Here is a 132,178-nt window from a genome sequence, read left to right as displayed (position 1 = left end):
TTAACGGGAATTCTCATTCACCAGTAACCAAGATTCAACTCTAGGACCAAAGTCTAAGGATTTCAATCTTCTAACAAATTGTCCACTAGCCTTTTAAACACGTGATCCTTTTAAAAAGCTTAGTGCTGGGCTGAAAATAAGCAGGATTCATATAATCTCACCAGACACAGTGAATGTGGAAAGACTAAGGAAGAAAAACAAAAAGCCCTTCATAACGTCTTGAACTTCACGTTGCTCACAGGAGAAAATGTTTGCCAAGTTGAGTGTCACATCAACATGACGCCTGAGTGGGATGGGGAAGCTGATCTTCCTCATCAGACATTTATCCTGATTTGTTAGATGCCAACACAGTTTCCTCATTTGATTTGCTTCTAACAAGTATGGAAGAATTTACGTTCTACCAAAAGCAGTCTAAACATTTTCCCCTGCTGTCAGGTCTCTGGACTGAATGTCTCCACAAGAAGGACATGAATATGCTTCATAGGGAATTCTTCCTGAGAAGCAACAGGATTTTCGAGGGCAGAACTGCAGGCCCCCCATGGAGGGCTGGAGGAGGGCTACAGGGGGCACTGGAAAAACAGCAGGAGTGGGTTCAGATACTACCACTCAGGTCGCCAAAGACAGCATTGCTATCTCTGAGGATATGACATTCTCCCAAAAGTTCCATGAGTGAAGGTACCTGTGAACACTAAGCAGGTTGTTAAGAAACAGCAGCACATAATTTGCGTCACAACTCAATTACAGTATGTTTTGATATTTGGAAAATAATTAGCCCATTGTCCTTTGAAACTGCAGCAGTAGCAATAGAAATAAAAAAGGCTGAGCTGTCTTGTAGACAACAATCAATAAACAATTCTAAATCTGCAGGATTCCTTGACGATATGCAAGCAATGAGCTAGATGTGTCTTGCAGATACTTCTTATTGCAGGGCGCTCTCCTGCAAAGAATAGAACTAGTTTTCTCAGCAGACAGAGGGAACCAAGTCAAGATTCCAAATCTTGAGAGATTTACTATATGGCAGGAAAGATCACACAATTACATCCAGCCAAATATGAATAAATGTAATCAAATATTATCAAATGTGATTGGAGCACAGATGAAACAGAAATTCCTTTCACCTGGGATCTAGAGAGACTTCTTCAGAAAATGTGGCTTTGGAGATGGCCAAAGATATGGGTTGAATTTTGGCAGAACAGGATGTAAGGAATTTTAAAACTGATTCTAAAATTCATATAAAAATACAAAGGATCCCAAATATCCAAAACAATTTTGAAAAAGTAAAAGAAAGTTGGAAGACTTGCACTATCTGATTTTCAGCTTTTTTTTTTTAAACTACAGTAATCAGAAAGTATGGTGTTGGTGTAAAACAGGAAAATAGAATAATGGAGCAGAATAGAATGTTCAGAACTAAACCAACACTTATATTGACAATTGATTCTCAAAAAGGATGTAGTGGAGAAAGGATCTTTTCAACAAGTGGTGCTGGAAGAATTAGAGAGAGATATGCAAAAAAAAAAAATGAACTTTGATCCACACCTCAGAAAATATACAAAAATTATCTCACAATGGATCATAGATCTTAATAGGAAATCTAAAACTACAAAACAGCTAGGAGAAAAAGCATAGGCTTAAGCTTTATGACCTTGGGTTTGGCAAATATTTCTTTGCTATGACACCAAAAGTATAATCTATTTTAAAAAGAAACTGATAGAGTGAACTTTATCAAAATGAAGACTCTTCAAAGCTGTTCTAAACCCTGCTAAGCAAATGAAAAGACAAGCTATAGACAGAAGCTATTTGCAGATCATATATCTGATAAAGGTCTCTCTTTGTATCTGATCCAGAATAAAGAGGTCTCAAAACTCAATAATAATGCAAACACCTGAATGAATAAATGAGGCCAGAAAACACACTTCAGTAAAGATATCCAGATGGATAATAAGCATATGAAAAGATGCTGATTAAAGATGCCATTAGTCATTAGAGAAATGCTTTTAAAAACCACAGTGAGATACTAGTACACATACATACAAGAATGAATACAATTAGAAACACCGACCTTACAAATTGCTGGTAAGGAAGTAGAGCAAGCAGAGCTGATACACACCACAAGGAATTTACAATAGTACAACCATTTTGGAACAGTCTTTAACAGTTTCTTTAAAAAAGGTAAATACCTATCTACCATATAACCCAGATATTCCTCATCTGGTGCTTTAGAAAAGAAAAGAATATGTCCATATAAAGACTTGTAACCAAATATTCACTGCAATTTTATTTATAATAGCTCAAGTTGTAAATAACCCATGCATCCATCAAGAAGTAAATGGAGAAACAAATGATGGTCTATCCAAACACTGCTCACAACAAACTATTCAGAAAAACTCAGCACAAAACAATACTCTGCTATAAGAAAAATAAGCTATTAATACAGCAACACAGATGACTCTCAAAATAATTACACTGAATGAAAGAAGTCAGACAACATAGAGTAGATACTGCATTAATCCATTCATACAAGGATCTTGAAAATGCAGACCAATATGTTGTGATGGAAAGCAGATCAATGGTTTCCAGGGGAAGAGATGGGGAGGGAGGGAGGGACAACAAATGGCAGGAGAGAAGCTTTGTGGGTGATGGGTATGTTCACTCTCTTGAATGTGGTCATGGTTTCTTGAGGATATACTTATGTCAAAACGTATTAGCTGTACACTTTATACGTGTGAAAATTACTTTGCCAAGTATACCTCAAAGCTGTTTTAAGAAAAAAGGCACTTCAGTCCTGATCCACCTCAGCGCCTGATTGGAGCGACATGATCAGTCCCTCACCCTGTTTGCCTAACAGGAAGGTAGAAAACCTCTCACGGAAAATAACATATGGATTTTTCATTTGCAATGTCTGCCATGTAATAAAGAATTTCAAGACATGCAACATGTCAAGACTATATAACGGATAATATAAGAATAAGAAATATTAGACAAAGGATGCAAACCCCCAGGTGATGTAGGCATCAGAGTTACCAATAAAGGCTATAAAATACTTTTAATATATTCAAGAAAATAAGGAAATTATGGGAGAATAGACAACAGGGTAAAGACTTTCACCAGAGAAATATACTGGAATGTATTTTTAAGAGAAATCAAACAGATACTCTAGAACTGAAGCTTTCAGCTCTGGAAACAGGTAAACAGAGCTAATTAGGATCCCTTTTAAGTAAAACTTTCAGTAATGCCGGGTAAAATACAACAACAAATGTAACACAGAGCTAACTATGGAAAGAGAAGTTCCCAGGTGACAATACAAAGAGGACACTTAAAGCCCAGAGTGGTAATCTTGTGAGCTGATGCCACCACACCCTGCAGGGAAGGGGTTTTAATCTACACATAAATAGAGATACAATGTCCATTTAGGAAAAAGGGTCCATACCAGATGTAGAAGACACTTCCTTTATATCTATATAGTCAGAGACAGAGATGTAAATTGGCAGCAGAGGTCACAGTGACACAGGGCCCTGGGCCAAAGATTGTGAACACCTCTGCAAGCTGGGAAAGGTAGGAGGACGAATCCCTCCCTAGAGCCTCGGTGTGGAACGTAGCCTTGGCCACACGTTGGTTTTAGCCCACTGACAATGACTTTGCACTTCTGCACAATAGAAGAGTGAGACGATGAATGTGTATTGCTTTAAGCCACTGAGTCTGTGGTCCTTTGTTACAACAGCAAAAGGAAAGAAACTCAGGAACCAACATGAACATGAACCCCAAGCTGCCTGCTGTGCTGGCAGGAAGTTCTTTGTCTCTGATCCTGAGGGAGTCTCCTGTCTTCTGGCAGCATCCACAAACTACCTCATGCTAACTTGACAGCTTGCAGAGGGTTAAATCTTAACCCTGCACAGTTCTTCATATTTAGTTAATAAAAATGATGGTGTCATCATGGGTATTTTTCTATCTTTTAAATACCCTTCAGTCTTCTAATAAAGCTACCTCTAATTGAGAGACAGTGTAAATAGTTTTCAATCTTCATAATAAATAACTGTGGTTTTATTTGGTTATTTAAATTATGAATAATAATATTCACATTAGTAAAAGTTATTAAAATCAACATTGTTTAATGAAAATATCATTTCTTTTTGCATGAACATGTATTAACTACAATAAATGTTCCATGCTTTGTTCTACGATTTACTGTTAGAGCCTTAAAGAATAATATTTTCCTCAAAGATATTATGGCAAAGGGATTTCTTTTGGTGGAACAGTTCCTACATCAAATCTGGTGCATGGCTCAGGCCACTGGGAACCTAGAGTTGATAGAAATTAGGAGGCATTATAAACACAAAATGATTTTTAATGAATTAAACAACTGGATGTGTGAAAACAAAGAATCCGAGAATATTCTAGTGAAATAAATGTATTTTTCAGCTTAAGCAAGACACTGGGTGAATAAATCTAAAATGAAAAAACCACCCAGAGATCAGCAGTGAGTCATGCATGCAGTGTGACTGATCAAAACCAAGTTGTTTCCAAACCAGTGTGCAGGCTTGATGCCTTCATGAATCAAGTCTGTGTGGCACCAGGTCACCTCGAATACATGTTGATGAGGTATTTATAAGCCCTTCACCATCCCAGCACAAAGCCCACACATGAGCCACAAGACCATCACCTACACATCTGCAAAAGACACAGCATGGTGAATAGCACTTTTCTTGTTCAGTAGCCGGTGGCAGGGCACTGTGAGCAGACAGAGATACAGGGACACAGAGACACAGAGGCACTTCCCCTCACTCAGCTGATAAACTTCCGTGCATTCCTGGGGACAGGATTGTCATAAAATGCACCATGGATTGATCCTCCTCCTAGGAAAGGAACGGTAGGTCTGTCCTCAGGTTGGAGCAAGGGTGGCCGGAGGATCTCAGAAGAGCTGTTTCAGCACAACCAATAGAATTTTCGGCCACCGTGACCAGGAGAGACAGGTCTCCTGCCATCCCGGTAGGCACTTGGGCTCCTGACAAAAGCTGGGCTCAGTAAAGGCTTGAGTAGAAGGCACAGACCTGAGGGTTGCCCCAGCAAGAGACAGGAGGTAGGGCCTGGTTTATACTGCTCTGGGTGTATCCCAGCCTCATCCGAATACGAAATCAGAAATTTGCAAAACAGCGGAGCTGGGATGGATCATCTACTCCAGACTCCTCACATTACAGTTTAAAGGGTGGCAGCCCTGGGAGGCAAAGCAACATGCTAAAGGCAGAACGTGGAAGAGGCAGCGCGAGATAAAATGCACCGTGCCAACCCCTGTTCAAGGATGCTGACACTGAGTGTGGGGCCAAGGATTCCAACGAGGAGAATGAGACAGTGTAAATACTTTGTTCCTCCCAAAACCCCAAATATTTTTTAATGGCACAAAACTCACCTTAACTAGCTCTCTACTGAGGGGGCTCTCTTCTGCTTCTTCGTCTTTCTGTCTGTCCCCATTTCTCTCTCTCAGACAAAAACACATACAATTTTGTGAAAAGGGACTTCCTGCCATACAAAGACAAAATTCATATCTTCAAAAATACACCTGACAATGCACGTTTCTCAATTCAAGTCTTTGTGTGGGGTCTGGGCAACTGGCTTATTTTCTAGAACATTCGGTGGTTCGAAAATCAGATCATCTTCCCCAAAGGAAGAGTTCTGGTCCGTGTTGATGAAGTTGGGGATGTCACATTTCATGAGCAAGTTCGGCTCCTCCTCTGGCCACCTGCTGCATCTGATGGCTTCCTGGAGCCGAACATCACTGTCAAGGGCTATGGTTTGGATACCAGCTTTGGCCTTGTCGAAGTGTCCCACTTCATTGATGTAGCTGTGAAAGATGGACCTAGATTCGTCATTGACCTGCCAGAGAACATCTTGGGCACCAGCGGTCTCCCAAAGTCTGACACAAATCTGTTCAGTCTGAATCTGTTCTCGGGAGACTCTGCATTGCTCTAAAGAAAACCAAAATAAAATATCGCTCACACTCTAGCTCGGTGACCTGAAGAATCATAGTTTTTGCCATCTACTGAGAGCAAACCCCTGCAGAGAGCATGCTGACAAGCACTGGAAGTGAAAGACATCGCTTCTGAACACATACAATTGCACCCAAGGCAAAAGTCTCAAGTGAGGACCCTTGGAAAATCCTGAAAAGACATCGCTCCCTGAGAATCCTCAATATTGGTGTCTCGCACACCAGTGTTTCTCAGTGGGACAATCAGATCATCTTCATCAGATTTAGTTAAAGTGCTTCTTAAAATGCAGAATTCTGGTGTGCACACCCTCAGAGTCTCAGAGGTAAGGACGGGTAGTCTGTATTTTCATAGCCACCAAGATCACTAAACATGCTCAGGTTTAGCACCGCGGTCTACATCGGGTCACCTGAGCATCGACAATGCTGTCTCATGTGGTGGGGTGGCCATGTGTGTCAGGGTGCTGTCCTACCCACGTGACTCCCCTGATTCTCAAAACTCACAGTGCAGCCCCATTGGGCAAGAAATACCACCATTTCACAATGCATACTCAAGGCGCCCGACTGACAGATACAATCAGTGATAGGAGAGGGGACAAAACTCAGCTTCCTGATACCTTCTTTCACTTACTGTGGGACAAATGATCAATGGTAATAAATTAGTGAGTGAGTGAATAAGATGACTCGTTATTCCCACGAGTGCCTGGAAGAGCGACCCTGGGCACACTGAGAACCGTAACAGCCCATCTACGTAATTGCCATCCTCCCCAGATCTATGTAAAGGTTACTACCACGCAGGCAGTGTCTCCTGAAGGGCAAGAATCATGTCTGAACACACTCTCAAATCCAGAACAGAACCTGACAACAATTAGGCTCTGGAGTCTGTGTTTAGCGAGTGTGGAATCTCAGTGATTTCAGCTCTTAGACCTTGCCTTCCCATCCCACCCCTCATGATATGGCCCCTAAGACCAGTTCTTTCAGGGCTGGGGCCACGGAACCCATTTACAGGACTGGAAGAATCTGATCATATAAACCATCCCCCAGATTATCATCAAGTGTCACCTGCATTTCAGGGATCAGTAATTCCAGAAGCTTTGCAGTTCAGGCAGCTGAGGGATTTTTATATCAGCTCTGTCTTCTACTGTGACTGCCTGGGTGATATCCGACAAGGAATTCTCAAAAGCCTGAGCTTTTCCTTTCAGGAATAATCTAATTAACAAATCTCGCTGACCACTCAACCAATGTGATGTGAAGATCAATGATTTACACAGGAGTACAACATTCACTAGGTCGTGGATTTAGAATCAGAGAAAAATCATTTGAGAAAGATTGACAGAATTTAGCTTTAATGCAAATTTAAGTATTCTTACCTTTCAGTAAATCATCTTCCCCTACTTATCACTTCACCCAAGTTTAAAAGATATTTGAGAACAGGGATGAGTGTGCCAGCAATCTGTGACCCAATAACCTAAAATGTCACCTAGGAAAAAGAGAGGAGTAACACATTTTTAAAAAGCATGGTGAGGATGGCGGGGCCATCCCCCAACTCCACACTAAGGAGCTCTGAGTAATAGCTTTCCTGCCTGCCTGGAGCATCAGCTGATGTGAAAACCCACCCAGAAACCTCACTGTCCAGCAGCTCTTCCGTAACACAGGCTACACTTCCTCAGAATTAAGAATTGGGTCAAGTAACCCCTTCGCTGAAGAATAAAGACAAAGGAGAACAAGAGGTTTCTGCCCCTCCCCAGGGGAGAGCCCAGACCTTGGGCTGCATGCACTGCACCCACCTCCCAGGAGAAGAATTAACTGGAGAAAGTCTTTCTGCGAAACTGGGGCAGCAAAGTTTGAGATGGGAACAAATTGACCAGCTGGCCAGGGACAGCCCCCTTCGTCGCTGCCTTGGCAGCTGCCTCCTCCCCCTCAGCACATCCTGCCCACCTCCAGTGGCTAAGCTGTCAGGGAAACTGTGCTTTGGGACCTGGGGCAAAAGAGGCTGCCCCCAGGCCAAGCTGCGGAAGAGATGGGAGCTAAACCACCAGCTCCCAAGCGGCAGGCTCCATACCCCCCCAACACCCCGCCGCCCCCTCACCCTACCGCAACCCCGGGGCAATATGACCCGGAGAAACGTGACCTGGGAACGAGGGTCGGCCAAGTCAGGCCTCCAGAGAGATGGGATCTTATCCTCCACCTCGCCAGGGGCAGCCCCTCTCTCCTCTCCAACACCTGATCTCACCGCGCCCACCTCCCAGGAGCAACCTGACCGGGTGTGGGGTGTCAGGCGAATCTTGCGCGGGAGAGGCCATCCCCAGGCCAGGTCAGTGGAGAGGAGAAGAAGTGGCCCCATTAGGCGGGGCAGCCGGACATCGCAGCTGCCTCTGCACTTCGACCGCATCGCGCCCTTCTCCCAGGAGCAAGCTGACCTGGAGACGGGCATCCGGCTTCTTGGGCAGCAGAGGACGCCCCCAGGATTGGCAGCGGGGAAGAGGAGAGCAAATTGACAGGCTCAGCGCTGCAGGTCTTCTACCCCCGCCGTCGCCACCCCCGCACCTTAAAGGCACCGCAAAGGGCACCCCTCCCCCAGCAGGTTGAATGGGACAGGTGTGTCTGGTGATCTGGGGGAGGAGAGGCCACTCCCACACCAGGCAATCAGGGAGACGGGAGCCAATCCACCAGCTCCCCAAGGCAGCCACCTACCCCCGCAGCAGCCACCTCTCTTGACCCCTGACCTCACGGTGGCCTCCTCTAGGAAGCAGGCTGACCTTGAGATGGACGTCCGGCGAACTTGGGACAACAGAGACCGCCCTCAGGGCAAACCATGGGGGGAAATGGGAGCAAATGGACCGGCTCCATGGGAAAACCTGCCGCTGCTGCCACCACCCCCAACGTACCACGCCCGCCTCCCGGGGTCAGGCCGACTAGGATACACGTGTCCCGTAACCCAGGGCAACAGAGACCGCCCCCAGGACAAGCCGCGGGGAAGATGGGAGCAAATGGGCCCGCTCCCCCGCTGCAGGCCCCCGACCCCCGCCACCCGTGCACCCTGACTTCCCTGCCTCACGCCCCCAGCAGGCAAAGTGGGACAGGGGTGTCCGGGGACCTGGCGCAGCAGATGCCGCCTGCAGGCCACGCGGCACTGACATGGGAGCTAATACACAAGCTACCCCGGGGCAGCCTCCCTATCCCCGCAGCCACCACCTTACCAGCCCCCTGACTGCACCGCACCCATCTCCCAGGTGCAACCTCACCTGGAGTCGGACCGCAGGCAAATCTCCGGCGGCAGAGGTCGCCCTCAGGCCAGGCCGCGCGGGACAGAAGAAATGGAGCTACTCCCTGGAACGGACCCCCTCCCCCTGCAGCCGCCGCCGCCGCCTCCCAGGGGCAAGCTCACCTGGAGACCCGCGTCCCGCCTCTACGGCAGCAGAAGCTGCCACTGGCTCCGCCGCGGGGGAGAGCTGAGTGAACTGACCGGTTTCCGCGCGGCAGTCCCCCTAACCCCGTGGGCCCCGCACATTAATGGCACCGTCCCGACTCAGCAAGCTGAGTGGGACAGGCGTGTACGGTGACCAGGGGCAGCAGAGGCCGCTCCCAGGCCCGGCAGCCGGGAGAAGGCAGCTATTCCATCAGTTCGCCAGAGGCAGCCGCGCTCCGCCCCCCTGTCGCTGCCGCTGCCCCCTGACCTAACCGCCCCACCTCCCAGGAGCAAGCTTACCTGGAGTCCAACATCTGGCGAATCTCCAGCGGCCAAGGCCCCCCTAGGCCAAGCTGCAGGGAAGAGAAGAAATCGACCGGCTTGCCCTGGCAGCCTCCCACGCACCGCCGCCTCCGCCGCCCCAAACGATTGCACTAGCCTCCCGGGGTCAGGCTGACTGCGAGGATGTGCACTTGCCTTCTAATCCTGGCCACGTGAATGAGCACCTCCCTGCATCCCTACACTCCCTGCACCTCTGCACCCCTGCCACTATCTGCACTTCTGCACTGCCTGCACTTCTGCACCCCCGCATCCCCTGAACTTCCTGCGCCCTCCACAGCCCCTGCACCCCTTTCACCAGTTACACTTTTGCACTGCCTACACTCCTGCACCCCTGCTTGTCCCACACACCACCTCTTGGGCCTGTGGCAGTCTCTGCTGTTAGACCAATGCACAGGAACTCACATCTTTGCCAGTATATGATGCATCAGTGGACGTCTGGGGTTGGCTGCAGGAAGGTACATGTTCCCGGTCACTAGCCTGGGCCACTAGGGTGATCTCTCTGAGGTCACCAAGGGCGGGCTCAGAGATGCTGTTTTCCGGGAAGAGAGGAGTTGAAACAGGTCTTGAGGGCAGAGCTGTGCTCACCAGGCCGTCCACGCTTCATGTTTTACACAGGGCTTCGGAGAAGTGAAATGGATCCAGCCAAGTAAGACCGGCCTGCTGTACGCCCACCTCAGTCCTGGGCTTTGAGTCAGACCGACTGGCTCCCACCCTCACGGCCCAGTTTTGGTACCTGAATGGTCCCTTTGAGGCATCCCATCAGTTCTCATGAAGAAGTCTGGCTGCTTCCACCCCATGGCCCTCCCTCCTGTGCTGGCCTCAGGAAGTTTCCTTATTTGGGGAAGAAGGCAGCCCACCCCCTACCCCACCCCTCACCATGCTCTCACCCAGGCTGCTGCTCTCTCTGCCCATCAGAGTCTGGAAAGCCATCCCTCTTCAGTTATGTCCCTTCTGAGATGGACTTGCTTCCACTCAATTCTAGGCAAGGATGCACCATGGAATGCACTGGGTAAGAGAACCAAAATAAATACTTTCTTCTGTGAGGTTTTCTGTTTATCTACTGGGATGGGCTGTGTGTAGTTTGCTACAGCTATTGGTGTGAGAGGCTAAAACAGCCTGTGTGTCCTTGTTTTCATCTCCCCGCTGTCTTTGGGTTTTCCCTTGACACTCCTGAGACATTTACTTCTTTTAGTTTTATTCCTGTTATTACACAGGGGCCCTACTGACATGGAGGTAAGGTGTTGGGGGAGCAGGACAGAGCAGGGCATCTGTAGTCCTGTGATTAGTTCTCATTGAGCCTATGCCCTGAGCTGTGACCTCCACAAGTGTGTCTCTTTCCCCCCACCCCAATTTGGGTGAGACAGAAGGGATTTCCCTTCTCCCAGGTTGGTTAGGCTCTGGTAAAATAATTTCTCATTAAAAAAACAAACAAACAACAAACAACTTCCCCAAATGAAACAGAATGTTTTGGGTATATTTCAATAGAGTTATTTTCTCCTTTCCAGGCAGGAAGCATGAGGAGTTATCCTCTGAGGCCTTCATTCTGAGAACAGGACACGGTCCTGGAGGTAAAATTCATGAAAAAGAGCAGGGGGCCCCTCTGACTGGCCCCCTGGAGTTGTCACACTCGGACTTCCCCACCCTGAGACTTCCACTGGCCTCAGGGACCTGTTAAATCTGCCTGCCCTGGGGGTTGTTACAAAAGCGGGTTCTGCCCTGGGAGCTCTGACTCGCCAAGCTTGCCTGGCTGCCTCTCTGTGTTGGGAGCAGATTTTCCCCTCATTTTTCTGGGATCTAAGAATTACAGTGGGATTGCAGCTCCCTCAGCTCTGGTGTTGTTTTCAGGACAGAAGGAGCAATTTCTGAGCTCCACACGAGCTGGAACAAAGGCTGGAATCCTCCCCTCCTCTGCCTCCATGCAATAAGTGGCTGTGGTTCTAGCCGAGTTTCTGAAGATGTGGATTTAAACACACACATCCCAGCCCCTACAGGAGCACACAGTCCCATAAATCCCCCCAGTTTCCACTGGTAACTACTGAGCTGATGGGGACACGGGTTTCGGGTCCACAGAGGCCTGACTGCACTACTTGCTCCGTGGCCTATTAACGTGGTTGCTCTGGGTCTTGTCTGAAGTGGCTTGCTTACCGCACCTGGTACATGGGAAACACAAAATAAGTTCTAGAAACTTCACTTTTTCTCCCTCCAGGGCCTTCAAACATAGAAAGTATTAAGTGAACTCAGACGGCCTAGTCACCGCAATGAGGTCCGTCCAGCCTGGCTCTCCTGAGTGATGGGCACTGACTTGCACCTTAACTCGGAACAGTAGGGGAACCGCCTTCTTCTAACTGGGCCTCTCCCCACACCGGGCACGCCCTCAGCTGAGACGGTGTCAACTCCCTCATTGAGGTGTGTGCTGGTGGCTTCAGTGTGACCTGGCCCTGCCGGGATATGAACCTGCAGTGAGTGAGGTGGAGGGTCGGGTGGAGAGGGGTCCCTTCTGGGGTGGCAGGGGGCCCGGTAGCACCCAGCCCGGCCTGGTGCCTGGGGCTCCCTAACACCTCCTACAGCTCCTGGGTTGGCTCCGGTCCTGGCCAATCCATACACCCTCCCAGCATCTTCTCATTAAGTCCCTTTTTGCTTTTATCAGCGAGAGGTGGCTTCTGTTGCTTGTTCAGTGAAACAGTACATAGGGAAACCAGACTATTTCTAACATCAGTAAAATACCAACCTCAGTTATCTCGCAGGGCAGACCGTGCAGCACAAAGGCCTGCACAGGGCTGTGCGAACGGCTTACGTGAAGGGTCCTCATCATCTGTCTTCAGAGATGCAGAAGCTGGTGGTTCAGGTAAAACCTCAGGGAGGGATTGAGGAATCCAAAGCTGGTTGGTTTCAAAGGCTAACTGGTCAGACCAGACCCCTGAGCTGTGGTCAGAAGCCTAGCTCAACATCACGCAGACTCAGCACCCTAAGTGCCAGGTGGGGGCGGTGGTGTTCCCTTTGCAGGCTCTCATTGGGGATTCACTGTAGTCCCTTAAATGCAGCAGAGATTCCAGCCCCCTTAGCCCCCACCCTGCGTGTTCCATGACACAAATCCCGGGAGTGTTTAATTTTCATCTTTGTTTAGGAGGATGAAGGAGGGGCAAGAGGAGACATAAATTCATACTGACTGACACAAGGTCACAGCCAGTACCTCCTCCTTGGAGAGATATGTGCTCCCAAAATGGTGGCTGGGGGGCTGGGCGGAGACCCTCCACTGGTCCCAGAGGGACTCCCTCATCTGGCCACAACTGATGGGTTGGACAACAGATCCAGAGGGAGACAGAGCATCTTTCCTGGGAATTTGGAACTGACACACAGAAATCAAGTTCACTCATCTGGGGATTGGCGAGGGTGAGGGGCGGTGGTTGGAAGTCAAATGAAACCAGAGCATGAGAGAAAGTTAGAAGTGAAAGAGAGAGAGACAGAGAGACTGAGCTTGTGAGAGCAAATAGTCAGAAAGAAGGAAAACAATCAGGGGACAGAGGAATTCCAGCTCTTGACTGTCTAGTTTGTCCTAGCCCATCAACAACCCCGCGGGATGGTTAATAAAATTCCAGTTTTGCAGATAAGGATAAAGGCTGAAAGAGGTGGGGGCTGGGTTTGGGTGCACAGTTAATTCAAGTGCCGCTGGACCCCTCATTTCCCATTGCCTGAAGGCACTGTAATCCTCACTGGGAACCCTGCGGTCCCCTGACAGCCCAGCACCCTGATCAAATGGCCCCTGCGGGAGTGGGAACCCCTCTGAGGGTGAAGAGTTCCCTGAACCGAGATGCCATGCATCAGCAGGCTCCTGCACACCCCAGGTTAACATCTCCACAGCTGTGCAGTCTCCCGACCCACTTCCCTCCCTGCCAGGCACCCCTTCCTTACCACCGAGTGTACTGCAGGAATTCAGACACAGGGATGCCCAAAGCAACACGAGCCCACCGGCTATACAAACAGCAGACTCCCAGCCCCACCTGGGTTCCGAGGGGACAGTAGGCGTCCTCAGCTTCCATGTGTCTAAGACAATCTTCTTCAGCTGGTGGTTATAGAGAAAAATAAAAGGTCCAAAACATAGTTCAGTGAGGAATTCCTCCAAGGACCTGACTCCAGAGACTACAACCAGGGGTCCCTACCCCCCGGACTTGGGGTGAAGGTGGATTATTGATCAGCACAACCTCCGGTGGCCCAGCTCCTCAACTTGGCTGCCCAGAGTGGGCTGGGGGAATGGGTAAAGCCAGGGCACTCAGGAAGAGCACAGAGGACCTGATCTCCCCTCTCCGCACTTGTAAACCCTTCCTCAAATCTCAAGGCATCTGACAGAGAGCAGCCACCACAATAAGGAGATGCTCCCATCTCTTCACTCACTCCAGTCTGTTCACTTACGTGCTGAGCATCCACTGGGTCCCAGGACATGACACATAGGATGGCCGATGGGACAGGCTTGGTCCTTCACCCTGGACCCTGTTCAATCTGATGGAAGAATGATCACTCATAAAGAGTTTCTCAAAATTATACAGAGAGCAAAGACAAACTGCAGAGTGAACCAAATTTAAAAGTATATATGAAAATCCCCCAGTCTCCCCGCCTAAGGTTAACAGCATAAAGCAAAAAGATCTTGCCTTTGATCACCAAGGAAGTTGTCACCCCCTCTCAGGTGGAAAGGACAGTTATTCTTTGAGCAGGACACAGAAGTGCTTCATCGGATTGGACCAGGGCATCTACAGTCATTCAGCAAATGTGTATAAGCTCCTACTACGTACGGGAATCTCCTAACTAGACCAATTCACAAGGTTCTCGGGCTTTATCAGTCAACAAAATAGACATGACTCCCCATCACTGGGGGCTCAGAGTTTTAGTAGAGGAAACAGGCAGCATGTTGGGGGTAGTAAGAGCTTGGAAAAATTAAAAAAAAAAAAGAGTGATATGAGCAAACTCCGGTGATGGCGGTGGGGTGGGAGGCAGGCAGGAGGGAATAAGGCAATCCTGGCAGATCTCACGGAGTAATGAACTTGAAGCAGAATAGATCCGGAGGAAGAAGGAAGAACCGGAGCCAGAGGCCCCCTGAGTGAGGGGGAGAGTGTGGGCAGAGAGGCAGAGCACGCCGGGTCCTGAGGCCTTTGTGACGACTTTGGCTCCTAATGAAATGATGACCCGTTTAGTGAGTTTTGAGGGGAGGGGTGATATAGTCCAACTTAAGCTTTTGTGTTTGTGTTTTTTTGTGGGAGGTAATTTATTTATTTTAATGAAGGTGCTGGGGATTGAACCCAGGATCTCTTTTTTTTTTAACATTTTTTATTGATTTATAATCATTTTTGAACCCAGGATCTCTTGCATGCTAAGCATGCGCCCTACCACTGAACTAAACCCACCCCATCAATGTATGCTTTTGCAGGCTCCCTCTGACTCTGTGTGGATGAGAGATTGTAGGAAAGCAAAGATGGAAACAGGAGGCTATTGGTGTCCAGGAAGGGCTGAAGGTGGCTCTTAGGAGGGCGGGGAGCAGGGAGCAGGTGGTTAAGAAGACAGAATACCCAGAATTTTCTAACAAGCTGGATTTGCTGTCTGTATGTGTAAGAGAAAGACAGAAAGAACATTGTTAAAACATCTGGACCTGGACAATGGGAGGGATGTCCTCTCCATCCACAAGGGATGGGACAAGGTGGGGCTGAGCAGGTGGAAAGGGGCTGGTATCAGCTCAGTTCTTCAATGTCATGGTTAAGGTGTGTATTACATATTGCCACAGAAATGCCTAATAGGTAGAGGAGTCTGTTTTCTTTTTCTTTTTAACATTTAAAAAATATAATTTAAATGTATTAATTGTATTATGTGAATGATTTGGGAAGTTTGTTTCATGCCAAGGTATATGTTATATATAGCCAAATGGAAAATATATCAGAAAGGGGAGAAATGAGGGCTTTCACATAAACTGACTGTCCATAACGTAGGTAAAATTTCAATAAAACCAGTGTTCAGTGCAAAAACCTCATCTTGGTGTTACATAAAAATAAATGAAAAAGGACTATGTTAATATATCATTATTTCATGTTACATAATAGCCCCAAACAAACACACTGATTAACTATGAGGCTTGTAGAAATGCTATTCGCTTTTTTCACATAAATACAGAAATGCAGAAAGGTTCTAAGGTAGAATAAGCATCTTAGTGGAAATAATACAGATTTGAGCATTTTACATGATATATATATTTACTGATACAAAATTTGGAAAAGTAATTACATAGTAGAACATATGTATGAATGTGAAAGCAAAATTAATGAAAGAAAAAGAATGTGAGTCTCAGGGATAAAGGTCCAGATGGAAAGGGCAAATCAGGGAGTTTTGGAGAAATCGAGAAATTGATGGCATGCCAATTTCCAAGGCTGGGTTGCTTCCACCAAAGGAATAGCTGAGAGAGAGATGAGAGGCCCAGGAGCCAACCCTGGGGCACACCCACAGTGTATGTTTGGGAAAAAGAGGAGACATTGGCAAAGGACCAGCCAGTAGATCAAAAGCAGAAAACAGACAGAGCGATGGGCTGGAGTTTAAGTTAAGCAGGAACACGGGGGAGGAGGGATGGAAGAGCTGGGTCAAATGCTGCCGAGGGTCTACGCATGATGAGGACTGAAAATTGACCGCTATATTTAGCAACGTGTGGTCACTGATGGCCTTGACAGGGCAGTTTCCATAGAGCGAGGGATCAGGGGAAGAGCCAGAGTGGGTGTAAAAGGGGATGGCTCAAGAGAAGATGCAGACAGTGAGTTTAAACAACTCCTTAAAGATTTGCTGCAAAGACACAGGGTGGCAATTGGTGGGGGTGAATTAGGGTCAAGGAGTGCTGTTTGTTTCTTTTAAGAAGATGGACGTTTATATACTGATGGGAGCCAACTAGCAGAACAAAATAGATGAGGTAGTGAAAGAGAGGATGGTTTTGGGAGTGACAACCCAGAGAAGATGGGAGGGATGGGGCCCTGGGGACTTTTCGAGGAATTGGCTTTCGATGTCACCTGTAATAAGAGGTGGGGCACCGAGAGTGAGGTCACAGACAACACTAGGTGAGCGGATGTGCTGGGAGTTGCTTGTGAAACTTCTCTTCTGTTGGCTTGTTTGCTTGTTCAAAGTAGAAAAGTAACCTTACCAGCTGAGGGATGAGGAGGAAGAAAGAGTTACTGGAGCCATGAGAAGAAGATAAGAAAGAGCCTTCCAGGGAGAATGGGACAGTGAAAAGAGCAGGGGGAGATGGGGGAGTGCGCTCCCAGAAAGTTACATTTTCTCTTTGACGTCCCCAAATGTGTGATGTGTGATTACCCTTCCTGCTGTCTACGAAATAAAACTTAAGTATGGTTCAGAGGAAATGCCATTTCATTCTAAGAGGCAACCTGTTTCTCAGGAATGGCCATCTTAAACTGCAAATATTACAAAAAATGTTGAAAAGATGAACCTGTGTACCTAAAATCCCCTATTTTCTATTAATCTGTTTACTATTTAATTCCCCTATCAATAACTCATAACCAATAATGCCATGATGGAGGTACACTGATGCTTAAAAGGAAATGAGATCTGTATCCTTTTCCTAAATTCCATGGCTTCCTTAATATACAGTTCCCCTTGGAATTTAGGAATGTCTGGTATAAGAAGTGAGAAACAGTTTGAGAAAATCCCGGCTCAGAATTACACAGCACAACCGCATCTCAGAAGTATATACAGCCGTAAAGAATTTTAGAAGCAAAACTCCGTAACTACTCTTAAAGACTTTTGCAAACCTGGGCCTGCCCAGATGTTTCCAAACTGGAAAGGGACTCCAATCACTTGCCTGGTACCGGACCAGAGGCTGGCCAGCCTTTTCTGTAAAAGCGAGAGAGTAAATATTTTCAGTTTTGCAGATCATTTTGTTGTAACCATGCAGGTCTGCAATAAGAAAGCTAAGAGCACTGGGAGACAGGAAACAAATGGGCATGCCCACACCCTCCCTTCCACTCAGGGCAGCTTCTCTGTGGTGGGCAGTTTTGCCACAATAACTTGTTTCTTTGTTTCCATTGGTTTCTTTTTTTCCACCTTACTGCTCAAGCTCAGAAATTCAGGTGGTCCTGGTCCTTCAGCATCCATGCAGAGAGAAGGCTGAGTGGGGTTGGGAACCCCACCTGATGGAGAAGAGAGATTGCTGGGAGGGACACTACGGTGGCCACCATGACACGAGACAATCACACCTTCTGGGGTGAAAGGGAATGAAGACAAGGGAGGGACAGAGCAGTGGGACCCCTAGGTCGCCTGCCAGGCTTTCTCTCCCTCCACAGCCACCCTGGGTGCCTGGGGGGTGTTGGGATTCAGCTACGGTGATTAGGCTGAAGGGACTCAATATAAAGGACCATCCAGCTCCTCACTAGGTTCCAAACGCAGCCCCTCAAAGTCCACCCTCTGAGTTTCTGGAACTCAGCTGGAAGAATAAATGAGCAGGCCAGATCCAGAGCCCAAGCCAAACACGACGGTGGTCACGTGGGGTTGTAACCCCATGCTCAGTGGTAGGGGACGCCTTGCAAATCTGCAGAAATCCCTGTTCCACCTCATTCCTGGGGGAAACCCCAGATCTCCTTCTGCTCTGTCTGTTCTTCTCTTGATGCTATTGTCCTGGATGGATGCAGAGTCTTTGAACCTGGCCCTCCAAACGTACATAAGCAGCCTTTTCGATAAAACAAATTATGCACTTTTTCACATTTGCCAGTTTTTTGATTCCAGAAATTTTGCGGGACTCATTCTCACAGTCTCCTGTGCCCCCACCACTTGGTGGCCCTCTGCTCATGGAAACACCATTTCCCACAACTGCACCCTGCCTCCCAGCTGGTCAGAGGGGAAAGTCCCACAAAGACACAGGTGATTGTGAGGATCCTGTCCCCCAGCAGAAAGCCTACTCCTGGAGCCACGGACAGGGATCTGGCCTCCTGAGCCGCTCAGCTCTAATTCAAAGCCTAAACTGGGGGCCCCGAACATTGCTGACTGACTTTCTGAGTCACCTGGACTGGAGGGGCCTGATTTATCTTTCCAGGAATGGATGTAGTGCAGCCTCCATTTTCAGGGCTGATATTGACGATGGATCTAGTTCCCCCCACTGCACCGCAGGAAGGAGAGGCCCTTCCATCCCACAGCTTGGAAACCCAGCCCAGGTAAGTTCTGAAGCAGTGTATTGCTGCCAGGTCCAGTATCCCTGCAGAGTGGCCTCTGTCCCTGAATGAGCCCCTTACCTGGGCCTTTTCTGCCCCGACACAACCACACCCCAGTCTGTGCCAGAGATCTGGGGCTCTGTGTGTCCAGGGCACACAGTTGGGACCTGAGCCAGGTGTCCCCTGGGCCTCAAGGGGGAGAGGTCTGCCTCTGCATCAGGGGAAGGTGATCCCTCATGGCTGGCAGGACGCTCTCAATATGGACCTCCAGGCGCCCAGGGAGCAGTTTCCCTGCAGGTGTTAGAAGCCATCATCAGGAGGGCAGGCCCCTCTTTGTGCAGACCATCCCGCAGTGCTGGGCCCACGTGCTGACCACAGAAACCTACATGTCCCCAGGTTACCCCAGGCAACCTCACAAATTCGTCACTTGGTGACCTGGGTACCACGGGATCATTGGCCATCCCATGAGGGTGGTCCTTGCAGGCATGGACTCCAGGTGCTCCCGTTAAGAAATCCCCCTGGGTTTCTGTGGTCACAGAGCCCACACCAGAAGATTCTAGTCCTGCAGTGACCACCACAGCAGTCACCTCCCCTGTGCATGTCCAGGAACAAATGACAGCAATTTATTGCCAGGAATCGTGATGAACAAGGGGGTGGGATTCCATACTAGTTTTAGGATCCTGGTAACTCACTCTGCATCCCAAAAAGCATCCATGAGAAATGTGTTTATTGGGATATCTGTGCCCCTAGAAGAGCTGTTCCTTCGGGCTCCTGGGACCCTCCAGCCCCTCTCAAGATTCTCAGAGCTTGGGCCTAAATTTCTATCTCCCTCCTTTGGTGTACAGCCACCTGTGTCTCGTGATCACAGGTCACTTTATTGCATGACTTGGCATGTTCTTAGTTCTCGTCCTCCACCCCTGCACTAGACTCCCACGATGTTCCCACTGACCCTTGGCTCCCTGGGTGGGTCAGGGGGCCCTAAGTCTGCACCCTTCACTCTCCTCCTCTACCCCCAACTCTGAGGCCACCCCTAGGTGGACTGGAAGGTGTTTGTAAATGAGTCTTACACAAGGACATGACTGGACAAAGCAGGGCTCCACCCCCGGAAAGCACACCTGCTCCCTTCTCTGATGAGGACCCCACAGCCCCACATTGCCTCCAGGGGTCTACTCAGCACACAGTCCCCCAGTTCTGGGCAAGGCGTCTCCCTGGAATCCTTGCTTCCAGGCAGAGTCTCTCTGTCCTTCTGAGTTTAGAGTTGTTCCCATGTTCCTGAGCACCAAGGTGCCCAGCACAGACCATTCACTGACCTGGAGAGACAAGGAAGATATGTGGCCACAGGTATCACAGGACACACCTGCTGGGACCCCAGGCCAAAGGGCCATCCTTCTGCCTTCTCAGGTGTGGATCCCGTGGTACCTTTTTGCAGGGGGCCCAAATGGGGAGTGGGGCCCAAAGCAGTTCATGGGGCTCTCTGGGCAGGGAAGACTTGGGCCAGGCAGCCTTGCCTGGTTTCCCTCCTGGGGCACTCTGAAAACTCCTGCTCCTCTGGCTGTGGCTGGAGGCCGCCCAAACTTCAGGGCGGGGCCCTTTCTCTCAGCCTCCACTGCCTCCAAAGCCACGCTGGAGCTGGCATGGGGAAAGAGCTTTCTTGCCCTCTTGTGGCCAAGCTGCCAGAGGTGGATGCTGCGGGGAACTGGAAAGAGTTAGCAGTTGCTCAGATGTGAGTGGTTAGGCAATTTGACACCCTGTCAACTAGCCTTAAACATTGGAAAGAGGGCTTTCCCGGGAAAGCTGGAAGTTACTTTCAGTAATTTGTTTAAAGATTTCTTTTTTTTTTTCCCTTAAAGACTCATAAAACCTCTCCCAGGTCATTCCTGGTATGGACCATTATCCAGGGATCAATCGGGAAATGCAGGAGGAGAGGGGTGGGGGTTGGGGAGAGGGTAGGTGAGATCAGAGCCCACAGAGAGGAGATGCCCCTCCCAGGAGCCACAAACTGGGCAGTGGCTGCTGGCATCCAGCTCTCCTGTTCTCAGGCCCATTTCATCTGTGGGGTGTTTCCAAAAGAAACAATGGTGGAAGGGCCATGGAGGACCCCTAGACCTCCCAGAATAGACAGGGGGAGCAGAGTCACCATGCTGGCCCAGAGCTTGGAGACAGACCTGCAGTGGAGACCACAGGTCTTCTGAGAAGCCAGTTTCGAAATAAAGGCAGTATGCGCTGGAATACCCATTTCGAGCAATTGCTTCACCATAGACATGTAATTTACATAGTTCTTCTCACCACGAAACTGTGTTCCCAACACGCTACATGAATGACGGCTTCAACACACATTCATTTCTGAGATGTGAACAAGTGTAGAGCCGCTCATTCGTCCAGCATAATGGGCATGGTTACACCTAGGAAAGCTTACCAAGATTTCTCAGCAACAGCCAATTTCGAAATAAAGGCAGTGTGCGCAGGATAAGACGGTTGGAGTGAGGGCTTCCCCATACACATGTAAGTTATATAGTTCCCCTCACCATGAAACGCTGTTCCCAACATGCTACATGCATGAAGGTTTTAACACACATTCAGTTCTAAGAAGTTAGCATGTGGAGAGCCGCTCTTTCATTCAGCATAAAAGGCCTGGTTACACCCAGGAAGATTTACTCAGATGTCTCAGCTGGTTCCTTCACCCAGATTCAAAATAAAGGCCGTTTTTGCTGGGAAAGCCTGTTGGAGCGTGTTCAGAGCTGTTTCGGGCTCTGTCCCAGCTGGAGGGTGCAAACCCCAACCTCCAGAATGAGGGACAAGGACCCCACCGGCCAGGTGGTGTTGCCTTTGCTGGGGAACAGTGATCTTTGGGTTAGATATTTTGCAGCTCTCTCTAAAACCTGTTTTGACTTAAGTTTGCATCCTAGTCACCAGTTTCAGGGCAACAGAAAAAGCATATCCTACATCCCTTTGCACTGAAATCTTCCCAAAAGAGCAAATATTTGCCCATGAAAATACCAGCTGCTCTTCTAAGGCCCCCTAAATACCCAGCAGTGTGGCCGGTGCACTCTTGATCAGGAACAGGATGAGAGGGACCAGCGGTCTTCCAGCAGGCTTGGCCTGGTGTGGCAGCTGCGCTGTGGGTCCGTGGTGGGAGGGCCATTCAGGGAATCCTGTTTGAGGGGCCTCTGTGCACGTCTGCATTATGCTCTCTGAGGTTTCATACAAAGCTCCAGGCATCCTAACTGGTCAGATACAGCCCCCACCCTCGGGCTGGAACCACCAGGACCTCAGTACCTGTAACAGGGACGGTGCCCGGTGTGGGGAGAGGTCATGGGACACTCTGGGGGCAGGGGTAGTGGTGCTGGGGAAGGCAGGGGGTGCAGTGAATGGTGGAGGGTGCAGGGTCCCTTGCTTGGGGGTGAGAGTTCTTGCGGAGACCACAGAGCATGGCACACACAATCCCCACCCCATACCCCAAATTCCTAGCCCCGCCAACACAGGGGCTTCTCTGAACACTCTCACCGTGGCTAGCCTGTAAGACCGCACCTAACCCGGCATCTGGCACCCCTGCCCTATCTCCCCTCTTAGGACAGATCCCGTCTCCTTGGAAACTGCCCAGCAGCGTGAATTCAAGGCGGGCAGCGGGCCTGGAGGATCTGCACTTCAGGTGCCCTACCTGGCCAGCCGTTTGTGCCTTGGCTCAGTCCTCTATCTTGCCCAACGGCAGCCTGGGTCCACGTCCGGTGCAAGGGGAGGCCGCGGAGCCCAGGCTGAGCCACACACATGGACAGGTGAGGGTGCCCCCACCCCGCTGCACCACCGCCCCGCAGCCCCGCCCACTGGTGGCAGCACCGCCCCATCATCCGGCCGGCGCCAGCTGCAGGTGAGGAAGTCTGCTCGGCACCGCCCGCCCCGGCCCCGCCCAGCTGCCCCATAAGCCTCCCCCCAGCCCCCGTCCTGGCCGAGCCCTGGCTCCCATTGGCTCCGCAATTTCTGCCCTCTCACGTTTAGCCTCGGGAGGACACAGACGCAAGCGCTAGAGGAGGGCCCCCCGGCGTTGCCATGGCTACATGCGCCGCGCTCTGCGCGGGCCGGTGTGAGCTTCTGGGGCGGGCAGCGGGCTCCGGAAGTGTGCAGCTACCCGGGACCATGGCGGTGCTTGCTGCTGGGGCTGGCGGCTTGCTCGCCTGGGCGACTAGTTCTTGCCTGGTCAGTCGGCGGCCGACATCCTGTCTGGGGCGGCGTCCCACAGACGGTAAACGTACGGCCGCGCCGTTGGGGGGGCCAGTGGACATGGACCGGGGTGGGATCCGGGTTGGTGTGGCTGCCGGGGAGGCGCTGTGGTGCCAGGGAGCGAGTTGGGGCGGGGAGGACAGGGCTGGGGCACAGCCTCGGGCTTTCCTCCCCCTCGGGCACTGGGGCTGGGACCGCGAGTCCGGGTAGCCCTGCTTGGCCGCGGCCTCCCAGAACCCCCGGGAAGGGCAGGCGGAGGACCTGACTTTTATGAAGCGGGGCCTTATCCGGGTTTTGAAGAGCCCCAGAATCAGATGTTTGAATGGGGTGGTTTATCAGCCTTGTTTATCTGCAGGGAAATTTCAGTTCCATCCAGATGTTGGCTCCTTCGGTAAAACTCAGGAATAAGACAAGGGTCATTGTCGATTAGCAGTTATCTAGGGCTTGACTCAAAATAGACTGTGCGGGGTGTAGGGATGGTAGATGGGCCTTCCCTCTCAAAGTTGGCAGTCTTCTGGGATTAGAGGCCCCAGTTGTGGATTACATCTTCATCTGCGGTAATGGAGGTTGTGGGAACATTAACACAGAGAAGGGAGGAGTGTGGCTGCGATAACTCATTAAAGAAGCCAGGACCCTTGCCTGGCTCTTGTGTAGGAGAGTCTCGCCTAGGGTAGGGCAGCAGTTATCAAAGTGTGTCTGAGGCCCCTGAGATGCAAGACTATTTTCATAGAAACGCCGGTATGTCACCTGCCTTTTGCACACTCTTGCACTCCCGAGTTTCCTGTGGGGATTTCCAGGGAAAACCTGGTCTGTGATATCACAAAACAGGGAATTTAGAGGCAGATAGAATTCAGAACTCACCAGTCCAAAAGAGTTTTGCAGAAATTAAAATCACTGCTCTTCTTCTCATTAATGATTTTTGTTTAGAAAAATATACTTATTTTTTGCTTAAGAGTATTAATGGTAACATGTAGTAGGTTGTTATTATTTTTAAGTGAAATCATAAGCATTTTTTAAAGTTCTTATTTAAGTTCTAACACAGGAACTATTGATAGATTTAACCCACATAAACAGCAGCCTTTTGGAGTCCTCAGTAATTAAGAGTGTACAGGGGTCTGTAGGCCAAGAAGCTTGAGAGCCCCTGGAGAACGTGTGCTCAGGTACTAGTCAGGTACTTAGCGTTGTTAGACAGATGCCAAGATGTCTTCTGCATGTGCTCCCGGACTCGAAGTAATTGGCCACATGGAGACGGGTGGGCAGTGCCTCCACTATACAAACCAGAAGCTGCTGAATGTGTCTGGATTGTAGGCCATGGGCTGTGCAGGGATTCCCGTTGTATCTGTTCTATCTAAGCCGGGATTCCTGTGCAGAGGCTTGGCCCTGAAGACCCGCTCTCCTTTGCTCCCTGCCAGGTACCTTCTGTGTGACGTCAACCCTCCAGAGGGCTTCAGCCTCCATAGGAGCGTCTGTATCCACATCGCCTTCCTCCTGAAGACCCTGCTGAAAATGGAGGAATCGGTGCTGGTGATACCCCCTTGGGGCCGCCTCTACCATTGGCAGAGCCTGGACATCCACCAGGTCCGGATTCCCTGGTCTGACTTTTTTGATCTCTCAAGTCTCAACAGAATCATCCCTGACACTGAGTACCAACCGTTCATTGCAGGGGAGATGGTGATCGTTTAACTGGGGCCAGACGGTTGTTGTTCTGGTTCTGATGTGAACATCAGGCCATCTTGCTTCGGGCTTGTCGGTCTGCTAAGGGGTCCTGCTCATGTTTCCCGCACTGCAGGTGAATTTGGTCTTTCCATAGTTTTTCTCAGGAAATAGATCTGAAGTGTATGAGATATGTGTTCCCTCCGCTCTGAAAATCCTGGCCTCCTGGTGAGATGGAGCGGTGCCAAGAAGGCCACTGCCACACAGGCCTTGTCTAAGGAGGACTCGCTCCCTGGGCAGTAAGGGCCATTCTTACCTGAAGGAAAACACGATGTGTGTGTAGCATGGGCCACGTGCTGGAGAAGGTATGTAACCTCTCATTCAGTATAATTTGGTCCTGCTCAAGCTTCCCATTTTACTTTCCGTAAGAGGTAAGAGTTGAAGATTTTCTTTGAATAAAGGTATTTAGAACTTATCTTTTTCTTTAATTGAAATGTGGTTGATTTACAATGTTTTGTTAGTTTCAGATATACAGCTGTTTTGTTAGTTTCAGGTATACAGCATAGTGATTCAGTTGTACATATACATAGTCTATTCTTTTTCAGGTTCTTTTCCATTAAAGGTTGCAAGATACTGAATATTTTCCCCTGTGTTCTGCAGTGAATCTTTGTTGTTTGTCTATTTTACATATAGTAGTTTGTAATTGTTAATCCCAAACTGCTGTTAGTTTTCTAAGTCTGTGAGTGTGTTTTTGTTTTGTAAATAAGTTCATTTGTATCATTTTTAAAAATTCCACATACAAGTGATATCATATGATACTTGTCTTTCTCTGAGTTATTTCACTTTAGTGTGATAATCTCCAGGTCCATCCATGTTGATGTAAATGTCATTATTTCCTTCTTTGTTATGACTGAGTAATATTCTTCTATATCTAAATTCTACATCTTTATCCAATCATCTGTCTGTGGGTGTTTAGTTTGTTTCTATGTCTTGGCCATTGTAAGCAATGCTGCTGTGAACATTGGGGTGCAGGTATATTTTGGAATTAAGGCTCCCTCTGGATATATGCCCAGGAATGGGATTGCTGGATCAAATGATAAGTCTTTTTTTAGTCTTTTGAGGACTCACCATACTGTTTTCCACAGTGGCTGCACCAAACTACATTCCCACCAACAATGTAGGAGGGTTCCCTTTTCTCCACAGCCTCTCCAGCATTTGTGGTTTGTGGATGTTTGAATGGTGGCCATTCTGACTAGTGTGAGATGATAACTTATTGTAGTTTTGATTTGCATTTCTCTGATAATTAGCAATATTGAACCTTTTTTTCATATTCCTATTGGCCATTTGTATATCTTCACTGGAGAATTGCTTGTTTAGTTGTTCTGCCCATTTTTGGACTGGGTTGTTTATTTTTTTTTTCTTATTAAGTTGTATGAACTATTTATATAGTCTAGAATTTAAGCCATGTTCAGGCTCATCTTTTGCAAAAATTTTCTCCCATTCCATAGGTTGTCTTTTTGTTTTGCTTATGGTTTCTGTTGCTGTGAAAAAGCTGATAAGTGTAATTAGGTCCCATTTGTTTATTTTGTATTTTATTTCTGTTGCTTGGGTGTATTGCCCTAGGAAAACATTGGTGAGATATATATCAAATAATATTTTGCCTATGTTTTCTTCTGAGAGATTTATAGCGTCTTGTCTAATGTTTAAGTCTTTAAGCAATTTTGAGCTTGTTTCTTTTTTTTTTTTTTTTGCGACTCTATTGTATGCTTTCGATTTGTGGTTATCTATTTTTTCAAGTATATCAACTCATTACTATATCTATTTCCTTTAGACTGATAATCACGTAGGCTCCAACACATCCTAAGAATAATGAGAAAAAAAAAGAAAGAAAGAGAAAAAAATCTATCTTTTCATGCTACCGTCTCCCATTACCACCTTTTTGTATTTTGATGTACTTTTTCTTTTTTCCATCTTCATGTTTATTGTCTTGTAACTCGTTATTGCATTTCCAACTATGGTTTCCCGTTTGTATAGCATCCTGCTTTCTTTCTGTTTAGAATAGAAACTTTTAATGTCTCGGTTTGGTTCAATAATGCTGAATTATCTCCCCACTCCCCTCCCCCCCTGCATCTCTGAATCCTCAGTGCAGGGAAGCCAAACCATCCTTGCCTTCATCGGTTCTGGGAAAGCAATCTTCATAGTGGGAAAGAAAACATTGAAAAATAATATTCTGTGTGTTGCTTTCTACCCTTGCCCAGAGAGTGAGAATCACCTCTGAAGGCGGAGGAAGTAAGTTGGAGGTGCGGGGCACAAAGTCTTTTGTCCTTTTGCTACTGAAAAAATGATTGCTTTTGTAATTAGTGATGATGCCCTTTAAATTGGTGAGATCGAGATTCTACAGCTTCAGCGCCTGTGAATAACCAGCCGGGAGAAAGCTCTCCAGGGCCCCTGCAGTGGGAAAGGCAGCCCCTCTGAGCACCTGTTGTTCTGTATTCTTCCTGACTCCACATGGGTTTGCTACGCACCGCACCGTGCAGGACGATGCAGTTACCCGAGGTGGAGGACAGGGAGACCCCTGCTGGGTGGAGAGCCACAGGAGCCCACATTTGAAGGACAAAGTGAAGAGTAGTGGGGCGGGCATAGGAGGAGAGGATGGTTGAGACCCAGGATGGTGTCCTGGAGTCCAGCAGGCGAGGCTGGCGGGGCAGATGGGGCCCTGGGGCATGGGCAGTCCTTGAGGGATCTGAAGCAAAGATATGAACCAAGAGACTGGATTCGTGTGGGCGTACAGCGCCCCCTGGATGCCGCGGGGCAGTGCAGCAAGCCCAGGAGGTGCGGGCAGTTCCCCAGAGTTGGGTTGACAGGTCACAACCAATTCACTGGGGACCGAGTGGTACCGAGATATTGTTAACTTTTTGTCCCTCTTCCTGGAAAAAAGCTGCTTCCTGTTGAATAGCCTGTGTCATTAGTGAGAATTAAAGACATGAATCAACATTTCCTCAAAAGTCATCCATTGTGTAGTTGTTAATAAGGGTCAAATGCAGAATTGAATAGACTAAATCAAACATTCATCATCGGATTTTAAAATCCTTTAAAATAAAAATTCTTGCCTTCTTTGTTCTTCATTTCAGGGTTCACTTGGTGATAATAATAGTAAACAAAGCAACAGCAAACCCTTACAGAACTCTGTCCTGCTGTTCCAGGAACTGTGTGTTCACAACCCAATGAGGTGGCACTTTACAGGAAGGACAGTCATTAATCACACAGCTAGTAAATGGCAGACCTGGGACTTGAACCCAAGCTGTCTGGCCCCAGAGCCCCCTCTCAGGCCTTTCACTGCAGCTCATCACTTGGCATGCCCGACACAGGCCAGCATTAAGGAGCAGCGTGACCTTGGCCAAGGCTGCTTCACCGCTTGGTCTCTGTTTCCTCATCTGTAGAATGGGGGTGTGGGCAGTGAATTCTGTGAGCTCAGTGGTCACTTCCTCCAGCTCTGCTATTCTACTGCTTTAAGTTAATTTATTAAGTATCTGAGCCTCTGAATGGGCCACACTGGAGCTTTGCTAGGACCTGGGTTACGGAGAAAAGTAAGATCAGCCTGCTTCTCCAAGGAGCCTGTCTCCCTCCACGGGAAACAGCTGCAAGGCCCAGGTTCCCTCGCTGGCGGACGGGGGCTGGGCAGGAAAGTCTGATAGAAGATGGAGGCAGAGCCCCTCCGAGAACAGTGTTGGCCACACAGCTCTCAAGAACGGGAGAGTCTGTCCAGGCTGCTGAGAGGGGTGTCCTCGTGAGGCCAGCAGCCCCCCCAAATTAAGCCCTCAGTACAAAGATCCAGCCAGCCCTGCAGTGTCACCATAGAGCCAGTCCATCCTCATCACTGTGCCCCTGTGCTACTTTGTCCTGGGGCCTCTCTTTCCCCTACACCCAGAAGACTCTTCTCCCTCTGTTTTCTGAGTGTCCCCTCACTTCACCCGTGGTCCCTGCTTCCTGGCCCACCATCTCTGGAGTTGACACTTTGCCCCCTCACACCCCACGTTTGATAAGGAGCCAGGGTTTGCCTCCTTGTGCTCACTTTCCCCTTTCAGATGATTGCTCCTACTCTCCTGGGAGCACCTGGAAAACCCAGATCCTTTCCTAGCAGTGCCTGCCACCCTGGCCTCCCTGCTCATCTGCCTCAGTCAGGAGCACCTGGACCACCAGCTCTGTATTGCCTCGCCTCCTACCATCAAGACGTCAAAGTTCATTCTCCCTCCACCACCCAGTATGTTCATTTAGGGTCTTCTTCACCGTCAGCCTGAGCCAGCCACCCCCCATTCACCCTACCCACGGGCTCATACCCGGGTGTGTCTCCACCCCAGTTCTAGCCTCTCTCTTTTAAGTGCCCACCTTTAGCCATCCAGCTGCTTCTCCACCAGCCTCGTTGGCCCTCATTCACCCTCACTAAGGCCTCATGCACTGACTCCTCTGCTTTCCTGCCTGTCCACATTCCTCTTACTTCCACTACCCCACCTTCCAGCTCTGCATCCACAGTCAGCACTCTCTTTATGACAAACAAAACCCCCTTGAGCCTTGACCTTTTCAGTTCCTCACCAGGCCGACTTCCATCTCGGTTCACCCAGCTCTATTTGTTCTGAGCCTGCAGGTAGCAGGCTCTCCCAGCACAGGTTTCTAAGACTACAAATCAATGCCCACCGTGTTGCCACTGCCAGGCAATCCTCCAGGATTTCTCTAGTGAGCACATTTCCCCACTTATCACTCAGTGGTGTCAACATTCTCTGCTCTCTGCACACCTCTAAGCTTCCCTCTGTCTCTTCCCTGACTCCCAGCAGATGGTCTTCCCTCCTGCTTCAGAGAGAATGACATGTCACTGGAAAGGAACTCGCTCACCTGCAGCAAATCTTCTCACCTCATCTTTTATCTGTCCCTCTCCCACCTGGACTCTAGCTGTAGTTCTTAATTCAGTGAGTTTAGTTGACATATATATACACAGTTAAAAGCATAGCACACTATCGCCTACCTTCTAGGGCTTATGTTTCAACTTAACATAGAGTGTGTGATTCATCCACTTCGCTGCATGTACCTACAGTTCATTTGTTTTAACTGATCTTAAGTGTTGTGTGTGTGAAAGTAACACAAGGCAAGGGTAAGCCAGGATTCAGGATGCTGGTTACTTCCTGTGAGAAGAGGCCAAGTGCAGGTTAGGACACAGTATGTCACTGTCAATAGTCCTGTTCTGATGCTGGGTGATAGGTTCACAACTGTTTCTTATAATATTAATTTTAATACATAAATACTTCTCAAAGGCACCTAAGGTGAGATTGTGTCATGAACCAAGGCATACAATGTGTAATATTACATCATTATTGTTATGTAATCTTGTTATAAAATATATTAATCATAATCCTACATTGTTATGTATTATATATTATATAGATGCATGAATTATATATTATGTATATAAATACCTACATACGTATTATATCCTATCTGATAATAAATAAACAGAACATATTATGGTAGTATATCTACTATTATGTATTATTTAATAAATAATAACATACTGTATCCTGTTATATGACATGGCACCTAATCTTTAATCAAATAAAAATATGCCACTATATGTAATGGTAATTAATAAAATTAAATGAAAAAGCCCGCAGCTTTTAACGCCAACACCGCTTCAGCTGTCACTATCTTTTTTCTTCCCTTTCATGGCCGAGGTCCTCACAGTGCTATTTGTTCCCCCTTTCATCTCCTTGTCCTGAGCCTTCCTCTTCCTCCCATCCCATGCTGCCTTCTGCCCCGTGGCCCCTCTAGTCACCAGCGGCCTCTGGGGCACTGATTTTCGGAGATTGTCTCAGGCCCCTGCTCACCTGCCTGTCCGCTGCCTCTGCCACGGCTGGTGGGGGCGGGGTTGGGGTCAGAATGCACCTCTTGTCCTGGAAGAGAACACAGCACAGACTGTGACCAGCAGCAGGTGTGGCCGGGAACTGCAGGACTGGGGGGAGAGCCAGACTGTCTGCATCCAGACCGGGGGCTCTTGGAGTGTGAAGAAGCCCAGTCCTCACTGCCCCTGAAGTGAGGAAAACACCCTCAGGTGAGTTAAAGTGCTTAAGACCAAGGTCTGTTGGCTGGAAAAGACAAACGGGTCCCTAAGGGGAGGGTAGTTGATGTTCCAGTCCCCACCAAGGCCCTAAGGGCTGGCGGGGAACCAGGCTGGATGCTCCACTGGACCCAGTGCCCCTAGGGGGCTGGGGCCTTCGGGAACAAGCAGAAAGCCCTCAGTCTCTGGGGGGAACGGGGCAGTGTGGGAGCATCCCTGCAGCGAGTCAAGTGACGTCAGGGCTTGTCGGATCCGTTTTTATGGCCACACCGAGCCTCAGCAGAAGCCATGGCAAGAGTGGATTCCTGTCTCTCCAGGTGCCATCTTGTCTGAGTTCCAGGATTCAGACCCGATCCCCTGGGGTGCTAAGACATTTATACACAGAGGCGGCTCGAGGAGGCCTCAAGAGGGTGGTAATGGCCTTCCTGCCAACACGATTACACAAAGATCAATCAATCGATGGGAAGTAAATAAGAACCATGGTCACATCTGGACCCCAAGCTTAGACGTGGTATATGGGTGACATTTATCGACAATCCAGCGAGGTTCTGGTCAGAGCTAGAGGCCAGGGCAGCAAGATGGGAGTGGCACTAAGGAGCATTGTGGTGCAGAGGCTAGACTGGGGGTCTGCAGGCTCCTCCCAGGAGGAGCCTCAGAGTTTTGGAGGTGGCTAACTTGCCTGATTCGTGTCACCAGCAAGTGATGCCACGTGCTGAAAATCAGCTATAATCCTGAGCCGGGTCAGCCCTGGGTGATGTGATAAAAGCTCCTACAAGAGGGAGCACCAGGCGGATAGTGAACCAACCAACAGGCTGATGCGTTTCTGGCCTGTGTTTATCGTGCTTTCATAGCCAAGAATGAGGAGAGAGTTGAATGGCTCACCATGAAGATTTTAACAACTTAAGAGGTTTCCGTGTCTCACTGCATTTCAGTGTCACCCGGAGGAATTCAGGAGGTGTTTAGACCCAGTGGAGACTAACGGCATCTTGGTTCCTCAACCTGGCAAACCTACCAGCCCTCTATGGCCAGGCCTTGTCAAGTGCCTTCCCTTGTAACAAAACCTTTCCACCCACGATTGTGGTATGCTTTTATTTTTTTTAATTAATGGGAATGAAGATACCTTACAGCCTACTCAGACCTTTCCTTGGGGCTTCTGCCCTTAGACCCCGGCAAGGGGGCCCTCTGACCTGGGTCCTGCACTACAGAGGGTCCCTCTGGCCCTGACACTTCCTCTGGCCATGCCCTCCATGGGGTGGAGTCAGCAGGGCCAAGGGGACATGGTCATTGGCTCCGCCCTGTGCTCTAGAAACCCAGACCACAAATGCCCTGTCTCAGCAGCCCCTGACCCATTTCTAGTGCCTGCATCAGCTCTCCCCGGAGTTCAGATTCCTAGGACTCACAGAGAGGCCAAAGCATAGCTGTTTGCATGGAGGTTATGAGCAGAGCCCGGACATGAGGTCTGTGTGTCCCCCTGTGCACATCCAAGGCCCCTTGTGGCAAGGGATGGACCCAGCATTGGGAAGAAAACGGTCAGGCTAGTGATCAGAGACTGGGAATCAGCTCTCCCCACACGCTCACTTTCTTTGCCGGACTCCCCTGTGTCTGGGAATTCTAAATTTGAACCTGGCCTTCCCCCTTATAATGAATGTATATTTGTAAAGGCAGGAGATTAGACCCTACTGCACTTAACATGTTTACATGTATAGGATGTGAGCTCCCAGGTATGCTCTGGCCCTGCACTTCCAAAGGTCCAGAGCAGTTATGTTGGCTCTACTGAGACTGTAAGTGGTAAAGACCATCTCCATAGAGGAGGGGTTCCTGCTTCACGCTCCAAAGTCAGGATCTTCTGAGTGGATAAAACAATGGACACTGTGACCCTCAATTGTAAATTGATTTAGAATAACGCCAAAGTGTGTAAGACGTGTGTGTACGTATGCACGCACCTGGGGACGTGTGTGGTACATGACTGTGTGTGTGTGTGTGCATGCGCATGCCTGGGGATGTATATGTTTCTGCATGTTATGTATGTGTGTGCGCCTGAGAGCGTGTGTGGTTGTGTGTATGTTATGAGTGTGTGTGTGTTACATGACTCCATGTGTGTGTGCCCGTGGGGATGTATGTGGAGCAGAGCCAGTGTGTCTGCACGTGTGTTTGTGTGTACGTGCATGTATTAGTTTTAATAGTAGAAGCTGTCCTTTAGAATTATGAAGTAGTAAAAATTGTATGATGTCCTTGGCTGTATAATTCAAAATTAAAATAATCTTCAATCACCAGAAATTTAGTCAACCTCAGATTCTGATTTTTTTCCATATTGATTATGTCTTCATTTCACTGATGAGGAAACTGTAGCTTAGAGATGTTAACTGACTCAACCAAGGACATGGAGCTAGCGAGCCCAGGACCAGGACGCAGTCCAAGCCACGCTGTTCCAGAGGCCTGGAGCCCTGCTCACGATCACACGTGGCCTCTTGGCGGGGGAACAGATTCTGATGGGCTGTGGCCAGCGTGCAGGCTGCCCAAGCCGGGGATTCGGGAAGCTGGGCGGAGAGTACCAGACAGCAGACAAGAGTGAAGGGCTGCTCAGAAGTCAGATAGGTTCCTAGGACTTGGATGAGGAAGGATGCTCACTGATAATCCTTGATCACTTTGCTGGTGGCTAAAAGGGACCAAGGCCTATGAGAGCAATTCTGGGAGCTGCCTGCCAAAACCTGGAAAAGGACTGCTCAGGACTGGCTCTGCAGTAGGAGCAGAGGAAGGAAATGCCGCCTCTTGGTGGACATTATTGGTGATGGCAGTAGGAGGCCTAGCAGCCTTGGCATAGAGGTGGCAGGACAAGGTCCTAGTGGATGATCGTTTTCAAGTGTCTTAAAAATCATTGCTTCATATATTTTATCCATTTTGTGGTTTATTGTAGGGTGGTAATTATGGTCAGTGTTACTCCATATTACCTGGATAAATTAATTTTTTTATTGTTAATTTTCTCTTCAGTGATTTGGAAGCTATATTACCTCTTAATGAAAATTCTCTCTAAATTTTTAAAAATCATCTCTAAGTTCGTAACTTTATATGCAATTGGACCAGTATTCCTATAAGAGTCTCAAAAATGAAATAATCTATTAGATCCTGTTCCTCAATAATGAAAAATTTAGCATATTTTACCTCTCTGCTCTTCCAAACTGTGTGTGTGTGTGTGTGTGTGCGTGTGTGTGTTTGTGTGCTCCAGTTACTTTTTAGACAGTTGCTTTAAGTTTGTTACATTAACAAAGAAAATATAGGTATAAACATCTTGGATTTCATTGCTCACTAACACTATTTAATTCCATGTGTTTCCCACTTTTGAGTTATTTACTTATCGGGATTTCCCAATCAACTGGACACAAGATTGACTAATTTTTTTCAAGCGGTTGACTTGGAAAACTTTCATATCTATATGCAGATTTATGTTCTCCTCATCAACAACTCTCAGTGTGTTGTTCATAGCCCAAACCTTATTTTAAATTAAGGCATTGTCTTTCATCACCAAAAAAAAAAAAAAAAAAAAAATTCTTAATTTAAGGTGCTGTCTTTTTATGGCTGGCTAGTCTTGTATGCTGAATGGATATTAATAGAGATTTCCTTAACCTTCCTCCTTCTTTTTGCCATAACTCGAATTCATTGAGAAGCATGTTTTTACCATTTATCACATGGGCTTCCACTTTGACTTCCGCCTTAAACCATCACCCCACTCTTTTTCTCCATGCTTATTCCTGAAAAAGTGAGCTCTCTATCTGTTTAAAGGTGGTTCCAGTTAAAGATGTGTGACTCCCTGTCCAAAGGTCCAAAGGAAGAGAAAAGGAAAGATTCCTGTTTCTGGTGGTTACATTTCGTCAGCTTAGAGATCTAGTTATCCGTGTGGCTGCAGTGGAATCTGCAATATCTTGGCACAGAGTTTCCTTTTTCTGGCTTACTAGGGGAGCCTCATTAGCTGGGGTCAAGGCGCTGTGGCCGTTGTCAGGATCCCGGGGCTGAGGCAGCCCCTCTCCCTCCTTGTTATTTTGATCTTGCAAACTGGGTCCCAGCTATGTGAACCCTGGACCTGGCGGCCAGGATCGCCCCCCATGCACCGTGTCCCCAGTTCCTCGGCGTCCCTCACTGCTATCAGCTAGTTCCAGTAAGAGTACGAGATGGCTTCCACTGCGGTCCTTCCTCCTTCCTCTCCAGGCAGGCCCTCCTTTCCCACTAGTTGGCCCTAAGCCTTCTCTCCTGCGCTACATAAGCTGACGGAATTCCTCAGGGTTTCCAGCAGGTAGATGGCGCTCTTCTATGTTTGGACCCCTTCAGTGCTTGCAGTGGAAATTTAGGAGGTGGGAAGGAGGAGCTTGGGGGTTCTCCGGATCTAGGGGCTCCCTATCCAGCAGATTCAACTAACTGTGGATTGAAAATACTCGGGAAAAAACACAAAGTTTCAAAAAGCAACACTTGAATTTGCCATACACTGGCAACTACTTACATAGCATTCATGTTTTATTAGATACCAGAAGTAACCTAGAGATAATTTAAAGTACAAAGGAGGACACAGCAAAAGAGAAAGTGACAACAAATATACGTGTATATTCATGTATAACTGAAAACTTCTGCTGTATGCTGGAATTTGATACAATGTTGTAAAATGACTATATCTCAATAAAAAAAGTTTGTATATATATTGAAAAAGTAGATGGGAGGATGTACATGAGTCCCATGCAAGTCCTATGTCATTTTATACAAGAGGTGTCAACATCCATGGATGTTGACGTCTGGGGGGAGTCCTGGAACAAGTGCCCCATGGTTACCAAGGAATGACTGGAGGCCCAGGCTCCTTATCCCAGCCTGTCAGGTCCCCATGTGGTCTGAATCCTACCTGTACCACACTTCCCTTGTCACTCTCCTCCAGCCCTGGCAGACTGCCCTCTGATTTTTGAACAGGCCACACTCACTGTGTTTCATATCTGGCCCCTAGAAATACACGTTACTTTCTGAGAATGGCTCTGCTTTCACAAAATGGGCTGCATTGTTACTAGAGAACACAGTGTGGATGTTCCTTTAAAAACTGAAAATGGACTTAACTCATGATCCAGCCTTCCCACACCTGGACATATGTCAGAAGAAAACTCTAATTCAAAAAGTCACATGCACCTCAATGCTCACAGCATCACTATTTATTATAGCCAGGACATGGCAACAACACAAATGTCCATCAGCAGCTGACTGGATAAAGCAGTAGTAGTATACTTATACAATGGAATACTACTCAGCCATGAAAAAACAAAACAATGTCATTTGCAGTAACATAGATGGACGTAGAGATAGTCATTCTAAGTGAAGTAAGCCAGAAAAAGAGAAAAATGCCATATGATTTCACTTATATGTGGAATCTAAAAAAAGACACAAATGAATTTAACTACAAAAGAGAAACAGACCCACAGACATAGAGAAACAAACTTACGGTTCCCAGGGAGAGAAGGGGATGGGAAGGGATAAATATGGGGATTCAAAAAGTGCCCGTCTTGGGGAGTGACGGAAATGTTAGCTATCTTGATCGTGGTGATGGTTTTCTGGGTGTAGACATTTATCAAATTCATCAAATAGAACATGTGAAATATGTGTATTTTACTGTACAGGAATCATACGACAATAAACGTGCCTGTAAAAAAACAAGAAAAGATTGGCGGCATTTTGTCCTACTTTTTTATGTGTCTTTAGTGAGTGGGTCTTCAAGTTTCTGGTCTGCCATATTTTCTGAACCAGAAGTGCCCTGCTTCCCTTTCCTTTGTTAAACTGTCAGTGGGTGGCATTTATTCCCGTGGCTTCAACTGCTCTCTGTCCACTGATTAACTGTCAAATCTTTTCCAGCATGGGCATCTCAGTTCAGTCCCAGAAATATACGTATAATTGACAACTAGACATTCCCATTTTATTAGCCCATAAAAATCTCAAGCACTGTATGTTTGGATTTACACTCGCTCAGACCTAGGTTTACTTTTTCAAACAACGGCATCACTATCCCTTCTGTTTTCCGTGCCAAACATCTGGGAGTTTTCCTTTACTTTTCCACTCCCTCACCCCCGTCAGTACTACAATTCTATTCCTTAATGTCCCCCAACTAAATCCCTGCTCCTCGCTCCCCACTGCATTAATTCCCACCCCTTGCTAGTCTGCCCAGTGCTGTTCTTTAGAGTGAACAATCCACTTTGCTCACTTTTAATGACAAATTTGTGTCACTCTCCTCCTTAAAACCCCAAAGAATTCCCCGCTGCGTATGTGAGGAAGTCCCCGCTCTCTGATTTAACGTCACACCTTCTCATAACCTAGTTGCTGCTTTTTTACAGCCTCAGCTTCCGTTAGTTCCTCACAGCCTCTAGCCTCACTGACCTTCCTTCCCTAATTGCAAAGTGCTGTTAGACACGACCAGACCTCTGCACGAGACACGTAAGCTGCTGAGAATCCCGTCCCCACCATGCACTCTCCTGGTCTACAGATTTGCTGGAATCCTTCAGATGTCAGTGCAGAAAGCATTTCCTCTCTGACACCTTCCCTACCTTCTAGAACCCTGCCCCAGGCAGTGCAAAAGCCCCTCTGAACATACAGTAAACATGATGCCAAGTGAATCTTAACACATTGTTTTGAAAACCTATTTAAATATGTCTCTTCCATGACACACTGTGATCTCCTTGAGGGATGGGGGCTGTTTGGTATTTGTCTAGACAGCTAATGTCTGGCACAGACCCCGGGCCATCGGAAATAGTCTGCTGACTCATCAAGAATTGTCGTCTTTGCGATGTAAGAAAGACTACATGATGTCTGATCTTACACCATCCGGCAAGGGTCAAAATAATTTCACATAGAACTACACAGGAAAAATATGTGTATACTTCTCCTCTTTGTGAGCCCAAGATCATAGGCAGCCTGGAACGGAGGTGTCACTCTAAGCTGTCTGTCCCCTAGGCTGTCACGTCCAGCTTCAACATTTTTTTTAGAAGTTGTAGGGATACGTGTACATCACCCCGTCTTAGAACAAACGGTGCTTCAGCCTGACCAACTTTAATGTCCATATAAAAATCAGAAATCTTCCAAACTGAAGCCTGAAGAAACATTTCACTTCTCTCCTTCCAGTCTGTCTGCCATCTGCATCCCACATCCCCACTGCTCACCTGCGTCAGACCACCTTCTCTCTAGAAACATTTTAGGTGGGACACTTGGATGAGAACTAATTACAGCAGTCATGAAAATGATCCCATGAACGTACGCTCTGCACAACAAGGATGTTTTGACCGGAGCCCTCAGCCGTGACCTTCAGGGTCTGTTCACATGTTCTGCCTGGCTTCCCTACAGATGTTCTGCAGAAAATCAAGCCTGCAGTTAAAGTCATAGAAGTCCCAAGAAATCCAGAAAAATAGAGTGAGATTCATTTCCTTGGGAATATTTTTGAAAACCATCCACTAATAGGAAGAAGAGCTTTAAGAGGGTCATTTCAGATCAGATGATGTCCAACTGCAGGTGGGTCAGTTTTGTCATTGTTGCTCGCTAGTTGGCTTTCTGCTGCTTCTAACATGCCGCTGTTTAGAGAAGTGGCCTGAGTAGGCCCTCAGAGCAGAAAGGTGAGCTGGGCCTGGAAACAGCCAAGCTCCTCTGCTGTGTAGTGACCCGCTGAGAAGGAAAGGATGGCCCAGGGCTTCCTCTGACTCTCTCCCTCAGTTATAAACTCTATGAAGGGAAAATGGAACAAAAAATCTTAATTCAATATGGTATTGTCAAAGTATAAAAATAATTGTCTTTGGAGGGGATGGTATAGTTGAAGGGGTAGAGTAAATGCTGGGTTCAATTCGCAGTACCTCAATGTAAAAATATAATAAGAAAAAGTCTTTACAATAAAAGAAAAATAACAAATAAGAAAAGAGATCTCAAAGAACCCAAGTTTAAAAAGAAAAAAATGTCTTTTAAAAATAGTAGTCAGCTCGGTCTTTTGCTAGATTAGGAGTTTGGGATTAACAGATACACACTACTATGTATAAAATAAATAACCAACTCCCAGGTCCTTAATAACCTAGTTCAACCTGAATCATTTCTCTTTTTTCCCCTAAGCAACCCGTGGAAGCATCTGAAATTCTCATCTTATAAAAGAATTCATTTAAAGGCGTTTTGAAAGTTACTGGTTAAAAGTTATTTGTGGTTCCATGAATATAGGTCTAGTAAGAATGACAGACAATAAACCACTAAGCAAATTAATATATGACGTACTGCCAGGTTCTAATAATTGCCAGAAAGAAACATAAAGCATATTAGGAGAGAAAATGATTGAATAGGAAATATGTGCGTGCTATTTTAAATAATGTGGTCAGGTAAGTCCTCTCTGAGGGTAAAATAATTTGAACAAAGTCCTGAATGAAGCAAAAGAATAAGCCACATAGGTAACAGACAAGAAAAGCCTCCCAGGCCGGGAGAAGTGTAAGTACGAGACTTGGAGTTACAAACACAGCTGTCCTGGTGGGGACCATCTGGGCGTTGAAGATGGGCTGGAGCAGAACGGTGAGAACTGAGGCTGCAGAGACGGGTGAGGGACCGGATCACACAGGGCCTTGGTAGGGACTCTGGATATCCTTCTGAATACAATGGAAAATTACGAGATTATTTTGAAAAGCAGAACAGCTTGATCCGATTCATAATTTAATAAGACCGTTGTGGGTAATATTTGTGGAATAAGCAATGGAAGCAGGGCAAGGTAAGCTGATGGGAAGCCAATGGGAAGAGTGCTGCTGACCTGGAGAGAGACACCGAGGTTGGGCTGGGATGATGGCGGGAGACGGGCTGAAAGGGGGACACGATTTGACAGTAATGGTAACAGGCCTTAATGCTCGAGTTGGACACAGACACAGAGTGGTTCAGGGTGATGGTTATGTGATATTTGGGGCTGAGCCACAGTTTTTGTGCAGAGACCTGAAAGGAGAATAAAGTGGGGACGTTGACATCGGTAAGAAGGGTTGGTGGGTGTTTAATTCCCCCTAGAGCCGCGTTTCTGTTTCTCTGTAGATGAAGTCAGCAGAGCAGGGATAGGTGTTCCTAATTCTGCAGTGAATTGCGTGTCCTTCTCATCGACAAATTCGAGAGGCCGACCTGCCCATCCAATTGCAACATCTTGAATCTGCTTCTTTCTATCCAGGAGGAGATTTCCAACTAAGATGCCACTCAAAAATTCCCATGCCCACAGTTAGAGCTGTGTGCCTTTGGAATGATGTCAGAGATGCCTCCACAGAGGCTTGGTGTGCTCTCTCTCCCTCAGAGCACACAGTTCCCTTCAGTCTGGTGGGTCTCAGCAGAGAAGATTTCACAAGTAGCCCCTCTCAGGCCCTGGGGACCAACCTCATGCTTGGCAGAGCTCTGAAAATGAGCACGAGTTCCGGGAAAAGGGCCTTCTCCAGGGCGCCATCTGGCAGATTACATGAAGACAGTGTACAAAAGAGTGGGAGGGTTGATGGTATAAATGGATTTTACTTTTTGCTCTGAATCTGATTCTGTCCTTCCATTTTATTAAGGAAGAGTTCTTAGGCCAGACATGATTCTCTTTTTTCTTTCTATTTGATCATCCAAGAGGTTTAGATAGGGTATTTGTTTTAGGGTAAGAATCTTAAAAAAAAAAAAACAAACAACTATGCAAATTGTATCTTGTTAGGTATTTGAACAAGTAAATTCTCCCAGCAGTATTGAACCCCCTTGTACCTCCAGGGGTTCTCCAAAGGTTTACATGTTCCAAATCTGACCCAAAACCAATGAGCCTTTTTGTTTTAAGCACTTCACCATGGACAAAAGATGTCACTAAAGAAGGTGAGAAAAGAGCAGGTCCCCATCATCCAGAGTCCCTCCCAAAGGGCACACAGAAGTAAGGAGGAGATGAACGAGACAAACGGTTTATTTATACACAAGCAGGAGCCAACCAGAAAAGTAAGTACCATGTTAAATGGTGAAAGTTAAAGGCTTTTTTATCAACCTAACTTAATAGGGCAAAGGGAGAGGAGAGAATTGGCTTCCATGACAGGTTTTCTTCTACATCTATTGAATCTCAGGTGTCTTCAGCTTAAAGTGCTTTTGTATTAACCATGGGTTCCATCTGACTTTCCATTCCTCGAACTTTGTTTTCTTTTTCAACATTCACTCATGTATTCTGAGCCCCTGGATTTACCACATGAATTTTAGATTGATTGTCAATTCCTGCAAAACACCACCTGGGATTTGGGTAGGCATTCTTTGAATCCTTAGATCTATTCGTGGACTATTGTCATCTAAGTAGAATGAAGCCTTCTGCTCCATAAATATGGGATTATTCTCTGTGAATATAGGTCTTAGTTTCTCTCAACAGAATCTCTAATCTATTGTAGTCTTAAGTGTCCAAGTCTGGTACTTCTTCCTCACCTCTTTGGATGCTGATTCAGAAGAGACACGACCTCCTGGAGAACCTCTGCTGCCACGGAGCTGACATGGAACTGCGTCCTGAGAAGACTTTAAATTCTTTTAAAATAGGATTAATGTACTTTAATTACTAGATGAGTAATGAATGGGTCACATTAAGATAGGATTTTAATCCTTTTAGAATTAGTAGAATAATATAGACACAGTACAAAAAATTGAAATATTGCCTAAAAGAGAAGAGATTTGTAATTCCCACCCACAGAGGTGACTATCATGAATGATTTGGTTCTTATGTCTCAGTCTCTGTGTCTCTCAGTATGTCTTTCTCCATCTCTGTCTCTCGCACACTCACAATCAGATCAGTTTACATCTATACTGATTTCACACATATGTGGTCATGCAGATGGGACCCTGGGTGCAGACAGTGGGTCTGCATACTTCCACCCTGAGGCCTCCCTTGACATTGGGTTGAGACCAGACACCCACTTTTCCAACTGCACAGCATTCATTCATCCACATGAACCAGAAAAAATGGACCCCATACACTCTTCATCAACATTAGTATTGCTTTAATTCAGACTGTTTCAACCAGTGCTGTGATGATCACCCTTGAAAAGGCATCTTTGAATAGGTGTGTAAGGATTTTAGTGGGATGAACTGTAAGGATCAGAACTTCTGGGGAAGAGCTGCATCTGTGGCCCTTTGATGCGTCCTGCACCCCGTTCTCCTGAAGAGGAGTGTCCCTTCTCTCTTCCCTCCAGGGGATCTGCTGGAGCCTCTGCCTGCTTACATTGTCACCAGGGCTGGTTGTCACCTGACTAAAGACCCGCCAGTGTGATGGTGACCGGTGCTCTCTCTGCAGTTTCCTTCTGCCTGTGTTCTCACCTGAGAGGTCAAGCATCTCTAACACACACTGGCCACCTGCATTGCCTCTCATTGGAACTGCCCATGTCTGTTCTGTTTCTGTTTAGAACACTGCGTTTCGAAAGGATTTTGGACTACAGGGATGGGAATCCTTTCTCCAACCTTGGGTTATGAGGAATGCTTTTTTCAGGTTGTGGTCTCACTTTCAAGCAGTTTTTCTGGGCTTTTGCTAATTTTTTTGATTGGTTTTGTTTTTGCCACAGGAAGAGCTAAGCATCTCCCTTATGTCTTCTGGCTGTGGTGTCACAGGGGGAACAGCAGTGTCTACCCTGAGATTATGCACAGAGTTACTAAAAGGGCTTCATTTTGTACATCACATCTTTAATCCCCCTGGATATCCCCTTAAAATGATAAAAATGCTGTTTCAAGTGAAAACAAAAAAAAATCCCCAGCCCCAGCTAAAAACAAGTGGGCAGGGACAAAAGAAAACTTTTTTAAAGTTTCATTGACAGGGAACACCAAGGAGAGTTAAAGACACTCAGAGAGAAAGAGGACTTGGTGTTGTCAGGAGCTGGGTGAGGATGGAGGGGAGTGCGCGCTCTGGATCCAAGGTTTCACTTTGAGGAAAGAAATAGTATGAAACTAGATGGTAGTGATGGTCGCACAACATTGTGAATGCCTCTAATGCTCCTCAGTTGCACAATTTAAAAGGGGAAAAGTCTATATTTTATTAATGAAACTCCAAAAAGAAAAATAAACCTTGCCATAAATGAAGTGAAACAAACAAAGGAAACTAAAGAAAACCAAACAAAAACATCTCCAGAGGAAGGGAAGTCAAGTTTGGGAGGGGGAGGGGAATGATAGTGGGAATTTGGAGAACATTTTGGAGAAGAAGGTGTGGGTGGGTGCAGAGGGGGCTCTACCCCAGTTGGTGGTGATGCCTGAACTGTTTCTCCATTGTCCAGCAGTCCAGCTGCAGATGCAGGTTCAGGAGGAGTTGCAGGAGCGGCAGGAGGGAACTCGCGGTCTCCTGCTGGATCCAGATCATCCTTTTTTGGTCTCTGACATCTTCCCCTGCCCCTGCCTCCTCTGTAACTATTGGATGTGGAGAGAGATTTAAGTCTTGTGGAAGAGCTCATGCTGTGTGAGAGGAAAAATTTACCCACCTGCCTCCCTTTCCATGTGCCTCTTCAAGGACAGAAAACTTCCCAGAGCTTTCCAGACAGCTCCCACCCAGAAAGTGCCCACAGGATGTGTTCTGTGACTGAATTTTTCCAGACAGGTGGTCTGAGGCCATTCTTTTCTCTGGTCCCAACAGTAGCTTCTGGGTACACCTCCTTGTGTGGCCCAGCCCTCGCCCCTCCCTCACCTACACACACGCATCAGCCCTGCCTTCCTGAACTTCGGGCTCTGTTTTGGGGGCTCCTGGTCCTCCACCTGACTTGCAGCGAGGTGGGCACTGTGCTCCATGTCAGAGCAGGGTGTGCTGAGCAACCCGTCATCCACAGGCAGGTACCAGGGGAGAGCCCTGGGTGATCTCTGGGTCAGAGGCGTGCCCCACTGATTTGTGGGCCACGGTGGAGGGGACCCTGCCATATCCGGACCCACCTGGATCCTGCGCTGGCCCTCAGAAGAGCGGCACATCAGCCCTTCACTTGGGGGAGGGGGCGTTGGTTTTCTTATTCATCAGCTGCTGTTCAATATGTGGTATCTAGCTCTGCAATGACAGTGACCAGCAGCTGACCCGGCCTGGAATCCTCAGAGCCCTGCCCGGCCAGGAACACTCCTGCTTCTGTCCACTCGACCCTCTGCTGACAAATCAGACCGAGACCTTGTTCAGCTCAGACACCCGGGAGGGAAAAGACATACCCAGAATGCATGGGCTCCACATTGGGCAGCAGGACCCTTCCCTGGCTCTCCACATCCCAGCCAGCCAGCTTTGCCCTGGGCTGTGGATGTGACCGGCCCACCAGGCCTCTGAACTGCTCTTGCTTTGGGCAGAAACCCATCCCCAAATTGACTGCTCCACCTCCACCAGCCAGGACGGGGCCGTCGGGATACCTGGGTGGGATCAGACTGGTGGCCTGGCCTGGGCGGGCCTGCCCTGGGCCTCCCTGTGTTACCTTTGGGTCTCTCTGGCCAAAAGTCCAGAGGCGCCTTGGGTGAGACATGACCCAGCGCTGGCAGCGTTGGTTAAGCCCCTCGCTGCGGGCTTTCCGGGGTCTGTGGCCTCGGGATATTGGGATGCAGCAGAACGTGACTCTGTCTCCAATCAAGTGAGCTGAGTAGGAACTTCTCTACAGAGTGGGTGCCTGGTGACTTTAGTTCCAAGTTCTGTTGGGCTCTATTGCTGGGAAAATGAGATCACTTCCTGAGGTCCACTTACCCAATCTTCCTCCTGACACATAGCTCCCCAAGGACCTTTCTGGGCTGCCGATCTATCATTTCTCACTCCATGCCATGTCCACACACAGTGACACCAACTCAGCCCCCCTCATAGCCCTGGGGAGGCGTGGATGCAGCCAGTGCTGCAGCTCTGAAGATACAGCTGGGTTCAGACATGGCTCCCCCAACTCAACAGTTCTATCACCATGGAAAAGCCACGTGCCTCTCAGGGTCTCCCCAATCTCCCGTCAGCACAGTGGGGACCATTCTGGCCCCTGCTTCCTAGAGAAGCCATCCTGTCTCTAGACCTAGAAACACCTACTGCATCTGTCACCCACACGGGCTGGCATCACAGGGAGCTCGTGCACAGACTTAGCAAAGGAATGACCCCACAGAGGGATGGCGGAGTGCAGAGAAGATGCCACACAGGCCTGGGTCTGCCCTGAGGTCTGGAGAAAGTCACTTTCCTTATTGCTTGCTTCCCAGCTCCCAGTCGTGCGACTAAATTTAAATACAACTCTGACGTCGTCAGCTCTGGCAAACAACCTCCTAGGTCTTTCTGTCATGTTGACATACAGGCCCAGATTCTGATCTCGGCCTCTGTGGTGGACTGCCCCACAATGTCTTCATACTTTTTGCCTTCAGTTCCCACGCCCTTTTGGGATCCCCACACCCTCCCCTGGAGGATGGATGGACTTTGAGACCAGGTTCTGACATGCAGACTGACTTGTGAAAATGTGCGTGAGTTCCACTCCTTCCCAGCTCCAGTTTTCCTTCTCTCTGTCTCTGTCTCTCAGTGCCTCTCTCTCTGTCTTTTCTCTCTGTTTCTCTGTCTCCCTTGCTTCTCTGTGTTTCAGTCTGTCTGTCTCTTTTCCGGTATGTATGTGTGTATATATTTATGTGTATATGTGTGTATTTATGTGTGTGTATTGTTCGGGCCCAGGGCAGGTCACTTCTGAAAATCCCTTGATGACATATTGATTATTTTGAATTCATGTTACTAAAGAAAAATTATCTTTGAAAATTGTGCAAGCACTTTGATGGAATCTTCTCTAAGGACCAGCACTGCTAGGGAAGTGATGTTCCTGTGGCACTTTGATGTATCCTGTACCTTGTTCTGCTGGAGAGGAGCGTCCATTTGCTCTTCCCTCCAGGGGACCTCCTGGGGCCTCTGCCTGCTCACGTTGTCACCAGGGCTGGTTGTCACCGGGCTAAAGACCTGCCAGTGTGATGGTGGCCAATGTTATCTCTGCAGTCTGTCCATCTGCCTATGTCCTCACCTTACAGGTCGAGCATCTCTAGCACACACTGGCCACCTGCACTGCCTCTCGTTGGAACTGCCTGTGTGTGTTTTGTTTCTTTTCAGAACACTGGGCTTCAAGATGTTTTTGCACCACAGCGATGTGAAGCTTTTCTCCGACCTTGGGTCATGAGGAAAGCTTTTTCCAGGCTGTGGTTTTTCTTTCCAGCTGTCTTTCTTGGCCTTTGTTTTCTGCTTTAGTTTGGTTTTATTTTGCCACAAGAAGAGCTAAGCATCTCCCTTCTGGCTCTGGTTTCACACTTAGAACAGCAGTGCCTACCACGAGATTATGCACAGAGTTACCAAAAGGGCTTCATTTGGTACGTCTCATCTTTAATCCATCTGGATTTCCCTCTCAAAATACAAAAATGCTAATTCACGTGAAAACAAACAAACAAAAAATTCACCCGTCCCTACTTAAGATATGAGGGCAGCGAGAAAAAAAAGCCACCTTTTATATGATTTCATTGATAGGGAACATCCAGGATAGGTTAAGACAGAGAGAGAAAGGGGATTAGTGCTTCTCATTGGCTGGGGGTGGTAGGATGTGGGGTGCGCTTTGTATACAAGCTTTTAGTTTGAGGAAGGCAATTGTCTAAACCAGTGGTGTTGGTCTCACAACATTTTTAATGCACTTAATGCTCCTTAAAATTGCACAATTTAAAATGGGAAAAGGCTAAACTTTATTCTTGTAAACTTAAAACAAAAATAGAATATACTATAATAGAAAAGAAAAATATCTGACTCCATAGAAGATCTGTCCTTTTGGCTTTAACCCTGTGCCCTATTTTCTAGGCTTAATCTTACTAGCTCTGCACCTTTTGTAAAACAGTGTTGCCTTTAGCCTGAAATATACAGGAAAGCCTATTTTCAAGTCTTTGGTCTTTAAGGATATTAACACTTTTGCACTTATATAAAGACAGCAAGTTGCAGAATAGAAAATAACTTTTGCTTTGTTAGAGGTTTTACAGAGGCCCTATGACCTGGTCTATGTTGACAGCTGCAGACCAAGATAATGGCAGACTAATATCTTGGAGAACCATCTTCCCCAAGTCAGACTTCAGGCTCCTTTTCTAGTAAATAGGGGAGGGGCTGTGGTTGGTTGTTGCAAACTTCTTGGTGTCGGATTTCTTTGTCCTTTGAATCCTTTGCAGCTGTCCACGTGAATCAGATCACCGTGTTCCTGTAACACCTGCAACAAAACAAATTTTTCTATTCTGCAACTTGTTATCTTTATAAGAGTGCAAAAGTGTTAATATCCTTAAAGGTCAGAGTTTTGAGAATAGGATCTTCTGTTTATTTCAGCCTAAAGGTAACATTATTTTACAAAAGTTGCAGAGCTAGCAAGACTAAGCCTAGAAAACACGGCAGAGGGTTAAAGGAAAGGAAAAGATCCAATATGGAGTCAGATTTGTTCTTCTCTATTACAGTGCCTTTGGGTGAGAGCTAAGAGGATGACTCCTGGGTGGGTCCTCTACAGTCCCAGGCTGCAGTTCAGGCAGGGTCCCTGCCAGATTCACCATGACTTTGGACCTGATCTCCCGCAGAGAAAGTGACAATTATTGGATTAAAATTACCTGTCAAAATCCCTTCAATTGCCTGTAAACTATACCACAGCAGGGGATGTCTCATTGGCCAGTTAACTGCCAGTCTCCCCTGATGCAAGGGACCAGCGTCACGGCGGGATCCATGGTGGCCTGGACAGTGCACATTCCTACTATTCTCTCCAGCCTTGGCTTCCTAAAATTGATGCTTTGAAAGCTCCCGTCCCTCTTCCCTCTGGCCTGGTGTGAATGAACAAGATACCTGCACCCACCTGGGCTGAGGCCAGGCCACGCACACAGCCCCATGCACACAGCCCACCATCTGCTGTCTACCCCTGGGCTCAAGTGCACCCTCTGAACTCCCCCACCCCAAAGGTCCGCGTGCCTAGTGCCTCCGCCCTAGGGGTCCAGATCACCATCAGGACCATCAACCACCCAAGGCCCACAGGCCATTGGCTGGCAGCCTGGGATCACCCTGACCCATCGGGTCAGATGAGACACAGGGTGCGGGGATCAGGGTGCCAGGACGGGAATTGGAACCTCTTTCAGCCCAGCCTGCCTCGCCCTGTAGCCTCAGACACTAACTATGAAGTTGCACACTAGGCTGGATCCCCCGCTGGTGGCAGTAGTCATCATTACTGGAGCTCAGATTTCCCCACCCCAACCACAGGGTTAGGGGTGAGGGAGTGAGCTTAGGGTAGGGGTGCACTCAGAGTGAAGGGGATCCCATGGTGAGGGGGTATAGATTGAGGAGTGTGGGGCCGCTCAGATTGGAACTGATCTGGCTGAGAGGTGAGGAGTATAGTTTCAGGATTTTGGGGGTCCTTTGGTGAGGCATGAGTGTGTAGGGGCCATAGGTTAGGACCAAGCAGGACGGAGTGTCAGGGCACAGGCCTCGGTGTGAGGAGAAGAAGCCCTGTCTTTAAGGTCTGGTGGGAGACTGGGCCTGGCCAGGGGTGGGAGGGTAGTAACAGGGAGGGGAAGGTGAGCAGGGGAAGTGGGGCTGGTGGGGTGTGGCCTGGCCCAGGGCAGTCGTGGTTCTAGTTCAGTGCCAGGACCCAGTCGGTGGCGGGGTGAAGGCTCTGGGGATGGAGACCCGGCGGGACGAGAAGGAGGGGCACCACCTGGCTCCTCCCGGCCCCAGTGGCCAGGTCTGGTAAAGCAGGAGACCCACCCGAGCAGTTTGCGCTGCAGGAGGGAGGAGGAGGAGGGGCGCGCACGCGCTGACGGACAGATGCGCGGACGCCGGAACCCGCCCAGAACGAGTGGAAGCTGGCGGCAGCCGGTTGCTCCTGGACCAGCTCCTGGAAGAGGAACACGGCCTGGGGTCTGGGCCGCCGCTTGCCCTTGGTTTGGCTGCTGCTCCCGGGCAGTTAAGGGGGCGCTGGTGGGGGCGTGCTGCTCGAAGCCGGCGGGTGACGCCTGGGCTGTGCGACTGAGGAGGCGCACAGGGAGGGGTGCGGAGGTGAGGTCACGGCCGCGCGTCCGGTTAGGACCCTGAGGCGGTTCCCAGCCGCCTCTGTGGTTAGTGGTAACCCCGCTATTAGTAGTTCCTGAACCCCGCGTTTTTGCCGCCGCTTATACCCGGGTTTAGGAGAGCAGGTACTGCCCCGGGAGGTGGGAGGGCACCAGACGGCTCCGAAGCATCTCTGACTGGCCCTCAGACCATGACCTGCTCCCGGGAGGCGGGTGCGGTGCGGTCGCGAGGCCTCGGATGCAATGGGGGCTGCCCCATGAGAGCCCCTGGATTTGCTCCCATCTTCCCCGCGGCCTGATCTTGGGGGCGGCCTCTAAATCCCCAGGTTCTTGTGACTCAGGTTACAGGTCAGGCTGCCCCTGGGAGGTGGGCGCAGTGTGATCAGTGTGCTGGGATGGCTGCAGCAACAGCGGGAAATGGTCGCAAACCCCGCGCTTTCACAGGGCAGCCCCAGTCCCGCCATCGCAGCCGCCGCCATTCCCTGACAGCACAGCACCTGCCTTCCAGGAGCAGGCTGGCCTCTAACCTGAGTTCCACGAATCTGGGGCAGCAGAGGCCAATCTCAGGCCATGCGCTGGGGAGTTTGAAGCCAATCCACGGGCTCTCATGGGCAGACCCCATATCCCGCCACTGCCTTCGACCACACCGCGCCCTCCTTCCAGAAGCAGGCTGACCTGCGGACCGTGCCTGGAGCAGCAAAAGCCGAGCCCTGGACAGGCCGTGGGAGAGAAGGGGGCAAGTCGACCAGCCTGCCAGGTCGCTGCCCATCTCCCTGCCGCTGCCCCAGGTTCGTGGATCACTTGTTTTCAAGTCAGTGGGTTCCTGAGAGGCAGGAGCGGTGCAGTCAGGAGGCGGGGTCTGCGGGGAGGGGTGCTGCCCCATGGGGATCAGGTGGACTTGCTCCCATCTCCCCCAGGGCCAGATCTGTGGACGGCCTCTGCTGCCCCAGGTTCACAGGACGCATGTCATGTCAGTCTGTCCCTGGGAGGAGTGCTCAGTGCCCTCGGGGCAGACTCAGTGGCTGACAATGATTTTGGAAGTGGGCTCTAGCCCAGCATAACTAACTCTCCTTTCTTCTCTTGCTTCCTCAGTTGGTGGCTGTATAGGCTTTTTCATTATAGGTTATTGCTGGATAATGAACATAGGTTTCTCTGCTATACAGAAGAAACTTTATTTAAAATCTATTTTTATATATAGTGGCTAACATTTGTAAATCTCAAACTCCCAAATATATCCCTTGCCATCCCCTTTCCCTGGTAACCTTAAGATTGTTGACTAAGTCTGCAAGTCTGTTTCTGTTTTGTAGATGAGTTCACAGTGTCTTTTTCTCTATTTTTTTAGATTGCACATATGAGTGATATAATTTGGTATTTTTCTGTTTCTGGCTGCTTTCACTTAGAATGACGATCTCTAGCTCCACCCATGTTGCTGCAAATGGTTTTATTTTGTCCTATTCATGGTAGAGTAATATTCCAGTCTATAAATATGCCACAACTTCTTTATCCAGTCATCTGTTGCTACATTTAGCTTGCCTCCATGTCTCGGCTACTGTATACAGTGATGCTATGAACACTGGGGTGCAGGTATCTTTTCACATTGGAGTTCTTTCCAGTTATATACCCAGATGTGGGATTTCTGGGTCATAGGGTAAGTATACTTTTAGTTTTTTGAGGGATTTCCATGCTTTCCATAATGACTACACCAAACTGGATTCCCACCAGCAGTGTAAGAGGGTACCCTTCCCTCTACAGCCTCTCTAGCATTTATCATTCATGAACTTCTGAGCGATGGCCATTCTGACTGGTGTGAGCTGATATCTCATTGTAGTTTTGATATGAATCTCTCTGTTTGTTAGTGATATCGAGCATTTTTTCATGTGCCTATTGGCCATTTGTGTCTTCATTGGAGAAATGCTTGTTTAGGTCTTCTGCCTATGTTTGGATTGAGTTGTTTGTTTTTTTGTTTTTAAGTTGTATGAGCTGTTTATATATTCTGAAAATTAAGGCTTTTTTGTTAATCGTATCATTTGCAAATATTTTCTCCCATTCGTAGGTTGTTGTTTCCTTTTTTTTTACTTATGGTTGCCTATGCTGTGAAGAAATTTATGAGTTTAATTACGTCCTTTTGTTTTTTTCTCTTATTTCCATTGCCTGGGTAGATTGCCCTAGGAGAACGTTGCTAAGATTTATGTCAGATAATGTTTTGCGTATGTTTTCTTTTAGGAGATTTATCATGTCTTGTCCATCTGCATCTTAAGCCTGTATCTAGATCTGTGCTTCAGTTTTGAATTTTGAGCTTCTTAGAGAACACCTACTCTTAGCTCATATGTCAGATTCAACATGTCTAAAGCTGATTTCATAATCATTTTTCTTGCAGCGTATCCATTTATTCAGTGGCATAATCATTCTTCTAGTCTTGAATACCCAAAGGCTTGGAATGGTCTTTGATTTATATTTCTCTCACCACCCTCCACATATTCTTGGCTTCTGGAACTGTATGTTTTTGGTTTCAAATGTCTATTCTGATTGCTGATACTCTGATGAAGAGCGTTCATCCCTGATACAAGAATTTTTCCTTCTGCTGAATTCTTGGATATTCTCTCCCCTCCTTTCAGTCAACCTTCAGTTTTGACCCTCCAACATCTAGAGTCAAGTCAAAGACTTACCACAACCAGATCTCAGCCAGGCAGTCTCGACCCTTAATCACTTTGGCCTTACCTTATTTGTTCCAATCATTATGTGACTTAGCCTCCTAGGGTAACCTGTGCCTTATTAAAATCCAGGAGTCACCAGTCTTTTCCTATCCAGTCCTCAGTTAAAACAGCTTAGAATTGCCCTGAGAACTAGTTGGAGCCCCATCCCCTTCATTGATTCTTCCCTATTTACTCCAAATACTTCTAGCTCCTCTTTGTATTTCTGCACTGTTCATGATCGGTAGCCTGTAATCTAGTCTTTGAGTACTGACTTGGTACCATTGCCGGTTGGTTTCCAATGTGTCTCCTCACTTAGCTGGTAACTGGAGAAGACTCCCTTGTTCAGCCTCCTTTATACCTTCACCCTGCTTAGCATCGGGCAATAGCAGGCATCCAGGCAGTGCTAACCTACTTTATTCGCAGGGGTGGTGGTTTGGAGTATAGCTAATAACTATTAATTCAGTGTTGCAATTAAAAAAGAAAGCCAAGAAAATCCATAAAACTTTATCTCCATGTTCAGTTTAGCGCTTTACCTCAACAGTTTTCTTAACTCTGTGTTTACATTCACATAGTGTTCAGTGCTTTTACTGTTCCCTGAGGCAAGCAGGTGAGTTGTCATTATGTTTGACTTTCACGTTACATTTCATATTGGATATATTTGTGCAATGACAAAACCTTCTTTTATAAGTAAACAGCTGGAAGCCCAGAGAGACTAACAGCCTAAACCAGGGTCACCTGGTTAGTGTTTGGCACAGGCCAGGACCGCGGTTCACATCTTCCAGCTGCTCCTCTTCCAGTGCCTTTTCATTCCAGTGCTGGGAAATGTAGCCCCATCAGCCAAACGGCCAAGTCTCATTGCTGCCCCTTTACCTGCCAGTGATGGCAGTGCTACAAAACGTGGCAAAGGAAAGGTCAGAAATAGGAGTGATAAAAGACATGGAAGTGCTGGAAATGGATCCTCAGCCTCTTCCTCCCTATTTGAGCACCTCACAAGTGTCCCTCTCTGACACTGCTGTTCATTGATTATAACACAGTCTTTAAAATCAGACTGATCTTTTGTAGGACATGCTTTTATCCTGGTCCCTTTCCTGCTAGTAGTCACCGTCATGGGCAGAAAGTGCCTGACTGTGCTCTGTTTGTCACTTAGGTGGGAGGGGAAGTGGGAGAGGAAGCGGGTTGAACTGAAGCCGAGCTTTTTACAGCTCTGTTGTTCTAGGACCAGAGCAGTTCCACTCCTGCTTTCATCACCTCTCCACCTCTGAGTCCCAGCTACCCACTCCTGCCTGCTTCCCCACATGCCACGTCCTGGGGGAGGACAGTGTGGTTGGCAATGCCCCCTCCACCCTCCGCCTTCCGCCCTGGGAGGTGCAGGAGTCTGCTTCAACTTTTGAGCTGTTTTGGTAGTTGGGCTTTTCCAGCCTTTCTAGGCATCTGCTTTCCAGCTCTGGGAAATTGGAGATGTAACTTAACCATACAAGTTCTATACTAATGTATTCAGTGGCATTAATGTGATGTTGTCTTTAAGGTGTTCTGGGACTGGATAGGAGGTTTTTAACACAGGATGCTTCACATCCAATTCTAAAGGCCTACAGGATGCAGGTGTAATTCAAGTTCTTACATGGCTGTAAGGCAGACATGGACATTAATTTATAATATGACCATATGTTCATAGATTACGGTTAGTCCGCCGGCTCTGTATCTAATAAAAGTTTAAATTCCAAACGCTTGAAGAAAATTTGTGGACCATGTCTTTTTGCCTGTAACTAGTTGCAAAAACTGAAATCAAGACTCTACCACAAGCCAGTGTTTCCCAGTAGAGAAACCCTCTACTTTTACAACCTCTAAGTAATTCAGTGGTTCTTTGGGTGAGATGAGGGATGCCAGAGTATTTGGTTGGGACACTAGAGTGGCATGACAAGTATTCTGGGACTGGTTACAGTTGAATCTCTGCTTCCTATATCCTGGACTGATTACAGAGTCAATGTTAGTGCGTTAACCAGCTTCTGAATGCAAGGGTAGCTAGGAAGACAACAGAGAAAATAGAAGGATATAAAGTAATGGAGAGACTTCAGAGCAGTACAAATGTTGACTTTGACACCACCAGCTGCTGACGTGAACTTGGCAGGAATTTGTGAGAAATGGTGGGTGTCACTGCAAGCAGGAGAGTCCTGCAGCTTTTGGGGTGAACAGGCAAAGGGGAGAGCAGATATGGTGACCACTCGGGGGCTGATTATTTGTGTCCTGAATGTGAAAATGTCTGGTCTCCTGTTCAATTTTGCAGCCACAACTTCACGTGACTCAGGGCATTATTTCCACCAGATACCATAAAAACATAAACAACCTCTGTTTCCCAAAGTGTTTGTTCTCGATCTGAGATGATTGTCCTGTGGTGGGAGGTAAGTGGGCGGTGGGTCCTATTACATCACTCCCTTTCACTAAAAGTCTACCTCGCTGCTTTTCACCCTACTGCTAGGGGTGCTGCCATTCTGTTACACCTAGACCTATAGGACAGGCTTACCTGAATCCTCACGTGAAGAGGGATAGTTATGTGCAGTTTTAAATAATTGCTTGGGTCATGTGGTCCTTTGTTCCCTCCATTGGAAATCACTATTCCAGAGCAAATAGTATGAATCTATATAAACTATATTGTTTGTAAGATGTCTTCGGAAGTTTTGCAGTAGGTTTAAATATTTGCTTGGTGATGGCCTCTTGATTGTTTGAAGGAGGCAACCCTCACTAGGGGCTTTGTTGGCTCCCTTAGATTTCCCTTACTGGCAGTAGAGTGTTCGTAGGCAGAGTTAGAAAGTTAACTGGGCTGAGAAGCCGAATTTGCCCGCAGCTGGGAATTGGTAGAAGAGTCAGTTATGGAAGGAAGGATTTAGGATTATCTGGTAGCAGAGTTGTGGGATCCAAGCCCTGGGAAACCTCAGCTTTTGTAGAGTATATTCTGTAACAATAGGCTATTGGATAATTTTAACACTTGTTATGGGATGTAGAGTTGGGGAAAGACTTAAAAGTGAAAGAACCTTAAAAAAGAATCTCCAAATATTTTAAAGAAAACAGTACTCAGAATGAGAGCTTTCCTGGAAAAGACTAGTTCTTCACTTCACAGGGGAAGCAGGGAGAAAGTGTAACTGCACTTACAGTAACTTAAAAGGTAAACCTTACCCTCCCACTTAGCTGTTTCCTGGTGTAAGTTCATATTCCACATCTGTAGTTTTAGACATGATGTGTCATTTTCTGGTACTCCATTCTGCTTCTGAGTGAGAGACTGACGCAAAGTCACATAGCAATTGAAAAATTGCACAAAAGTCTTTATTGTTAAAAATGTAGATATGTGGCAGAGTGCTGCATTTGCAAATGACTTTCAGTACAGAGAACACTTAAAAGAATGCGGTGTTATTTCTTTTTTTATTCCTTTAAGCCTTTGAATAGAAGGTTTTCTTTGCAGAGTTTCTGGAGTACATCAGAACAAGCAGGAACTAAAAATAGCTTTAAGAAAGCACCAGTATAGATGTTGTTTATAGTATGGTATCTGTCTTAAAGTTAACTCTTTAAAGCAGGAAGTTGTAACTCTCAATTTCTTAAGCAAATAAAAACATTCTTGACTCTTAATGACATACTTTGTGGGGTGAAGCCGCTTTTGCTTCCATTCTGAGCATTGAAAGGCCTTCAAGGATAATTCTACCAGTCCTCAATATTTTATTTTCCTTCTGTTGTGAACTTGTTATTAAACTTGAAGGAGATATAAATATCATTAACTTGCTACATATGTAGATATTTAGTGTTACATAGTCAGAAAATTTGTGTACATCACACGTATCTACATAATTCCCCAGGTTCCAACTGTGTTCCTGATAAAAGAATGGTGGGAAATGGCATTATGGGGATATGTCTTGCAGTACACAGTGTTTCCCCTGTTCCCTCTACCAGATCTGGATATTCTTTCATCTTTCGGCTTCTAGAATTTCTACCTCTTTTTCTTAAGACAGGTGTAACTCATCCCCCTGCTCACACAAATATGCGTACACACACACACACACACACACACACACACACACAATGTGCCATAGGGAGTAGCGTGCACCATCCCATTCTCTGACTACAGCTCTGATCCCACACACTGGAGGCAGTGTCTTGCACGAATTCATTTGTAAGTTCCTTTTTAAAACTCGGGTGGTCGGGAAATAGGACTGATATCCTCACCTAGTAGGCAAGCCCTCAAGGATAACTTCTATGGTTAATGCCAGGGTATCTTAATGTTTGAGTACCTGGGTTTCATGTCTTCCTGTACCACCTGTGTGACCCATGATTCCCACAGTTCTGTCTCCCGTTAGACTTTTTCTCTCAAACTCTGGACTCTTATAATATTCTGCTGATTTGGCATCTTCACTTGGAACTCTGATATCTTAAAACCAACGTGTGTAAAAACTGAGCTCTTGGTCCTCCTACCCCCCAAACTGGTTCTTTATGCAGCCTCCCCCATTCAGTTAGTGGAAACTTAATCCTTCCAGCTGCTTGGGTCAAAAATCTTGGAGTTATTCTGACTTTCACTGACATACCACATGAATTCTGTCAATAGATCTGGTTTGACACTGCCTTTAAAACATATCCAGAGCCCAGCCACTTCTCACCATGGCTCCTGCTTCCACTGCTGCTTCCCTGCCCTGAGCCACTGTCCTCTCCTCCTGCATAGCCCTTCTCAGTAGCTTCCCACCTTTCATCTCTGACCCGTTTGCACTATTCTCACCCCGCAGTCAAGTGAGCCTTGAAAACCTAAGTTAGATTGTGTCGTCCTTCTGCAGTGCCTCCCCATTTCACTCCGGGTAAAAGCCACAGTCCTTACAATGTCCTCCAAGGCCATACAGGATCTGCACTGACCCTTCTCCGCAGCTCCAGCCGTGCCCCCATTCTGGAACATGCGAGGTCACGCTGGCCTTGGTGATGGTTATTCCGTCCTCCTGGGACTTCTCACCTCCTAGTCTTAATTCTAACCTCAGTTCATAGTGTGCCCTGCTCTGGTATTTAATACAACATCACCCTCATCCTATACCCTCAACTCTCTTTACTTTGCCCTTTTTACTTTTTTCCATGGTTCCTCTTTCCTAGCATGCCACCTCCTCTGCTGCTCTGTTGTGTGTATTGTCATCTCCACCCCCCACCCCAGCTAGACTCCAACCAAGCTCCATGAGGACAGGACTTTTGTTTTGTTTATTGATCTATTCCAAGTGCCTAGAGTAGTCCTGGGTACATTGTAGGCCGTCAAAAATTATTTGCTGAATAAATTAAAAGGCTATTTTAAAAATGAATCATCCTTTCATTAACAGGTGAGGAAAGGAAGCTGCATGAAGGAAAATGGTGCAGTAAATAATGATATTTGCCTGTTGTACTATGTATGATATATATATATGTGTTTTAGTCTTAATTTGGTATCTCAGTTTCTTAATTTAATAGCTGTATTAAGGTGTAATTTACAGGCCATAAAATTCACATATTATAATTGTACAAGTCAGCCATTTTAACTATTTCTAGAGTTGTGCAACTGTGTCCTCATAAAGTCCCCTTGTGTCCATCCATATGCAGTTCGCCCTCCCCTCAGTGGCACCCTGATTTTATTTGTTTTTGTTTTTTTGGCAATCACATCTGAAAAGAATAATTTACACAGCAGTACTAATATAGCTTTGCACTTTTAGAAATGACACACTTAAATATGAAATCAGGAGTCATTGCTGAATGTAGGCAGCAGTATCAGACATCGGTGAGAAGAATGGACTTGAGTGTCAGACTGGCTGCGATATTACCCAGCTCCACCATTTACCAAGTTACCCAAATTATTTTCTGTCTCAAGCTCTATGTCTGTTATATGGGTGTAATAATAGCAGCTTACAGAGTTGTGAGGATTAAGCAAACAGGGAAACAAAATTTAGTATAGTGGCCAGCTTATGTTATTACCTAAGAAATAGCCTTGCAGGTAGAGAGCAAAATTCAAATCAGTTTCTAAAGTATGTGTAAAATATGATCCAGTTCCTGCCTGGTTTGTAAACACGTATGCCTACTGCAGAATATAAAAGCAGGCTAATTTCCAACAGAAAAGATCATTTCTCAGCATTTCTTTCAAAGGTAGTTGCAAAATAATTTTTACTAAATTTTCTGTGCCCATCTCTGACAGAGCTTTGACACCAGGGAAGTAATTATCTACATTTTTGTTAAAATGATGCTGACCATCAGGAAGTGTTCCGAATTATATTTTAGCCTTTATGTTGGGAAATATTGTGAAACTTCTTCTAAATTAATGGGGGAGGGGCATTCATTGTAGCTCTTGTAGCCTGATAAGGCTTCTCTAAATTATCTTTTTTTAAATTTTAATTAAAGTAATTAATTAATTTTTTGCAGGGGGTGGTAAGTATGTTTTTATTTATTTTATTTTTATAATAAGTTCTGGGGATTGAACCCAGGCCCTTGTGCATGCTAAGAATATGATCTTTCACTTGAGCTATACCCCCCTAAATTATCTTTAATAAGGTCTTTTTCTGTTTGTTATTTTCTTTTATGTACAGATGCACAAAGCAGGGTCATCAGAAGCCTCTCAATTCCAAAGATGATTATAGTGAAAAATATTGCACAGTGACAGTGAATCCTTGGAATATGAAGAAAGATTGTAAAGTCCTGAATGAATTAAGAAGGAATTGTTACATTAACTTACATGTAACCATGGCTCTCTTACCTTTATTTTTCACTTTATAATGAAGATATTCCTCACCCGTCAAGGTTGCTTTGTTAGATATAGGGAATATCTAAAGCCTTTTCTGGAAGTTTTTTAAATAAATAAGAGCAGGTAATTTATCAGAAGTGTGAATGGTGTAATCTGCTCTGTCTAGTATGGTAGCCACCAGCCACATGTGACTATTGTGAATTGAGATGTTCTATAAGTGGAAAATACATAATAGATTTTCAAGACTTCGTACAACAATAATAATGTAAAATATTTATTAAAAGTTTTCAAAGTGTTAATCACTTTTGAAATGATAGTATATTGGATATTTTGGGATAAATATAATTATTCCTGGAATTAAGTACACTTGTTCCTTTTTATTGTCTAAATGGGATTACTGGAAAATTGTGACTTGTACTATGTTTCTATTGACAGTGCTGGCTTCTAACTTATTGCAAATAATATGAAAAAAACTTTGATTAAGTATTTTATAATTGAGTAGTTGATTTCCATCATATTATTTTCAGGTGTACAACACAGAGGCTCAACATCTTTATATATTATATTCCATTTAATGTCACCATAAAATAATGGCTATATTTCCCTGTGCTGTATGATACAGCCCTATAACCTATCCATTTTATACATAGTACTTTTTACCTCTCAATCCCTTACCCCCTTCCTGCCTCCCTCTCCTCCTTCTCCCCATTGGTAACCACCAGTCTGTTCTGTGTACCTGTGAGTCTATTTCTGTTTTATTATAGTAATTAATTTGTTTTATTTTTTAGATATACATATAAGTTAATAAATAGAATATTTGTTTTTCTTTCTCTGACATATTTCACTTAGCATAATACCCTGTAGGTCCATCCATGTTATTGCAAAAGACATTATTTAATTTTTTAATGGCTGAGCAGTATTCCATTGTGTGTGTGTGTTCATGTGTATATATGTGTGTGTATATGCGTGTATATATGTAAATATACATATATATATAATATACCACAACTTCTTTATCCAGTCATCTGCCAGTGAACATTTGGGTTGTTTCAGTGTGTTGGCTATTGTAAATAGTGCTGCTGTGAACACTGGGGTGCATGTGTCTTTTTGAATTATATTTTTCTCCAGACATATACCCATGAATGGGATTGCTGGATCACACGGAAGTATATTTTCAGTTTTTTAAGGAAACTCTATACTGTCCTCCATGGTGGCTGCAACATTTACATTCCCACCAACCGAGTAGGAGGGTTCCTTTTTCTCTTAAAAGGTCAAAAATTCTCTACATTTATATACTTTCCTTACAGTTTAGGACACAATTTGGCAAAAGCCAGATAGAATTTAATAGGAGAAAATACAGTATTTTTTCAAATGTCCATGCATTATGGATAGATATGTTATTGATGAGTTGGTTCCCTATTTTTGTAGATGCAGAAGTTTTTATAGCTTCACAGACATTTCAGTCTTGCAGAAAGAAAAATGTCTTTGCATTTTGCTGAACTTGTCCGGGTGGCTTTATGGAATTTGGTCCAGGCCTGCAGAGGTGAATACACATCCAAACCTGAACCATTTGAATGTCTGCAAGATTTTAAGAGTCTAGAATGTCAGATCTGGACTATAACTCTGGTGAATGACATCAGTGAGTGGACTCAAGAAAACTCCATTTGAGTGCAAAGCCTTTCATAAGCCAAAAAAGGCTTTGAAATTGTGGCAAAGCCAGAGACTTTTGTGCACCACATATGGCCACAAACCCATGGGGACAACCACAGGCCTTCTGGAGTGCCAAGGGAATTCCATGTGAGGAGTCCAGCACTCACAGGAATCCAACAAGTCCCTGCCAGCCAGAGCACCTTCATTGCTACTGTGGTATTTTGAGCAAATGTCTTTTCTTCAGGTTCAAATTGGTTTGTTGTTTTTTTTTTAATAAAAGAAAATCAAACAACTTCTTGTTCCCGTGGTGAAAGTAAAAGTCTAACATTTTCTGATTTCTTTTGACAGAGAAAACTTGAGCCTATGAATCTAAACTCATCTGTGATGGTCTGCAGCTGGGAGCAAGCAGATCAGTGTCAGTCCCTTTGCAGCCGTTGGCTGGGAGCCTGCATGTTCCCTGGAATGATATTTGAAACATGTCACCCTAGCCGTGCCTTTGCTCTGGACTGGGAGGCGAGTCAGTCAGAATCTGCATTATGGAATGTATGTTTCAGATCCAAAGCTAGGAGATCTTTTTTAATAGCCAGAGAATGTAGTCATAAATATATCTATTAATGTATTTATGCAAGAACAATTTTAAAGTTTTTTTATTATAAAAATTTCCCCCAAAATTGAAAATGAAAGAACATTGGAATTAAAATCCAATGGAATTAAAAGCAGTGGAATTAAAAATCATCTGTACCTTAGTTATACATAAAGAATCTTAAAATCCTTCTAAACATTTTTTTGTTCAAATGTAGATATTTTTCCCTTCCAAAAATGAAAATTATTATTTCACATTTTTTTCTTTTTCCTTTTATTATATATTCCATATTAACAAATATAATTCTTTTAAATCCCTTTTAATGGCTGTTTAACATTATATTGAACAGATATGTAAATAGTCCTAGGTTTAAGAAATTTAAAAAATTGTCATTACAATGCCCCTGCAAAGAATTTTTTCGTGTTTCTATTTTTAGTTACTAATTTGGACTAAAAGTTAACAAGTTTACTTTTCTTCATCTAAAACATTGGTTATTTTATGAATGAATTGTAAGGATTTTAAATAACTTTTCAGTAATTTCAACAAAGAAATTAACTTTAAGGCAAAAATGTATGATGGTTTGCAAATCTATTTTCATTATATCTTCACTTTTACCAGTGTCATATCTGTGTGTGTTTGCACAAGTGCTTTAACTACCAGCAATGTAAGAAAAATCTGTGTACTAAAAATGTGAAAATAGTTTCCTGGTTTGTGTTTTCATTCTCCCAATATAGGTTTTGGATGACAAGCTTGTATTTGCAAATGTACACACCCTGTGGGTGGTGCTCTGTACATACGCTGAGATACTGTACATAAAATTGCCTCTGAATCCCAATCATCTGAAAACCGTGTCCTCAGCCTTTGATACCTTCAGCTGTTTGATGAAAGTCCTCCAAGTGGATGAAAGTATCAACAACCGGAACAAGAGTTTTTCATTGCCCTATTTGAGAAGAGCTGCGTGAACGACTTTTATATTCAGGATAGAGATACATTCATCAATCCAACCACCAGGAGCCTCACTGTAAGTCTAAACCGAGTTTAGCTGCTGTCTTGGGGGTGATTTAGAACCTGCTGTTGAATTATAAGTGATTTGGTTTTGTTGGTTTGGTTTGGTTTTTAAAAGCTGCCCATAAAAATGAAAAAAGAGAAAGAAAAGAAATATGCCTACAGATTCCTGTTAGGATAGTAAACAGTGGCTGGTTATTTACCCTGTATAAACCACACGCTTTCTTAGAATCTATTTAGGTTTACTTCATCCTTTCTCAGATCAAGTATCAAGTAAGGGACAGTTTTAAAAAAAAATTCAGGATTAACTGGCTTGTGAGCTCCGGGATCTGCAAGGCAGCTTTCCCTTCCCATGGTGTAAGTCAAATGGCAGAAATGAAATAAAGCACTTCATGTATCCTCCGGTGTTAACAGGAAAAGGTGAGTCTTCTTGACCTTGTTACTTCCTGGGTAAAATGAAGATAATATGTCAGGAGTCGACAAGCCCATTTAGGGCAGGAACCATGTTGTCTTGTTCACTGCTGAATCCCAGGCACCAGGAAGGCTGAGTTTAACAAGTGGGTGAATGAATGAACTGTAGTTCCCCCAGAGTTACCATGTGGGGCAGTGTGGATTAGCAGCTAAGAGCATAGACTCGAGAGGTGAGGGTACAGCTCAAGTGATGGGGCGCATGCTTAGCACGCATAAAGTCCTGGGTTCAGCCCCCAACACCTCCTCTAAAATAGACAAATAACCCTAATTACCTCCCCACCCCCCACCAGAATTACCTTATTATCTCCCTGCCACCAAAAAAAAAAAGAAAAAAAAAGGTAGAAGTGGCCAAGAGCATAGACTCAGGCTGGAACACTTGTGCTGGTTTCTCGCTGTCTACCTTGTAAAAGTCATTTAGCCTCTGTGTTTATCAAGTTCCTCATCAATAAAATGGGGATAATAATAGTACCCACCTCGTAGAGATGCTATGGGGATTAATGAATCTGTTTGAATTTTAGAACAGCCCTGGCTAATAGTAAGTACTATGCATTTGCCAGCTCTTTTCATAATTACTGACAGATGTTATTATCAACCAAAGAAGTATTAGTTCTTTGTAAGGGAAATGCATGTTAGACCATTTCATTTATCATTTTCTGTAATTCAGGCTTTTTCCCTCTGAAATACCATTTTCTGTCTGTGCACTAGTAAATCACAGGGCTTTCCAAATTTCATCTGTCTGAGTTCTTGTCATGATGACAATACTGCAGAGTTTTGACATTTTTTAGGGACTCCATCTGAGATGACAGCAACCCCTCAAATTCAGAAGCACTTCTCTAACTGACAACATCTCGCATGAAATGAAGTTTGTAAAATGTAAGAGCTTCAGACGCTAAATGATGCCATAAATGCAAAGATGTTATATCTAAGCTCTTTAAATAAATCCTGTCATTGAAATAAAGGAAATACTATATTATAGCGCTCTATGACTTTGTTACCTTGCTATCCGTTTATCTGACTCTCTAAGACAAAAGAAAGCAAAGACTGAGATTGATCATTACTACTGTGTGGTACACGTATTTGTGGATGAAGACCATACTGAAATGCACTGTCTAAGATACTAAAATGGACACTAAACAGCTGCTTGATGCACATGCATGAACAGAACAGGGAGCTGGTTGCAGGGAGCAGACACTGAGCTTCCTGGATCAGAGACTCAGCATAGCAGTCCAGCCCAGCAGTCCACATGTTTTATATTTATATCCCAGCAAAATTAGCAGTGAGAGTCTGAAATGAACTTTGGGGACACTTGCAAACAGCTGTCATGATTACTAATGTGGGACACCAGGATTCTACAGTGTTTAGTTGGCATCTGCCCACAACCATTTCTTTTCCACTAAAGCCTGTTGTAATTGCTGGTTCCACATCCAGGCTGAGGAATCATCTCATGTGGTGTTTGGGAGGGAGGTAAGTGGAGTCAGGACCCATGCTAAGGCTGGGTGGGTAATAATCTGGTTCTAGTACAGGAGAAAGGAATGTAGGTCAGGTGGGAAGGAGAATGACTGGATTTAAATTTTGTTTCTTGAGAAAGCTAAATATATAACATCATGTCAAGTTTCTTTATTGTTTATATTCCATGTGCTGTCACCGAATAACTACTGAATTGTGGGGACAAAAAAGCCTGGGTTTTAGAATTGACCCTGCCCCTAAACAGCCAGAGTCCAGGTTCCTCTGGGTGTCCAAGGAGGGGGCTGCTGCCTCCACTGAAGCAGTTTGGGCACTTGGGTGGCGTAGTTTTATTTGCTGTGGAAGACTGGCCCGGTTGTAGGACATTAAGCATCTGCAAGGCCTTCACCGGGTACCCACGGTGGTCCCAGGACTGTAACATCCAAGTGTTCCTTTCCAGCCACGTTTGCAAATGACCCTCAAGGGGTTAGTATTAATCCTCGGTGAGAATTATGAAAAATTATATGGTACCTCCATCCCTTCTGGCAAAGGAGGGCCCCTTATTTACAAATGACCACAAAGTGTTAGCACCACATTTTATTAGCAGAACATGTGAACACGTGGTGACAGTGACGCTCACCTGTTTGCTTCTGCTTCCCAGTGCAACTTCAGCCTCCATCAGAGGACCTCAGCTGCCCCAGCGAACAGGGCCTTCTGTACAGGGAATGTGCTCCTCCTCGAAGCATAGACAAGAAGCAGCCCTTAGATCTCATCAGGTGAGCTGTTGTGGAGAGCACTCCAGTGGGAAGGGCTCAGGGTTGCCCTCATGGCTTCTGAGTGTGACAGTCCTCCAAGAGTGTTACCAACCAGGAAGCTCACAGGAGCTCTGAGCTTTGTTGCCCCAAGTTTTTACTGGAGACTTTATTACAAAGACATGATTTATTGGGTCACTACTGACATGGCTACCCCAAACACTAACTGTAAGTCAAAGCCCTAACATTTGAGCCCCTACCTCTCCTGATGGTCACTCACTTGTCACAAAGCTCAAAGCCCCACTCCTCTAATCATGGTTGGTGTCTCTGGCTGGCCAGTCCCCATCCTGAGTTATCTCATGAACACAAGCCATCCAAGGGTCCACCATGAATAGTAAAGACACTCCTATCTTGGGAAATTTCAAGGCTTTAGGGGTTGCCGTCCAGGAACTGGGAACAAAGACCTACCAAATTCTACATTAAACAGGAGTAAATGTTAGGTTTCACTTAAATTATAAAATAAGAGAAGTATTCTCACTGCTTAGCTCTATCTGCTGTTCGACACCGTTTCACTACACCACGTGACTGTAATGTCGCGCTCAGCATGTGTATTCTCAGAGCATCAGCGCCGGCTGCTCCCCGGAGCTTATGCTGTTTGTGCAAGGCTGCTGGGAGGAGGGAGGCCAAGGACAACTGAGCAAACAAAAATAATCGGGCTAATAAGGAAAAAATTTCAGATTGAAATGAAGGAAATAATACAGTGTTGAGATGGGAGACTTGGGGGAAATGGAGTCAAGAAAGCTATCTTTGAGAAGGTTACATGTGAGCTAAGATGGTGATAAGGAGGCTGGTCTTTGAGGATCTGGGATAAGTCACCCCAGGAATAGAGGCAGCTTGTCCATTGCCCCGAGGCACAAATGTGCTCAGCAGGTTTGAGGAGATACTGGAGCCAACGCTGGTGAGAGTGATGAGACGCGAGGTTTAGAAGGGCATCAGGAGCACGGAAAGTAGTGTAGACTCTAAGTGCAGTGAGAAGCAGTCATGATAGTTTAAGCACTAAGGTAATTTTCTCTCACAATTTGCAAAGATAATGTGGAGAATGAATTGCAGGGACCCAGGAAGCAGGGAGGCCTGGTCGGAGGCTCTTGGAGTGGGCCAGATGAGAGATGGTGGGAGCCAGGGAGAATGCGTTTGGGGAGTGGAGCTGACAGGATGCAGTTATGGGCTGGCTGTGGATGGTGAGGAGAAGAGAAAGGTCAAGGTAGCCCCAGGTCGGCCTGGAGCCAGGTGCCTGATCTTCCTAATCTCAGTGCCCCATTCAGATGCCCACCTACTTGGGCAAACCTCTTAACCTTCCAAGTGAGGGTTTTAAATCACTGAAGTCTTTTTGTTTGTTTCACATTTTATGGAAAGATTCAAACACGTACAGAAGTAGAGAGAACAGCACATCCAGCCTGTCTGTATCAGTCACCCATCTCCAGAATTATCAACTCAGAGTCACTGTTGTTGCAACTTTCATCTCCACCTCTTCCCCTCCCCCACTTCGGGATCATTTTGAAGGCAATCCTACGTAGCTTAACCTTTCATTAGTGAAATGACAAGGTCTCTTTCAAATACAATTGGAATATTCATTTTTTTTAGGGTTACAAAATAATTCCCTGATTGTCACAAAAATACACTTTTAAGCAGTTTTGGGGTTGAAATCAGGATCCAGACTAAGTTCACACATTGCAGCTAGCATATCTCTCAAGTGGGTTCTAATCTATAATTTTCCTGTTTCTCATTTTCCTTGAAATTGCTGAGGGATTTCTCTATTTCCTGTTTGGTTGATTTCATTCTCCCCTGTGGTTAGACTTATTTCTCCATCCTATGTATTGGCTTTAGCTAAGTGATTTGATCCTCCCCTAAAAGCTTGATCTGAACGAGGTTCAAATTTGTGCAAGAATATTTGTTATATGAAGTTTTGTACTCCTGTCATAAGGTACATAATGTCCAGTTGACTCTCTTTTTTGTGATGACAGCAGCCAATAATGATTGTCACCCGGGATCATTATTTCATAAGGGATTTTATTTCATGTGGTCATACTCTAATTTCCTCCCACAATTATCAGCAGGATCACAGTCATGAAGAGGCACTTTCTCATTAACCCGGATTATCCTGTAGAACAGTTTTAAAAGAGGAAGTTTATATATTTGTAAATATTTAAAGTTGATACATTTTTCTATTGTTTCTAATGTTTTTTTTCTAATAGAGGTACTGAAGATTGAATCTAGGACCTTATGCTAGCTGAGCACACACTCTGCCACTGAGTGTACCCCATCCCCCTTGAGATTCATATTTATATGATATATTCCTTCTGTTATTTTTGTTTTATGTTATACAGAATTTGATGGCAGGGCAATGGGTTTGATGGCTATTTAATCATTCTTTATGGGATTTTGGGGTTGGTGTGTGTGTTTGTGTTTGTAAAGAGAACAATTTTCCCACTATTTTAAGTATGTTTGTGAAGGAAATTATGTTGATCTGTTCCCTTCTCCTGGTCCATGTATTCCCTTGTTGCTTCCCACTAGTGGCCCCTTGAGCTCTGTGACAAGACTAGCATGTCGTTAATCCAGGTTGAAGGAGATCTGAAGAGATTTATTCAAGGAGATGAAATTTGTAGACAATGAATTGGAAAGTATTGAGAAAGTTATTCATTAGGAGAAGGTATGGGGTTGAATTGTTAAGCGCAGAGAAATCTAAGCTATGAACCACCAAGACAATTATTAACTCCAGGAAAAACAAAGTAGGGAATAAAAAACTAAGCCTAGCAGACAACTTGCTACAGCTGTGAACCGTCTGTACAGAGTCCTAATAATGTAAAGCAAGGATACTGAGCTGATCAAAATTATAATGTATTTGTATCAAAAGTTTGGAAGAATGAAGGTTTGGGTGTGTAGAGGAGATGTGGTTTGAAAGAGAGCTTAATATTCATTTTCCAAAATAGAAAGTTAAATAGGTGATACATAAAGCTGAAAAAGTCAGTAGGCTGTGTTACAAGGATATTAGTCAGAAATAGGGAGTTTTTATTCCAAGAGTCAGCAGTAGGAGCTGAACATTGTTGCTTCTGACCAGGAAATGGGGTGGTTGTTGGGAACTGCTCCTTTTTACAATCGGTGTTCGAGAACTGTTTGACTCTTTAATGAATATATGGTATAAGTTTGATAAAAAGAAATCAAAGCTGAATTTTGAAAAATTGATGTTAAGAATTGGGGTGTTTTTGACAGAGAGAGATAACAATCAGACAAAACTACATTTGAAGGGATCCTCATTATTTCTAGCCTTTCAGCAAGGACTAGGGGGCAGACATCTGTTTAAGGTTCAAAAATTCTTTCTGACATTCTTGCCGACATGTAACCTTTGGAAGTAATGAACTCTCCGTCATTGTAAATATGCAGGCAGAGGCTGCCTGACCAGCTCTCTAACTGTAGCAGGGTGTGTTTACCATTGGCCAGTTGGAGCAAGCAACTTCTAACATTCTTTCAGTTTTGAATGTGGCATTTTCAGGATGGATAGTTGATAAGAATGTATTACAAAAAGCTTAACAAGAAAGAGTCCAAGACATCTCAAACCCATTGCCAGGGTTTTCTCTGCCAGACACCATCCTGAGCCTGCCATCTGTGAGCCAGGCCACAAAGACCAGTCACATGAGAATGAACACACTTTGTCCCTCCTATCTGATTTGGCATCGGGCTCAGCCATTTTCCCCATGGAATGGTCCACGCCCAGGTCTCTGACGATGGAGCTGGTCTCACAGCAGCCCTGTGAGCGCTGGTCCAGCCCTAGGGGTTCCTGCGTGAAGTTTCTCAGGACTCCAGGCTGTTCTCAGAGCTGAGTCCTCCCTAGGCTAAGCCCTCGGAGCTCATCTCAGCTCCAGACTGAGCCGGAAGCTTCCGAGAGAACTCAGAGCTGAGGAAAGTCACAGGTCTTACCCAGCACTGCCGCGTCAGCAGTGCTCCAGCTGAGGGAAGTAGCAGCAGCAGCAAACACACCTGAGCCGCCGCCTCATTTTTCCGCCTCATCCCTAAGCCCTCTGTGTCTGCCTGTCTGTGTCTGTCTCCCTTTCAGGACCAGCCTGGCACCGCTTCGTGCCCTGCCTCCTTTCTTCTAATCTTGCCTCCCTGGCCTGTTCCGTCTACTCCAGCTTAACTGAGTAACATTGAAGTGTTTTTGAAACCTAGGTACAGCCGACGAGCTAGATACAAAGAATACAGGGCAGTTCCTTACTCAGCCACATCCCTCCTGCCCTCTCCCATTCCTACATGAGTTTTATAAATATTTTGTCAGAGAGACATTGCACTCCCAGTTGTTATCATTATCAGCCATTTCCTTATTATCTGTGGTTTACGATGCATTTGCTCCAGGGAAGTTCCCGAGATAAGGCAGACGCAGATGACTGAGCCAGTAGTTGAAGTCCACTTGTGTCAAGCCTGTTAAGAATGATCTTTGGTGGGATTTGTTGAATGTGCCAGACTGTCCAGTGAGTGGTGATGATCCCCTGCATCTGCTCCGGAGTCGGCCTCGTCTCCTCCTTTGCTCTGTTCTCATTTATCTCTCTTCAGCAGGTGAACCAGTGATCTGTATTTCTATGATACGTAAAATACTTCTTATTTCACGGTAGAATTTGGGGGCTGCTGTGAAAACGCATATGTTTTAAGTGTGAATTGAGTCAGAGGTTTAAACTTAAAGCCCCCTTGTTTTAGAATCAGAAATTAGTATGATGGAAGGAGGGTATAACTCAGTGGTAGAGTGAATGCCTAGCATGCATGAGGTACTGGGTTCAATCCCCAATGCCTCCATTTAAAAAACAAATAAATAAACCTATTTATGCCCCACCTTAAAAACAAAGAAAAAAGAAATTAACATGAGGATGAAGCTACAGAGTGAATATGTGTGTCTTCTGAAACTACCTTCTGTCTTTCTACAGGAAATTCTACGGAGAGAAGGTCGGAATCTACTTTGCTTGGGCTGGGCTATTACATTCAGATGCTCCTCCTGGCAGCAGTCGTGGGGGTGACTTGCTTTCTGTATGTATATTTTAATCAAAATAACTGTACTTAGAGGTAACTTCTCTTTATTCCTTGTTACGGTGCTAACTTAACTTAGAATGACATTCTCCAGAGGCATCCACGTTGCTGCAAATGGCCCTATATTGTCAGTTTTTATAGCCGAGTGGTTTTCCATTCTATAAATATACCACTTCTTTAGCCAGTCATCCGTTGATGGACATTTAGGCTATCTCCATGTCTTGGCTATTGTAAATAGTGCTGCTATGTATATTGGGGTGCAGCTGTCATCCTGAAGTAGGGTTCCTTCAGGATATATGCACAGGAGTGGGATTCCTGTTTCATATGGCAATTCTATTCCTAGTCTTTTGAGGAAACTCAATACTGTTTCCAAAGTGGCTGCACCAAACTGCATTCCCACCAGAAGTGTCGGAGGTTTCCCTTTGTCCACAGCCTCTCTAGCATATGTCATTTGTGGATTTTTGAATGATGGCCATTCTGACTGGTTTGAGGTGATACCTCATTGTACTTTGGATTTGCATTTCTCTGATAATTAGTGATATTGAGCATTTTTTCATGTGCCCATTGATCATTTGTATATCTTCCTTGGAGAATTGCTTGTTTTGGTCTTCTGCCCATGTTTGGATTGGGTTATTTGGTTGTTTCTTAGTAAGTCATATGAGCTGCTTATATATTCTGGAGATCAAGCCTTTGTTAGTTTCATTTGCAAAAATGTTCTCCCATTCTGTAGGTTGTCTTTTTGTTTTACTTAAGGTGTCCTTTGCTGTGCAGAAGCTTGTAAGTTTCATTAGGTCCCATTTGTTTATTCTTGCTTTTATTTCTATTGCTTGGGTAGACTGCCCTAGGGGAAGATTTCTGAGATGTATGTCAGATATTTTGCCTGTATTTTCTCCTAGGAGGTTTATTGTATCTTGTCTTATGTTTATATTGCTGAAGAGACTATCTTTATTCCATTGTATATTCTTGCCTCCTTTGTTGAATATTAGTTGACCAAAAGTATTTGGGCTCATTTCTGGGCTCTCTATTCTGTTCCATTTGGCTGTATGTCTGTTTTTGTACTAATACCATGCTGTCTTGACGACTGTAACTTTATAGAATTGTCTCAAGTCTGGGACAGTTATTTTTCCAGCCTCTTTCTTTTTTTCTTAAGTTATTCCCTGGAAATTCTATGTCTTTGATGGTTCCATATAAATTTTATTGTGATTTGTTCTAGTTCTATGTAATATGTCCAGGATAATTTGGTAGGGATTGCATTAAATCTGTAGATTGCCTTGGACAGTGTGACCATTTTAACAATATTGATTCTTGCAATCCAAGAGCTTGGGATACCTTTCCATTTTTTAAAGTCTTCTTTAATTTCCTTCACCAATGGTTTATAGTTTTCTGTGTATAATTCTCTCACGTCTGTGGTTAGATTTATTCCTAGATATTTTATTACTTTGGGTGCTATTTTAAAGGGGATTGTTTCTTTACTTTCTTTTTCTGTTGACTCATCATTTGTGTAAAGAAATGCAACTGATTTTTGAACATTAATCTTGTAACCTGCTACTTTGCTAAATTCTTCGATCAGCTCTAGTAGTTTTTGTGTGGACCTTTTATGGTTTTCTATATATATTGTCGTGTCATCTGCATATAGTGACACTTTTACCTCTTCTTTTCCAATTTAGACCCCTTTTACTTCTGTTACTTGCCTGATTGCTGTGGCCAGGACTTCCAAGACTATGTTGAATAGGAGTGGTGATAGTGGGCATCCTTGAGTTGTCCCAGATTTTAGTGGGAATCTTTTGAGGTTTTCATCGTTGAGTGCTATGCTGGCTGTAGGTTTGTCATCTATAGCTTTTATGATGTTGAGATATGTTCCCTCAATACCCACTTTGGTGAGAATTTTTATCATAAATGGGTGTTGAATTTTATCAAAAGTTTTCTGCATCTATTGAGATGATCATGTGGTTTTTGTCCTTTCTCTTGTTGATGTGAAGTATTACATTGATTGATTTTCATATGTTGAACCACCCTTGTGTCCCTGAGATGAACCCCACTTGAGCATGATGTATTATCTTTTTTATGTGCTGTTGGATTTTATTTACTAGTATTTTGGTAAGGACTTTTTCATCTGTGTTCATCAGTGATATTAGTCTGTAATTCTCTTTTTTGGTGGTGTCTTTGCCTGGTTTTGGTATCAGGGTAATAGTGGCTTCATAGAATGAGTTTGGGAATATTCCTTCTTTTCAATCTTCTGGAAGAGTTTGAGAAGGACTGGTATGAGTTCTTCTTTGTATGTGTGGTAGAAATCCCCGGTGATGCTGTCCAGTCCTGGACTTTTATTTGTAGGGAGGTTTTTTATTGTTAATTCAATTTCATTCCTAGTGATCCATTTGTTCAAGTGGATAGTTTCTTCTTGATTCAGTCTTAATTGACTGTATGTTTCCAGAAACTTGTCCATCTCCACTAGGTTATCCATTTTTTTCCATGTAGTTTGTCATGATATTCTCATATGATATTCTGTATTTCTATGTTATTTGTTGTAATTTCTCCATTTTCCTTTCTTATTTTGCAAATTTGTGCTCTCTCTTTATTCTTCTTTGTGAGTACGGCCAGAGGATTTTCGATTTTATTTATTCTTTCAAAAAACTAGCTTTTGGTTTGATTGATTATTTTCTCTATTTTTTTAATCTTTATTTTATTTATTTCCTCCATGATCTTTATTATTTCCTTCCTTCTGCTGACTTTTGTGTGTTTTTGCTCTTCTGTTTCTTGTCTTTCAGCTGGTGGGTTAGATTGTTTATTTGGTATTGTTCTGTTTTGAGGAAGGCCTGCATTACCCTAAACTTTCCTCTTAGCACTGCTTTTGCTGTGTCCCATATGTTTTGTGTGGTTGTGTTTTCATTTTCATTTGTCTCAAGGTATTCTTTAATTTCAACTTTGATTACATCATTGACCCATTGGTTTTCTAATAGCATGTTGTTTAATCTCAATGCTTTCCTTTCTTTCTCCTTTGTTTCTCTGAAGTTGATTTCTAGTGTCCATGGCATTGTGGTCAGTAAAGATTCTTGAGATAATTTCTATCTTCTTAAAATTGTTGAGGCTTCTTTTGTGACTAAGTACATGATCAATCCAAGAAAATGTTCCACACACATTTTAAGAGATTGTTTATTCTGTTATGGGGAATTGTAATGCTCTGAAAATATCCACTGAATCCAACTATTCTCTTGTATCATTTAATTTCTCTGTTGCCTTATTTATTTTCTGTCTGGAAGATCTGTCTAGTGATGTTAATGTGGTGTTAAAATTTCTGACAATGATTGTATTCCCATCAATTTCCCCCTTTATCTCTGTTAGTAGTTGTTTAATGTACTTAGGTGCTCATGTTGGGTGCATATATATTAATGATTGTAATATCTTCATCTTGTATTGATCCTTTAATCATTATAAAATGTCTTTATTTATCTTTCTTTATGGCCCTTGTTTTAAAGTCTATTTTGTCTGAAATCAATACTGCTACACCTGCTTTTATGGCATTTCCATTTGCATGGAATATCCTTTTCCGTCCATTCACTCTCAATCTATATGTGTCCTTCTCCCTAAAGTGTGTCTCTTGTATGCAGTGTATTGAAGGTTCTTGCTTTATTATCCAGTCTGCTACTCTGTCTTTTGACTGGAGCATTTAGACCATTAACATTTACAGTAATTAATGATAGATGAGAGTTTATTGCTATTTTCAACTTATTTTTGCAGTTGATTTGGTATTTCTTCTTGGTTCCTTTCTTCTTCCTTTTGTGGTATGGTAATTTTCCTTTGTATTGTATTTAGTTTTTGTGACTCACTTGTAAGTTTTTGGCTTGTGATTACACTTTTTTGTAAGTCTGTTAACCAATTACTGTAACTGTGTGTACTAAACAGATATTAATGTAATCTCAAACCCATCCTACTGAGAACAAGATTTAAAAAAAAAAAGAAGAAAGGAAAAATACTCTCACAGTCATGAATTCTCATTTCTGTAGCATCCTGCTTCTTTTCTATTTAGAGTAGACCTTTCAATATTTCTTTTAGCATGGGTTTAGTGTTGCTAAATTCTTTTAGTATTTGCTTCTCTGTGAAATTCTTTATCTCTCCTTCTATTCTAAAGGATAGCCTTGCTGGAGCAAGTATCCTAGGCTGCATCTTTTTTTCATTCAGGACTTTGAATATATCTTGCCACTCCCTTCTGGCCTGTAGTGTTTCTGTAGAGAAATCAGCTGAGAGCCTTCTCTTGTAACTCACTGTTTGTTTTTCTCTTGCTGCCTTTAGGAACATTTCTTTATCCTTCAGTCTGGCCATCTTGATTTATGATATATCTTGGCGTGTTTCTCTTTGGGCTCTTCCTGTTTGGGACCCTCTGAGCCTCCTGTGCTTGGGTGTCTGATTCCTTCTTTAAGTTTGGGAAGTTTTCAGTCATGATTTCTTTAATTACCTTTTCCATCCCCTTTGTTCTTTCTTCCCCTTCTGGTACCCCTATTATGCATAGATTGGCATGCTTTATATTATCCCATAGGTTCCTTATATTGTTTTCATTGTTTTATATTTGTTTTTCTCTCAGCTGTTCTGATTGGGTGCTTTCTGTTGTCCTGTCTTCTAGGTCACTTATTCGTTCTGCTGCATTATCTAGCCTGCTTTGTACAGCCTTTAGGTCAGATCTCATTTCAGCCAATGAATTTACCAATTCTACTTGGCTCTTCTTTATAGCTTCTATTTTGTTTTTGATATATTTTATGTCTCTAAAGACTATCTCTTTTAGTTCCTTCAGTAATTTGATCACTTCTTTTTTGAAATCTTGATCTAGTAGGCCATCAATGACTATTTTATTGATCGTTCTTTGAGGGGATTTCTCTTGCTATTTTAATTGGCAGGACTTCCTCTGCTTCTTCATTCTGTTCATATCTCTCTGGCCCTGTGGCTTTTGGAGTATCAGTTATCTATTGTGGTCCTTAAAGGAGTTTATTTATTTATCTATCTAAAGCCTATGTGGGAATAAAACTTAAAAGAGAGAGAGAGAGAATTTTAAAAGAATGGAGGAAAAGAAGGTTTGAAAAGAGTGTATAATCAATAATAGAAGAGCAAGTTGAAGCAGAATAGGAATCGAGTTGAGATATCTTTTAAGAATCTTAATAAAAAGAAGAGAAAATTCAAAATACAATATTTGAAACCTGTGACTAATAAATAACAGATCAAAACCAAGAGAATATAAATGAAATGAGAATTGTAAACATATAGGACTGTTTAAAAATAAAGATTAAAAATGTAATAGGAATAAAACAGACATAAAAAGATTTTAAAAACAAAGATGTGTTCTCCTAGAGACTGTGTGCTCTTAATGGTTTTATTGAGAGGCCTTTGTGTCTTCGCCCTGTTTCACAAACTCACCTTGCTCTGTTTGCCCCCTTGTCTGTGCTGCTCACAGTGTCTTTCGGCAAGAAGATTGCACCCCTCCAACACTGGGTCAGGTGATCCTTTCCTTTGTGGTGGGTGGGTGGGTCACTCCCCCTCCAGATGCTGCAGTCAGTGCTGGGCCAGTTGCTCCATATGTGGGTTCAGCTTCAAAAGTAACAGCTTTATGGAGATATAATTCACATACCATAAAATGCAGCCTTTGAAATTGTGCATTAGGATTTTAAGTACATTTCAGGGTTTTGTAGCCATCAATCCCAAAAAGAACCAGTACCCTTTAGTAAGTCACTCCCTAAACTTCCTTTCCCTTAGACCCCAGCAGCCACCACTCTACTTTCTGTCTCTACGGATTTGCCTGTTCTGGGCATTTCATATAAGTAGAACCATACAGTATGCTGCCTTTTTTGATTGTCGTCTTTCATTTAGTGTGACGTTGTCAAGGCTCATCCATGGTGTAGCATATATCAGTACCCAAAGTCCTTTTTGTGTTCAAATAATATGCCATTGTTATAAATACACCACTTTGCTTATCCATCCATCAGTTGATGATGAATAATTCTGCTGTAAATGCTCATGGACAAGTTTTTGTGTGAACACATATTTTCAGTTCTTCTCAGGATATATCAAAAAATGGAATTGCTGGGATGTATTCTACTTTTAACATTTTGAGGAATTGCTAAAGTAGTTTTTAAAGTGACTGCACCATTTTATATTTCCAGTAGTAATGTATGAGGAGTCCAGTTTCTCCACATCCTCATCAACACTTTTTATTACCGAGTTTATAGATACATATTTATATATCATATATCATATATATTTGTCATCCTATTTGGTATGAAGTGGCATGTCATTGTGCTTTTGATTTCTGTTTCCCTAATGCCTACTGATGTTGAACATCTTTTTATGTGCTTATTTCCCATTCGTATGTCTTCTTTGGAGAAACATCTATTCAAATTCTTTGCCCATTTTAATTGTATTTGTCTTTGTATTTTCATGTTTTAAGTCTCCTTTGTCTATTCTGGATAAAAAGTCCCTTATCAGGGAAAATATTGGAAATATTTTCACCCATTCTGTGGATTGTCTTCTTACTTTGTTGATGAAGTCCTTTGAAGCACAGAAGTGTTTAATTTTACTGAAGTCCAGTTCACTTGATATATTTTCTTTTGTTGTTTGTGCTTTTGCTGTCATATCTTAGAAGTATTTGTACTTCAAAATCCTGAAGATTTTCTCATTGTTCATTTTCTAAAAGTTTTATAATTTCAGGTCTGTGATTTATTTTGAGTTAATTTTCATAAATGGTGTTAAGATAAAAGTTCAGTTTTCTTTCTTTCCAGGTGTATGTTCAGGTGTCCCAGCATCATTTTTGTAAAAATTACTTTTTCCCGTTGGATTGTCATGGAACCTTTACGAAAAATTAACTGGCTACATGTAAGAGTTTGTTTATGGACTCTCAGTTCTTTTCTCTCAATCTATTTGTGTGTCCTTTATGCAAGTACCACACTGTATGGATTACCATTTTGTTACTGAGTTTTGAATTTGGAAACTTCAAAACTTTGTTCTTTTTCAAGATTGTTTTGACTATTCTGGGTATCTTGCATTTCCATAGTTTTAGGAACAGTTTGCTCATTTCTCACAAAAAGCCAGATTTGCATTGAATCTATAGGTCATTTTGAGGACAAATGCCATCCTAACAATGATAAGGCTTCTGATCCATGAACACAGAAGAGCTTTCCATTTATTTTAGGTCATTTTTAACTTCTATCAGTAGTATTTTAGTTTTCAATATACAAGTTTCAGACATTTTCCTCAGTATTCCACATATTTTTCTTAATATTCCTAAGTATTTTATTCTTTTTGATGCTATTGTAAATGAAAATGTTTCCTACATTTTTTTTTTGATTATTCACTGCTGTTGTATAGAAATATAATTACTTTTTTATATATCGATTTGTGTCTTACAATTTTGGTCAAACTATGTTGTTAATTCTAATAGTTTTTTTTTTCTCTCTCTCTCTCTCTTTTTTCTTTGTGGATTCCTTGTGATTTCAATGTATAATATCATGTCATCTGGAATTGAAATAGTTTTATTTCTTTCTTTCTAATCTAGAGGCTTTATTTTCTTTGTCTGTTTGCTTTGACTAGAACCTCTAGTACAATGTTGATTTTGGGAGGAAATAATTCAGTCTTTCACCATTATGTATGATCTTTGCTCCAGGTTTTTCATAGATGTTCTCTGTCAAGTTGAGGAAGTTCTCTTCTATTCCTAGTTTTTATCTATTATTCTATTAATATTGCATATTACATGAATTGACTTGTATGTTGAAGTGCCTTTGCATACCTGGATACATCCCACTGAATTGTGGTCTATTTTATATGTTAATGGATTGGATTTGCTTTTATTCTGTTGAGGACTTTTGCATTTATATCCATAAGAGATAGTCTTTAGTTTTCTTGTGATGCCTTTGTCTGGTTTTGGTATCAGTGTGATACTCGTGTCATTGAATGAATTGGGAAGTGTGCCCACCTCTTTATTTTTAGACGAGTTTGTGAAGCATTTTTTGTTTGTTTGTTTTTTGTTTTTGTTTTTTCTTTAAGTAGTTGATGGAATTCACCAGCAAAGCCATACTGGCCTAGCATTTCCTTGTGGGAATGTTTTGGATTACTGTTTCAGTCACTACTTATTGTAGGATTATTTGAGTTTTCTATCTCTCCTTGAATTAGATTTAGTCACATATCCTTCTAGGAATTTATCCATTTCATCTAGATTATCTCATTTATTGGCTATACAAGTATTCATGGTATTCCCTTATATTCCTTGTTATTTTTGTTAGGGCAGTAGTGACATCCTTCCTTTCATTTCTCATCTTAGTAATTTGAACCTTCTCCCTTTTTTTCTTCAGTACTAGCTAAAAATTTGTCAATTTTCTTGATCTTTTCAAAGAACCAACTTTTCTTTTTGTTGATTATTCTCTGTTATTCATCTATTCTCTATTCCATTTATTTCTGCCTTTACTATTTTGATTAGAATATTTAATTCATTTACATTAATGTAATTTCTTATCAGGTTGAAGTTACATCTGCTATCTGCTTTCTATATGACTTTTTATTTCCCCAATGCTCTATTACTACACTTTTTTGTACAAAGTAGGCATTTTCAAGTGTGCCATTTTAATTTGTTGTTTATTTTATCTTTTTCTTCTCCTCCTCCTCCTCCTCTTCCTCCTCCTCCTTCTCCTCCATTGCCCTTGAGATTATTATTAACATATTGTTTTAAAGCAATCTAGTTCACATGAATGCCAACTTAATTTCAATAGTACACAAAAACTTTGCTTTGATATCAATCTTTTCCCTCCCCCTCCTCATGCTGTCACTGTCATACAAATTACACCTTTATGCATTTATAAGTGCATCTACACTGTTTCATAAGTATTGTTTTATGTAGTTGTCTTTTACATCAAATAGAAGAAAACACGTACATGTAATACTGTATTTATACTGTTTTATTTTCTTACTCATGTAGTAGTGCTCTTTATTTTTCAGGTGAGTGTCTTTTTATTTACACCTGCTGGACTATCCTTAGTATTTCTTGTAGGGCAGGCCTGCTAGCAATTGATTCAGACTTTGTAGGAGTGTGTTAATTTCTTCTTTTTTTTTTTTTTGAAGAATCATTTTGTTGGCTATAAAATACTTGGTGACAGTATTTTCCTTTTATCACTTTGACGATACCATCCCACTGCCTTCTGGTCTCCATGGTTTTTGATGAGAAATCAACTGTCTTACTGAGGAGCCTTTGAATATGTTGAGCCTCTTTTCTCTTTCTGCTGTCAAGATTCTTTCTTCTTCTCTTTTGACACACTTAGTCTGATGTGCCTATTTTCGATGTCTCTACGTTCATACCACGTGGAGTTTGTTGAGCTGCTGGGATGTACAAATTAATGTTTTCATCAAATTTGGGAAGTTTTCAGCCATTATTTCTTTATATACTTTTTCTACCCCTTTTTTTCTCTCCTTCCTTCTGGCGCTCACATTATATGTGTATTGGTATTGTTGATGGTGTCCAACCTATCTCTGACACAGTGTTCATTTTTTTTCATTCCTTTTTCTTTCTGTTCCACAGACTGGATAATCTCAGTAGTTTTAAATTAACTGACTTTTTCTTCAACAAGTTCATATCTACAGAGAAATCTCTTATTGAATTTTTCATTTTAGTCAATATATTTGTATCTCTAGAATGTCCAGTTGGTTTTTAATGTAAATTTTATCTATTGATATTCTCTGTACAATGAGATGTTCACATACTTAAATTCTTTAGGCATGGTTTCGGTTAGCTCTTTGATCATATGTGTAATTCCTTATTTATGTCTTTGTCAAGTAAGTCCAGTGTCTGGGTTTCCTCAGGGAGTTTCTATTGACTACTTTCTCCCCTGTGTTATGGCCAAACTTTTCTGTTTCTTTGTACATCTTGTAATTTTCTGTTGAAAACTGGACATTTAAAATATTACAATATGGCAGATCTGAAAGCCAGATTTTCCTCATCTCCAGGGTTTATCATTGTTTCCATTGTCATTGCTGCTGCAGATATTTATTTAGTTACTTTCCTGAACAAATTCTGTAAAGTCTGTATTCTTTACCATGCATGGCCATGAGATCTGTATGTGTGCAGAAAGCCTAGTTGTCATCACTGTAATAATGATTGGACAGTGAATTCTTTCAATGCCTGGAGCCAATCGTTTGAGCTGTTGCCAGGTGGCTGTGTGCCTGCGTGCTGAGGGATGCCCTCAGCACCGGCAGGCAGTCTGCAGCTATTCTGTAGCCTTTAGTTCTTGCTTATGCAGAACCTCAAGTTCAGCCAGAGTTGAAGGCTTAAGATTTTCTCAGATCTTTCCTTGCCATATGCCACACATGTGTACGGACTTCTACAATTCTCAGAATTTTTTGGAGCTATTTAACCCTACCTCCACCCCCAGAAAGTCTCAATACACAATTTTGCCTTCTAAGTTTCCTAGTCAGCATCTAATTAGCCTGTACTGGTACCACTGCCTCATGCAGTTGAAAAGTTACTCACTGCTGATTGTTTTCCACAAACACTCTGGGGACAGGCTGTTTGCACAGCATGAGTTTGAGATAGGTGAATTAGTGACAGCTCTCTGGGGGCGGATTTTTTGGGTAACTTCAAATCACTTCTGCCCCTTCCTTGATTGTGAGACTGTTGCTTTTAAAGGCCACCATTTAGGTGAGGATACGGGGATGGGGGTAGATCAAGTTACGATATGACAAAACTGACTATCTTTATGGAGATTTAGCTGTTATTTTTTCTCAAATAAACATTCCCCTTATTGCTGGAAGCCTTGGTTAAATTTCCAGAGTTCTGCAGAGGTTAATTTTAACAAATTTTCCCATTGTCATTGCTTAACAGAGGAGTAAGTTTTCCAAGATTTTTACTCAGATATTGTAGAAGTGTATCCCATTTGCATTTGTTTTTAACTGAGTTACTTGCAAGAGTAACTAATTCTACAGCTCCAGCCCCATTCAAATAAGAGTCCATCTGCATGGCTTCTCCTACAGGGAGAAGTGTGCAACCTGTTGTCCGTTTGTTGTTTTACTTATTAAAGTGTAGGGGTTTTTAAGAATATGCTCATGAATAGCCCTTTGTCATTTTTACACGTTACAAATCTTCCACTAGACTGTGGCTATTTTTTTCCCTTTCTTTTAGTTGTTTTAATGAAGTTCTCAGTTTTAAGGATTTTCAGTATAGCAATATGTGGATGCTGATTACACGGGTGAGGCATTTAACTACTGTCTAAACCTCAGTCTTTGCTCTGATTCACTGTCTAGAATATCTGAACATATCTACTGAACCCCATATACCAATGGACACTGACAGTCCTAATTAAAAAAATGCTTTTTAAGTAAAGCAAAAAATATTACCTTTGACACTGGAAAAGACAAATTTCAAATTTACTAGCTGATCTTGTTTTCTGTGATCATTAGCTACATCATGTTTATAGAGCCGAGAGGCATATTGAGCTACTGATTTTATTTCATCGGATTTTAGAATGTAGAACACATTTCAGGCCCACTTATAGCACCATATGTGTATCTTTAAGGATATGTACATATGATGATGTCTTTATTATAAGTACCTTATTTTATTTTAAGTACCAACTGCTGTGAACCTCATTAAGGAAACCTTGGAACTGCGGGAAAAAAATTTTTCACACCACCACCATCCCGTAGCATCTCTTTTGCAATTAGATGTTGTGTGGCAGAGTATTTTTCTGCTCCCTAGGAATGATCAATGTTGAAGGGGGAAAAAAATCCCTCCTCTAATTAATAAAGTCCAAATCACATATTTATCTGAACAATGGCCACCATTTTAGTCCACACCAATCCATCTACTCATACTGACTCAGAGTCCTTAACACAGACAATCCACAACTGTAGTCAGGGTCCTCAGCCCACGTTGTATCCCCTCCCCATTCTTTGTTGATTCTGACCTACTTTTGTCCAACACGTCCTGCCAGCCTCTTCGCTACCTTACTGCAGTTTTTAATTTTTACCTTTGAGTCCCAGGCTGTGCCTAGTGATTTCCAGAGAAACGCCAGACACCTGGCTAATCAGGAGGGGTGGGGAGGATTTCAGGAAGCTATTACCAAAACTCACTTGCAGATCAGTAAGTGGCTGTTGTGAGCATTCCTTCTAGATCTCTGCCAGGCCCGCTGAATCCACCCCAGCAAAATAACGTAGCTCCTCCACCCACCTTTGCCTCCAATCATCTGGGTTTCTGCTTTAAGTGACACTCAGAAGCTGCTGATGGGCATTATATATATATATATATTTTTTTTTTATTTGAAGTATAGTCAGTTACAATGTGTCAATTTCTGATGTAAAGCACAATGTTCCAGTCATTCATATACACATATATATGTATGAATTCCTTTCCATATTATTTTTCATTAAAAGTTATTACAAGATATTAAATATAGTTCCCTGTGCTATACAGAAGAAATTTAGTTTTTTTAGCTATTTTTATATATAGTAGTTAATATTTGTAAATCTCAATCTCTGATGGGCATTTTTAAAGCCACATCTGGAACCCTTGCTGCAGAAGAGTCTGAGAAATATATTTTCAACCTCATAGCATTTTGGTTAGGAAGTTGGAATAAAGGCTGAGCTGGCTCACCTAACTTTTCTGCCTTTGTGAGTAAAGAGGTCTGGAGATTCAAGGCCCAATGAAATGTCCCAGCCCTTCAGTAGCAAACTCTTAAAGCAACCAAAATGCTCCCATTTGCCAGAGCATGACTTGTCCTTAGATACTGCTGGCCATAACCACCAACGCTGTCTAATGCATCGTCTTCATCTGGTGCACACTTTCTTTAGATGTCTAATATCCTGATTAAGAGGACAAGCTGGTTTGGATTCCCAAGGTCACAGGCAGCCTTCTGCCTGACTTTGATGTATATATGTTCATTGAAGAGTCCTCTCTCAGATCAGCTAGAGCTGCCTGGTGTGTGGCTTGCCAGAGAATGTGGGTATATTGCTCCCCACCAGAGTCCTACCAGTTGTTTTATTGCAGGAAGAGAGAGAGCAAAAGAGACAGAACAGAAAGTTCTTGTCCAGCCTCAAGCACAGTCACCCCTGCCCAGGGATCTTGCTCTGGGACACGAAGAAGTACAGGTCAGCATCGACGTGGCCCTGGTGTACTCCAAAACATGGTGTGGTTTTACTGGGCTATCTGTGTCTTTCATGGACCCTGCAAAATTCTCCCCATTTGTGAAATGGGGTACTAAGGAACTCCCACCCATGCCTGTAGCTCCCAGGGTTTCCACCCTTATGGGTTTTGAGGATTTGCTGGCAATTCATTCTTTTACACCAGGTCATTTCTCAGTTACACGGCAGTCCTGTGACTTCCTCATCAGAACTACTCCTTAAGTTCTGGATTCAGTGAAAGATGCCATTCATGTTCAGGGAGGAGGAGGAAGACAGCACAGATCAGAATTTCTGTTTTGCTTTTTTTGTTGTTGTTGTTTTCATAAGCCGTCTCCAGTTGTCGAATAGACCCTGAGCAAATGAATGACTGTTACACTCCCATTTGAAGGATGAGGAAAATGACACTCAGGGAGAGGAGGCAAATATCCTGAGGTTCCAAAGACAAAAAGGGATGAGCACAGAATAAGATCCCTGCAAATTTCTTGGCTGTCATCAGCCTTTAGGTCAGTGACAGAGTGCCGTGTGTAGTAGTAAAGTTGTAGCGTGCATTTAGAAGGGTGCAGATATTCTTGTTTTAGTTGATACAATCACACTGTTTTGTCTGGGACTCTGAAAAAGAGAAATGGGTTAGAAAATGTTGGTTTCTCATCCTTGGTCCTTCCTCACCCTCACCCGTCTCATGAGATCAGTACTCATTCATTTCATCCCTGCCCACCTGTAGGTGATAAAGCATAGCATGATTTTCATGTCCTGCTTCACTGATTCTTGTGAAATTAGGTGTTTGAAGATAGGAAGTCATGAAAGGAAGCTGCTTTTTTTAAATAAAGTGCAGTAATTTTCTTAGCAGTGTAGGAAATTGAGGATTTTCTTCACTGAAAATCAATAGAGATTTCAAGAATATCTGTATTTCTGATGTGTAGATTAAAATGACAAAATCTAGAGGGATTACAGAAACACAAGGATGATACAAAAATATCTTTAAAGAGCTTTCCTAAGACTGGGCTTGTAAAGAGACTGTTAGTTGACAGAGACCCTCTTCTCACCCATAGTCCCTCTCCTTAGGTTGCAAAGGGCCAGCGTTTCCCCTGTGTGCAGTCCTGGTGCTTCAAGTGAGTTGTGGGGTAGGGCGGTGCACATGGTGCTGCCTTCAGTTTGTCCACCCTAAGTAGCATCTAACAGTCAAGGGGCGAGTGTGTTGTAACGGCATGAACCATGCGCCATGCTCTCCGGGGTGTGTGCCCATCTCAGCTCATCCCAGCTCAGGTGATGGCAGAGCAGAGAGTGGTGGCAAGAGGTCAGCCATGAGTAGCAGGGAGCACCTGTAGTCAGCTGGGACCCAAGAGGCTAGGAGTTCCAGGTGGAAATCCCAGGACTTCCCATAGCTCATTCATTCAGCTAATACTTCTCCAGCACCTGTGATGTGCTGGTGCTTCCTTTGTGAACAGAACCAAATCCTTGTCCTCCTGAAGTTGATGTTCTAGTGGAAATAAGAAATGATACACACAGGAGCAGATCCTGGTCAGGACACATGAGTGCTGTCTATTTTGGAGTGCACAAGGTGAGATCCTTTGGGAAGGAATGTATGATACAGGAAAATGTGGGGGAGAGGATGGCCATATCCCAGGTCGTATTTGGGTCCCTGGGATGCACCTCACCAAGTGTGGGTCCTTGGTTTGCCCAGCAACGAATTCGAGAGCCACAGTTCAGTAAAAGTAGATTTATTCAGAGAGATATATACACCATAGACAGAGTGGGCTGTTTCAGAAGGCAACAGAAAGGCCATGAGGCATGGGGGTTGGGTGCTCCAGTTTAAAGTAAAAGTAGATACACACTCCACAGACAGTGTGTGGGCTGTCTATCTCAGCAGAGAGAGCAACCACGAGGTGTGGGATTGTTAGATTTTATGCACTCCGTATCTTCATATGCTAATAAGTGGGAGGAATATTCCAACTGCTTTGGGAAAGGTGTTGGGATTCCCAGAAATTGTGCCACCACTCACCCTTTGACATTTTATGGTCAGCCTTGAACCTGTCCTGGGACCTGTGGGAGTGCCATTTAACATCCTGCTGTATTTCGGTGAGTGTGTATTGAAGCTCAAGATCTACTGGGAGTTGACTTTTCCACCATCTTGGTGCTAAAGGCTGTGCCATTCCTTTATTGGATTTGCCCGGCCCCTTCCTTCCTTTCTCATGAGGGAGCTCTGGACTGATTGCACAATTGCAGAGCAGGGGACACAGTGGAAAGAACTTCATAAGTGGAAGGTGGAAGGCAGTGTTTTCAGTAGAATTCTCAAGTCAATTACAAAGTAACGGTCTTCTTTTTGCTGGGGGTACATGGTGTCACATGAGGGAACTGTGAGCCTTGGATACTGTAGTGAGTGGGTGGCTCACTGTGTATACTGTGTTGCTTCTTAGGTGGCCCGAGGACAGTTGGCTTATAGGTGACCCATTCCCTCAAGCAGGGGTCTCTTTGGGGATTTTCTGCATGTGAGGGTAACATGGGTCACTTGGGGGGCAGGACCAGCCAGTCACAGCTTGGTCCACAGTCACCTAGTGCCCTCAAGGCTTTCACCCCATGGATGCGTCACCTCCCCCTGGATGGGGACAAGGGCACAAGTGGTGGGGCAGCTTCTCAGTGGTGGAGGCATTGCTCTCCAGACCCAACCCTCAACAGCGTGGACCCCTGGTGTTGGCCACAGTCTTGGCTAGATGAGGCTGTTCGGTAGCTGAGCTCATGAGACGTGGGTGCCATGCTTCCATTCTCACCAAGAGCTCTAGTTTCGAAGGTTCTCGTCAGACAGCCACAAATACTCCATAGCCCATAAACAAAGAACAGTCTCCTTCAATCGGGGAAGGGCACACAGAAGGAGAACGGATGATCCCGAGAGCAGGAGAGGACAAATCCGTCCTGCCATCAGGGATCTGACAGACGAGCCAGCTCAGTTCCTCTTACTAGTTGTTTACTTGGAGGATCTCGGGTATTTGGGTGACCTGCAAGTGTCAGGAAATAGTACACGAGGGCTTTGTAGATTTTCTGGTCCGGTGTTTACTCACCCCATTGTAGCTGTCGTGTAAGGAAACAAAACTTGTTGGACAACAGGCCATGGCCTCTGCTCCCTGGTGGAGCCAGGAGATTACAATATTAAGTACGACTGCGGGGGCATCATTTCTATGTTGAGAGGCCAGATGGCCTTACATAACTCTCATGCTGGATGTCTAAGTTGCAGAGTGAAACTGGATTCCATCCAGCTCTCCAGCCAAGGAGGATACCAGAAGTGGCCTCCGCCACCAACTGTGAGCTCTTTGCCTCCACTGACAGCAGCATCTATAGCAAAAAGCTGGGCTGCCACCTGCGTTTCCGTGTAAACATCCGAGTACCCAAAGCAATGGCCTCGTGAGGGTTGGTGTGCCCAAGGAAGCGGTGTGTGAGATGGAGGGAGCAGTGCCGGGGTCAGACACCGGGCAGGCAGGCAGGCAGTGACGACATCTGTGCAGCGCAGGGCCCATGGAACTGAGCCAAAGGGAGGCGGGTTTTGGAGCAGGGAACCTGGGCAGTGCCGTGTTATTCGTAAGAAGATCCTGGGCTCTGGATCCACGAAGTCATTGGCTTGATTCCAGACACTAACCTTCATCTTGGGCAAATGTTTGAAGCTTTCTGTGACTCTGTTTCTTGGTGTCCCAAATGGGGACAATAGTAGCAATTACCTCTGAGAGTCAGGAGTGCCTTTATAGTTGTCATTTCATTACGCTCACAGCAGCCCACGAGCACGGTTCTAGGTCCCCCAGTTTACACGTGGCAGACCGGTAACCTTTTAATCAGTAATCACGCAGCTAAGAATGGTCAGAACGAGCATTTGAATTTGATCCCTTTGTCCAGATTATTTCTATTCTCACCCAGTATTACTGGAAAAGTAGTAAACTCAGAAGAAACACTGCTGGGAAGTGGGTGCTTGAAACATGTTTGTCATTGGGGAGTGTTGAGTTCACGTTCCTCACAGCCCATCCGAGGCTCCCTGCATCTCCGGCTGCCCTTGCTGGGGTCTGCAGGGCTCTGGGAAGCTTCTCCTTGATCTCTACCCCAAGGCTCTCTGCTCTCTACAGGTTGATTCTCAACCCTGACTGCTCAGTAGAGCTAATGTCTAAAAACAAAAAAATGGTGGGGAGGGTATGGCTCAGTGGCTGAGCACTTGCTTAGCATGCAAGAGGTCCTGGGTTCAATTCCAAGTACCTCCATTAAAATAAATAAATCTAACTACCCCCCCAAAAAAGGAAAGTATTTAAAAAACAATAAACAGTACAAAGGCCCCACACCAGGCTGGGGCGCACTATGTTTTAAAGGCTCCCAGATGCTTCCCATGTGCAGGACGGTGAGAGCTACCCCTCTACATCTCTTCTCGTGAGCTTGTCCACTCACAACCATTAGCCTCTTGAAGCAGGAAAACTACTTGGCTCAGCCTAGAACTTTCTCCCGATTTCTAGACTTTTATTTGCCTATTGGACATCTCTCCTGGAGCCCACAGGCACCCAGCCAGAACTGAATCAGTTGTCTCCTCTCACGACTTGCTCCTCTTCCTGCCCTTCTTGTTTTAGGAAATGGCACTATAATTTAGGACACTGCCAAAGCCAGAAAGCTGGCCGGCATCTTTGACCTCTTCCTGCCCTTCCATCACATCTGTGGCCAATCCGTCCACCTGCTGAAATGTTTTCTTCTCTCTCCTCCTAGCGGGGCCTCAGCAGGCCTTCACATGAACCTGCCAATAGGTCTCCCTGCCTCTATCTTTTTTCTTTCTAGATCACTTTGCATGTCTCCTTTACCTTGGAGGCACACAGAGTCCTGTGTGATGTGCACCTGTGATCTCTCCACCTGGTTGCCTCACCTGCCTCCCACACCCTGTGCTCACTTCTAGACTATTTGCAGTTCCTGGAAGTGACCTGGCTCTCTTTGGCCTCCCTCCTTTGCATGTGCAGCTCCCCAGGGAGAAATGGCCTTAACATTATAACTTCACCTGATCACTTCTAGGGCATCTCAGAACTCACCACAGTGGTTCCCTCCTCTGGGAGAGCGTTGGCTACAGTTCCGGCTCTCTGCCCCGAGCACCCACTGCTGACTGTTATCCAAGACGTCTTAACACGCCTCCTCAGCCATCATTTCATGATGAGTCCTGTGCACCTAGGAGCTCCCGGAAGCAGGGACTGTGTCTTTTTTCTCTTTATTCTCAGAGCATGGTAGAGACTCAGGTATAATGGTGGAGGGAACAGTGGTTATTCTGGAATTTCTCTAGAGTTAGGGCCTAGGGGTAACAGTCTGGTTGGAAGAAGAGCTTAGGGGATTTACCCTGAAGCCACATTTTTCAATAAACATTTCATGTTGTTTTTGTCTACTATTTGAAGTTACGAGTCTTAAAACAGATTGACGATTTCTAAAAATTACTTTACCGAAGATTGAGGAAAATGGCAGTTTTCCATATTTAAGAATATTATTTTAATTTTGTGTGACTGGGGTGGTGGAAAATAGAAATGCAAGGGTTACTAAAGCATTGTTATCCCCTTCCCCACCCTCAGGTCCTTTGGACAGAAGAGAGAGGGATGTGAGGAGAAGGCTTGGAGGGTGGACCGTGCACTGCTTTTAAATTGTGACAGTTAATTTTACTTTTTTTTAATTTTCTTTTTTAATGGAGGTACTGGGGTTGAACCCAGGACCTTGTACATGCTTAGCACGTGCTCTACCACTGAGCTATACCCATCCCCCTGATATTTGTATTTTTAGTGGGCATAATGTGCTGGTAGCAGGTACTTTAGCATCAGACACAGTCACCTGCGTCTGACCATCACGTTAATAACTTTTTCTTGAGCTAGAGAGCTAGTCTGTTTTCAAAAGTTCAATAAATAATCTACATTTTCTTTTTTCTTAAAAAAAGGCATTAACTCATGTTTCTCTTTAGTATCGCCTATAAATAAATGTGATTTTATTAACCGTTTACCAAAGTGTTAACGGTAATAAATATTAAGTACTGGTTTCTGAAGCATCAGTCATCACTGAAGATCCACATTCTGCTGTTCTCTCTCTCTGTTAGTCACCTTACTTCTGGAGTTCTGGAAGCGGCGCCAGGCAGAACTTGAGTAAAAATGGGACACGTTTGAACAGGAAGAACAAGTCCAGCCAGAATAGGAGGCGCAGTGTCCCCACGTGGAGACAGATGAGATTACCCAGGAAAAGCGGGCGCTGTTTAGATGCACTTTAGTCTGTTTACTTCTGGGCTTGTCAGACTTGGCTGCATGTTGGAATCACCAGGGTACCTTAAAAAATGTTGGTGCCTGGATTCCATCACTGCTAACTCGGATGGTACTTAGTGGCCTTTGGTGCATTCTGGCATAGGGAAGTTTTTAAAGCTCCTCTGGTTATTCTAATGTGCAGCCAAGTTGAAGGAGCACTGACTGGAATGGTGTACACAGAAGAGAAGTGTGGTCCTTCATTCATAGTAACAGTAAAAAGGGGGAAAAGAAAAAGTCTTGTATAAGTGTATAAGAAAAGAGGCATTGACTTTTATCCTTTCATAACACCAATAAATAAATGCAAAATATAAATTAGCTGCCATGACATAGATGTAGGAGGAAAGACACATTGGTTTTTATAGTTGACTCCCATTTTTTCACATGTGCCTTCATTATTGCCGCCTCCTTTTCATCGTAGACTAGGTGCCCCTTTGTCTTTAACTAAGTCCCGGTCACTGCTCCCACTTCCGGTTGGGATGTGCACAAAGCAGCATGACTCTCATCCTAAAGTCAGAGAAAGGTTAGGAGAAGCAGGGAAACATTTGTTGAGATGCCATCAGTGTTTGAGCAGTGTTTGAGCTAGGCATTTTATATAATTGGAAATGTAAATTTATTGCTGCCACTCCTGCTGCAAAATTAAAAAATAATAATATATATCTTTGTATCAACGTTCCAGAACTATGAAAAGATGATTTTTTGAGTCATCTGTATTATTGCTTCTTTCCATCAGCTGAGATAATTTAGAGCTGTTGGTACTTGCAGTCAGCAGCAGCAGGACAGTATGTTGTGAACATGAATAACTCTTGGAAAGAAAATGCTTTTACTAGGAGCATCTGAAAATGTCTCCAACTATAGATTTAATAAATTGAATCACAGATCTACAGAATGTTGGCACTGAAAAGTTCTGGAGGGAGCAGGTAAAACTCCTCTTTTTATAAATGGAAAAAAATTAGGTTCAGCTACAAATAGAAAGTGACATTTGTCTTTTACAATGTAATAAGCTTCTAATAATCCCCATTATGAATATTTCCCATTGTTTACAACTGAAGATGGGGGTCAAAGCATATGTTGGTAAAAGACTGTACATTCAGAGTTGAAAGCTGAAACTTAGACAAAATTAGATGTTCATAATGCTTTTGAGTCCTGAAAAACAAAAACGTATCATATTGGCAGCATACAAAAAATACTGAAGAAAAGTTTTTTGGTCATTTAAACTGCCAATTTTAAATTTAAAATTGCCAGCTAATAAGTTTAAATTTTCATTAGAACATGCTTGTTGAAAAATTGAAGATGAAAACTCATTTCACTTTATCGTACTTCCTTTTTTAAAAAATTGCCTAATATTTTTTTGTTTAGTTTTTTAATTGAAGCATTTTACTTTACTTGCGAAAGTATGCTCCATTGTTTAGAGAGGCCAGCGTTGTGGTAGTGAGAGCTTGGGAATGAAGTTGCCTAAATTCATATTTGAACACAGCAGCTTGCTTCCTGAGTGATCTTGGACAACTTAACTTCTCTGTGCCATAGTTTCCTATAAAATAAGAATAAGAGGGTTGCTTCTTCATGACTGTGGCAATGACGGGTCGAAGTAATGTACAGAATCTACTTGGAAGACTTCCTGGCACAGAGGAAGGGCCATGTACTTAGGGACAGCTATTATTATACTATATCTGTTTTTATAATCCAGGTAAACCTTGATTCTTACTGATTTCATCTCTTAAAAATATTCGAAATATAAACTCTAAAATGTAAACTCTAAAACTTCATAGTTGTAGCTAATTAACACATAAAGCTCAACCAAGAAACACACAGTGGAGACCAGTTAGCTGCCGACACCTGTGAAACATTCTGTCCTGCACGGACTCTATGCTGTCACTACCGTCACTTCTGAAATCTAAGGCAAGCTCAGGCCTCGTCAGGTACCCAGACCCCCAAGCTCAGACCATGGCAGGGAAATAGTTTACTGTTCACATATGCATTTTCAAAAAATAGTATTAAAATGAACACTGTACGTATTTTGTTGTTTGTTTGACATCGTTAACGGAAAAGAAAAGAACAAAAAAAAGGAAAAAACCAATGCAATTACAAATAATGAGGCTATGTCTGAAAATTATTTTTTTTAAATTATGTTTAGGATTTATTGACCAATTAGGAGAAAAGTCATTTCATTTGTGTAATCCCTTGATTGACTTAACTTGTTTTTTTAATTAGGAAGAAGAGAGTTTTCCATTTACCACCTGGGGAAAGTTTATACATATAACCCTTTGTGCAAGTGCTCTTTTTCTGGGTAAGAACCTGCCACAGACTTTTTAAAATCTAATGTGAAATCCTGAGAAAACTGAAAATCAAGCTGGGAACTATGAAGTCTCATAGAGAAAACTTTTTCCAGAGAACATCTGAGCCAATGCAGGGCGCCACTCTGGAGGTTCCACAGTCTCTTCTGCTCACAGTGCTTCCCCCTATTCTTTTCACCTCATTTGTTCAAATCAGATCAGTGGTTTAGGATTCTCCAGGGTCTGATTAAGAGACCAGATGGAGGCATTAAGATTTCTAAAATTTTCCAAGAGTAACAACCAAGGTAAAATGTCTAAGAATAACCTAAGAAAAGGATAGTAGGAACTATCAAAAAATAAAAGTAAAAACTACTGAAAGATATAAAAGATGCTTTAATCACATGATTCTAGATTAAAAGATCATATCTCCAAAATATCAGAAGTTATAAAATTGATTTGGGGTTTATTGTGAATAAAATCATATTAGTAATATAATAATTAATAAGTTAATGAGACTTTTAGTAGTTCAAGAATAGCCAGATTAGAAAATAGGACAGGAAGTCCAGATATGGGCTCTGATATCAATAATAATTTAATATAAGAGATGGAAGGCATTACAAATCAGGGAGATAAATAAAGGTTATTCAGTGAATGGAACACTCGTTAGCTACTTGGGGGGAAAAGAAAAGATTGAAATCATACAGTGAACCATATATTGTGATAAATTCCAGAAACATTTAAAAAGTAACACAATTAGAAAAAAACTAGAAATAAATATGGATGTTTACACAAACTCTAGATGAACAGTAAGTTTCTGAGGAAAGTATACAAAGATTTCCATGCATCAGAAGCATCCTAATTTTAAACAAAACACCAGAGGATGTTATTTGTTTACAAATCCAACAAGGGGCTAATTCCTTCAATACATAGAGAGTTCAGATCACTTCAAGGGTAACATCAAAATATCTCAGGAGCATAGAAGGCAGAGAAAAGGAACACACATTCACAAAGAAAAATAGATGTCACACTCCAATGGTAATTCACTCAGTTCACATCAAAATGAAGTAGTTTTCCACCTCTCAAGTGACACAGCTATGTTTATGAGGATGAAATGCCAGTGATCACCAATCCCTTGCCTAGGTTACTGGATATTTTTTGTGAAGTATGGTTGATTTACAATGCTGTGTTAATTTCTAGTGTACTCCTCAAGCTTTCTTAGAAAGCAGTCTGGCAGTTGATATCAAGAGTCAAAAATATTCCTATGCTTTAATCAACTAATTCAGCTTTGAAAAACTTTTAATCAGGAAGTATTTCAAAATGGCAGGGAAAAGTCAGTACGGATGCAAGTCACAGACATACTTTTATATGTATATATATATATATATATATATAAAATCTCAGCCAAAATATTCTTCCAAACGTTCACAAAGTAGAATAGTTTGCAGCCATGAAAAAGTGTGTCCATGAAAATATTTTATGACATGTCAAAGTGTTACACTTACGATAGGCTTGAGAATAAAATTAATATATAAAATGATTTGTAATATACAAACAATGTACCCTTCTGAAGGAATTATGTCTATAGGTAGAAGCATTTTCCTTATTTTATTTTTTATTCATTTTCAGAGTTGGAGTCCTTTCATTGTAGGTGACAAAATCAATTTCCAATGTGTTTAAACAACACCCAAAATTGGGGATGCATGGGATTTATTGGTTCCTGTAAATGAAAACCTCAGATCTGAGGTCTGGCTTCAGTCAAGGAGAGATACTGTAGCCCAGATGATGTCAAGGGCTGGTCTTGTCCTGTCTTCATTCTGTGTCCAATGATGTCTCAGCATGCTGCTTCTAGGCACTCAGCATCCCAGATCATCCATCCAAACCAAGAGAGGTCTCTTTGGCAGCTTCCTCTCTTGATAGAGGAAGCTTATCATTCACATGGGCACAAGCACGTATCTCCTCACATAATAGTGGCTCTTACTGGGTTATTTGCCAATTCTCCAATCATGTGTGAGGCCAATACAATGAGGGGTATTATTTGTCTTAAACCAACTGAGATCTACCTCTTGTGCTTCAGAATGAGTTGGTTAATTGAGCTTAAATCACAGGACTAATAACAAAAGGGAGGTTATTTATCCTAAAGCAAATTCTGGGCCCTCTTCTAAGACTGGGGACAGATCCAGGACAACAGTTCTGTCCAGTACTGAGTACTTTCAAATTATCTTTAATGAGCAAATGTTAAAATTATGATCAGAAAAGATGATAAATAAGAAGAAACTTGAGGAAGGGGAATGGAAAGCTTTCCTGTTTCATAAGAAATATTGAACCCATTAAGTGCTTGGAAGAAAAATGGAAATGTGTCAAGTTTGTAAAAGTTCTGAAATGAATTACAATTGATTTCACAGACCATGTAGTAGACAGTGCTCTACAGTTAGTGTGTCTTTGGGCTCTTTGAGTATTTCAGTTCTTTCACTTAATAGTTGCTTCATTTGGGGCAAATTGCATCATCTCCATGTGGCTCTATTTCCTCATCTGTAAAAGAGATATAATATTACCTTCCCAACAGGGTGATTGTGAGGATTTAGAAAAATAGATGTGTGCTGAAGCAATAGTAAGCATTTAAAGAATCTTAACTATTAAGTTTACTTAATACATAATTAAAAAATTATTATGCAGACTTTTTAAAAATGCATAGTATTTAAATAGCCTATATGTGCTGTACAAGAGAGGAAGGCTTAATATACCTTGTATAATACATTTTTCACAGCCTTAACTAATTTTCACATTTAATCACACACACACCAAAAAGTTATACCTTTCACAATCATGAAGACTTACTGTGAAGAAAAGGATGATGAAAGAGAGTAGAGGAGAAAATAAAATGCTTTCTCTAAAAAGTGATGGCTTAAAAACTAAGAAAAACACCTTTTTAAGACTTTGGTCACCATATTCATAGCTAATACTTAGGTATAGTTTTTCACATGCCTGTGGTTAATGTTCTAATTGTTTTCACAATTAGTAAATCATTGACTTATCACAATAGTCCTATAAATTGCTATTATTATCCCCCCATTATATGGGTGAGGAGATTGAAGCCCCTAGAAGTTAAGAAATTTGCACAAGGCCCCACAGCTAGCATCGGAGCTGGGATCCAGATGCAGGAGTGTGGCTCCAGGAGGGGCTTGTAAACACTCCAACTGCTCTCCCCTGCAGGTGCAAGCCAGCCTCCCGCTGTTACTGTAAATAACATGATGTGGTTCACCTAGTCTTGAAATTCACATTCTTTGTAGCTTTCTCTCTGGGGCAGCCATCAGGAGCAGCCAGGGACCCTGAGTACATGCTTCTGGACTATGACCAAGAAGGTAGATGGAAGGAAAACAGTTTAAAAATGGTACCTTTAATGTGCATTCTTCAGTGGGCAGAAAAATACCTGCCTAGTGAGGAACTGAAGCCTTACCAGCCACGTGCAAATTATGCTTCAGACACTCCCGTTGCCCTTGAGTCCACTCAGTCAGAACTACAATGGATCAGGGACATGAATCTTGTGCAAATGCAGGGAGTAGGAGTACCTGCCATTTTAAGATCTCAAGGAGTATGAAAAGCATGTGAAGCTTTCATCAGCAGAGACCTGCAGTCACTTCCACTATTTCCCTCAGGGCATGTCCACAGCTTCACTGGTCCTATTCAGAATGAAGATGACAGCTAGCACCTGCTGATCCCTGAATCAGTGATAGGTTCTCCCTTGAAAGGAAGCATATCCCCTTCATGGGTTACAACTAGTTCATAACCTAAATAATTCTATAGATGTAGAAGGGATACTTTCATTGGTTCTGCTATCACAGACTTGTCTCCAAAAGAACATGCCACCAGTTACTCCATTTTCAGCCATTTAAAGATATACTTAACAGGCTTCCTTCTTTAGTGCAGTTTTAGGTTACAGAAAAATTCACAGAAAGTGGAGTTCCCATATATTCCTTATGCCCTGCACACAGCTGCTCCTGCTGTCAGCATGTTACATTAGTGGATGTACTCATTCTTTTTGACATCCTTCATTCCTCCTCCCCTAAAATTTAACATGCCGGATATTCACGTCTCTTGTGGCATTTACATGCGATTTACATCACTTCTCAGGTTTATGTGAGGTTTACAGCACGTGCATGTTGTCTGTTTAAGCGTAGATTGGGGGCAAGTTTTCTGTGTAAAAATATGATCATTAGTGAGCCTTATGCTGCTGGGCTTTTGGGTTGTCAGGTCCTGTTGACCATTGCTTCAGTTATTGGGATCATTGTCTACGGACTTTCAGTGTTCATTGTATTTTCAGCAGAACTTCCCAAGAACCTGAATGGAAGAGACCCAATCCAGAAGTACCTGACTGTGCAGGTGGGCCACGCCCATCACTGCTTCCCTCATCAGTTTTAACATCATCGTGACCCTGAACGCCATATATGAGAAAGTGGCAATCAAGATGACTGAGTCTGTTAAGCTCCTTCTGCAGCTGAGGTCATTTCTACACCAGTTTTAGAACCAGGTCAAAACAGAGACTTTATCTTTTAGGCACTTCAATTCCAGTACATTACAGTCTTTAGAAAACTTCAAGTGTAAACGTATTTTCTCTAGCCTATATGAGAAGTGAATTAGCTGCAGCTATGCATTAGTAAAAGGGACAAAGAAAGCTTTAGAATGTCCAAGCTCTGTGTAAATATGTCAGTGCTTAATAATAATTTCAATTACATTAGATCATGTACCCTATTGTTGAAAGTAAATAGTCTCTCTATTGCAAATAAGTGGAAGAGGGTCGTGGTTCCAGTGGCAGATTTGCTTGTGCGTTACGGAGAGGACAAGTAATCACACTGTTATGTGTCCTCCCCCCATGCTGTTCCTGTTAGTGTAGCTCCATTCTCATCAGCTGTGGCTTCTATAACAAATGTTTCTTCTCTCTGGCTTGTATCCCAGCCAGCGGCTTAGCGGCCCTAGTTAACTGCTTCCCACACACTGCATGTGGCTGGGTCGTTCTCCCAGTTGTCTGCTCAGTGGTCATCTTCTGAAAACACTAAGACCAATTCAAATATTGAACTAGGAGGATGTTTTATGTTCCCCAAATGCTTCTAGCAAGTTGCCCCGTGTTTTGTTTGTTTTCTTCAATAGTCCTACCTTCCTGCCGTTCAGGGAGACAAGAGAATTTCACTTAGCAGGATGTTTAGAAGTAGCTTTCTTTCAACTTACACCTGACAGAGGACAGTTCTTGCCCATTGGATACTGTTGTGCTTATAAATTTTAAGGAACGGGTGACTTTGTTTTTTTTTTGCCTTGTGTGATATTGCATTCATAGTGGGAGAAACTCTTACAACAGTGTGTACAGTTGGAATTAACATAGTAGCTATTTTAAGGAATTCAAAACAGCTTATATGAAAAAAGTGTGAATTGTGTATATATTTATATATACATATTTAGCGTGTTAACTCATGTGTCCGTGGCTTTGATTATGGTCTCAAAGCTGTTCACAGTTTTACAGACTTAACTTTTCTTTATTCTAGCTGCAGAGATCCCAAGGACCAGACTGACTGTGGGAACAACCTAGCCATGAAGGTGTTCTTCTTCCAGTTTGTCAACTACTACTCCTCGTGTTTCTACATCACATTCTTTAAGGGCAGATTTGTGACTTATCCTGGAGATCTGGTGTATTGGCTGTGAAAATACAGAAATGAAGACGTGTGAATACAGCTTTGTGTTCGGACAGTCTAACCTGTTTCATGTTTTCTCTTAGTTGCCCAATGAAGAGTGTCTTTACTCTCTGTTCCTTAGATTTTTTTAGGCATAAAATAATGACTTTATTTCATGTTAGAGCTATCTAAAATTTACATGAGATTTTCTTTCTAATATTCCAGTGTGACCCAGGTGGCTGTCTCCTTGAACTGATGATGCAGCTGACAATAATCATGGGAGGACAGTCCATCTGGAATAACATACAAGAGGTGTTACTTCCGTGAGTACTAAGTCATGTGATCTTGGGGTGAGAACGGCCCATCCATCCAAGTAATTTTCCTGCATGCCCATCTCTAAAACAGGGGAGACTCTCTGCTTATTAAAGCTCTCCAGATAAGATGATCCAGCCAACAGTGTAAACATACCTCCTGTTTAATAATTATGTTTAAATTCCTTCCTTTTTATGTTTAAATTAAATCCTCAAGTGCTATAGTTTCTGCTTATTAGCCCATCACTGGGGACTGACTGATCAGAGCCCGTTGAGAGATGGCCCTTTTTGGGGCCATGAACTAAGTTTTCCCACAACTTCCCGCAACTTTCTCCTCCTTTTATACATGCATTTAAAAATCCATAACAGGAATTTGTTGAGTGCCTAGTATGTGTTAGTCACTGTATTAAATGTTGTACATATATGTGTGTGTGTGTGTACAATTTAATCACCCAAACAATCCTTATTCTTATCTTCCTTTTCAAATGAAGATCCTGTGGCTTAAAGAGGGTAAATGATTTGCCCAAGTTCTCATTGCCAATAAGAGACCACTGTGGGACTCAGATATAAGACCCTATCTCATGGAATTCATGTTCTTCTAAGAACAGAGACTCTCTTGGTGTCCTAAGGCACAGGGCTACATAATGTTTTAAGAGACACTTGTCTAAAATAATAACTACAGAGGTTTTGACTTACTGTTCTCTTCCTAAAAATGAGAAAAGCAGATGTTAGCAAAGGTCACACTGTCCTTTGGATTTTCACATATGCCCTATCCCATATCAAAGTGGACATTCCAGTGTTATCTGCAATTTCTGAACATTTCAAGGAGCTTAGTGTATTCACTTTCTTTTGTAACAAGTATCCCCAAATGACATGGTAGTAGGAAGAATAAAGAAATAGTCTCCACTAAACAACACAAATTTAACCTTGTAGGGTTCTTGAACGCAGGAGCCTGCTGAAGTCAAAATATTGGCACGGCTGTTTCTGAAGGCCTCAGGGGAAACTGTATCTTTGACATTTCTGGCTTCCAGAGGCCACCTACGTCTCTTGGCCTGTGACCTCTTTTCCTTCTCTCAAGGTCAGCATGGTTGTGTGCCTCTGACTCTGATCCTGTGGTCAAATCTCCTCTCCTCTCTCCCCTCTTCTGTCTCCCTCTTCCTACTTTAGTGACCCTGGTGATTACAATGGACTCACCTCTATAATCCAGCTCGTCTCTCTTAGAGAATGCTGGTTAGCAACGTTAACCGCATCTGAAATCATAGACCCCCTTTGCAGGGGAAACTGACCTCTTCCTATTTTCTGGTGATAAGGACATAGACATATTGGGGGGGAACATTTTTCTGCCCACCACACTAAGCTTTTTAAGATAATTTCTGGCTTTGAGTTTCTGTCCTCATGAAACTGTTGATCTCTCTTCTGTCTTGCCTTCCACAAAATCATTCTGCTCCTGGCCAACCTAACTGCATTGCTCACCACTCTCTGTGGTGTCCCCCAAAACCAATTACACAAGCAATTTTTACTGTTGTTTGGAGCATGGAGGAGAAACTCAAACAACTTGAATTTTGAAATAAAAACCTCCATCATTTTAAAATCTTCCATGCCACTATAAAAAAATTATTTTTTAACATCATTTTTTAATTTTTAAACTATTTTAAACTTTGTAACTTTTTTTAAACTTTACTTTTTTTCTTATCATCCTTCATTTTAAGCTCCAGAAACCTGCTATTCTGTCCACCGCATCCAAGTTCCCTTTCACTGTTTCTCCTCCCTTCCCTAACTTTCCTTCACTCTCCCTTATTACCAATTTTCTGTCCATTCTCTTTATAGGGCAGTTAAATTATTTTTTCTTTCCTTCTTTCTGTTTTTGCAGAGTGAACACATTTGTGTGTCAGTGTGTCCTTCCACATTTCTTCACAAGGTCTTCATCTTTCAGCTTCAGGATGGATTACTGTGGTCTGTCTCTAAACAAAGGCATTTCCCTTGTCCCCCAGCTCACCATGCCCCTCAAAAAAAAGATTCTGATCTTTGCTGTGAAATGAATCTTTTTTTTCCCTACTGTGCAGTAGACAACTCTTACCCTGAGCTCACAATCAGATTTCTCCAGAGGAGTAAAAGTAGCTCATGTGCAAATAATACTACTTTTCTCTGTGAAAAGAAATAGATCAGATAGAGGAAATACTTAACTCAGATTACTCAAAAGCATTTCCTGAAGGAAATAGGTTAATTATTTAACACTAAATTTTGTTGAATCTGGTTATCAGTGAGCTATTTTTACCAATCAAGAAGGATATATTTCCTAAATTGGTACTGAGCAATTCATGTGAAATGAAACTTGCTCACATTAACTAGTTTAAAGTAAAGGATGCATTATAGTATCTGTGGTCTGTTTATACCTTCGCTTAAGTAAGCACATTGTTGTAGGTTCCAGTGAGCTGAACTTTGCCTACATGTATTTCTAATCTGGGCTAAAATATTTAGGGAAAATATTTTGAATTATGTTTCCCTTTTTTGAATACCAGAAATTCTGAATGGTAGCCAAGTTTGAGGGTGGCTTGTGTTTTCCTCACTGCCTCTTCTCTTTGTATAAGGTGCCAGTTTCCTTCTTAATTTTTCATATAAAATCCTAACATACTAAAGATCTATCAATTACTCTTGCTGCCCCAAAACTATACCCATCCTCAAAAATACATAGGAAGGGAAAAGAAAACTTATCAAAGTTAGTGACTATTTTCATGCTATTTAAATATGTCTAAAGGAACATAATGAAATGAATTTTACCATATCTCACCTGCCTCCACCCCCCAATCCCATGTGGGTTTGTTGAGTAGGATTCTGGGAGCAAATGAAGAAGGACAGTGATGCCGTGATCCAGGCTCTCTCTGGGGTCTCCCCAGCACTTGGATCGGCATTTGGTATAAAGTAGGTCTCAGTCCGAGCCAGCTGAGTGAGTGAGTGACTCACAGGCATCGAATGAGTAACATCAGTGAATTAACAGCATTCTTTGTAGGACTCAGAGAATAAGCTGAGTGCCCTACGGCCTTCCCAGCCTCACGTACTATTTTGATGTTGGGGTCATTTCTGAGAATGTTATTCTATACTTGACAAAAGTCTAGTACAATTCCAGGGTTAAGTAACTTGCCCTAGGGAAATTTTATGATAAAATATTATGAAAAATGGTTAAATGCCCAACATGACATAGCACTGTCCTTTGGTGTTTAGATAATGTATGGCTGTAATTTTCTTACTTTATATGCTTTCTACATTTTCCACCGTGTGTACGCACTACTATATAGTAAGAAAATGCAAATATTTAAAAGAGAAAATCTCTCTTCTTCAGATATGATTTGGTTAGAGGATGAGTCAGATAGATATATTAAGAGAATCTTAAATACATGTGTCCATAATTCACTCTTTAAATCCAGGAACAGGAAACTCAGGAATGAAATAGATTAAGAGAATCAAAGATACTTGTATTCAAGATTAGCAAGTAGGAGTGTCCTCAAAAGAAAAGGTGATTATCTATAATTCAGGGATTAAATGTGATAATGAACGTACAAAGACAACATGAAGTAGAAAATGCCATGTGGGAAGCACTGAGTAAAGGGCAATTTACCATGATTATGCCAATATGTGTGGTCAATTCACAAGCAAATTATTGTGTAACCCCTGCTAGAGGGAGAAAGCTTCCAGCCTTGGCTGAAGAGTGGGGAGGATCCAGTGTCTGTATTTTTTAAAATGTCTACAGGTGTTTCTCATGTGCAAATTGGTATCCCTGCATGAGAACCATAAACCAACAGAAAACCCAAAAGACCGAGGACAATGATGGGTTGCCGACAGCCCAAGCTTTTCTGCCACAGAAGAGTGGTTCCAGTCAGGAAGACTGAGCAAGAGGCTCAGAGTCTTAGCTAAGGACAAGCAAGTCGGGACTTCTAATACGACCTAATGTCATCGACGGGGGAGGGCAGTTCAGCACAAGAAGCGAGCACCAGGTGAGTTAACATGGAAGTTACATCCTGGATCCAAGCCGTGATGGATTTGGGTCCCGGAGGGTTAAAGCCCTGCTTCCGTTGGGCATGGACCGCATTCCACAAGAGGCTGAGACAGGAATTATGAGGCAGAGAAAAATTCCCCCAGGGGACTCCCGAGTCTGGGTGCCTGGAAGGGTGATGGACGAGCGCGGTCCCAGCTCCACCCGCACCGCAGGGCTCCGAGTGGCTGTGGAGCTGTGCGCTCCCGGCCGGACCTCAGACCTGACTGCAGTGCTCCGGGCTGAGGCCTGGGGAGCGGCGTCAGGAGCAGGCTGTCCCCGTCATTCTCGTAGGTGCTGCAGTGACCCCCACCCCGGTGGCCACGGCGTTCCCAAGCCAAGGGTCTAAGTGACTTCAACCTTATTTACAGGTGACCACAGCTGGTTAGCCTGTGCTGCTCAAAAAGAAGATCCCATATGGGGTTTTGATGTGTTAGGGGGTTTGCTATTACCTGGCCTGCTTTGAATCGTTTCATCTTGACAGCAGCCTGGGCAGTCGAAGTTTCACCTCCCAATTTTATTTCAACATTTTTTGTTGAAAGTATAGTTGGTGTAAAATATTGTGTTAATTCTTGGTATACAGCATAGTGATTCACATATACATACATATATATATATATATATATTCCTTGTCATATACTTTTCCACTATAGGCTATTAAAAGTTATTGAATGTAGTTCCCTGTGCTATACAGTAGGATCTTGTTTGAAACAAAAATTACTAAACAAAGTAACAAAGGAAGCAGACTAAACCTATCCATGTATACGGCACAGTTGAGTTTATATCAGGATTTAAATGTGGTTTTGAGCTCCAGGATCTCTTTATCAACTTATCATATGTAAAGTGCCTGTGGAACACTTCTCAGAAAAATATTTAAAAATCATAAGATTTAGAGAATAAAGAAGGAAGATAATTATACTGAAAAGCAGGTATCAAAATATAGAAATGGGCATTTGTGATACAGTAATATCTGAATTATTGGAAGGACGTGTTGAATAAGCGGATCCAGTGGTGGGTCTACTGACCGCAACATTCTGCCACAGCAGTGAGTGTAAATCAACTTCTGAGATCTGCAACAATTGCATTTTGAATGTAAATAAAGTTAAATAACAAATAAGCCATGAAGTGTGGATTCAGATTCAGGGGTATCTCGAGTCCATATCCCCACCCCCTCACAGAGCTCCCTGCTCTTCCCCTAATGTCATTGAAAGAATTGGGGAAAGTTTGTGAAGCGAAGGGCATGTTCCATTGCAAAGAATTCTCGTAGCAACCCTGGGAGCATGGCCAGGGAAAGGTTAACGCTGAGATCAGAGGCAGTGGGAAACCTAGCAGGGGCAGCTCTTTACAAGTCACATCATATACTCTGTGTGTGTCCACGTGTGTGTGCATACAGACGTGTGGGCATGTATGATGTATACACCTGCCTTTCGTGTGAAGCCGCCTCACTGTCCAAATTTGAAATCCATCCAAACGTGCAGTGCAGTCAGCCGAAGCTCCGCAAGATGCTAAGTTGTCTGTTGTTGCTCTGTCTCTTCTGCTGAACTCCACGAGTAAACCACGCGCCAGCTGTTGCTTTCAGGAAAAACAGCTCTGTAGTCTACAGGTCCATGCCTTGTTTCACTGCCAACTCCGAATTCCTTTCATGACAAATTGCCATTTGAAAAAGGGGGAAGCATTCAGTTGTCCCACAAGCCTCTGAGTGAGGAAAAAATATAACCTTAGAGACAGCTCTGTGGGACAACATCCAGAAGGGTGCAGAGCACTGGGCTGCGAGTCGAGGCTGTTTCTTTCAAGCTCTGCACTGAATTTGAGGTGGCATGTCACTTCTTTGGCCCTTGATTTGTTCAGCTTAAATTAGGGTCTTGGACCTGTTCGATCCAACGTTAGAGTGTCACTTTTCTGCTCAGTGATCCTCCATTGTTCCACAGTTCCTTCAGAGGGAAAAATGCCCACATCCTCAAGGCAGCCTCTAAGGCTCCACCCCCCAAAAGCACCACTTATTTCCTATTCACTCTGGCCCACACCAGCCTCCATGCTGTCTGTCCAGCGTGAGGGACCTCAAGGCCTGTGATCACTGTTCCCTCTGCCCACCCCATTGCCTCCGTCTTTGCCTTATTCAAAGGTCACTTGCCCCATCCACACTCCTCCCTACCACACATTCCTCGCCCTCCTTTATTTTCCTCTGCAGCACTTATCACCAGCTCACCGACCCTGTATTTCTTTCTTTTACTTATTTTCTCTGACAATTTACAGACTGAAAATGCCATGGTGGATAATAGCAGAGAAATGGGGGAAAAAACAAATGAGGGTAGGTATCTTCTAAAAGCTAAAGTGCCCACCTGAAAAGGAGGTAGGAGATAAAGTAGTAGTAGTCGTTACAATTTTGGTAAACCCAAGGTACGTAGTCAGGACTAGTTTTCACAATACTTGAGGGTAGGGAGGCAGCAAGAAAAAGAAATTTACCCTGAGAACAAGAAATTAAATACTTGGGAAGATGATGTGTTCAGCTTGAAATGTCAGTAATACTTTTATGACCTTGGTCTGATAATATCTTGCCTTATAATTTGATCTGTTTGACAGCTGGGTCATGAATCTAATGATGCCACAGTTTCGGGAGCAGAACAGACCACCCCACGATGGGAATGGGACAACCATCTGTATCCAACGGGCAAACTGGGGTTATTTTATGAATACCCTGAAATGAGTAAGTCATCAGTGGGGATTTCTGTGCTGTCGGTTATACTAGAATATGCTTTGGGTCTCAGAAGCATCGGTTACCGAGCCAAACAAAGACCTAGCATACCGAAAAGGAGCCCGCTTTTCTCAATTAGATGCAATTATGCAGTCAGGCTTTCAAATAGGTTGCCTGTGTATATCTTTGTCAATATTTATGTTGTACAAAGCTGAAGGTTTACTGCCATGGAATAAAATGGAATACTCATTCAGGTAATTCTCCATCATTGATTCTCAGATCCTTCTGGTCATGTCGTCTAAGGATGAACTCAGAACCGTTACTAGATGTGACTCAGCACGGGCTGCAGCCCGTGTGGCACAGCTGTTGGCTGATATCCTTCTAAACAGAGTCATGTGAGCCTGCCAGCCTGTGCAGAAAGCCCGCAAGAGCATCCTGCCTCATGGCAGCAAGGGTCACAGGGTCACCCCTTCCACACCTCACACCTGCCTTTGACATTTTTCCTATTTCTTCTGGCCGATGGTTTCAGCCTGGTTCCTTGAGTGACCTCATGGCACATCACTGGCTTGAATTCAGGATGAATTTGCTGATCTGGAGTATTGGTAGAACACAGATCCCCTCCTTCTCCAATGTCTTTGTTCATTTCTGTACATTTGCTTGGCCTTTGTTTCTCTTTGTTTGAACTTGGTTTTGAGCTCTCGGTTGCCTTTAAATTGTTGCATCTCAAAATAGATTTCCATAGGAAACTTCATCTTTTCTATTATGCATGGCGCACTTTTATCTACTAGAAGGCTGATGATGTGCACGTTTTGTATCTGAGACCTTTGAGCTCACCACTGCCTTGAATTACTTTTTTTTTTTTTAAACTTAGGAGACAGGAAAGTATTTTGGTCAATAGGCTTTGCATTTATGCATGCGGGTTCATGTCTGCAAGACACCCCATTGGGCTTCCTGTTTATAAGTCTACAGAAAGAGGGAGTTTTCTTTTTCCTAAATTACATGCTATATATATAATAATTGCTTTTAAAATATATAATATACATAGAAACGCATCTGATTCCCTAGGTGAATGAAAGGTCATTTTGTGGCATCTTCAGTCAGCTATGCTTTGTGGCCTGGTGTCTGATTTGAGTTTCATCTTTGCTTTTGTTGTGCTTAGTGACCAGGTTCGATTAAGGGTGCAGCTCCTGTCCCTGGTGTAGAAATTATGTTCGTTTTTTTTGCTTATTTTCAAAAGGACTTTAATCCAATGACCTGTTATTCCAAAATGAGTCATAATTGTAAATATTTCTTATTGGGGCTATTATCAGCATTAATAATAACAACAACATTCTGAGGGCAGCATATCATTTGGTATTTTAACACACACGAAAAAAGCCTTGGAAAATAGTTATTGTTCTAGTTAAGTCAAATAAAGGTCATTGAAAGGAAAAGTTGTACGCTTTTGGGAGAAATTGATAGGACTTTTACAACTTTATAGTCTCATTAAAATACTAATTAAATAATTCAGCCTAACTCTACCCTACATAACAGGATGGAGTAACAGCTATTCTAGAGATTTATTCGTTTTCCTATTCTCTAAATAATCCCTAACGAATTAGAAATTTCAATCCATTTTTGAGAGTAGGCAGTCTGTTATTCTGTATTCAACGCTGGAGTGAAACTTATTTTGTGTTCTTTTCGTTCATGGGAGATAGGATTTTCAAGTGCTTTTTGAATTATTTTTGTTCCTCTCAAATAAAGTGCCTTTGGTGGTGATCTCCTGACCTCAGTTTTCTTCTCCCAGTTTTCCCCATGATCATTAATGACACCCCACCTGCCTTTTTAGTTAGGCCTCTTAGCTGCTGAAGGGGAACAGCTTCTGACAGATGACCCTGGAGCCCTCCACCCTTGCTTCTTTAGGCCTCGCACCCTGCCACCATCCCTATACTCCTTCGCCAGAAGTATCTTTCTCTGCTTTTCTGCCTGGAAGGGCTCTTGCCAAGCCTTGGCAGCAAACCCTCAACTTTTTAGAGATTTTCTGCTCTCCTCTCTAAGCATGAATTGCAGTTGATTCTTGTCTTGATGGTGCTTGATCATGTCTGTGTCCATTGCTCTCCCCGGCTGGACTGATCCTGTCGGAGGCAATAGTCAGGCTTTTCATCTTCCCGTGCATGTCTGAAGCACCACAGCCTGGACCCTGGTTCTCATATGTGTTTAAGTGACTTGAGCTTGGAGTTTTAATGCACTCACATACAACTGTTAGATGAGTTGGCGGTAACATTGCCCCCAAGGCCCCCACAAGGTTCTATAGGGCATATGTTTTTTTCTGAGTGAAATTTCTCTTTTATTTGTTCTAGTGATTTCCCCACTGTCCTTTGAGATTATTGGAGTAACCCTTAGTTATTAACCACAATAGCTCACCCCCAGAAGCAAAAGATCCTGCTGTTTGAGAACTCAGACACAGGACACAAGAGAAATAATCTATCAGTCTTAAAATCTGGAAGCCATAAGATACCGTTTTGTACTTAGAGCACCCACAGCACAAACACCAGTCTCTCAAGAACTTGGCGCTGCCTTCCCAGAGGGCGGGTGCCGTAAGTGAAATGCAGTGAGTGATGAAGTGAGAGCTCTTCGTCTCTGGTACTGCCTTTTCCACCCTTGCTGTGTTAACTTGATCTTCCCTTCATATATTATGTTCTCCATTTAATTTACTGCAGTTAATATCAGTTGTTCTTCAACATCTCCTTGCATGCGCCCACTCCATTCCCTCTCTCTCCATTGTTATCCCACCCACGCCTCTCCTGCGCTCTCCAGGACCAGGCCTTTCTCCCCCACGCCCTCACCTCTGTTCTGTCTGCCCACCACCTGCACTGACATTTCCTTAACTCCAGAGAATGAACTTTCCAAAATGGCAGCTGAGTAACTGGGGGGGATTGTAGACCTCTCATCTCTTTACTGATTCATTCATTTATCTATCCAACAAACACTGAGCACCTGCTATGCTAAACACTGTATCAACTGCTGGGGAGAACAAGACAGGTAAGATTTGGTGTCTGCACTCCGCAGGGCAGGCGAGACTTGGCGAGTAGTTGATGGATTGCTAAGCAGGTGAACACACATTGGACTTCATAGAGCTGGGAATATTTGAACTGAATTTTGAAAGGTGAAAGGAAGTTAGCTCTCTAATTTGTGGTAGAGGGAGTGGACACTTCATGCAGAGAGGTAGAGACATATAAGAGTACACGGCATGAAGCGGCTTGGCCAGACTGAAGAACAACAAGTAGGGTTAGAACAAAGTATCCACAGGTGGGAATATCAGGTGCACAAGGCCACTGTCACAATGGGTCTTGTGTGATTAGACTTGAATGTATCCTTAAAGAAACAGGGCTATATTGGAATATATGTAAGCAAGAGAATTGCATATTGATTATGTTAAAGTATATCTGGTTATACTGGCAGCAGAATGGATAATAACATTTTTGGGGGGAGGCCCACATTTTGGGGGGAAAGGATATTTCGGGGGCCACCCCAGGTAATCCAGACATGTGACACACGCCTGCAGAGAGGCCCTTGGCTGAGGGAGAGAGTCGTGGGCGGCAGAAGTGGTGACTGCTGCAGAGGGGACTACAGGGCCGGGGCGGCGGGCTGCAGAGCTGCTGAGGTGACTTTCCAGTGACCCATCTGGAGAGTGGATCTGCAGTGGGAGTGTAAGGGGAGGAGATGCTTTCGAGGAGATGGTTCTGTGTGTGGCATTTTGATTGCAAAGTGTCTATGGGACATCTGAGGAGTGATGCCCGTTGTTAAGCTGGATTCAACAGTCAGGAGCTCAGAGGAGCTGTGGGTGAGGCCGTGGGGGCGATTCATTCCTGCCAAGTGGAGGATTGAGGACGAGGCCCTGGGGAAAATGGCCATGTACATGGCACATGGGAGAAGAGAAATCCACCAAGAGAAAGAAGAATAGCAGAGCAGTTGGGAGAAACTAGTTGAGGCAACACAGAGAAGGCTGTAACCTGGCTTAAGAGGGATTTGAACACTGACTAAAAGGAGCATAGTGAGAAAGGGGGTGTGTGTGGGGCAATAAAGCAAGAGCTAAAGCCCACCTTTAATTGCCAAGCCTGGGGAAAAGGAGGAGGAGGACTATACTTAGGTAGACTTTAAAAAACAGATCTGTGTGTATCTGTGTGTGTGCATATGTGCACACAAACTTTTCTGTCTGGGCTTTTTAAGTTTATTTAAGTAAAACAAAAATTACGGGGGGAAAACGTCCCCCTGAGAGGAAAATATTTGTCCACGGCAAAAGCTAACTGGTAATCAAATAAACACGAGCTGAAAATGCTGACTAGTTTGAAACACGCAGCCACCGGCAGTACAACTCCTGTCTCAGTGCTGCGATGAGGCCCGTGGGGGATGCAGGGCTCTGAGCCCTGAGGTGTCTTCAGCGCAGGTACTTCTCCAAGAAACTGGACTTTAAAGGGAAGAAGAAAGTGTAGAACATATCAGAGAGCAATACAGGGCCGTGAGAGAGGGTTGGGCGAGGGTTCGTTTTGTTTTACAGTGGGCGTTTCTGGCCTTGCTGAGTTGCTAGTCCTTTGCACTTTTTGGTCTTTGTTCCAAAAGCTTTTTAGAAAGTTCTTCTCGCTTGAAAATCTGAACAGATTAAATCATGTTGGGTTATTTCTGGTGTTTTATTTTTTAATTAAAAAATTATCTGGAATTTATTTTAATGTCATAAATGAGGACAGTCTACCAGGCCTTCCAATGATTTAGCTAATTACTGCAGAACTTGAATCCACTGATTTGAAGTGTCAGTTTTATAATATTACTAAAATCTCATAAATATCCACGTCTATTCTTGAAATGTAATGTATTTCATTCATACTCTCAGTGCACTATTTCTATACTGTTTCCATGAACATAGATTAATACCTCCTAGAGTTGGTCCTGTTTTATCCTTTTCCAGAATATCCCTAATACTACAAATTGAAACATCCCTCCTCATTACTTTATTTGTATATATAGGTATATTTCTGGAATACATTTAGGATCACCTTTCAGATTTTTTTCTTAAATCCATTTGGGATTATTAACTAAATTTGCATTCAGATACTAAATTTATTTTGGAGAAAAAATGTTCTATGTCCCCCAAATTTGAGTCTGCCCACTGAAGAGGGTGGTGCATTCTACTGTTCATTCAATCATCTTTTTTTTTCTTTTTTTAAATCATTTATCAGAATCTTCTTAATATTTTTCATTAATTTATCTCTGAATAGTCTGTGCCTGCTTTGTCATTATAAAATGATATCTTTTCTGGGTTTTGATCTGGGTTGATTGCTAATAAACTCTTAATTTCTGGCTTCTCTTGAATAAGAAGGAGATCTGACACTGTGAGGCCCTATTTCCAATAAGGTGATGTTGAGCATTGCGTTTCCTTAGGATGTCCACTTGCCAATTTGCCAGTGGCTGCACCCACTCCAAGCATTTCTGCTACTTACCTGCCCCCGTAGGCAGATGAGCTCATGTAGGGTTAGGTGGGTTATGGACACAGATACTGACATCAATGCTGCCACGCTGCTGACCCTGTGGCGTCACTAACTCTGGTTCTTGCTCTCTGACCTCCCTGAATATGACAGCTCCTTTTGGGCTGTGGACCTACTGCATCTTTCCAGCACTGTCGGCTTTTCTGCAACACACGCCTGCCTCTCAGGTCAGAAGCAAATGTCAGCTCCTCCTACGCATCCACCCCATTCACGGTCTTGCCGTTCCTGGCCAGAGTGGTCCCTACCCCTTGACTGAGCAGTAACACTAAAGGGACTATAAATTTGCCTCTCATCCACTGTCTTAGTTACATACCTGTGCTAGTTTACTTTAAAGGTCTGCCAGTTAGGAGGGGAGGGTCTAAAAGTCTTTTAGATCTCTGACCTTATCATTTCTAACCGCTCCCCCACCCTATGGAACAGCTTACCACAGATCTCTGCTGCCCCATCTGTAGCATTGCCCTGTAAATTACACACAGAGAGAAAAGAACTTCTAAGCCACCACCATAAATTTGACTTCCTGTGACCACACAGACCATAGAAATATCAAGATAAAAATTCCTGAAGAAGAATATTTTGCTTAGGAAGACACTTTAATTGCATACATTTCTGTGGCTTGTAATAACTTCATAGACTTTCTGAATGTGCTGCACTCACTTTCCCAGACTCAAGGGAGCTTGCTCACTTGCCTATATTCAGTGTATTTCCTCCAACATTCTCTATGCATAGCTTTCCCAAAGGTACATTTCTTATTTCTATTTAAATTGTTAGATACATCCACAATATTCTTTTTTTAATCCTCAAATACAAATCATCTTCCAAGATTGTATTATTTCAACACTGAGAGTGAATAATATGCTTCAAGATTCCCAAGTTTATTATGAGCAAATAATTATGGTTGGTTGAAGATTTTTAAGTATGTTATTCCTACTAAGGGTATATATGTGAAAGAAACAGGTTGTAATGAGTCTTCTTCCCAGAGATTTTATATTTGCCTTTTGTTTGGATTCTTTCACTGTTGAAAATTATTATTACCATGAACGTCTTTTCTCTTTGGGATTTATTTCACCATTTTCCCCTCTCTCTTTACAGGAGTAAAAGAATTTATGTTGTCCTTCCATCCATCCACCACTCCATGTTTTGTGTCCATTCCTTCAACAGGTATTCAGTTTGGGTTCACCACAGTATATGTGGCCTCTTTCCAGTGGCCCCTCTGTTGGCTCTGGAGAACAATATATTGGAAATCAGAGTGGGTACGTGGAACCTTGACTACCCAGTATAGACGCATTGTGCCAGAAAAAGCCCAGAACATCGCAGCATGGCAGCCCACCATGCAAGGAACAGCAATTCTGGCTGTGGTGGACCAATGTGAATAAAAAGGCTTCATTGGGTGAAGACTTAGAAAAGTACAAAAATGCATTGGCGTTGTTTCCTAAGGAATCTAGTGTTGGGTACTGTTTAATATGAGAGGGAGATGCTAACACTATCATCGTTATAAACAACATAGTTGTTGTAACTGTAATTGTTATTATTTTTAATATATTTTCTTTATAATTATTATTTGTGACTTACAAGACCCTTACAGAGGCAGTTGTTAAGGAGCGTGGCCGTTATACTGTTGCTGAAGTGTTAATTCAGAAGAAGCATGGGAATAGCATTAATAAGTACTTACTCTTTTGATCCTCACATTGACTATAAAGGTCACCCAGCAGTGCTTGTATAATGGAGATAGAAATCTATCCGTTTAAGTGTTTGTAGAACTTAAAATAAGAGCAGACATTCCACCGCATTTGACCATATATTCCAGACTATCAGTTTAAAATAGGAACTACCTGATGAGGCCATAGAAACCCTTTGTGCATCCCCAATCATTCACTACCTTCCTGGTCCCCTGGGGCAGCGGTTCTTCCAGAAGGTGGCCCCATCTCTCCTCCCCACCCCACTCTTGGTCTTTGATACCTACTGTTGGTCATTTGCTAAGCATCCTCATGTCCTGCATGTGTCTGAGCTGTGAGGGAACAGAACTCAGCTGTTTACAAACTGTATTGACTATGACCAGTATGAACAGCCTCTCTCCTTCCCTGCCCACAACCCCACAGTGCAACACGGGGCTCCCAACCACAGCGATTCCCATGCCAGCCCATCAGGGAACCTTCTTCCCTAGAAATATTCTTACAACCAGAGATGTTTCCTCCCTTACTTCACTGCCAGTTTCACTCCCAGGTTACAGTCCCCAACAAAAGGCTATCCCAGTTTGAATTTCTTAATCAAGTCGCATTGACCCTGAGTACCTGGCTTTTTCCTATGAGCACTCATAGAAATAGAACAGGGCCAGGCAGTGGCTGTGGGCCAGGTTCCTGGGTGAGGGGACTTGCTGGGAGCTTCAGGTTCTGTAGCCTGGCCCGAGTTTAGCTCCCAGCACGGCGTCTTCCCATCTGCATTATTTCGGGCCAGGCTTCAACAGTTCAGAGTTTCATTTTATCATCTGCAAACAGAATAATCCCCTGCTGCATATTTTAAGACTGTTATGTACCACAAAGGGTGCTTAGGGAATTCAGTGAGTCAATGCATGGAAGTCACACAACCTGGTCCTCAGGTAATGTTAGTTATCTTCATTATGCACCATCGATAAAATTGGCTCACAGACTTGGCCAGGTATCAAAGCTACAGGCACAAGAATTTGACAGTGTGTTACTGTCTGGATCATAGTCACAATTTTACACAGTAAAACAAGCTACCTGGGACCACCCAGCTGTCAGCCCACCTGACTCCCCACCCCAGGATCCCTCAATTTATCTGATTTGCTTGCTAACCCTTCCTTTTGGAGAAAGTTGGCAAATCACACACAGTCAATGACTGCTAGGTTATTTCCATTCCCATTCACTCAAATTGCCCCATTTTCAGTATCCACTGTGCTGCAAAACATAGACTAATGTTCAGAAATATGACAGCAAGGCCTTTCCCGTTCCACAGTCAGAGAACTAAGAATCTGTCATGTTTAATATGCCATGTGACACTAAGCAAAGCAGGAAAACAGGCTTCTGTGCTTTAAGAAAGTTTTTAACAATGACGTTTGAAATTAAAGTGTTTTTGTTTGGCCTTCAGCTAACCAGAAAATTCAATTGACTCCTATTACCCATTACTCAGGTGTCCTGGTTTGATTGTATTAGGCACTTTTTCCTCATCTCCCCAGCATGGCTTTGCTCCATCAGCACAGATGGAGTGTCTCCAAGGCTGCTCCGTGTGCATAGGCGTGTGTATGCACACATGTGCACCCACTGATTGGTGCCACTGATTCATATCCAGGAGTTGTTCTGTCTTATAACTCAAGCACTGCTTTATTATATCCTAGAAAACTGCTTTTAGATCATTGATTGAACTATAGACCATCCTTTTGCCCACATTAGAAAGTGACATCTTCCAAGACACAGGTCCTGTGTGCTTTTATTTATGTATAAGTAAGAATTAAATATGTATGTCATCCCCTCACGTATTTAATTTGTGCCTTTCCAATTGAATGTGCACAGTAAAGGCTAACTTCCCATAACAGGAGAACTTTTAGGAAGTAAGAAGAAGGAATTAGCCACCATGGAGAAGACAGGATATCAAGCAGGAGTTTGGTATAAAGTCATTTATTCTAAAGCTGCTCTGGCTCAATAAATAAGTGGAATTGACATTGTTGTATCATGACAGAGCATCTGCTATTGAAGACTGATTTTAATTTACTTTGATATAAGTGGAAAATTGTGTCAGAACAGCATGGGAAATGAAGAACACTGCATCTATCTGTACTCCTGAAGTGTGTTTCAGAGCTGCTGAATTTTGAGGAAAATTATCTTGTCTGGAGACAATAGAATTATTTTCATTGTTGGAATTTTTGTAGCTCCCAGAAGCACATCTGCAGGTGATTCTGTAAATGTCTAGAGTTGACTTAAATAGCAGTAAATTTTAGCCTATTGAAATCAGGAGATGTGAAATATTTTTGCCTACCACCACCACCGCCACCACCACCACCAGGCAAGCACTTGTACACCCAGAGAGATTTCACATCAGAGGGAATGACAAAGCTGGTTCTGTTACTGAGGCCAAACTTGTTCTGCTCACTGCACCACAGTGATAAATAAATAAATCAGGAGACAAGGTTTTGGGGCAAGGAATAGTAACTTTATTCAGAAAGCTGGCAGACCAAGAAGATGGGGGACTAATGTCCTGGAGAATCATCTTTCCCAAGTCAGAATTAAGGCTCCTTTTGAACTAAAAAGGGGAGGGGGTGTGGTTGGTTGTGCAAACTTCTTGCTGCCGGGATTCTTTGTTCTTGCAGCCATTCATGTGGCTCAGGCTATTGTGTCCCTGTAAGCCTCCAACAAAACAAAGCTTATTCTCTATTTTGCAACTTGCCATCTCTGCATAAGTGCAGAAGTGCTAACATCCTTAAAGGTCAGAGCCCCGAGAATAGGCTTTCCTGTAGGTTTTAGGCTAAAGGCAACATTGTTTTACAAAAGGTGCAAAGCCAGCAAGATTAAGCCTGGAAAACAGGGCACAGTGCTTCAAACTGAAGGAACAGAACCAATATGGCGTCAGATTTGTTCTCAATTACAGTTTTATTTAGGGGAAATTTTGCAGCAGAAAATCCCCTCAGTTGTTTTTCTTGCTTTGCCTGAGATCTTGTTTGCTGGCTTGTGGTCTCATGTTGTCAAAACCGTATGTTCAGATGAATACTATTAAAATCATATGGTGCACAAATCATACCTATTCTGCTTCAAAAAAATGACTGAAACATTTAGCTTTGTTTATTCCCATAGAATTTGGATTGAATCTATTCTCGACTTTCTTCTTCTTCAAACCAGTTTTTTACTGGAGGATTTAAAGCCCAAATTAAAGAATTTTGGAGAAGACTCATGTAATTTATAAGACGTTTACATCCGAATTTAAGACTGACTCATATTTGTACTTTTAATCAAGGAACACAATAAACTTTGTTAGTCAATCATTTATGACGTTTTAAACTTTGTCCATGTAATCTTTTGGAAGTTGAGAGGCTTAGACAATTGATATAACAAAACAGGTATCATTGCTTAACTGTGTGAATGAATGAATCCCAGTATAGTTTCCTGAAAGTATATTTTATTAAAAATAATAATGAATTCTTGCTCTCTAATAAAGCAACAGACAGAAGCACATACTGAGTGTTTAAAATAAATAATACTGCGGGAAAAATTATCTAAGCAACTCAAGATAGTATAGAGAAAAAAGGATGAACTTGAAGGAAAATACATATTGTGCAATTAATATCTTATTTTTAAGAAGCAAATGATAAAAAAACCAATTTTTAAATGATTTATCAAAAAAGGATTTATATAAAGCCAACTTATTTTCATAAGTATTACATAAAACAGGGCTATCTAAATCTATATTATTAAAGAATAAAATATATGAAATATATCTCCAAGGTTAATTGATTTTCATAATATTATAATTTTTGAAAATATAACTTACATATACATATTCAAGAAGCTCTTCAGATAAACACAGTAACCTAGTATACAGTTATACCTATTCCACATAAAAAATGAAAAGGCAAGGATAATGCCCTTGCTTACGAACTGCCACTGGACTTCTGGATATTCCTTTAGGTTAAAGACCAAAAGCAAAGTAACTAGTCTACTTTGAAGCGGTCGCTCAAGATTTTAAGATATTCACTATCTATATCCAGTTACAGGAAAGACTTAAGTTTTCTGAAGTTTAAAAAAAAGAAATCAACTGCTGAAAACGAAATTCTGTAATGTCTCATGGCCATAACTATAAAGGCTCTAAATTAATGCTCCCTTAACTGTTTTTTTACAAGCACAGGTCATGATCATCATTTTCAAATTCCATTTATGCTAGATGAACGAACGTCTCCCCACATGCTCAATTCTGAGAGTTAAGTGTGTGTGAAAGCCGTCAGTCACCTACCTTATTGAGAAAACACAGTTTCATTTAAGTGGGAAACAACACTACATACATACATATGGGGAGGAACAAGTTCCAACTGGGAATTAAAGTGAAAACTGCAGGAACTTAAAATCGGCAGAGGAAACATACTGAGAATCCAGAGTAAGTGTTTTAACTGCAAACCATTTCCCTTAAGCTAGATGAACGAATGTCTTTCCACATGATCAATTCTGAGATATAAGTGTGAGTGAAAAAGTCAATCACGTAGCTTGTTGGGAACACAGCTTCTTTTCAGTGGGAAACTACACTACATACATATATATGGGGAGGTTCTAGCTCCAAATCTGTTTTACAGTAAAAACTGCATGAACTTTCAACAGGCACTAGGAAACATACTGAAACCAGAGTAAGTGATTCTACTGAAACTCACTACATTTGAGCTAGATGAACGAATATCTCTCCACATGCTATGGTCTGAGATATAAGTGTGAGTGAAAGAAGACATTCACTTAGCTCGTTAGGAAAACAAATTTCTTTTCAGTTGGATTCTACACTACATAAATATATATTTATTGTTACTACCTCGAACTCGGGTTTACAGTGAAAACTGCATGAATTAAAACCCGGCATTTCGAAACAGAATGAGAAACCAGAGTAAGTGATCCTACAGCATCCAATTCCGTTTGTGCTACATGAAAGAACATCTCTCCAAATGCTCATTTCTCAGGTATACGTGTGTGTGTGGCCGTCAATCATCTAGCTTGTTGGGAACATAAAGTTTCTCTAATTTGGAAGCAACACGACATACATATATATGGGGAGGTACAAGCTCCAACTCGGTTTTACACTGAAAATTGCATGAACTTCAAAACGGTACTAGGAAAAATACTGAGAAACCAGAGTAAGTGTTTTTACAACAACCCATTTCCTTTGTGCTAGATGAACGAACGTCTCGCCACATGATCAGTTCTCAGAGATAAATGTGTGTGAAAGACGACATTCACATAGTTGGATGGAAAAAAAATTATTTTCAGTTGGAAAAAACAGAAAATATATATATGTGGGGAGGTACAAGCTCCAACAGGTTTTTAAGGTGAAAACTGAATTAATTCCAAACCAGCACTAGGAAACATACTAAGAAACCACAGTAAGTGTTTCTACGGCAACTCCTTCCGTTTCTGCTAAATTATAGAACGTCTCTCCAAAGGCTCAGTTCCGAAAGATAAATTTGTGTGAAAGCCTAACTTCACCTAGACTATAGGGAACATACAGCTCCTTTTATGTTGGAAATTACACTCCATACATATATATGGGGAGTTTCTAGCTCCAACACGGTATTACAGTGAAAAATTTAAAGTTCAAACCGGAAATAGGAAAAAGACTGACTAACCAGAGTAAGTGTCTCACCTTCAAGACGTTCCCTCTGTGCTAGATGAACGAACGTCTCTAAACAAGCTCAGTTCTGAGAGATAAGTGTGTGTGAAAGCCGAACTTCACATAGATTGTTGGGAACACAAAGTTTCCTTTCACTTAGAAACAAAATAGCATGGATATATATAGGGAGGTACTAGCTCCAAATAGGTTTTACAGTGAAAAATACAGGAATATCAAACCGGCACTAGGAAAGAGACAGAGAAAACAGAGTAATTGTTTCACCTGCAACCCGTTCCCATTGTGCTAGATGAAAGAAAGTCTCTCAACATACTCAGTTCTGAGAGATAATTGTGTGGGGAAGCCGACTATCACCTAGCTTGTTGAGAACACAAAGTTTCTTTTTAGTTGGAAACTACAATGCATAAATATATACGGGGAGGTACAAACTTCAACTCGGTTTTTCATTGAAAACTGCAGGTATTTCTTACCAGCACTAGGAAACAGACAGAGAAAAGAGAGTAATTGTTTATAATTCAAACAGTTCCCTTTCTACTACATGAGCGAACGTCTCTCCACATGCTCAGTTCTGAGAGATAAGTGTGTGTGAAAGCTATGCTTCACCTATCTTGTTGGGAACACAAAGTTTCTTATCAGTTGGAAACAACACGACATACATATTTATCGGGAGATACTAACTCCTAGTCGATTTTACAGTGAAAACGGCATGAATTTGATAACGGCACTACGAAAAAGACTGAGAAACCAGAGTTAGTGTTCTACAGCAACAAATTCCTTTTGCGCTAGATGAACGAACGTCTCTCCACATGCTCAGTTCTGAGAGATAATTGTGTGTGAAAGCCGTCCTTCAACTATCTTGTTGGGAACATAAAGTTTATTTCAGGAAGAAACTACATAATATACATATATATGTTGTGGTATTAGCTCCAACACGGGTTTACAGTGAAAATTGCAGGAACATCAAACCGGCAGTAGGAAACAGACTGAGAAACCAGTATAAGAGTTTCCCCTGCAACCCGTTCCTTTTGTGCTGGATGAACGAACGTCTCTCCACATGCTCAGTTCTGAGAGATAATTGTGTGTGAAAGCCGTACTTCACCTAGCTTGTTGGGAACATAAAGTTTCTTTTCACTTAGAAATTACACTATATACATATATCTGGGGTGTTACTATCTCCCGCTTGGTTTTACAGTGAAATCGGCAGGAATTTGAAACAGGAACTAGGAAGCAGAGTGAGAAAAAAGAGTAAGTGTTTCTCCTGAAAACTTAACTTTTGTGCTAGATGAACAAACGTCTCTCAACATGCTCAGATCTGAGATATATGTGTGTGTGAAAGCCGTCCTTCACCTAGCGTGCTGGGTACACAAAGTTTCTTTTAAGTTGGAAACTGCAATATATACATATATATTGGGAGGTACAAGCGCCAATACGGTTTTTCAGTGAAAACAGCAGTGACTTTAAACAGAACCTAGGAAACAGACTGAGAAAACAGAGAAAAATATTTTCCCTGCAACCCGTTCCCTTTCGAATAGGTGAACGAACGACTCTCAACATGCTGAATACTGAGGGATACTTTGTGTGGAAACTGTCCTTCGACAAGCTTGTTGGGAACACAAGATTCTATTCAGTTGGAAACTACACTACATACATATATATGGGGAGTCACTAGCTCCAACTCGTCTTTACAGTGAAAACGGCAAGAATATGAAACCAGTACTAGGAAAAAGCATGAGAAACCAGAGTAAGTGTTCTCCTGCAAACCGTTCCTTTTGTGCTAAATAAACGAACGTCTCTCCACACGCTCACTTATGAGAGTTAAGTGTGTGTGAAAGCCGTCCTTCACCTAGCTTGTTGGGAACACAAAGTTTCTTTTAATTTGGTATATACACTTCATACATATATATGGCTAGGTACTAAATCCAACTCAGTTTTACAGTGAAAAGGGCAGGAATTTAAAACCGGCACTAGGAAACAGAATGAGAAACCAGACTATGTGTTTCTCCTGCAAACTGTTCCCTTCGTGCTAGATGAACGAACGTCTCTCCACATGGTCTTTTCGGAGAGAGAAGTGCGTGTGAAAGCAGCCCTTCACTTATCTTGTTGGCAACACAAATTTTCTTTTCATTTGGAAACTACACTACTTACACATATATGGGGAGGTACAAGTTCCAGCTCGGTTTTACACTGAAAACTGTAGGAACTTCAAACCGACAGAAAGAAAAACACTTTGAAAGCAAAATGTTTCTCCTTTATCACGTTCCCTTCGTGCTAGAGGAACGAATATCTCTCAAAATGCCCAGTCTGAGAGATACGTATGTGTGAAATGCGTACTTTACCTTAATTGTTGGGAAGGCAAAGATTCTTTACAGTTAGAAATTTTACTACATACATATATATTTGGGGAGGTTCTAGCTCCAACTCTGTTTTCAGTGAAAATTGCAGGATCTTGAAACGGGAACTGGGAAACTGACTGAAAATCCAGTGTAACTGTTTCTACTATTACACTTTCCCTTAGAGCTTGATGAACGAATTTCCTCCACTTGCTCAGTTCTGAGAGCTACGTGTGTGGGAAAGCCACCCTTCACCTAGCTGTTTGGGAACACAAGGTTTATTTTTAGTTCAAATTACACTGCATAAATGTATAAAGGGAGGTACAAACTCCCACTCATTTTTTCATTGAAAACTGCAGGAATTTCTAACCGGAACTAGGAAACAGACTGAGAAAACAAAGTAAATGTTTCTCCTACAACCAGTTCCCTTTGGACTACATGAAGGAACGTCTCTCCACATGCTCAGTTGAGAAAAAAATTTTTGTGAAAGACGTCCTTCAACTAGCTTGCTGGGAACATAAAATTTTTTATCAGTTAGTAATTACACTATATGGATATATATATTGAGGTACTAGCTCCAATAAAGTTCTACAGTGAAAACTGCTGGAACATCAAACGGGCACTAGGAAACAAACTGAGAAAGCAGAAAAAAGTTTCCACTGCAAACCGTTTCCTTTGTGCTAGATGAACGAACGTCTGTCAACATGCTGTGTTCTGAGAGATGTTTCTTAGAAAGCCCTCTTTCATATATCTTGTTGAGAACACAAATTTTTTTCAGATGAAAAAACATTATCTACATATATATGGGGAGGTAGAATTTCCAACACGTTTTAAGTTTGAAAACTTCATAAACTTCACAAAGGCACAAGGAAACAGACTAAGAAACAAGAGAAAGTATTTTCCCTGCAACCCGTTCCCTTTGTGCTGGATGAACGAAAGTCTATCCACATGCTCAGTTCTGAGAGATAATTTTTTGTGGAAGCCGCCTTCACCAAGCTTGTTGGGAACGCAAAGATTCATTTCCTTTGGAAACTACACTACATGCATGTATATGTAGATGTACTAGTTCCAAGTATTCATTACTGTGACAACTGCAGGAGCTTCAAATCGGCACTAGCAAACAGACTGAGAAAACAGAGTAAGTGTTTCTCCTGCAACCCGTTCTCTTTGTGCAAGTTGAACGAACTTCTCTCCACTTACTCAGTTCTGAGGGCTATCTGTGTGTGAATCCGTCCTTCAGCAAACTTTTTGTGAAAGCAAAGTTTGTTTTCATTTGGAAACTACACTTCATACATATATATGGGGTGGTACTAGCTCCAACTCTGTTATAGAGGGAAAACTGCATGAACTTTAAACAAGCCCTAGGAAACAGGGTGATAGAACAGAGTAAATGTTTCCCCTGAAAACCGTTCCCTTTTTGCTAGATGAACGAACGTCTATCCACATGCTCATTTCGGAGTATTAAGTGTGTGTGAATGCCGTCCTGCAGCTAGCTTGATGGGAACACAAAGTTTCTTTTCAGTTGGAATCTACACTACAAACATATATATGAGGAGGTACTAGCTCCAACTCGATTTTACAGTGAAAACTGCAGGCACTTCAAACAGACACAAGGAAACAGACTGAGAAATCACAGTAATTGTTTCCCAGCAACCCGTTCCCTTTGTTCTAGATGAACGAAAGTAGATCCACATGCTCATTTCTGAGAGATAATTGTGTGTGGATTCAGTCCTTCAACAAACTTTCGGGAACACAAATTTCTTTCCATTTGGAAACTACCAAACATAAATATATACAGGGAGGCACAAGTTCCAACGCAGTTTGACAGGGAAAAGGGCAGGATATTGAAACCTGCACTAGGAAACAGACTGAGAAACGAGAGTAATTGTTTATCCTGCAAAAACTTCCCCTTGTGCTAGATGAACGAATGTCTCTCCACATGCTCTTTTATGAGAGATTAGTGTGTGTGAAAGCCGTCCTTCAGATTGCATTTTGGGAACGCAAATATCTTTTCAGTTGGAATCTACTCTTCATACATATATATTGGTGGGTTCAAGCTCCAACTCGGTTTTACAGGGAAAACTGCAGCCATTTCAAACAGGCACTAGGAAACACTATGAGAAAACAGAGTAAGTGATTTCCCTGCAACCCGTTCCCTTTGTGCTAAATGAACGAACGTCTCTCCACGTGCTTTTTTCGGAGAGATAAGTATGTGTAAAAACCTTCCTTCACCTAGCTTGTTAGGAACATAAAGTTTCTTTACATTTGTATACTGCACTTCTTACATATATTTGGGGAGATAATAGCTCCATTACGGTTTTAAAGTGAAAACTGCAGGAACTTCAAACCGGCACTAGGGAACAGACTGAGAACAGAGATTAAGTGTTTTCCCTGCGGCCGCTCCATTTGTGCTAGTTGAACGACCGTCTCTCCACAAGCTCAGTTCTGAGAGATAATTGTGCGTGAAAACCGAACTTCACAAGGTTTGTTGGGACCACAAATAATCTGTTCAGTTTGAAACTACAGTACATACGTATATATAGGGAGGTACTATCTTCAACTCGGTTTTAGATTGAAAACTGCAGGCACTTCAAGCAGACACAAGGAAACAGAGTGCGAAAACTGAGTAAGTGATTTTCTTGTAAACGTTCCCTGTGTGCTAAATGAACGAACGTCTCTCCACATGCTCAAATCTGAGAGATAAGTGTGTGTGAAAGCCGTTCTTCACCTAGCTTGTCGGTAACACAAAGGTTCTTTTAAGTTGGAAACTACACTACATACATCTATAAGGGTATTTAATAGCTCAAACTCGGATTTACAGTGAAATCTGCAGGAACTTCAATCCGGCACTAGGAAAAGTCTGAGAAACCAGAGTAGGTGTTTCTCCTGCAATTCGTCCCCTTTTTTCTAGATGAAAAACTTCTCTCCACATGCTCACTTCTCAGATAATGGTGTATGAAAGCAGTCCTTCCCCTAGCTTGTTGGAAACACAAAGATTGTTTTCAGTTGCAAACTATACTCGATACATATATATGGGGAGGTACTAGCCCGAACTAGATTTTACATTGAAAACCGCATGAACTTCAAACAGGCACTAGGAGACAGACTGAGAAACCAGAATATTTCTTTTACTAGAAACCACTCCCTTTAAGCTAAGTGAACGAACGTCTGTCTATATGTTTAATCCTGAGTGTTAAGTGTGTGGGAATTCTTCTATCTTCTATCTTGTTTGGAACACATTTTCTTTTCAGTGGGTAAATACACTGCATACATATATATGTGGAATTACTAGCTCCAACTCGACTTTACAGAGTAAACTTCATGAATTTCTAAAGGGCACTAGGCAAAGATTCTGAGAAACCAGTGAAATTTTTTCTACCCCAATCAGTTCCATTTTTGCTAGATGAAACATCGTCTCACCACATGCTCTATTCTGAGAGATAAATGATTTTGCAAGCCATCCTAAAACTTACTTGTTTGAAAAACATTTTGTTTTCAGTGGGTAACTACACTACATGAATACATGTGTGGAGGTATAGCTCCATCTCCGTTTTACAGTGAAAACTGCATTAATTTCCAAGCGGCACTAGGAAACATACTGTGTGTCCAGGGTAAGTGTTTCTATTTCAACCCTTTACCTTTGTGTAGATGAACGAATGTCTCTCCACTTGCTCAATTCTGAGAGTTAAGTGTGTGGGAAACCTTCAATCACCTAGCTTGTTGGGATCACACAGTTTCGTTAGAGCCGGGAAATTCACTGCTTACATATATAATGGGAAGTACTATCTCCAATTCGGTGTTACAGTGAAAACTTCATGAACTTCAATCTGGCAAGAGGAAAACATACTGAAAACCCAGTAGAAGTCTTTCTAGTAGAAACCATTCCATTTAAGCTAGATGAACGAACTTCTCTCCACATGCTCATTTATGAGATTTAATTGTGAAGCCATCAATCTCCTTGCTTGTTGGGAACACACAGTTTCTTTTATGTGGGGACTACACTTCTTATATATGTATATGGATGTACTAGCTCAAACTCGGTTTTATCGTGAAAACATCATGAACATCAAACCGGCAGTAGAAAACATACTGAGAAACCCGAGTACGTGTTTCTACAAACCCATTCCCTTTATGCTAGATTATCGAACGTCTATTCACATTTTCAATTCTGACTTTTAAATGAGTATGAAAGCCGTCAATCACGTAGCTTGTTGGGAACACACAGTTTCTTTTGTGTGGAAAATTAAGCTAAATAAATATATTTTGGGAGGTACAAGCTCCAACTCGGTTTTTCAGTGAGAACTGCATGAATCTCCAACGGGCACTAGGAAAACATACTGAGAAACCAGAGCAAGTGTTTCGACTGCAACCCATTATTTCATGCTAGATGAATGAACGTCTCTCCACTTGCACAATTCTGAGAGTTAAGTTGTGTGAAAGTCTTCAATCAGCTAGCTTGTTGGGAACACAGTTTCTTATGAGTGGGTAAATTCACTACATTTGTGTAAATGTGAAGGTACTAGTTCCAACTGGGATTTACAATGAAAACTGCATGAAATTCAAACCAGCACTAGGAAGCTTACTGAGAATCCAGTGTAGGTGTTTCTACTGCAAACCATTCCCTTTATTATAGACAAATGAATATCTCTCCACATTCTCAATATTCAGAACTGAATGAGTGTTGAAGCCATCCTTCACCTACCTTGTTGGAAACCCAGAGTTTCAGTCCAATGGAAACTACCCTTATTTCATATATATGGGGACTTTCTAGCACGGACTCGGTTTTACACTGCAAACCGCTTTTATTTGAAACCGGCTTTGAGAAACATGCTGACAACTCAGAAAATGTGTTTCTGTATATCACTTAACCTTCAATGCTGGATGAAAAAACGCCTCTCCACAGTCTTACTTCTGACATCTGAATTTGTTTTGGAGACGTCCTACACCTATCTTTTTGGAAAACCAGATTTTCTGGTATAGGGGAACTACGCAACTTACATATCTAAGGGGAGGCACTTGCTCCAACGTGGTTTTCCACACTAAATCGCTTTTACATTGAAAACGGTGTTAGGAAACATGCTGAAATTGTAGAGAATGTGTGTCTATAATACCTCTGCATTTTATGCTGCATGAAGGAACTCCTCTCAACATGCTCAATTTTCATAACTGTATGAGTGTGGAAACCGTATTTCACCCAGCTTGTTGGAAACCCAGAGTTCCAGTCCAAGGTAAACTACGCTCCTTCCATATATATCGGGACGTACTAGTACAAACTCGATTTTACAGTGCAAACCGCCTTTACTTGAAACCGGCTATGAGAAACATGCATAGAAATCAGAGTATTTCTTTCTGTATGTCCCTTAACCTTCAATGCTGGATGAAGGAACGCCACTCCACAAGCTCACTTCGGATATCTGAATGTGTCTTGGAGCCATTCTTCAACTAACTTGTTGGAAACGCAGAGTTTGTGGTATAGAGGAATTAAGCTGCTTACATATCTAAGGGGAGGCACTTGCTCCAACTTGGTTTTCCACAGCAAACCGGTTTTACATTGAAAACGGAGGTAGGAAACCTGCTGAGATAACAGTGTGTGTGAAGAATACCTCTGCATTTCATGCTGCATGAAAGAACGTCTCTCCACATGCTCAATTTTCTGAGCTGTATGAGTATGGAAGCCATACTTCACCTAGCTTGTTGGAAACCCAGAGTTTCAGTCCAAGGTAAACTACGCTGCTTTAATATATATGGGGACGTACTGGCACCAACAAGGTTTTTCACAGTAAACCACTTTTATTTCAAACCGACTTTGAGGAACATGCTGAGAAATCAGAGTAATTATTTCTGTCACATAACCTTCCATGCTGGATGAAAGAAAGCCTCCCCACAAGCTCACTTCTGACATCTGAGTTTGTGTTGGAGCCGTCCTTCAGCTAACTTGTTGGAAACCCAGAGTTTCTGGTATAGGGGAACTACGCTACTTACATATCTAAGGGGAGGCACTCGCTCCTAAGTGGTTTTCCACAGCAAACTGGATTTACATTGAAAAAGGCGTTAGGAAACATGTTTAGAAATCAGAGAATTTGTGTCTCGAATACCTCTGCCTTTTATGCTGCATGAAGGAACGCGTCTCAACATAATCAATTATCAGATCTGTATGAGTGTGAAAGCCGTTCTTCACCTAGCTTTTTGGAAACTCAGTGTTTCAGTCCAAGGTAAACTACGCTGCTTTCCAATATATGGGGATGTACTAGCACGAACTCGATTTTTTTCACTGCAAACCGCTTTTACTTGAAAACGGCTTTGAGAAACATGCTGAGAAATCAGAGTACTTGTTTCTGTATGTAACTTAACCTTCAAGGCTGGATGAAAGAAACCTCTCCACAAGCTCACTTTTGACATCTGAATTTCTCTTCGAGCCGTCCTTCACCTAACTTGTTGGAACCCCAGAGTTTCTTGTATAGAGGAACTATGCAACTTACATATGTAAGGGGGGGCTCTCGCTCCAACTTCTTTTTCCAGATCAAACCACTTTTACATTGAAACCGGCGTAAGAAACACGGTCAGAAATCAGAGAATGTGTGTCTAGAAGTCCCTCTGCCCTTTATGCTGAAGGAACGCCTCTCCACATGCTCAATTTTCAGGAATGTAGGAGTGTGGAAGCCGCATTTCACCTAGCTTGTTGGAAACCCAGACTTTCAGTCCAATGTAAACTTCGCTGCTTACATATATATGGGGATGTACTAGCACGAACTCAGCTTTTCACTGCAAACCGCTTTTACTTGAAACCGGGTTTAAGAAACATACTGAGAAATCAGAGAACGTGTTTGTACATCTCACTCTGACTTTTATGTTTACTGTGAAACGCTGGTTTCAAAAAAATTACTTTGCTTTGGTAAACTGTTTTGAATCGTGTTCCTCTGCTTTGATATGTAAATTGGGTAGTTCCCGTATTCCAGAAACTCTGGTTTTCCAACATGTTAGGAGAAGGACGTCTCCAACACAAATTCAAATGTCAGAAGTGATCTTGTGGAGAGGCGTACTTTCATCCAGCATTGAAGGTTAAGTGACATGCAGAAATACTTATTCTGAATTCTCAGCATGTTTCCTAATGCCAGTTTCTAAGGAAGAGTGGTTTGCTGTGGAAAACCGCTTTGGAGCGAGAGCCTCTGCTTAGATATGTAAGCAGCGTAGTTCCCCTAGACCAGAAACCCTTGTTCTCGAAGAAGTAATGTGAAGAATGGCTTCAACTCACATTTAGATGTCAGAAGTGAGCATGTTGGGAGGCGTTCCTTCTTCCACCATTGAAGGTTAAGTGACATACTGAAACACTTACACTGATTTCTCAGTATGTTTTTCAGAGCCGGTTGCAAGTAAACGCGGTTTGCAGTGTAAAACCTTTTTGGTACTAGTGCATCCCAATAGATATGTATGTAGCGTAGTTTCCCTATCCCAAAAACTGTGGGTTCCCAATTAGCTAGTTGAAGGATGGCTTCCAAACTCATACATATCTAAAAATTGAGCATGTGGTGTGGAGTTCTTTCATACAGCATAAAAGATGGAGTGACATATAGAAACACTAACTCTGATTTCTCAGCATGATTCTGAAAGCCGGTTTCAAGTGAAAGCTCTTTGGAATGGAAAAGCCTCCTGGAGATTGTGCCTCCCCTTATATATGAAAGTACCGTAATTCCCCGAGGCCAGAAACTATGGGTTCTCAAAAACCTTGGTGAAGGTTGGCTTCTACTCACATATGTTTCCAAAATGGAACAAGTGCAGAAGCATTCCTTTATCTTACCTAAACAGCAAGGCTTCATCTCAAGCACTTACCATGATTTCTCTGCATGTTTACTTGAGTAGATTTAAAGCTAAAAGCATTTTTCGCTCAGAAACCCAGTTAGAGCTTATTCCTGCTGTTATATATATCGGTCGGGCAGTGCCCCAACACCACAGTTCTGTGCTTCCAGCAGTGTTGGTGAAGGATGGCTTCCACACACTTTCGGTTTCCTCTCCTCCTCACTCTTCTGCTTAGACATCAATGCAGGTTGTGTATTGTGGAAGCCAAGGATTTATTTTTCATTTAGGATCATCCTCGGAGAAAACTGAGACCTGCTTCTGCTTCTTTTCCCTGCTAGATTTCCCCTTGTTGCATTTCAAATCCTCAACAGTGAGTTCCTTTAACCAAGTAATTATTTCAAAAAAATGAGCAGGTTTCCATAGGGCCATTTCTTCTTTTATATTCTTGCTTTTTAATACCTCCCTTCCATCTCTTTATCTCCAGTTGTCTTATTTCTATGTCCTTTGGTTTGGGCTGATGGCTAATCAGCATTAGTGTAGAAATTGTGGCTTGATATTACTGATCTATATTCTTTCCATGGATATTTGATTTATCATTGGATTTTAGGGAAGATAGTTTCTTTAAAAAAATTCTGGTAAGTAACTTGTGGGGGATACTGATTCTCTTGGCCTAGAATTATAATGCTTAATTTCTGAATAAGTGATACTTTCATAGAGCTCAAAATTCCAAAGGTTTGAGTGTCACCACTGTCCCGAAGCCTTTTATACTTTTCTTTGGGGGCACTCAGAACTGAGTGTGTGTGTGTGTGTGAGTGTGGCCTTCTGAAGTTAGTTTAGCCTGAAATGAGCAAAGACAAGTACCCCCCGTTTTACACAGATGACTTTCACAAATTGATACCTTTTAAAAATATATGAACTGTAATGTTGTATAATTTTACAAGAGGCAGTGAACTTCAGGGCTGTCAGCAATGGAGGCAGAACAGTTGGAGGGAAAGCAGGTACTCGTGCTCAGTGGCTGAAGTCACACAACATCCACGGCCACCTCTGGTTAATCTTATAGAGTTGGTGCTGTCTGCAGGCATTCAGGGCTGTGCCCCCCTCCCCACCAAAGATATATATTAGGAAAAGTGTTGAGACTCAGTATAAGAAACAATAAAGAATTAGTAAGGGGAATTGAGTTTATTGTTTTTAAAAAGAAAAATTAGCATCCAGGTAGTTTAATTTCAGCTCCTAATAGATTGATGTGTTGACATTCACAAGGATGCGTAAACACCTGCAAGATCTTGGGTCAGCACCGGAGACTCTGAAGCAGCAATCACCACACACATAGTTCACTGCTGCCCTTGACAGCCTTATAGAATTACTTGATTAAGAAAAGGCCATAGATGTTAAATATCATCATTTTGAGAAACCAGTTCTTTTGAAATCTTATATACAAATGTAACTGAATTGGATAAAGAAATGCTAAATGTGTAATAAAGTATCCAAAGAGGTAATGATTACTGAAATCACCACAAATTGAAGAGGACCACAGCATAATGTGCATATATATTTTAAAGATCTGGAAGAATCAGCTTAGCAGTATATTCAAGACATCTAGAGATGATGTCAAAAGGGGGTGTCTTTGGATAGCTTTTTGTGAATGTTAGAGTGAAGTCAGGGTCAGGTACACAAATTAGGTTTAAAAGCAAAAGGTGAAACAGATTTCTTTTCAAAAATCTATTGTGTCTGTTTAGAAATCATCAAATCCATGGGTCAAGGTAAGAAAAGAAAAAAAAAAACTAGTGACCACGTGACTGTTTCAGGAGCTGGTAATAAAATGACAGTTGACAATTGTGTAAATTAGATATGTTCTTGGTGCCCAACTGACCCAAATATTTTTAGCCCATGTGCCAAAAATATATCAAGGAATAAATAGTGATCTATGTTTTGTCAGATCTTTTATCCCCCCTTCAAGCCTGCATTGTGATTGGGAAACTAAGAACTTCTACTGCAGGGAGGGGGATTTTCAGAAATGGAATGTCCCCCAACTGAGAAAATAAAGAAAATGTAGCCGTACACTGTAGAGACACAGGGAGATCTGTTGAGCCAGATGACACTTGCTTTACTGTCAACTAGTAGGAGGTGCAGGTTTTGATGAATTGGGTACCATGTTGCTGCCTTTCTCAAGGTATTGTCCAAGGCTCTTGAGAAGCGATGAATTGGGGCCAAGGAATTAGCCTCCGATTGCCCTTTGCCATAGATGTTGTCTGTATTCTCCAATTTTAAGCTTTAGCTTAGACAAGTTGTAGCGTCTTGCCAAGTGAGCTACAGACAGGAAGTGAGTCTTGAAGCATACGGCTCTTTCTTCCTCACTGCAGCAGAGAACCACTGCATTGGAGCATCCTGAGATGTCATCGATGGTCATTTTTCATGTTAGGAATCAGTAAGGATGCTATGTCCACATGTATGTGGAGGGTAAGATTTCAGTCTCTAAAGTGGTAATGATGGGTTGACCTTTTCACTTAAAGAGTCTCACATGAACAAATGCGTGTCTGTTCTGGACCAAGAAGAAGCAAGTGTTTGAAAAAGAATAGCTTGAAAGGTCAGTGGGACATGTCAGGCATCTTCTTCATGTCTTCAAGTTCGGGTATCAAAAATGCTTTTCCTATCCTGAGTGATACTGACAATTTGCCGTGTTCTGTGCCTCATGAATACCAAAGGCTTTCCTAAATAATATATCTAGAAATGGTAACATTCTTGATATGTGTTAAACCGGGGGAGATGAAGTAATTAAAATTAGTTCCAAATACTGATTTTTTTAAGGACATCAATTTTATAGAAACTTTTGAAGAATTAAAGTGACAGAAAATTTCAAAGCACTTTTCCTTCTGGTAAGAAAGGGTTTTGTATTCCTTTACTGATGAATGTAACATAGAATCAGTACTAATATTGTTTGTATTGTACTTAGTGTTTATACAGTGATTCACAGATATTCTCCTATTTCATCTGTGCAATGACCTCTGGAAGGTAAGATTTCCTAGTTATGCTTTTTAATGTCTATTTTTAGCTCTGTCTAAAAGCAGATTGATTGAGCTCCATTTGCTCAGTTTAGAAGGCTGGACTGATTAATTGTGTCAGAACATTCCAGGAGGCAGAGGAAAGGAAGATACATGGGTTCTACATGATGGAAACTGCTCCTGAAATGATTTGACCAGCAGCCTTATCCATTTTTCCCAAGGCTGGAAACAGAACACAACCCAAGACATGGAAAACAGGGAGCCCATGTGACCACAGCCTTGGCATGTATAGTCACGGCTGTACTCCTGTGCCTTAGAGAGGAGGATGCTTTTGGTCTCTGTTCTACAAACTCTGTTTTGCTTCATCTCCACAGTGTCTTGTTTTATTGGCATATGCTGAAACTTGATTTACATTTCATACCATTAAAACAAATATCAAGATCTCTTTATCATTTATTAGCTATTTGGTAAATAGTTTTTGGTGAATATTGAACTTTATTATTAGGTCTTACCATGTCAATGTACAACACCTAGTTCCCCAGATAACAGCAGTGGCTTAAACATGCTAAAATTGTATTTCCCTCTTATATAAAGAAGTCAAGCAATCGGTAGCCCAGGGCTGGTTTGCATGATGGCCGCTGGGTCAGAGAACAAGATGCCTGTTATCTTCAGCCCATCAACATGATGCCCCAAATTGGCTGCCTAAGGGTCAACCATCAGGTCCACATTCCAGGAGCAGAAAGGAGGGAAGAAATGTGCTTCAGTTCCCTTTTGGGATGGTTCTGTAAAGTCCCTTGTAGCTTTCCTGCTTTTATTTTGCTTTAGACAGAGGGCTGAGAGACAGCTTTCTATGAGGTAAGCTCAATTCAGGACCAGCCATCTCCCTTGAGGGGAGGGGAGGGAGTGGGCGGGAAGGAACCAATCATCCTGCACATGGTGTAAGACACCACGATGAGCCGCCGGGGGCCTCTGCAGTCCGTCCATTGCTTCGGGCTGCACTGAGCAGTTGGTAACGGTTGAGATTTTCACATAGAGGTGCGTGTATGCTGGACCAATTGCTCGGTTCATTTAAACTAGTGGCGACCAGAGCACGTTGGAAAACACATTTGTTCTCACCTTCTAGCCAGTGACCCTCTCGCCAGGTTTCTGTCCTGCTGTTCATTTCCACGTTATTTTCCAAAACTCCCGGAGGAAATGTAAGCAGCCTGATGCTCAAATGCTTTTCTGTGTGATTCCCCCCTTGTTCTTTGCAGGAACAATAATTTGCCTAGAAAAGAGTGGACGAAATTCCAACCCTCCATTTCTTTAAAGCTCTGAGATTTGGTGTTAGGAAATAGAAGAAAATTCCAGAAACACCCTTAAGAAACATTATTCTTTCAAATGTGATTTGGAACAGCAAAGGACAATATATTTTATAGAACAATTTTTAAGACAACTGAATTGGCAGTAAGTTCACATAATGAAACTTCCAACAAGTCTTTATATTTCTCCTGGAAATTCCTTGGTTCTTGGTGTAAATTATTAATAATTAATATCAGCTTTCTATTCTTTCTCTTCCTGTAGTTGTAGAGTTAACATGAAAATAGCTTCTTGTGTCACTGAGAAAGCCTCCTGGTCAGCCTTCTAGTTAAACAGCATGTGTGCATTTCGGTGGCAGGTTTGCTAAATATTAGTTTTCAGGCACTTGAGGGATGCCCATCACACCAGCACTGCGGGAGCCTATTTCTCACCCACGACCAGGTGAGACCCTCCTTTCTTCCGCTGCCTCGCCCAGGCCCCAGCATTCTGGTTCTTTCTCATGACCCATTTTCATAAAGTTCAGCCCTGCACCAGCCGAGCAAGTCTTGGTTTCTCAAAGACCAGGGTCTTAGTTCTAGGCTTTCTGTTAAAGGACCGTGTATAAAATCAGGAAACTTTATATGTCTTTTGAGGCCTCAGGATCTCTGCAATTAAAACAAGAACTTGAGTTACAATACTATTCTTTTCCACTTCTGAATTTCTAAAACTCCACACAATAGCTTTTTTATTAATTAGCTAAAAATTTTTCCAGAATATATTTTTCGAAGATTCAGAAATATGTGTTAATTTATATTTAAAGATGCTATATTAAAGAAATGGAATAATTATTTACTTTTAAAAAGTAATTTAAGTCAAGAAATGTTTGATACTGAATGTTTACTATGAGTTCAAGTATGTAAGCTTAATTTTTGTGGTACTGTCAATAAACAACACAACGTGAGAGTTCTGGGTTAAGTTTTATCTGGGGCAAAATGAGGACCAGTACCCAGGTGACAACATCTCAGAGAGCTCAGAGGAACTGCTCTGAAGATGAGGGGGAGCTCAGCATAATATGAGATTTCATTGAAGGGGGACGTGCCGTCAAGTATACGTTAAGTCCGAGGCTGCTGCTAGTCGAGGAACAGGTGTCTCTGTTAATGATTTTAGTGCTTTTCTAGATAGGAGGAAATGCAAGAATTTGGGCTCTTAAAGTTTCCTGAAAATGTCTAACTATCTGAAGGCTTTTCTGCCCATTTTCCCAGAGCACAGAGCGACCCATTCCTGATCTCCACACAGAATTATTTTCAGAGGGTGTTGAAGGTCAGCAGCTGCAGTG

General features: G+C 43.1%; 2 long non-coding RNA genes across 8 annotated transcripts; one reads left to right on the top strand and one right to left on the bottom strand.

The window, feature by feature from the left end:
- Positions 1 to 4,194: 4,194 nt before the first annotated feature.
- LOC141578012 (uncharacterized) lies at positions 4,195 to 22,687 on the bottom strand. Of its 4 annotated transcripts, none has more exons than XR_012507867.1 (12): positions 22,560 to 22,687; positions 17,510 to 17,591; positions 14,133 to 14,219; positions 13,635 to 13,785; positions 12,454 to 12,577; positions 10,613 to 10,730; positions 10,128 to 10,254; positions 8,106 to 9,736; positions 7,345 to 7,454; positions 5,402 to 5,955; positions 4,662 to 4,850; positions 4,195 to 4,295 (listed from the first exon to the last, which is right to left on the bottom strand). It is a non-coding gene; the product is annotated as an uncharacterized LOC141578012 (long non-coding RNA). The 4 variants fall into 4 exon arrangements; XR_012507865.1 differs by lacking the exon at positions 4,195 to 4,295 and having other exon boundaries at positions 4,319 to 4,850; positions 8,106 to 8,415; positions 8,669 to 9,736; XR_012507864.1 differs by lacking the exon at positions 4,195 to 4,295 and having other exon boundaries at positions 4,319 to 4,850.
- A 25,943-nt stretch (positions 22,688 to 48,630) lies between these two features.
- On the top strand, positions 48,631 to 114,109 carry LOC141578011 (uncharacterized). 4 transcript variants are annotated; one of them, XR_012507862.1, is made up of 9 exons: positions 48,631 to 48,849; positions 60,264 to 60,458; positions 61,233 to 61,519; positions 64,079 to 64,193; positions 69,137 to 69,236; positions 96,795 to 96,892; positions 100,626 to 100,869; positions 103,488 to 103,611; positions 110,208 to 114,109. It is a non-coding gene; the product is annotated as an uncharacterized LOC141578011 (long non-coding RNA). The 4 variants fall into 4 exon arrangements; XR_012507861.1 differs by lacking the exon at positions 48,631 to 48,849 and adding an exon at positions 54,164 to 60,169; XR_012507860.1 differs by lacking the exon at positions 48,631 to 48,849 and having other exon boundaries at positions 54,168 to 60,458.
- The last annotated feature ends 18,069 nt before the right edge of the window (positions 114,110 to 132,178 follow it).

This window comes from Camelus bactrianus, chromosome 6 (genome assembly GCF_048773025.1).
Source record: "Camelus bactrianus isolate YW-2024 breed Bactrian camel chromosome 6, ASM4877302v1, whole genome shotgun sequence".
NCBI classification, from domain to species: Eukaryota; Metazoa; Chordata; class Mammalia; order Artiodactyla; family Camelidae; genus Camelus; species Camelus bactrianus.
This window is presented reverse-complemented; position numbering and strand designations above follow the sequence as displayed.